Below are 144179 nucleotides of genomic sequence, written 5' to 3'. Positions count from 1 at the left end.
AGCAAATGCATATTGCATATGCTGTTCATGGAGCGCTCGGACACAGCTCCATTTTCAATCTGCTCGGTCGGTACTGAGCCTGGGGAAAGATTTATGATCGAAATGATGACAAATAATAGTGTTTCCATTTGCGCCTCCATCTCCTGACTTTTAAGACAGTAGCCCCTCCCACTTTTAGGGCTCTTAACTGTGTCTTTGTGTTGCTGCAGTACTGCATGCTTTTCATCAACAGTCAGTAACATTTTAGGGTTCCAGTCAACTTGTCGACAACACTATCTTGGCCAATATCGTAATGGAGACAATTGTGACTTGGGCCGGGCCAAGACGCCAAAAAATAGGTTAAAATAGTCTGTGCCACAGAGCTTTTCCCTCAGTTTAGTTCCCCTTGAGTCAACCACAAGGCTGCACATATCGGAAATTAGGATTTTTGTCGGCAGCTGCAGTATTGACGTGGACATTAGCTGGGAAAACTTTGAAGATTGAGAAAAGAATGAACAGCCATTCCGCTATAGGAAAAAGCGCCGCTCTATTTCTGTCTATACTGTCCTTGTTCTACATAAAAACAGGCATTGAGGGGTTAAATAATTTCGTACTGAACACTCAGATCAGCATCTTCAACTTCTTATTACTTTCAGGGAAGCATCAGCTAGTGATGGGCTGATGAGGCTTCATGAAACACTCATTCTCAGAGCCCACTAGATGGCGCTATTTGCTATAGAATATGTGGATTTTAACAATCATTTCAGTGAAACCTTACATCATTTTTAAACCGAGAGCGCCGCCTACTGAGCTCTTACAATGAGGACAATGCTTCATGAAGCCTCATAAGCACATCACAAGTGTCAGAGCTGGCCTCGGTTTTTGTATGATGGTCACAATTCACCAATTTTCAAGCAAACACATACCCAGGTACTTCATCCTTAATCTTGTTCCAGAGGTCATGAATAATGGGAGATGAAAATAGTAACGCCAACTCTAGTAAATAGAGTAAAAATTTTGTTTTACAATTTCAATTTCAGTTTCCCAATGACATTCCATTGCTTTTTTTTTCCACGACCTGGGGACAGGCAGAGGTTCGCCACCTGACTAGTGCTTTTAATGCAGCGTCAGAAACTAAGAAGATTAATCATGTCCTGGAAAGAGCAGGGCCGCCGTGCCGGTCTCTGGAGAAGGCAGAACTGCATGACTAAAGAGGGAAGCATTCGACAGAGGGCTCTGTGCTCTCGTGGAAGGAGATACTTCTCCATCCAGGCAGTGCAACATAAGAGCCCTGAGACCTGGCCGCCACTAGACAGGGCTTTTGAGGGAAACCAATATCATCATAGGCATGCTAAAGTATGTGTTGAAAAGGCCACTTGTCGAGTAGAACCTGATGAGTTTTCACAGAGGTCAAGAGAGGGCAGCGCTGTTCCACTGCAGGTAGACAGGCCCAAACAAAGAGACGACTCCATCTGTCGGCTCTTGTGATATGTTGTGAATCAAAGTTGTCACCTGAATAAATGCCACCGTGGAAATAACCTCACTCGGACAAGGTCCCTCGTTCAGCAGATACACTCAAAAGCGTTTGATGCTGTTGAAATGAGAAATCAATATGAGGATTTTGAACATATTTTACCTCAATCACCCTGTTATGCTCATTTGCTGCGGCTTTTAAATGGTTATTAGAGCCCAGTGGAGCACTAATAAAACAAGTTTGCATTTCTCTCAGCTCCTCTGATTGCACTTTTTGGAAGACCTTCTCCAATGCTCACTGCCCTCCGCAGTCTCCGGTTACAGAGATTGTGGAGATTAAAACAATAAAAAAATAAATACAAATAAATAAATATATATATATATATACCTCAGTTTTCGAATGTCCCGGAGTTCGAACAAGAATTTCAAGATTTCTTTGCTTCGGATTTTGAACGAAAATCCTGAACTCGAACGCCCACGAAACGTGCGCGGACCGATCAGCTGACCCACGAGGCGCTTTGTTATTGTGTATAACGCAGCCTCTGTATGCAGACATGTCCCGTTAGCTACATTTACTGACTGTTTTTTTCTTCATATTGAGGTGTAAAACCTTTCCTGTCTCCGCACTGGACCGTGGTAGAGCGTCACAGGGGAGGTGCTCGCTCTCCACACCTCTGAGGCTGGAGCGCTCACTCCAGGGTTTGATGTCCTGTTGTGGGCTGGAGCTGGGACAGGGATGAGGCGAGTCTGGGACAGAGCGTGACTTGGTTTATGACTTTGTCACAGCCAAACTGCACAGAAGCTCACATTCAGAGCTGGACACGCACCGGGCACCTCTTCACTTCTGGAGAGACGTCACTCACTCGGCAACCCCTCCCACATGCAGCGGCCACACACACAGAGGAACAGCGCACCTGCAGCAGACACTCTACATTCACTCCTACAAAAGACTGTTTTAAGGCTTGGAACGCATTATTTCTTTTCCCATTCATTGTAATGGGAAAAATCGATTCGGATTTCGAACAAATCGCTTCTCGAACGGCCTTCTGGAACAGACTGTGGTCGAGAACCGAGGTACCACTGTGTATATATATATATATATATATATATATATATATATATATATATATATATATATATATATATATATATATATATATATAATGTGAAATGGTTGTTCAAATCCACAGATTTTACAGCAAATTAGCGCCACCTAGTGGGCTCTGAGCATGAGTGAACCATTTCATGAAGCCTCATCAGCTGATCCCTCTCAAATACTGATGTTAAAATATAGAAACTCCCATGACCAATCAGGGACCAGATTTTACAGGGATGAAAACAAAGACCGAAGATGCTTCAACACAAGTAGTGAATAGGATAATGGCGGTTGATGTTGAGCTGAAGCGCTTATGAGGCTTCGTGAAACAGTGTTTTCATTTTGGCTGATGACTTTTTGTGTTGCCCTGCATTTGTCAACAGCAAGAGATTTTCTTGACTTGCAGTTTAGCCACACATTTCAAATCTATTTCAAAACATTGGGAATTCATTTGAGAATAATGAGGTCCAATCCTTCTGCCCATCTCACAGAACATCTGACTTGTCTTGACTTCCTGAACGCCGTCTCCCCTCTCTTCAGTGACACCCGAATATATGCCAATTACAATGCCACCAAATGTTTCATTAGACAATTCCAAAGAGCCCTGAGTAATGATATCTACCCCAGTGCATTCATTTCCACCACAGAATGAAGAAACCACAGGGAGCTGTGGAGGAAATGATAATAAGGGTCACTCAATTTGGTTACCATGGTACTATTGTCTGCAGTTTCCAGAAAAAGGAAGCTGTCTGGCTGATAAGTGACACACACCTGCAGGGAGCCGCGAATGGACCCGGGGAGTCGGAGGTTGCATTTGCATTGTTATATAGTATCGGAGAACTGCTATTTTAGGGACCGAAATTATAAAAAAAAAGACATGAATTACAGCATTCCTGACCAATTATTTTGTTTGTATCGAGAATATTTGATAGAAGAAAACGACTAGCTGTGATGCTAACAAGCGTGTCAACTGCCTTATGGTTGTTTTGTAAACTAAAATATCACCTTAAATGTACCTGAAAAAAGCACAATAGGTTTTCATGAATATATTCATGTACATTTCTAATGTAAAGCGCCTCTATTTATGTGTTTGCAATAGCTGAACTAGCGCCTGTAATGAAACCCCCCACCTTCCCCACCTCGCATCCTGTTCCACCATTTTTTTGTTTGTTTTTTTGTTGAGTTTTTCAGCTGCTGATCTGCAACTTTGCCGGCTGTAATGCTTCCTGACAGAGTAATTGATGGCGACAGCACCGGGAGACTTGAGACCAAACACATTCTGAACCCTGCCAAGTTGTTCTTGTCAAAACCGCTGTCTCGCGGTATGAATATTTGATTCCTGTTTACAAACAGGATAACGCCAAGGTACACAATGCTTGGTGCTCCATCAAAATTTAATTAACCCCCTCAGCAATTAGAATCCGCACTTGAGTAAAGACAGCAACTGTGTTTGACGAAGTCTTGGCATACGTTCTGACTAAATAAACTTGGGTGACTTTTAAGGCGTCGGCACTTTTGTTTGCTTCGTGACAAGGCATATTTAGGTATGTGGAATTGACTTGTCATTTCAATGTGTGTCCAGTTTTAGGACTTCAATATAACTTTGTTATTATAATAAGTTTTCACTTTGTTTAAGAGTTATTGTCAGTGTTAGTCAGTTGTTTTGGATGTTTAGGGTGAGAGGACCCTAAACACCCCACAAATACAGAGATACACGTGTGTGTGTGTCCGTGCTAGTGGTGTATTTTACACTAGAAACAAGGGAAGACTTTAACACACAATTGAATTGATTTAGTGGTATTTTCTAAATTAAAAAAATCCAATTGTAAAACACATTTTCGGTCGTTTTGCAGCATCATATAGTCATCACGTTTACCACATAGATGTCTTACAAATAATAAAAAAATACTATATAAAAAAAGCTATAGAAAGAGCTCCTGAATCCTGAACATACAAGAAGCTCCTCTGGATTAGAGGAGAGAGGCTGTTTCCTCTCGTGACCCACTATTTCTAACAGTCAATGCCTCTGACCAGCCGACCTGCTTATTACACTGGTCAAACATTCGCTTGCTCTTGGAGAACTTGAGGACAAGGGTGAGAGTTGCAGACAGTACACAGCATATATTTGAACCAGACTGCGAGTCATCATCTTCCTCAGTTTCTCCTGCGGCTGGTCTGCCTCTCTAACTGACAGGACTCATAAGTATGCATGTGGGAGCCACACATCAACCACAGAGGAAGAATTACCCACAGAGGACTTAGGTCTGATATGACAGGTCAGCCATCACATTTGTATTCATAAGAAGTTTAATGAATGGAATAATGAATAAATGCATTGCATGAATGTGCTAAACTGTTGCCTAAATGTCATAGGGAAATGCTTTGTGATTTTAATCCGTCAGAGGGCAAGGTGACTGAAGTGGACGTGGAATATCAAACAGCGAAACACTTCATTCTCAAAAGGTAAACTCCTCGACACTTATCGTCGGCCCAGAGGATCTGGGAGATTCTTTCCGGCCGACCCAGAGGCATCCTGGTGAGCACTTGCCACCCGAATGAATTACCACCCGGTCTTGGGCGACTCAGGCATTGTTGCTGGAGGCGATGAGTTCCTGGTAGTATCTTCCAATGCAAAGATTAGGGGTAGACAGAGACTGTTTTCAAAGGAGAACTCAAGGATTGTGTGGCCCTTCTTTGGGGGAGCAAGGGGTCATTATAGTCAGATGCCATGGGACTGGGTTTCAGTCCAGTGACGAAACTCCTGAAGTGATTCTTGGACCTCAGACTGTTGCCTGAGATGTTGGTAAGGCTGAGAAAAGCGAACTATATTCAGCCGATTATAAAGATGGTTTGGGATCTTGCCAGAAAGAAGCAGTTGTGGGGGTCTTCTGTTCGAAAGACTTTCAACTCACTGATGTTCCACTGTATTTCACGGGAAGTCAGAGGCACTGAGAATTTCAGGGCCCAAAGCCTAAGTCCCACCAAGCCCTATTGGCATTCGCGGCTCCTGAGACTAACATTTGCAGTCCACGATGGTTATGGCCGTGGCAGTAATGGTGCAGGAAGAGTTCAGAGAAAGACAGAAAACAACTAACAGATGGCCTCAAATGCATTCTGGGCCACCATTTGACTGTTCAGAAGTTTGAAGATGTGCCACATTGTTGAAAGGTGGAAGCGAAGTTTGGAGGACCTCTGTGGTCCACCCTCTTTTGACAGTGCTGATTCTGGAGTAAAGAAAATGTGTGGATGTGGATCTGCCCAGAGAAGCATAAATACCTGAGTTGTAGGACCTGTCTTGGTCTATTTGAGGTTGCTGGGGTTGTAGAAGCGGAGCCAGGAGGCAGCTGACTGGGGCGGTGGTTTCACTCTCCTCCTCCATAGAGTTGGTTCCATTCAGGAGAAGAGGACGGCTGTCCATTTGATGAACCCCTGATTCAACAAGGTGGTTTGAAGTCGGCTTGTGGACCAACTCTTCACCCTCTGGAGGACCGTCAATATTCATGGCAATGTACTGCAGTCAGGAAGGAGAGTGTTGAGTCTGCTCTGCCAAAACCGAGACGCAGACGGCCGTAAGCAAAACGGGGGCGCACTCAGAGCCTGTGCTGCTGGGCCTGCGCGGAGAGGGTTGTCAAATATGCCAACAGCAGCAGCAGAGTTTGAGCGTTATCACAGGCGATGCCGCAACCCTTTGATGTGCCGCGCTGCCCAGCACAACCTTCTTGCAACGCTCTCACTCCGAATCACGTCATGCAGCCGTGCGGGCCGTCGACTGCAGAATCCTTAAATTCTGCTTTCAGATAACACAGGGTCCCATTTGTGCGCCTGTCCAAATACTTTGAAAGCTGAATCTAAAAACTGCTGCGTGTGTGTGTGTCTGCACGTGTTATGCTACAGACTCAGTCCACTGCTGTAGAAAGTATAAAAAATATATATATATACAGTATATAAACAGTTTTATTTATTCATGTGTGAGCTGAGAATTAAAGACCAGTTTCATTTAAATGCAGTAATGTGCACAATAGCATCAGTGAGTTGATCCTATAATGTGTCTGTTTACATCGTGATTATTGCTATATTTACCTAAAACCATTTTCTCCTTTCAGATGTGAAGAAAAGGATATTCACTTAGCTGATCCAGACAATCGTCTTCTCAAAGCAACATATGACATAAGTTACAGCATTGCCGTGGATTTTTGCTGCACACAGGCTGAGGCTTTGTTTAAAGCCCTTATATTCCGGCTGGATATTCTAGGATATGTGTGTGTGTGTGTGTGAGTGTCCGGGGGTTTTTCCTAAGCAGGCCACAGCTCAGCCCTGGAGAGAATCACAGCCTGCTTTGCATCAGTCCCAGTCGCCCTCAGCTGTCTCCCTTTATTCTCCAGATCTATGGCATTCTGCTCACAAGCACTTTCCTCCGCTGGGAAAAACGTCCAAACAGACGGACGTGTATTTTTCTGACAGGAGTCTGGAAGCCTTGATGTGGTTCAAAAGGTACCCAATCGATAAATAGACACGTAAAAATGACCATGAATGAATGAATGAAGCGTAGAGCAGTTAGTGGATTACAGCCATGAGTGGTCCGAGGCATCTCCCGAAAGACCTGAGCTGCTGACAGCCATGATGTGAAAGCAAGCGCTCGCTCAGTGCGTGATGCAAAAATGTTGATGTACTGTGAGAGAAGCTTTGCAAAGCCTCCTGAAGGCATCGGCAAAACATCCATAAACCTTCAAACACGGCGTCCAAGTTGGCAGGTTCGTGATCCAGACTTACCTTTGAGGCTTCACTTCAGCATGATGCGTTCAGGAGAAAGCTATTCATCTGTTGCATCGCAGTTTATTCGTAATAAATTATTTTGAAGTGCATGAATACTTTAATTAAATTAGTCTGAAATGAAAAAAAAAATGCACAGGGACAAAAAATAAATACAATTAAAGCTGCAGTTGGTAGAATTTTTTTGTCATCATTGATCTATTATTCTTGTATAATCATAAATATATAGGTAATAGGTAATCATAATGGTTATCAGTTCATAAATAAAAACTCCTCTGAATTGAAAAAAGCGAAGAAAAATCGCGTCCTGGTCCAGGTGTTTTTAACCAATCAGATTCCTGCTCAATGAGGACGTGTGGTCTAGATCTGGGGTTCTTAACCTTTTTGATCTCGGCGTCCAACTTTCCCTTTTAATCTCAACAAAAACCTTGTGAAATGACATGAAACCATGTGATCATCGCAAAGATATTTATTTATCCAACCAGCAGCAGAACCAGCTGCAAGTCATATTCATCAAATGTACTCTAAATATCATGAAATAAAAATAATATATTTTATTTAAACTCCAAAGAAGACCACATACAAGTACAAGAAATTGCCACTTTTTTGGTTTCATGTTTTGTGAGCGAAAAATTGCACATCTTCACCAGCGAGTTTTCATGTGCGTGACATTTGAACTGTCTCACTTCATGTTGCTTGCTCTGCTCTTAGATAGCAGCTGGTGAATCTTCGAGTCAAACTGGGTTAAGATCATGCATGGCCGCGTCACGCGGAGCTCATACAGGTTTGCTCGACCTCCGACCCCGGAGTATTAAATCCGGAGCAAGGCTTGAGAAGTAGTGAAGAAGCAGACAAATCACGGCGCTCTGAAGTGAACAGTATTTATGTCTGATTTTCAGGGTCACAGAGGAGCCTATCAGGTGACACAATAACAAACTGACCTGCCCCCCGAGTGGCTCCAGCAAAGAGGTCAGCGTGCTCACATTGGCTGCTTCTTTTGTGTCACTTCAGGAAAAAAGGCTGTTTAGATGTTGACTTGTGGGCAACAGACTGTCCGTCCTGTCAGAAACCTGTTTCCTGGTTCTGCGCATTCCACCATCCTCAGAGAGCATCGCATGATTTACTCCTCTTCATGCCATGGTGTCCATTTATCTCAAGGAGAGGTGTCAACTGGGTGAGGGATGAGAACAGGATCTAATACTTCTTTGAGTTGCTTCTCTGCCGGACACTACGTTTACAAAGGTCCTTCCTGGCAGACGAATGCTGACAGTCAACAAAGTCGAACTTCACTTTCTGTATTTAGATTGTAGTTGAATGACTTATTTATGACGCATGTAAAGTGCCAGCATTGACAAATTATAAGAAAAAACAAGGAAAGATTGAGAAGCAGATTTTTTATAAAATTATTTAAAGTTATTTCAGTAAACAGCAGCCTGGTCTTGAACCAGGGACCTTTTGCGTGTTAGGCGAACGTGATAACCACTATACTACAGAAACTGGTGTGAAGCAAGGACCATGTGAAATGGATGATGATGTAACGCTAGCTGGTATTTTTATTTTTTATTTTTATGTGTTCCACACTCAACAATGAGTGTTCCAATAACGTTTTTCGGAATGAAAGTTGGACTTTACTTTACAAAGCCCCTTTGGCTGGTTCACAGCTCCCGGCTGCTTCGCTAACCTTGTTGGAGAATTGGCGAGTTTTCATTGTTGCAGTACCACATGGTGGTACACTACTACTGGATATGTTTCATTTCTGACTTGTGTCGAACAGAAGAAGAAGACACATTACAGCAGCAGAACTCATTTAGACAAGGAAGATGTGAACCACAACAAAAAGCCTGCAAAAAAACAAAGCAAATACATGGCTGCATATTTATAGAAAATGAACTATAAACTACTACCGTATTTTCCGGACTATAAACCGCTACTTTTTTCTCGCAGTCTGAACCCTGCAGCTTATAAAACGATGCGGCTAATATATGGATTTTTACAGGGATATTCCAATCAATCGGCCACCGATTATGAAAGGCTGAACTCGTGATCTGTGAATGCCGACCACTGCCTGTCATTGCCGGTCACAAAATCCGATCACATGTGACAGCAGGCGTTCTGATGAGGCACCGCCCGCGGTTTGTGATGCGTCCGCTCCTCCCTCCCGACTCGCCACTCGCTTGGCAACGGCGTAATGCGGAAGCTTTTTTCAGTCTCTCATGTCAAGTTTGCATCCTGCAGCACATGCACGTTAAAAGGCGTCAACGCCACGAATTCAATACGATATTTAAAACACCAGCACTTGACGGAGCACAGAGAGTTTTCTGGTGCTCATGAAAGTGAAACTGCAGGAACCAGCGGTCACTCGTGACACTCGCCGGTCTGAGCGTGACATTCAGAACGCGGAGCATATTGCCCGAGAAATAATCATTAATTTCACCGCGCCAGATGAGCAGCCTTTCTCAGGTGTCGTGTGTCAGATGCAGCGTTCGCGGTCCACCACCTGAATCTGAAACGTTTGCAACCATCCAGAGTGAGAACTTTCATGAAAGAGGTTGAAGACAGCTGCTTCAGCTGAGTGCTCTCCCTGTCTCTCGAAGCATCCCGAGTTTTTACAGTCTAATGAGCATGATCTTTGCCGGCAAAAATATTGAGCTTCGTCACATCAAACCGATGACATCACGGGCGTTTTATTTACCTTTAAAGCGCTCAAATTGCGTTGTTTTCGCCCACGTGTCCGCAACTCTGCTAACAGAGACGGTCTACTGGAGGGTGAAAACAGCGCTTTCTGAACACTTTAAATGTAAATAAGATTTGAGGAGTTCATGACTGGAGTTCAGAACGTTGGCAAGATTGTTTCATGAGTTAGTCTCAACACTGGACCCCGTTTTCAAAACTAGTACTGGAGGATCCTAGAAGTGATCCTCAGGCATTTTCTGTGGCGCAGAAAGCAACGGTGCACCCGCGGCTTATAGACTGGTGCGGCTTATGTATGAACAAAATCCATTTTCCTTCTTAGATTTGGTGGGTGCGGCTAATATTCCGGTGCGCTCTATAGTCTGGAAAATATGGTAAACGTTTATGAGGAGCCACAGTATTAAGTCAAGCCACTCTATTCATTGCACTTTTTTCTTGCAGCTATGCTACATGACCTGGAAAATTGAGCTCAACTACTTCTTGGTGCCATAAATCAAACTGCGTTCATTTCAATCTGAATTGTCTTGTGTATTGTATTACGGTTTTGTGAAATATTTTTGCCTTGAAATCTTGAAATATATGTCATGAAAGAAACAGATGTACTTGGGTATAAATGTCAGACATCCAAAGCAGCTCAAATGTTTTGTTCCTCTCTCTTTGTGTCTCTCATGGTCGATGCAAAAAACGACACTCCACGTTTCCTGCATTAAAAAACAAACACACTCACAAGCGCATCAATCTGCCAAGTACAATTTTGTTCAAACCCGAAAACTAATTTGCCAGAGGCTCATTTTCCACCTCTTAATTGTTTTTCATTAGAAGGGGATTGAGGATGAGATTGGAACTGGACAGTAACGTCCGAGTTTGAGGAGTGACACAACCCTGATGTGTTGGCCTCTATCAAGCCAGACGAGAAAGTAGTGTGGCTGCTAGACAACACCAATTATCCTGCTTCCTCTTTTCGGATCACCTCAGCTCTGGCTGATGCTGTGGTCCGTGCGACGTTGTCATAGCTGCCCTGCGAAGTTTCAGGGTCCGGATTGTTGGAGTTTTGCTCGCTGTCGAGCCTTTAACTAAAGCTATTTAGAGGACGCGCAGAGTGAAAATCCTGTAAAAACCTGCTGCTTTAATTCTCAGGTCAGTCCACAAAGAGATGGAATAAGTATGAACATAGTTTGACAATAGCCGAGATAACTGTCAAGGCTGAGACCAGTCCATGTGTTGGCCATTAGTGATGTGCTTTTGAGGCTTCATGAAACAGTGTCCTCATTTTCAGGGCACAATCGGAGGATCTCTTGGTTTAAAAATGATGTGAGGTTTCATTGAAATAGTTGATCAAATCCATTGATATCAGAACAAATAGCGCCATCTATAGGGCTCTGAAAACTGTTTCATGAAGCCTCATCAGTCCATCACTGTTGGTGTACAGAGAACAATGACAGCAGAAGGTAACAAGTTTGTAAGTTCACAACTCACAAAATAAAACCCGAATTGAAGGTGTTGCCAGTGGACACATACGAAGGAAAGGGGACAAAATCTTGGTAGAAAAGCACACACAAGGTCCAAGGCTATTTTCCACGGTCTTACGCGGCTGATCTTGGCAGATCTCGATGAAGGAAGTGTCATTGACCTCAGGAACAGGGACTACCAAATTAAATAACAGCGGGACATACATAACACAGAGAATACAGAGACCAAGACCTTGAGGGCCTGAGACAGAGTCCGGGACCAACAAATGGGTGAGACCATACTGCAATATAGAAGCATAAGTCTACTAGTCATATCAGAAACTAAATCAAAGCAAACTATTACTATGAACCAGACTATATGGTGCTACTTTTTTCTCATGGCCTGAACCATGCGGCCTATGCAAGGACGCGGCTAATATATGGATTTTTACAGGCTAAAGAGGTGCCAAAAAAAATCGTTTTACCTTAAAGCGCTCAGAATGCGCAGTTTTCGCTCGCGCATCCGCAGCTGTGCCGACAGTGCTGTTCTGCTGGAGGACCGGAGATGAGAAGCAGCAGCTGAGACCTGGTGTGGTGCCAGAACGTCAGACACGCTGGTGAAAACAGCGCATTTTGAGAGCTTTAATGTCAATAAAAGATGTGAGGGGTTCATGATCCAAGTTCATAACATTGCCGAGTTTGTTTCATGAGTCAGTCTGGATGCTGGACCCCTTTTTCAAAACTAGTTTAGAAGTGCATTTTTAAGTACCACTGACCTGTCTATGGTGCAGACAGCACCACTGCACCCACGGCTTATAGACTGGTGCGACTTATGCATGAACAAGATCTATTTTCCGTCTTACATTTAGTGGGTGTGACGTCAACGTCAACACTGCATGGCAGGAAACGTGTTTAAATAAACCTGACATTGATCAACCCTCCCAGTAGATCTAACAACGTCAAGGTTGCTTATGGTTATTGCTATCCAACTGAACCTGCTTGCTTGAATTTGGGATCCGGACAGGTAGAAGCCTAAAAACCCTGCGCAGCTCTAGAACAGCTGATCTGTATGCTGTACGGCCAGGCACAGTCTCTCACTCAATCTCCGCACTATTCCCCGATGTGCAGCTTTCTCTTGTACATTTTCAGGGCCCGCCTCAGTCCCGCAGCCACCTGTCAAGAGTGGGAGCTAAACATGTCCATCTCACTCCATTTGGTGAGAGAAACAACGCTGGAGAGGTGTGTTTCTCCATCTTCACCTTTCCCATCTCAGTCTTTCACTGTAAACACAGGGGCGAGTGGGTTGCATTTTCATTAATCATTCATCCAAGAGTGGATGTCTGGAGCTCGGAGTCAGAGTGCCCACTTTGGCTGGAGTTAGCATGGCATGGGATACCGCATTGTTTCACGTGAAAAGTCCTTTTATTTTGTCTTTCGGTTGACTGATCGACTCTATAAATATTTTTCAAGGTTTGATGTACGCTGGATGCTTTTACAGTTGGTTTTAAAAATAGACAGATTTCATGGAGTTGCTTCAGTCACTGAGCAAGTGAAGCAAGGTTGTGGCAATCGAGAGAGAAAGGAAATCCAAAGTTTGCTTGAGTCTAAAAGGTTTCCTGACTTGAGGAGGCATCTCCAATCACCTCAAAGATTTTAGAGACTGTATTGACATTATTCAGGAAAACAATTTCTCATTTCTCTCACAGGACTCATGGCCACATGGCACACTGAACTTGAACGATGAGTCCAAGGTTGCACAAATCACCTTCACCTTCACCTTCTTCTGCCACTTACCCGGGGTCGGGTTGCAGAGGCAGCATTCGGAGCAAGGAAGCCCAAACTTCCCGATCCGCACAAACCTCCTCCAGCCCTTCCCAGGGGATCCCGAGGCGTTCCCAGGCCAGACCGGAGACATCATCTCTCCAGCGAGTCCTGGGTCTTCCCCGGGGTCTCCTCCCGGTAGGACATGCCCGGAACACCTCCCCAGGGAGGCGTCCAGGGGGCATCCAGATCAGATGCCCGAGCCACCTCAGCTTGTTCCTCTGGATGTGGAGGAGCAGCGGCTCCACCCCGAGCTCCTCCCGGATGACCGAACTCCTCACCCTATCTCTAAGGGTGCGCCCAGCCACCCTGCGGAGGAAACTCAGCTCAGCTCAGAAATAATCCTGGATCCAGACAGTGACCTGGATCACTCCCAAAGTGGAATGATTTGATCCTTGTACCATTTCACGTGTCTCCTGAAAATTCCATCCAAATCGGTCCAATTTTTTTGTCTGTTACTTTGAAAGGCAGACAAAACAACACAGTACAAAACACAACCACCTTCGTGTGAGGTGCGTAGAAAATAAGGAGTTGAACCCGGGCTGCCTGGGTGAAAACCAAGAATCCTAAGCACTAGACCATATGGGACTGCGTGGGAGACATATTTATTAAGAAATTATTATTATATATTTGGTTATTATAATTTTGTTTACCGTTGGCACCTCCCTATAAACTCTTTCCTTTCCTGTTTGTTCATGTAATACACAGTCATATGAGTTGCTGCTGCTCAGTACAAGCTGCTGATCTGTTACACCAATGTACCACACAGAATCACGATGAACCTGAATGCACCATGGGGTGTATTTACAGGTTGTGATCGGCTTTCGAGGCTCCATGAACCAGTGCCTAATTTTTTAGCCCACTAGATGGCACCCTTTACTCTAGAATTTGAAGGTTTCAGTGAAATCTCGGCTCTTTTTTTTACCCATGACCGCCACCTACTGACCTCTAAAAACAAGGACACTGTTTCATGAAGCAAACACCTGACTGAATTATTGGCTATTCTGTTTGAAAAATAAAATCTTATAAAAAAAGTTCAGATCAGATTTAGTTCCAGGCATCAGCTGGGAGAGTGATAAGAGCAGGTGGGGAGAAGGGAGCATATTCAAGGTCTGGGTCTCCGATTATTCATAGGCTCACGTTTTCCCTTTTTGTCTCTGCTGACCCAGAATACCAGGCCTTTCTTTCAAAGGTGTCATCGTTCTTCCACTCTGGACCTTGAAACTCTTCCTCTCTCGTGGAAAGCAGTCGTTTCCATATGATAAAACAAGGTTGTCTGGCTTCACTGTTCCTGACAAGGTGACTCAGGAAGGGGTGGAGAGCAAGGCCTGCTTGCAAGAGTCTGGCAACCCGATCCCCTCCAGACATGATGAAGCCAGCTGTCTGTCTGCAGATAAAGCTGTCGTTTACTCACATAAAGACAAGCAAATGGCTGCACTGCTTATTGACAGAGTCTTTCTAAATCTGTCAGAGGAGGTGGAGCAGCAGTGCAGATAGAGAGATCAGGGCTGGAGTGGAAATCACTCATCAAGATTTGTAAAGAAGCTTCCTGTGATTTTTCGTCCTCCCACCCACCCGAGGTCTCTCATTATTTCCCGTGGAGTCCTGCGCGAGAGCAGAGCCGTTCACTGCGATGCCCCATTTGTCCATCCTGCTGTGACAGAGAGCCCGGCCGCCTCGCATTCCTGTCGGACGGCTCCATCACTCACGTCTGACCGCTGCTATCCTAACATCAAAACAATCCAGAGCCAGAGTGACTTCACCGTCCTTCACCTTGGGAGGAAACCTGTCATTACTCCACACTCACCAAGAGGAGCGTGTGATTTACCGCATGTTGCAGGAAGTGCAACATTGTGCTGTCCTTAGCAGCTGCAGGCACTTCAGCGTGTGAGATGCAGAGGGTTACTTTGGATCAGTTGAGACATGCCGAGGCACGAACACAAGATTCAAGATGATATTACAGCAACATGTAAAGGTTATTCTGATGAACCATAGAACTTGGAACTTGTCCTCAACTCCACCAAGCCACACATTTTTGTTGTTCTTTGATACTTGATCATATTATAACAGCCACATGTTATTATCATGTTATAACATCATATTAATGTGATATTACTACATTCTGGCACAAAACTTTGTGCATTATTTTGTGATACTAATTATGATACATATTATTATGACATTGTTTCTGGTTCAAGCCTCCAAAAATCTACATTACACTTGACATATACACTTGAAATCCATTTTAGAAAAAAAAAAAATTGTATAGTATAATACATGTTAATGTATTGTTATTTATTTATCAATTGTTATTTTTATATTTTTGTAATATTATTGCTGCACTATTTTTAATTTTATATATTTTTATATATATTATATATATAACAATATATATATATAATTATATATATATATATATATATATATATATATATATATATATATATATATATATATATATATATATATATATATATATATATATATATATATATATATATATATATAATTTTGGAAAATATTGCCTGTAGTTTGTTTTTGTCGTAAACAAACATGATCTTAAAGGATAAAAGTCTTATAAAATTTTAGATCCATAATCAGATCTGGATGCTCCATGAACCCATGACCTTTAACCCACATGATGTGTTTGTTTTCCCCTTAGTAGTAAAATACATTTTTATTACATCTGTATTTCTGGTGTGTTTGTAAATAAATCATCAAAATTATTTTATTCTTGTTTTCCAGTCATGTCACGAGCACTTGAAACACGTTGGAGCTTCATCCAGCCACTGACTTTTACATCTCGATTCTCCTCCGAGGACAATGGACATTAGCAAAGACAGCGTGTCTATAAATAAGAGAAATACACCACGGGTTGCATTGAGCAGGGAAGTGCCAGCCTGGGAGTCCATTAGTCTTATAAAAAATGAAATGGCCTAAAAAAGACAAACAACAATCGGGCACTGATGCACCGGACAATGCCAGCGGAGGCAGTCACGCGCGGAGGGGCAACTAAAGTTCTGCCTCACCAGTTGTTAATGGAACAAAAGCAAGCGATGTGGCGCTTGTGAAAACTAGAATAGCCAGGTCCTATTCTCAGCCTGCGGAGGGAGTGCTTCACTCTCCCGAGGGGCTCTTCTGTTCGAGGCATGTTTGGCATAAAACTACTCGCCAAGAGAGAAACTTTTCCTGCTGTAATTATAATCAAGCGCCTCCATAATGATGAAGCCTTTTCAACGTGATCAGAGCTTTTTGTTGTCAGGATGAAGTGACTGATGAGTGTTTAGGCTCATTCCAAAAATGCATTTCTGATTGCTGAATCACACTCAGATGTATAGACTTTGAATGAAGGAATTCATGTCCTTACATTCTGGACAATGATGGGAAAAAAAAGTAAATTTCAAACAATGTCCAGAATTGGATTGTATTTCTCAAAAATGACTCTCCACCACATACTTTGTGTTTATTTCTCGTGCTCACTGCATTTGTTTACCTGCAGCTCTGGTTGGAGAACTGACCCATGACAACGCGAGACGCCATGCCTCCAGAATAATGATCTCTTTTTAAAAGATAATGTTCCACATGACAAAACAAAGTGGAAACACCAAAACAAATAGAAAGTCGCGCATAAAGAGACGGACCAGGTGAAGGCGGCTACAGAATAGACTGAGATTCGCACCTCGCGGTTAGAAACTGATGTTTTTATTATCATCTTTTCAATAAATATCAAAATGCCCCTGCATTTTGTCCCGGTTATAACGTCTTCTTCTTCTTCTACACTGTATTTCCGGGGCGACCGGAAGGACGTAGTGTACTTTTCAGGTCGCATCCAAGCAGAACTGTGAACTGCTATTCATTCCGTATGAATCAGTATCAACAGTATGAATACTGCGATTGAAAGAGTCAATCGATCAAAAGCACTCCTTTGTCAATTCCGCCAATTTTCAGATGCTTTCATTGCTATATGTATGAAATGATTATTTTTATATATGTATTTTTTGCCTTTTCCTTGAAAGTAGTTCCTGTTTGTATTCTGAATAACACTGTCTTTTTCAAGTAATGTCTAAATCCACTTCAGCAGAAGTGACCCCTGAGTGCCATGGACTATCAATTAAACCGTTTTCTCAGCCGCAGTTTTCTTGTCAGGCGGCGTCACGGCGATCATGGAGAAAAGTAGCATTCCTCATACGCACCCCGCGGCACGATGATGCCTCCACGCCTGGGAGAATTTTCAAGCCCACACTAAAAATGATAACCAGTGTTTATGGGCCAATCGAAGGCCAGTTGGAATCGACTTGTGTAACTTGGCAGCGCACCAGACGCTCAGCTTTCTACTCCGACACAAACTGGGAGACAAAGGCCAGATACGCAAACTGTCAACATTTCTGCACAATGTCAACTTTTTTTCTCTCCTCGCCAGTAACTGGCAAAGCCGCGGACACAGATACGGGCGTGAGTGATGATTGTTTATCTGAAGAAGTATAGAGAGTGGGTTATTATGTTGTCAGTTTCCTCCTACAGAAAAGTGATGAATTGTGTCTGAGATGTGATGGAGTGCTGCGAAATAACACCCTTTTTAATTATACTCCAAGAGCAGTATTTCACCACTGGCCTGGCCACGGTCGAAGATCAATGGCTACAAGTGAAAAGTATCTTTCTATTTATTCGTCCTCACATTCGGAATTTTAAGTGTATTAAAAGGTGTGAAATTTATTCTAAACTAAAATATAAGGATTTCAGAGCAGATTTCTGAAAGACTAGCAAGAACATGTTGTAAGAACATAGTAAATAAATGTGTTCAAATGCCGTCTACAAATGCACGGGATTTTAAAGGCTTTATCTTATTTTCAAATCCCAGAAGATGGCGCTCTTTGCTGTCAAATTTAACACCCAACTGAAATGAAATGAATGAACCAACAGTGCCCCCTAGTGAGCTCTGAAAATAAGGACATTGTTTCATAGTGATGGGCTGATGAGGCATCATGAAACAGTTTCATAGCCCACGAGATGGCGCTATTTCCTCCAAAATCTTAGGATGCGCACATCCATTTCAATTTGTGATGTGTCTCCGAGGCTTCATGAAACATTGTGCTCATTTTCAGAGCTCAGTAGGTGGCGCTGTCGGTTCAAAAATGATGTGAGGTTCCATCGGAGTGGTTCTTCAAATGACTGATTTTCGAGAAGACAGCGCCATCTAGTGGGATCTGAAAATGAATAACCTGAGATTTTTAAACACTCCAGTTTGAGCTTGTAAGATATTTCAGCACAACAACCTCAGAAGTGACACTGAAATGATGAAAATTCAGGCGACCATCTAACTGAAACTCAAATATCACACGCGGCTTCTCTGCCAGAAAAAAATAAGCTTTGTTCTTCTCTGCCTTGTCAAATTTAAGGTGTTTTCAATTAGCAGTCTCAGCCAGCGGAAAGTAATATATTCAACACACATAATAACTTCTCTTAATGTTCACAGAGCAGAGAGACTTGTGGTTGGCATATTAAAAACACTGTCTAATTGCCTGAACAGGCACATGTGTTCTTGTTTGTTTGACAACGGAATGAGTGAAAATAACTTTACTTTTTTTCTCTTGCCTCTGACTCACACAATAAGCCTCATTCCACGGAGAAAATCTGAGGCCACTCAGATGAAAGCCTTTGGAGGGAAAGTGATCATCGCAACTTTACCAACAAGCAGTGATGTGCTTATGAGGCTTCATGAAACAGTGTCCTCATTTTCAGAGCTCAGTAGGTGGCGCTCTTGGCTTAAACAGGATTAGATGTGAGGTTTCACTGAAATGGTTGTTCAAATCCACAGATTTTTGAGCTAGCTAGCAAACTAGCACAGCGCGCCCTAGCGTTTTTTTTAGTTCATACCTGTGCTTCCATGTTTATAAATGCACTTAACTATCCTAAAATAACATTTTCTCTAAGTCGCAGTGCAAAAAGAAGCAGAACAAAAATCGAGATAAAGCGACAACCACCGGCACTAGACTCTCAGCGAGTCTTATTCCTCTCACCGCCATGATAAACTCCTGAAATCTGTTAATCTTGCCGAGTACTTTGTCAAGTCAGGCAAATAGTTCTTGAGCGATGCAGCGGTCCAATTCAACCAGGAGGAGAAATGGGAAGGTGTTTGTGTAAAAGACTTTATTATTCCTGAGTTAATTCAGGTGGAAGTGGCTTGATTTAGGTCATTGGGAGAGCAATGTGCTTCGCCGGCGCTGGTCTCTGGTGGCTGCTTAACAAAGCCCACACACTATTATTGTAGATGAGCAGAGAGACTGCTGTTGATGATAATGGCACCTTCGCCCAAGGTTACAATCTGCGCAGGCTCCAGCCATCGAAAGGTAAGACATGTTTTAGAAGTGCAGAAGGTTAATAGCGGTGGATTATTGAACTGTTGTCTTTGGGTTTCAGTTCAACTACTTTCACACTTAAAACAGACATTTAGTTAAACAAGTTCAAACCACACCACCTTATTCTGGCTCTTCCCAGCGTGAAAACACGGCCATTGTTTTAGGGCTGGGAAAGGCTTGACAATCGGGAACTCTGATGTTCCGACACCACTTGAAGGCAGCGTTCCCGGCATCCCTCAAGGACAGTCTCTCGGGAGACCAACAGCCTATCAGGAATGGGCTTCAAAAGTAGGACAGAAACGGTGAAAATCACATTATGGGTGGAAATAAGCAGCTTGGCAGAGGGCTGAGCTTTATATTTCTTGTTTTTATTATGATTGAAGTACGTCTCTGGGGAGTCACTCACAACAACAGCCTCTACATTATAGGAGTGAGAATGGAGTTTGGAGTACGTCACCACTCAAAGTGAAATCAGAATTCAATTTCCAGAATTAGCATTTCAAGTAGCTGCCAGATGAAGAGTTGTTCTGCACTGAATAAAGAAATGAGAGCATTTCATCCTGTAGACAGAGACTGAACAGCCTCTAATCTAACTGTAAACACCCCACTGGTGTTAAATGAAGTGAACGCACTACGGGACTCAAACCCTGAATGTGTCCTTTGTTTTAAGCATCAATGAGACCCATGAGTGAAATGGAAGATTCTGTTGCTTGAGTTTTGTGGGGAACTCTGGTTTCCTCCTACTGTCCAAAAACGCATCAACGTGAAGTGAAGACTCGAAGTAGCCTGCAGTGTGTGCTTGAATGTTTTTTTTTTTATGTCTATGTGCTATGAAGCTTCTTGAAACAGTGACCTCATTGTCAGCACTCACTAGATGGCACTTTCCGATCTTACATTTTAGGGTTTGAACAGCCTTCTAATGAAACCTCTCTGAGAATGAGGACTGTTTCATGAGGACCTCAGGACTAGTGAGGCCTCACCAAACAGTGTGGTCATTTTCATCATCTTTGTATATTGTATCATTGAAATTTAATACATGAGCGCCACCTACTGAGTTTAAAAAATGAGGACAATGTTTCATGAAGCCTCATAAGCACATCAGTAGCTGGGACTGACTGCTCTTTGCCACTGGCAGCATTTGTTTCATTGCGCCACTTGAAGATTCATATTACGCTTAGTAATACTCGAGCTCAATATGTGAAATAATTTCAGCTCTTTGATTTATGTGTGGAAACAGATCAGAGGGGATTCCACACTTCCACTAACCTACAGCAGCCTGAGGCGGGAGAAGGCAGCGCTAAACATATTGTTCCTTTCACCATCCGTCAAGCTCGCGCTAGCACGGGCATGTAGGGCAGCCGCGCCGCGCCTGTGTCGGCTGTCACCGCCGTAAACCGCCGATCATTTTACCATGTTGGGTTAAGTGCTCCAAACACCACTAATGGCCTTTTGTGATATGCAGTAGATTCTGAAAGAGTATCTGTTACCCCCACCACCACCCCCTGCGAAAAAAACACTGCCACAGCTCACATTATTCTGCTGCCACATAAATCACTGTGACTGATGCTGACAGAGGCCAGCGGGTGAGGTCAAGAAGGTCCGGCGTTTTTGTGCTTGCTGACAGTTGATCTGGAGCCGGATGACGTTTTACAGTCATAAATTTGGAGGAAAAAAATGAGAGCGAAAATAAGGTACAAGTCAGTATATGACGTGAAAAACTGAAATGTGGGGCAAGTTAATCCAGTCCACCGGAAACGTGAACTGTTCAATTGACCTGTGAATGGCAGGGACGGCAGTGGAGCGCAGACTCCACGCAGGCCTCAAGGCCTCATTAGACTGTGCGCCAGTGGTTGCTTCAGGACGCCTTGATAAAGGTGGCCCATCAGAAAGCCACTTAACCTCCACCAGCTCCAGCGGATGCAAACCACAGTCAGCAGCGGAGGAAGCTGATTGAATTTCTGCACTTACCCGCTGTGACTGCGTGTTAAAGTGTGAATGTGAAGCGGGACGATATTGCGGAAGGGCGGACGTGCTCGGATCATCTTTCGCTGCTCGGGGAAAAAAAGACGGTAAATTCCGACTTGAAATAATCCTGAAGAGACCCACGTTCTGCTTTCATGTCAACAAAACTGTGCCGCGGTCTGAAAGTGAATATAAATCATATCATTATCTGATATGCTCTGCCACGCTCTCATATCCAGCCCTTATCCATCAATTTCACCACGTAAAACATCACCACATGATCGAGTAGGCGTCAGCTCCGCAGCCTGTGGAATCCAGACTTTCCTCCTGAAGGATTACAGACCATCCTAGATCTCCAAAAACAGAGGTCAACTTTGAAATTGAAAATGAGAAATCCCTTTGTATCTCACAGGAGAGTACAGTTTATATACATTATAGTTTACTTTTTGTGTGTGTGTCTAACACGGACAAGCTTCTAAAACAGGAATGTTTGTTGTAACGGGCTGAGTTCGGGGACGCGTGGCGTGGGCATGAAAGAGCCTTGTTGTGTGAGATTCAGATGAGATGTTTCTTGAATGTGTCGGCGCTGGAGATGGATGTTTATAAAGAAAAGTTGCGTCTCCCCTCTCCATCAGTGTTCTGACATATCAAAGGCTCCAGATCCTTCCGACTGAACTGGAACGGCTCGAGGGCATCCTTTCAAGCTTCACACGGACGTGACAATGAGTTCTACTATGGCGCTGATGAGTAATCTCTGATCCCAGCGTCCTGACTTTGCAGGGTGGAAAACTGCAGGCTCAGCAGTTTCTGTCGCAGCTGCATGGAGAAATGTGATGTTGATTTCAACGTATTCGACGCCTTCTGGTGTTGAATTAAATAGCCATCCTGAAGCAAATATTTTTTTGAGAGGAGCAATGGCATTCTTTACATGGATAACAATAAATGTGTTTATTGATGGTCCGTGATCAAATGCCAAAACATGTTCTCAATGATGGAGCCATAAATGTAACTGTTTTGTAATAGGCAACTGAACAGATAAGACTGAAAGTTAGTGATACTGCAGTAACTCCGAATACTAGAACAGTTAAAACATTAAGGGTGTTGTTCTTTGGAGTGAATTAAAATTGCACTTTCTAAATGCTGTAACTGAAAATAATGTCTAAAAATTGGCTGAATGGGCTGAAGGTGGGCTAAAGGGTGGCGAAAGGTTGGCTAACGGTGGGCTGAAGGTGGGCGAAAGGTTGGCTAACGGTGGGCTGAAGGTGGGCGAAAGGTTGGCTAATGGTGGGCTAACGGTGGGCTGAAGGTGGGTGAAAGGTTGGCTAACGGTGGGCTGAAGGTGGGCTGAAGGTGGGCTGAAGGTGGGCGAAAGGTTGGCTAACGGTGGGCTGAAGGTGGGCGAAAGGTTGGCTAACGGTGGGCTGAAGGTGGGCGAAAGGTTGGCTAATGGTGGGCTAACGGTGGGCTGAAGGTGGGTGAAAGGTTGGCTAACGGTGGGCTGAAGGTGGGCGAAAGGTTGGCTAACGGTGGGCTGAAGGTGGGCGAAAGGTTGGCTAATGGTGGGCTGAAGGTGGGCTGAAGGTGGGTGAAAGGTTGGCTAACGGTGGGCTGAAGGTGGGCGAAAGGTTGGCTAACGGTGGGCTGAAGGTGGGCGAAAGGTTGGCTAACGGTGGGCTGAAGGTGGGCGAAAGGGTGGCTAACGGTGGGCTGAAGGTGGGCTAAAGGGTGGCTAACGGTGGGCTGAAGGAGGGCTGAAGGTGGGCTAAAGGGTGGCTAATGGTGAGCTGAAGGTGGGCGAAAGGGTGGCTAACGGTGGGCTGAAGGTGGGCGAAAGGTTGGCTAACGGTGGGCTGAAGTTGGGCGAAAGGTTGGCTAACGGTGGGCTGAAGGTGGGCGAAAGGTTGGCTAACGGTGGGCTGAAGGTGGGCGAAAGGTTGGCTAACGGTGGGCTAATGGTGGGCTGAAGGTGGGTGAAAGGTTGGCTAACGGTGGGCTGAAGGTGGCCGAAAGGTTGGCTAACGGTGGGCTGAAGGTGGGCTAAAGGCGGGCTGAAGGTGGGCTGAAGGTGGGCGAAAGGTTGGCTAACGGTGGGCTGAAGGTGGGCGAAAGGTTGGCTAACGGTGGGCTGAAGGTGGGCGAAAGGTTGGCTAACGGTGGGCTGAAGGTGGGCTAAAGGCGGGCTGAAGGTGGGCTGAAGGGTGGCTAACGGTGGGCTGAAGGTGGGAGAAAGGTTGGCTAACGGTGGGCTGAAGGTGGGCGAAAGGTTGGCTAACGGTGGGCTGAAGGTGGGCTAAAGGCGGGCTGAAGGTGGGCTAAAGGCGGGCTGAAGGTGGGCTAAAGGTGTGCTTAAGGTGGGCCACAAGTGAGCTAAAGGTGGGCCATAGGTGAGCTAAACATCAGCTAAAGGTGGGCTAAAAGTGGGCAAAAGGCTGGTTAAAGATCAGTTAAAGTGGGCTACTGGTTGGCTAAAGCTATAGCTTTACATAGAAGTTTAGAAATATATGTTTTATAAGCTGTGCATTGGCGTGGTTCCCATAGCAACACGATTATCAGAGAAATTAAAAAGCAACTGTAGCTTCATCTCACATCTATTTCTGAAGTGTCGAAGTCCTGCTTTAAATGTCTGGACAGATGGTACAATGTGCAATTCTTGATTGGACACCAACAACAGTTACCCTCTTATTCTGTCACAGTCTGTTCGACGCTAAAATGAATAAATAAAGGCTCCCACGAGCAGCTGATGTCTTGTTCTTATGACTGTTTTAAAACGTGAGAAACAGTTGGAGCGCTGTCCATGGTCCTGTTATGGGCTGACAACACTGTCGGTTTGTTTGTTTGTGTGCAAGCAACACAACTCAGGAAGTTATGGACGGATTTGGATGAAATTTTCAGGACATACCAAAAATGGGGTAATGAGTTTTTAAAGTCACTTGTTTTTGTCATGTTAGCCTAAGAAGTGACCCAGGTGCAGATGATTGGACGGTGACAGAAGGCACGGACACGAGATTAAATTAATAAATTTAATATAAAAATCACAATAAACACAGACGACGAAGACAGGAACTGAAGGCGCCGGAGACAAAACACGAACCAGGATATACACAGAGACACTAGGGAAAAATCTGCAACAAAAGAGAAGTGAATTAGATTCAACCTTCAAAACTAGGGAGAACACAAAAACAAAAACTTGGATACAAACTCACGAGGTCCGGATCAACTAAAAGCGCTACGTGGAGGAGAAACACTCAAACTCACACGCAGGAAAAATATACAGCGATAGTTAAATGAAATGGTGAGTATAATAAGACTCATACGCACTGACTATTCAATTTGGAAGAGAAGAACTAAAGTGGAGCAAATAGGAGAAAACAGAACTAAGAAAGCGGCTGAAGAGAAGTTCAAGCGCGCAGAAAAATCTAGGAAGCTAGATTTGAAGGGAGAAGGGAGATTTACTCAAAGACACGAAGTGACCATCTAGCAGCCTGCAGTCTGGAACCCACGAGAAGATATCCACAGAGGAGTTGACGACGGGATGAGCTCCAGCTGCGCTGCCATTAAGCTGGATGGGACAAAGGAAAAGGAAACTACAGGGGGTTAACAAAATAAAAGCACGCGGAACAGACAAAGAATAAGAGCACAGAGTGCAGAACGTGACAGTTTTTCTATTCATACCATCCCTGGAAGCCAAGATGGTGTCAATTTGTAAACATGAAAGAGCTGAGTTGAGGCCTAACAACTGTGCTTAAACCAAGAGGCCCAACATCCCTGTCAACTGTGCACTTCCTCAACTGCACCTAGAACGGAAAGACCGAATCTCGGTGATGAGGAGCTGCCAAAGAGTAGGTTAGGCTTATCTGAAAGACGGATCAATCCAACAGTCCCTCACTTTCCACAGAAGAACAATGGAACGAGAAGAGAAGCGGCTCTCCAACTCAAGCTGTGAGGCACTGATGTTCCTTCGTGGGATGATTAATGACGGCTTCTCCCCCACTAAACCTCAACTGCTCTTCCTCATCAGACAAGTGATACTGAGTAAGCTGCTCAAGTGCTCTGTGATCACCCGCTCACATCTCCGCCTGCTTCTTCTGTGAGGAGGTACGGCTTCCTGTGTGTGTGGAGGGATACGTGACGGGTTTTCAGTGATGGATGTTCCTGCTCCCACAGTTTACTAGAAGGTTGCGAAGAGAATGTCTTATTAATGTTGTTAGTCAGAGGTTCTAGCTTCACATACCAGCGACGACGTTGACAAGTCGCAGCCAGTCTCCTGCCCTTGGCTCACAGCTCTACGGCCGTAAATTTTAGCAGCTGCCACACGCCTCATCCTCCAGCAGCGTGAGAAGGTCTCATCTCACCTCACAACAACAAACCTGGCCGAAACAGCCATTCCAATTTAGACAAGGGGAAATAGCCATGCAGAAATTATAGAAAAAAACATGGGAATATTTTTGGATTACCTTCCATAATCTGATCCAATTTGGCCCTCACATCTTTAATAACTGTCTGAAGACCATTTATTTGAAGGTTGTGGAGTCGTGGATGAAAGGGAGTGAAACCTTAATGTCAAAAGTAGTGCTGCCGCTGCAGGACCAGAAGTCAAATGCAGAATTTGTGGTACATGTAATCCCTCCTAATTTGAATAGTAAGATTTCATTGTGGTGGGATTAGTGTCAGAACTGGTACGGAATCTTAATTGCTTGCTTCACTTTTCAATTTTGGGCAAAGTCACACCAGCGAAGCCAGATCAAAGCCATCACTGGAGTGGCTGAGGTGTGTGACGTTTCAGAGTCCTGCTTTGCTTTCTGAAGCTTCCAGGATCTTTCTGAGGAATCACATGGAGCTCTCTTATTGTCAGATCATAATAATCAACAAAGACAATATGGTTCGTGGAGTATGTCGTGTGAAGCAGGGCTGCATTCAAGTGCTTCCTGTGAGCCTCACATCACGTATATTAGTTCACCCTCTTCTGTTGTCCCACTGGGAAAGGATGATCAGCATCAAAACAATATTAGCAAGACAAATATTGTACCAAATCTTCCTGGCACGACCAGCTAGGCTCTCTGCCAAAGGAAACAAGTCCACGTTGATTGTTCTGCTGTTTAACTTCGCAGCCTCGCCGTCATCAGTTACTGAGTAAATCAAACTTGTTTGTTGGTAAACAGACACAATCTCCCGAGTGGTGCACATGTGGTGCTGTTTAAACTCTGCCCACTGATCTCGGCTCACGCTTGAGGTGCGGGTTGTTCAGGTTGGATGCCTAAAATATCTGCATCTGTAGCAGTTTTGATCAGCACTTATTTTTAAGGTTAAAAAAAGCCTAGAAACATGAGAGTGTGGGAGGAAATTGGAGTGACTGGAGTAAATCCACATGAGCATGGGGGGCAATTCCATCACTGTTTGTAAATTTGCGGGGTAAAATGCAGTTAAACACAGGTCAGGACAGCAAGAAAACCTGCTAGTTGGGGTAATTTCACGTGAAATGTTATAGCGTATTCTGGTCAAATAAATGACATCCACTGTCTCTCTCTCGCTCATAGCCAACATCAAAGTCAACAGACTCTGTAGGACACTGGTGCTTTGCTGTAAGATAGCCAAGGAATTTTGAGGCTTCATGAAACTGTTGACAGCACTTGCTGCTCTAAAATCCTTGGATTGCAGCGCTGACCTTACTACGGCGCAGACAGCACCACTGCACTTACAGACCGGTGCGGCTTATGCATTGACAAGATCTATTTACCTTGTTAAATTTAGTGGGTGTGGATAATATTCCTCCATTGTCAACCCTTGCTGTGCTGCTGAGTGCTTGCTGTATGGACATGGAAATCTGCTGGACCCAACAACGGTGGAGGACCAAGGAGCAGCAGGAGAACATGTCGCCTGCTAATGCTTCCCTGAATACGGCAGCACAGGAAGCCACATTGTAAGAAGTTTGTAGCCATTGATAAGAGTAGGTAAATTAACAAAGCTGACCTACCTCTGGTTTTCGTGAAGAAGCCATGACTACTTTGATGTCTTCAAAGGTCGGAAGGTAAAGATCCCTCGCCTTCTGTTTACGTTATGTTAGGATGAAAACCATGATGACAGCAGTTTTCATGAGGACATGTATTGTCTGCTGCGGGTTTGCGGTCGGCAGCAAGGGGGCTCTGTGCGACCACAACTGGCAGGGGAGCAGGTATTTTTACACAGAGCGGAATAGAGCATGATGGAATCAGAGGCAAACACGGTAGGAAAACTGTATCCAGCTGCGGTACCTGTGCTGTCCCATTGCCTCGCGTACCCTTATATATGTCTTAGATTCCTCTCATTTTCATCTGGAGTTTCTTCACACAAAGTACACTCAGCAACAAGTATAACAGATGTAGGTGTGCACAGACCCTCAGGAGTGTCAGCGGAAGCTTCCCAGCTCTGCTCAGCTGTCAGTCCCTCCATAGGCAGCGAGGAGAATGTGCAAATATCTAATAGGTCGGTGTGATTTCTCAGAGCTCCAGAGACTGTGAAGCTCATCTCATGAGACCTGAGTGATAATTTACACATTGTACCTTACCAGTCTGAGATGGTGGGGCACGTCCATCTTTGGGTCCACTGCACCTTAACAATTACAAAAGTAAGCCATGCATATCAGTCAAATGGTAAAACGAGAAGAGCTCAGACAGTTCTTCTCAGCAAGGAGCCGAGCTGACCTTGTTGCTCCTGAACTTTTCTTTTGTGTTGTTGCAGATCCTGAAGGGTAAACTTTGATCGCTGTTTTTAATCGTGAATGCATTCACTGCATTCATTTTATCTTCATTTGAAAGCCAAAACATGCAGCCCGACCGGGAATCGCCTGCTATTACTTTTCTCAGACCTAGGTTGCAGAATTCCCGAGATATTCCAGGTTTTGTGATCAATTTTTCCCATTGAAAATGAATGGGAAGAGCATTCACCACTTCAGAAATTTGCCTCTACTTCAACGGCTTGCAGCTCCCCCAAACTTTGGACAAGAAACTTAGCGAAAAGTTCAAAACGCAGCCACAATTGTCCTCTGTCGCCCTAAAAAAAGATCAGTGCCAAGTCATATCGTTTGTCCAGAAATCGGGCTCAAAGAACCAGGGATTTGGCAAAACTCGAAAAGTTAGAGTGACCAATTAAGCTGGTTAGAGTTGGTTTTGCGTTCCTAAACGATTGCGATTGTGGCCAAATGGTGGGTCGCAACAACACGAAAATCTGGAGTTTTGTAGTCAAACTTGTCCTCTCTCGTAAAATGTGCTCAGAATTACGGTAGCACTTTCAGATTTTGCGTGACAGTCGGAGAAGCGCGGAAATGGCGGATCAGGCGCCATTGAAAATGCAATGGCGAGGAGAGGCTGCTGCACGTAAATCGCGGCAAAGTTACTCATTTTCAACTCGCTATCCTGGCCAAACCGTAGACTGCAGACGTATGAAATTCGGCTTAGTTAGAGACGAAAGCCTCAGGATTCTCACGGTGTGCTTGGTTTTTTCCTATCTGCTGACTTTTCACTGTGTGTGAGACGGAGTGTTGCTGTGGTGACGGAGCTGCAGAGTAGGGGAAATGTCCCAGCCTGCAAAGAGTGCAGCCACAGACACCAGGGCCATAGCTCGGCCATCTCTTGAGCTAGAGACGTTTAAAGCTTAAAACATAGCTGGAGACCTCCACTGTCGCATGCAGAGTCGCGGTGATGCATGGTGCATTCACAAGATGTTTATTCATAAACCGCAGCGTCTAGTCTGTTTTATTGACGCTCTTATCAGGCCAAATATTAACATGATAAAGGGGGGAAAGCTATTGTATGACGTTGAATTTTAATTTTGAGGCGAAGTCAACCGCAGAGGTAGATATCATGAGAATCTCCAGAAAAAGTCCACCACTTTGTTTCCCCGTGCTACACTCATGGCTTCATGTTTCTCCGAGTAAGAATTAGGTGGCTTCATCTGACTTTTCAGGCTGGAATTTCCTGTCTTTTCTCAGAGGAAAACCCCCAAATAACTGTAGACATGCCCATTTCTCACCATATTTATCCAGTCTCTTCACTTCTCCAATTTATTTAGCAATTGTTATAGCACTTTTCCCCCATATTGCGTAGGAAGTATCTTCCAATGTGTGTCGGCTAAGCAGTGTACAGTGCCTGTAATGACTTTCATCCCCAAAGACACTTCCAATTCAATACCCCGGACTCAGCTGCGGCTTCAGAGCCATTAGGCCAATTGGATCTGAGAGTCAGTTTAACGGGAATCTTTCCTCCTATCACAAACTCAGGCAATTTAATCCATGTGTTGTAGCTTTTGTAATTCAGCTTTCCACTCAAACACCCTTGTAATTACTGACAATAATTGAATTTGTGTCGGTGTGAAACATGGCTGGGGCTGGACGGGACTGGGCGGAGAGTGCGTTCGCTGTTCTGGCTTGGCAGAGTGACAGCGATCCAAAGCCGTAAAGACAACAAGCATGTCATACATTTAAACGTTTGCGGGAGAGAGATTCAATGTGACAGTTGGGTGGAGAGCGGAGAAAGAGCTTGGGAGTGTGGGGTGGTTTGAATGAACTCACTGTGTGATGGGACGCACAATTGTTCATGACCTAGCACCTTGAGCAGATCCGCACTGCAAAAGTTTGCCTCGCAACTGTGTCAGCTTAGCTGCGAATTATTGTACAATCATCTGGGAAAAACAGGAGTTGGGTGATTATCCTCTCCTCCTGCATCCGAACAGGATGAGAAGTCACCAGCTGCACTGGAGACTGCAATGCAGAAAATCCTCCTGATGTAGTTGGGACTAAATGAAGCAAGAAAAGCAGTGAACATGGACGTGCATGACAGTTCTGATGATGGTAACTGGTGTTCTGGCCGACCAGCGGCGCCGAGCAGCTGTGCAAATGAACGCCAGCGGATGACCAACAACTGCCTGGCCAACTTACACAGCAGGTTAAAGCAATGGCTGCGGTCGGTGTATTTACTTCCACTACTGGTCACGGCCAGTTTCTCCTGACATGGGATGGCGGGAAAGAAATCGCCGGAGCCATCTGGGCGAACACAGCCAGATGGAAACCAACATTCCCAAACATGTGCTTCATTCTCTGGAACTCATTAGTCACCAGGAAAGGCCAGAAGACCATTCAGTCTTTTGTTCGTACGAACTTCTGCAGTATTTACACTGTAGTTTCAAGGGAATCATTTTAGTTTCTTAAACTGTTGTGCTTCAAAAATGGATCCAAATGACTTCCATCAAAGGTGGTAATAAAGGCAGAGCTTGGGGAAAACAGTGGTCTTGGGTGTTTTTTAAAAGGGAAAATCCAGATTTGAAAATTGTAACCAACCGCTGCTCGTGGATGTAAATGTCATGGCACCTGAAGATGATGTGCTTATGAGGCTTCACGAAACAGTGTCCTCATTTTCAGAGCTCAGTAGGCAACGCTCTTGGTTTAAAAATGATGTGAGGTTTCGTTGAAGTGGTTGTTCAAATCCAAAGATTTTAGGGCAAATAGCGCCATCTAGTGGGCTCTTAGAATGAGGGAACCTCTTAAGCGTTTCACTATGATTGTGAATATTGACTCACACCACAGTGTCCCCGACTGTTTCGGAATTGAAGCCAGTTGGAGCCACATTTATCTGCTATAATTCGGCACCAAATCCGAAGATAAAAAATGTGCAGGTTGTTTCACAGGTATGACAAGCCCTATAGCTGCACCTCGGATTCTGCCGCGCTGCGGATATCTTCTGCCCTGTCAGGCGCAGCCCGAGTCCCCAGGGTCTTGATATTTCTGCCAAGTGCTTCTTCAGTATTGTATTAATCCTCATTAGGCTGCGGTTGGAGACTCCGTCCACTGAGCCGAGATCTCTTGTGCTCAGAGCATCTGTGGAAGCAGATCTTCATTTTATTGAGAACTGACTCTGGTAGCGCTCCTAAATCAATAACAAGCTAGCGGTTGCTAAGGTGGAGTCAGAAACCTGCAACTCTTGAAAACCCAAAAATACATTTCAGGAGTTTAAGTATCCTGTTATACAAAGGATGTGCTCTCGACTTCAGTCATTCTCGGGAACCTTGTGTGCTAACCTGCTGCACCACGACTCAAGGTCTGCGTGTCTTTACTTTCTTCCCTCCAAAACCAACAGAGAGCAGGGTGGATGTATTGACACTGAGCACTAGGTTCTCTGTGTGTTCAGCTCTGCAAGATTGGATTGTTGATTTCCCGCTGATTTGAACTCTCGTCGTTGTTTAAAGACAAACTGGACCGACCGTCGCCGCCATCATCCGTCCACCTGTGAAATGAGCACATCAAACACAGAACCTTTGTTTGGAGCCGGCACTCACAGCTTGGGTCGGGACTGTTCACTAGTTACCAGGCGCACACTCCAGACAGCGGTGCGCGGCGAAACTGAATAAAGGATGAAGGGCGTAAAGGAAAAATTGGAGGAAAAATTATATTCAAATCTAACACAGAATTAGCATTAGCATTTAGCAACGATTTGGACACATTTAAAACCTTTTGTTTTTGTTTTGAATTTAAAAGTAGAAGGGAAAAAACGAGTGTTTCATCTGCCATTCATGATAGAAACAAAAATAATATATCTATAACACGTATCTTTTTTTAATAATGGAAGCACACCAACCTGGAAGTGATGCGCCAAACCAGTGTAATCCAGCGCCTCTCACAGGAAGCTAGGTAAGTGAGGAGTCAGGGATGTTACGAAGGGGTGAGTCAGTGTCCACTCACCCCCGCCTGTTTAAGAATCACATTACACTCTCACAGAGCTTCTCCACTGCTTTAAGTCCTTCAATATCCTGTAGAATAATTTGTATCAGCCTCCTCGAGATGAGATTTTAAATGAGAAAAACATTGTGCCATTAATAATCTCAGCTCTTATTAGGTGGAGAAAGCTTCATTAATGTCCAGCAGGAAGGTGTTTAAACGTGAATGAGGAGAGGGCGTAAATGTTCTAACAGCATTTGTTCTCCTCATCTCTTGCTGCTTTTCCTTTTTGCTGGTGCATTGTTCTCAAACCCATCTCTGTCCATTCCTCACTGTCTCAACTCCTTCCATGTCTGCTACTCTGGAGGACTGAACTGGTTTCCTCTTATTTACACGCATTAATTCTGTCTTTGAGACTCTGCCTTAACCTCACCTGTCAGTCTGTCCGTCTTCACTACACCAAACAAGAAAGAGCAGACCCCTGATGGACTTTGGTTTGGTCTCACCTCAGCACTGACCTTGTATATGTTCTGCACAACCCTCACACACTTCTCTGATGCTCCCGGCTTCTTTACACCATACAAAACATCTAGTCTGGGAAGCTTTTTGCCAGAACTGAAAAGAAAGGGTGACACCTTCTGTAGTAGTAGTCATTGTAGAAGACGTAGTAGTCTGTGGAAAGCCATTTAGTCATGAATCTACAAGTACAACATTATGAGTCCTCCGTTTTGGTTGACTAGTGCGCAAGTACACCTTACCAATAAAGTAAAAAATGTTCGCTTGTACTATCAGAGGACGCGTTTGTTAGCCCCACTAGTGAAGCTAAAATGGTTATTAGCACTACTAGACAAGCCAAACAATGTTCACTTGTAGCGCGACTAGACGTGTGTGCTACACGTTTTGCTTTATATACTTGCTCACTAGTCAAGCAAAACTGAGCACTAGAACTCAAAATGTAGCGCTTACAGAGCTAAAACAAGCTCGATGTTGGCTAATCTTAGCTGTCGCCATGGTCTACATAGTTACAGCCGTACTAGTAGACATTGCTTTCGAAGTTGTCATGGTAGTTGCAGTAATCCTCATAGTAAGTAGTAGTCGTCAAAGTCGTCATCATCGTCGTACTTGTCATTGCAGTCGTAATAGTCCTTGTCATCAGTCCAATATACTTTTTTACGCTGGGATTTCGACCACCGATGCTGAGATTTGTGGGGGCAGTTTACAAGGCTACAAGACTGTTAAAGATATATGATGTGTACTTTCCCAAAACACAAACAATCTTTTAATTATATCAGTTAGAAACTTGGTTTACATGTACTATATTTTTTGTTTTGAATCAATATAATATAGTATAAGGTAGTAATAATAGGGGCATTACCACAGGTATAGGGCCCACCATCCACCCAGAGTCACTGGGTAATGTGATGTTATTTCCACGCTGAAGCAAATAGAGATGTGATGACTTCACTCTTGCCAGCAGCAGTCCAAAAAGTCACAGTGAAATCTCCCACAGGGCTGGCTGCCGTCTTCAGGCAACATTGCAACTGACAGATAACGTGTTCGACAGTGACATATAGGACGACACCAGGACTGACTGGAATTTCAAACGTCTCTATTCAGTTCCTCCCTCAACTTGCATGAGAACAAAGGAAGTCACTTTCACTGATGTTGAGCATGTGTCTCTGAATTATTGAACCTTATTACCTTTAACAGATATCATTTACCTCAACCTCTTTCTGGATGACAGCTTTCGCTCTTCCACCCTCCATAACATCTCTCATCATTGACCGTTACACGATCATGGAAGGCTCTACATCAATTCCTTCCCATCGGTTCTAACTGCATCACTTTGTGGCTACAGGCAAGAAAGTGATGCAAATGAAGAGACAGTCGTGACTTCTGTTTATGCTCTCACCGCCACAGTGGAAGTATTTTCCACAGCCAGCAGATATTGCTGCAATGTAAGAGGACAAGATGATCGAAACTGGTGATAGGCCGGTGAGGCTTCATGAAACTTCATTTTCAGAGCCCACCAGGTAGCGGCCCCTGCCCTAAAATCATTGGATTTTACTACTTCAATGAAAGTAAAAGAGTGCCACCCACTGATCTCTGACAATCTGTTTCATGAAGCCTCATGAATCCATCACGCCCACTGACACTTTAGTCACCTGTTTATTTAGTAATAGGTATCAGGATACAGTGTCCTCATTTTCAGAGGATGCTAGATGCCACTCCAAACCCTTTCAATGAATCATTTTAAAACCAAGAGCGCCACCTATACAGTTCTGAAAATATGGACACTGTTTCATGAAGCCTCATCAGCACATCAGTACCTTTGTGTGTTTATAATATAGTGATGTGCTTCATGAATAGTTTACTCATTCTCAGAGCCCACTAGATGGCGCTATTTGTTCTGAAGTCTGTGGATTTGAACAACTGTGTCGATGAGACCTCACATCCTTTTTAAGCACATCACTTATGAGATACAAAGCCCTCACAGGAAAAGTGCTCAGGTTCCCTCCAGGTGTCGCCACATGCTGCCCTATTGCTTGCTAGCCTTTTCTTAAATAATAGCTCCATTGACTACTGTTTGAATAAAGAGTCAATATACTTCAGCCTTAGCAGTACTTAGCACTGGAAACAAAAATAAAATTTCTATTCAGATTCAGATTCATGCGCTCAGTGTACAAAAGAATGGAAACCATTAACAACGTGTGACCTTCCGTGTGGTTGAATATGTATTAGTGGTGTGTTTGTACGCTGACGATAACCTTTTCTGTTCTGTTGATTAAAAAAGTGCCTTCATTTAGTCGCTGCTTTGTTGTCTCTTCCCTAAATTTGAATATAGACGACACTGTAGCAAATTGCGGCAGGTAGCCGCAGAGATGTTTTTCACTTAAGAGACATGTTTGACTCGCACTGACGGACCAGTGGATGATAAACTCCGCCACCCTCCTGCTGGTTCCACCTCCCACTCGCCGCCGGAGCGTCCTTTCTTTATCCAGCTCATAAATATTATGATTATATGTTTCTGGTCCTCAACAATGTGAAATAGCAGGGATTGTTGGGGTTGAGCAAAGTCAGGGAACAATAACCCGGCAATCTTCTGAAGAGCTGCGCAGGACTAGTGTTTTCGGATGTTTTGACCAGAGATCCTGGACTGCAGGTGTCTGCGTGAAATAAAAGTCATTTCGGGATGAATGCGCGATGCCTTTCGACTCCGCCGGTAACGCCACAGGGTCAGCATGATGCGGCAGTGGTGCAAGATTCCGGGATAAAAAACATGGCAGAAAGTATTCACTTCGGAATTTATTGAATCCTCCCTCCATTGTGTGAATAATAATACACTTTTCTCATTAATCATTGTGTGCAGAAAAGCCTCTGGTTCCCCGTCACATCACTCTGACAACAGTGTCAATGTGTGGAACATGTAAGAAGCGAGCAGCCGTCCTGCATCGTGTTAGTTCAGCCCCGACAATAATCCACCTCAGATCCCCCTAATTCTGCTAAAACAACAGATCAGGGCAGCCAAGTCTGACAGGAAGATTTCAATAGCTTATCTCCTCGCGGCTGCTCCGCGTGTGTTACACAACCCCCGTGGCTCGTTGGTCTAGGGGTATGATTCTCGCTTTGGGTGCGAGAGGTCCCGGGTTCAAATCCTGGACGAGCCCATTGGTTCTTCTCACCTCACTTTTAAAGAATTGATATAGATGAAAGACAACTGTAGTGGCCACAGCCTGGAAGTGGAGTCTCGCCACCATGCGTCCAATCCACCTTTTACTGGGAATGTAATTCTGAGGCTCTCAGCACTGGGGCCGGAAAAACATCCACAAACACCATGTATACTTTAAAATGACAACCACACTTCCTGTCTTCTTCAATTGTGTTGAAAAAAAAAAACTGTCAAGATGAAGTGTATCATATGACTCGTTGGTTGCTGCGCTCTATTTTAAAAATGTGACCCACGTGAGACGAACGAGGTCCATGGACAAAATACAGAGAAGGAAATGGCAACGATGATGCAGCGCACTCATGGTAAGAGTGCAAGAAATCCTGAACAAGACTTTTTAAAGAATGGTCGTGATGAAATTCCCAGCTGAAGATGAAGATGAAATTCGACCACCCTGAAGACGCGAGAGGAAAATGAGTCAAATGGCTCGTTGGTCTAGGGGTATGGGTCTCGTTTTAGGTCCTGACAGGTCCTGGGTTCAAATCCCGGATGAGCCCTGTGATTCCTCGGCTGCTGAAAATACACCCACAAATAATACAGTTTTTAAATGACAACCATTGGAAATGTACCTTTGCTTGAAGTCTTTCCTCCACTGTGTGTGCATTCTCCATGAGATGAAACACATGTCAAGAAAACAAACATCACGTGGCTCGTTGGTCTAGGGGTATCATTCTCGCTTAGGGTGCGAGAGGTCCCAGGTTCAAATCCCGGAGGAGCCCATTGAGTCTTTTCAATAGATGTGATAATAACATTTTTATGCTGTTTTTCAAAGAGGCATATTTGATAAGTGCTTGTTCGAGTCAGGTCAGCAAGGAAGTCTGTCTGGCTCGTTGGTCTAGGGGTATGATTCTCGCTTAGGGTGCGAGAGGTCCCGGGTTCAAATCCCGGACGAGCCCACTGTCCATTCACCGGACGCATCACATCCACAGTGAGCAAGAACAACAGGGCGGAAGCACATGTAGTAAAGTTTGGAGACATGATCACTGTTGAAGGAAGAGGAGAAAATGAATATTGACACTACGGTTTCGTGAAGCTCAGAATGACAGCAACACTGGGGCTTGGTTGAACGCCCAGAATGACAAACTGTCAGACACGCTGTTTCTCTTGCAAGAGTGCCGCTGGAAATACATCCACAAACACCATACATATTTTAATGTCAAACTGCGGTAACTTACATGTAGGAGACTCTTATGTCACATTATGTTTCTCTGTTGCTTTAGTTCGCTGTGAATAGTATCAGACTATAATTCTGAGGAAGGGAATGTTGCTATTAACTACTTAAGGTCTTGGTTAACCAAGAGACGGGTGAAGGTACTGTGGTCAGACATTCAATAAGGTCTTTCGTCAGGGTCGCTGCTGAAAGAGAGCAACTAATGCACAGACTCACGCCAACAGAAACACCAGCCCAGAAGCTGGATTAAATCCCCCATGGGGCTGCAAAGACTTTAAACCCCAATAACTGTGCAACAAATTGATTTATGGTTTTATTTTAATAGCACATTAAAATGTAATTAGCATCTGTTCCAGAACAAACTGTGCGCATCCGATGAAGGACTTTCAGGAAAAAATGGGATCCCTTCCACTGCGACTCTGTGACACTCACTGCACGGTGTTTATACTCACTTTCAAGTGGTCGATTTTGAAAGGAGATTGGTCGCATTCATCCTGTGAACCTGTTGCTTTGGTTTTAGCTCACAAAAATCGATAACAGAATCAATGACTTTGAGTTGGAAACGTTTATAGTGAAGTAAAGATATGTGGCAATATAAACTCACTTGACAACATTTGAATCCAATGTCCATAGTGTACCACTTCAATTTGCATCCTCCTGTGTATTTTATTGTAAATCGCAAAGCCTCAACATGGTGTTTGCCAGGACCTTTGAAACAACTTTTCTTGTCCACTATAAAAAGCCATACGTTAAATACTTCATCTTCACCTTTGTCTTTTTGCATTTCCTTGGGGTTGCCAGACCAAGTCAGCCTCCTCCACCTTTACCTATTAGATCTTCCTTCCTAGTCAAAACTAAAGTCTTCATGTCCACCGTATTCAGATCCCTAAACCTTACTGGTTGTCTTCGTCTCAAGTCCTTCTTCAGTTTACAACATACTCTGTCCTTGTTTAGGTGTATCCTGAAATGTAAAGACAAGAAACATCTACCTGCAAGGCTTGTTGTTCTAGGGCAGGGGTGGGCAATCCAGTCCTCAAAGGACTGGGGTGGTGCAGGTTTGGTCACATGTTTGACCAATGAGGTGTCAATAAAATCAGATGTATATCAACCCAATAAAGGCGAAAACATGTGAGTTATCAACCACACACACATCGCGAGTCCAGGACCGCTGCGTTGCGCTCCCGTTCCCGAGCGCAATCTTCCTGCAGCTCCCAGCTGCTCACCTCAGTGTTCTGGAAGTTTGAGAAGTTGTTTTTGAACCATGTTGTGCGCCAAGACAGCGATCAGACGCTTTACTGCCCGGCATTTATCATGTTTGTGTGTAGGTCCCAGAGGTCAGGGGTTCAAATCCCGGACGAGCCCATTCTTTAAACATCGATGATGCAAACAAAGATGCTTCCTGGACATCGCATATTTGTTTAGTCCCTGATCTAGTCAAGACTCTTAGGAGCAACATGTGGCTCGTTGGTCTAGGGGTATGATTCTCGCTTAGGGTGCGAGAGGTCCCGGGTTCAAATCCCGGACGAGCCCATTCTTTAAACATCGATGATGCAAACAGAGACGCTTCCAGGACGTCGCATATTTGTTTAGTCCCTGATCTAGTCAAGACTCTTAGGAGCAACATGTGGCTCGTTGGTCTAGGGGTATGATTCTCGCTTAGGGTGCGAGAGGTCCCGGGTTCAAATCCCGGACGAGCCCATTCTTTAAACAGCAATGATGCAAACAAAGATGCTTCCTGGATGTCGCATATTTGTTTAGTCCCTGATCTAGTCAAGACGCTTAGAAACAACATGTGGCTTGTTGGTCTAGGGGTATGATTCTCGCTTTGCAAGAGGTCCCTGGTTCAAATCCCTGACAAGCCGTTCATATTTTATATATCTCAGTAACAAAAGTCCCTTGGAAAGAAGATGAGGAAGAGAACCGTTTTGGCCGATGAATATGACAAAGGTGGTAGAATTTGAGAGGAAATGTTATTGTTTTTCTTGGAATACATTCTGTATCTATGTGCTCGGACATTTGCATCCACATGTCTAAATCGCCTGACTCTGGCCTCCACACAAGCTAGTCACTCATTAAAAATCCAATTAAACTCAGAGGGACACTGAACAGACAATTGCGGAGGCTCAGCGGCAGCATCACCCCGGCAGAGCTTCCAAGGACAGACTGTTTGTCCATGAGCTGAGGTCCTCTGAGGTCCTTCAGTGGGCCCTCACGTCCAGCAGGAGTCAGGAGTGAGCCTCACCCTCAACGTACTGCTTCTCTGCCACCTCCCTTAGTCACCCTTTGTTGACTGGTGTATCCTTATTCACCTTCGGGCATACGGTCCCTGTTGCCATTCCATCTGAAAAGACACTGAAGGTGCCCTGCACTGCCCAAAGCAACCATCCTTCCAAAGAGAGGCTCAGATTCGCTGGGGCCAGTCAGAGATGCTGGACAAGGTCACGGTATCGTCACAGCTTAAGTCACTTACTATGGGCAAAACCCCCCTTTATCCTCAACTAAACCTGAATCGTCTTGGTGATTCATGTGAATGTAGCCGCACCGTTTGTCAGCAATCCATCCTCAATTTTCCTCAGGGAGAATTACTGAGTCAGGTTCTGCAGCTGGGTGAAACTAATGTAATTACTTATGCAAATGCAGGGTATGGAATTGCAGCAGTAATCTGAAGCTTCGGCACGTGCGCTAACCACGTTTGTGTACAGATGGAGTTTGATCATGTTTCCATTAAGAACGCTTGTCAAACGTGTTCGACATAAAATACAATTCATCGTAAAGTCAAACATGTCACTCACACATGTGAGTGACACACTGAACAACTTGGTGGCTAAAACAGAGGGACATGAGTCTGTGAAGCCTAGATGTTTATTCAGCTGTTGGTTTTTCGTTCGTTCGTTCTGTATTTAGAGGAAAGTTTATACCGAGACTGTTGAATGTGCTAGACCGTTTGACCCCGAAGTAAACCTGCAGATCTGTAAGGCAACACTTCCCTGCGACAAATGGATTGTCGCGAACGTCCCTCGGCGTTTCCAGCTCAATCTCCGTTGATATTGAAATTGTTCTTTTCCGATAAATGTGTCATAAGTCAAGGGGAAGGTAATATCAGCTTGAGACTTCGGTCCGACTCCTTCAAATCCGTCATACAAATTACCCCTCACCTTGCAATATTTATGATAATGATAGCAATGATCTGCTGTTAATTGCAGCCATTTTTCACCTCTTCTGATGTTGTGACACCGCTGCCCACGTTCCATCCATCACCGTCTCCTCTGTAACTGATGAACGCTGCGTTTATGCTGCTTTGTTTCCTTTGCTGCTCCACAATGTCAGCTCGCACGAGCTTCAGAGACTTTATCGTCACGACATTTTCTATCGCTTGCATTAGTATTTGTATTGTTAGTGTGTGTCTTGTTTTGGCTTGGTTCGTACTATTTGACGTCAGTTCCTGCACCACAAGCGTGTCCCTGGTTACAAACAGTCTTTTGTTTACGCCAGTAAAAATCCTGATATTAGGTTGCTCGACTTTGAAATGTGCCCAGGAGGAAACGCTCATTTAAAAAGATAAATTACGTTGAGATTTTCTTATGTCAGTTTTGTTAAGAAGTCATCCCACATGGTGACATTCTTCAATTATTGAGCGTTGGTGAAATGTCCCAGCATACATTGCAGGACAGAAAGGTGGACACCTTGGTGTTAGGTTGAAGAAAATCACACCGACTTCAGCTGCCATTGTCTCCAGGCCCTGGACAAAGTGGGAGTGGCTACTGGTTATTGAAAAGTAGCAAAGAAATTATAGGGAGCCCAAGTCTCCGCCCCTTCCGGTCGGTATATGGGACCTATGATCGGACAGAAAAAAAAGTGTGATGTATTATTTATTTGCTTGTGAAAATATGTCATACTTTGGACAACAAATCAGAAAACAACTTTTATCTCTCAATTGACTCCCATTCATATTTTTGGTATACTTACGTCCCATAAGGTGGAAGTAGATGGGCAGGACTTGGGCTCCTCATGAGTCAAAAACTGGCTACTTTCACCGATATTGCCATCTGTGAGGTCAGTTTAAGCGATACAGTTTCGTTTTACCAGAATACACACTTCAGCCGCTTGTGTCCAAGCTTTCCTTCTGTCCGTCATGACCCAAAGCGCATGACCATAGGTGAGGGCCAGGACGAAGAGTGACTTGGTGAACAGACGGCTTAGCCTCTTAGCTCAGCTCTTTTATACATACATCACTGAGGTTGAGCAACTGCAATACCACCCCTGAGTCGCTCCTTCCTGATGCTGTGGAGGGATTTTCCAAACAGACACTACAACCATTTCTCTGGTACTGCGGCAGTGCAGTCGTGCGACACAGCTGTCAGCTGCACCACTGCTGACAACTTGGTATTCAATTCTAGCAGAAATAAATCCTTTTCCTCATGTAAATGTATGAAACTGGCGATGTTTTGCAAAGTAGTTATTAACAAATAATTCAGATTATGTTTAATTATTATATTTAGGGAGCAATATTTCATGCCTGCCGTGCAAAGTTGACATTGCACACACTATTTTGATCCTTCCTTAAGTCAATATATATCAAGTTATATAAATGTATACTTCCTCCTTCCAATGAAAACGACAGTTGTCTCTCAGTCAGAAGAGTTTTAAATGTACTGTCTCGATGAACTCAATATTTATTGCTGTTAGTCCAAGTAGTGACCAGTTTTCTTTGAACATGCCGCAAAATCATGCAGGAACTGATCAGGTCCCTCCGTTCCCTGCCTCTTTAAAATTCTGTCCGAAACAGGACCACCATTTTCAGAGGACAGTAAGATGACGCGTCAGAAGAGGTTATTGTGAGCGTCTTTTGGAAGGTGGTGGGGTACATTCAAGGGCAGTCTGTTTTTCCTCAGCTGCTGTTTTATCAACAGTTTCGCTCCCCATCGCCCAAAGGAACAACTTCTGTGTAACTGAAGGGCACAGCAAAGTGAATACACCTCCTCTGATGTTTCCTCAGAAAAGTCCTTGTTTTGGGCTGTCTCCTCCATAACACCCACCGAGAGTGCACCAGAAGGAATCAATGACACCCCATTAAGGACCCCACATCGAGTCCTGCCTCTGCGTATTGACCTGACATGTTGGGCTGGTGCAGCAGACGAGGGTGATCCATCGGCAGCTTTATTACAGCTTCTACACAAAGAGCATTATATGAACAGTGCCATGAATAGAAAAACAAACATAGAAAGAGAAAGTCTGGAAAACAATCTTGGGATACACAGTTGGACTGGATGTTTAACCACACTTGATACTCACCTCTGCATAGCGCTGCTTCTGCAGCCTCACCCAAGGACCAAGTTTCCAGTGGGAAGTATCTGAATTAACTCCACCACCTCCACCACCACAATTTACTCCGTACTCCTAACAATAATGTGTGGATTTGAACAACCATTTCAATGAAACCACACACACATTTGAAACCAAGAGTGCCCCGTACTGTGCTTTGAAAATGAGGCCGGTGTTTCATGAAGCCTCATGAGCACATCACGAGACGTAGCGTCTTCCTGTGACACGTTTTATTCTTTCATTTCCAAGATGTTAGACCAACCTGCCATTTGACTCGTCGGTCTACGGGTGTGATTCTCACTAAGGATGCAAGAGGTCCCAGGTTCAAAACCTGTACGACAGTCTTTTCAATGGATGGCATAATAGCAAACAATTGCTCTTTTACAAGGAGGTGTATTTGTTCAGTGCTTGTTCGAGTCACATCAGCGGAGCTCTTTATCTGGCTCGTTGGTCTAGGGGTATGATTCTCGCTTAGGGTGCGAGAGGTCCCGGGTTCAAATCCCGGACGAGCCCTTTGGTTCTTGTCAATGGATGGAATGTTGCCAATCACAAACTCTCTTTCAAAGAGACATATTTGTTCCGTGCTTGTTCTACAGTAGTCAAGTCAGCAACCCGGTTCAAATCCCGGACGAGCCCTTAAGTTGTTACGGCCGTTCCTTTCAATTAAGACGTGGAATTAAACCACTGAGGTCCATGGATGTGATCACAAAAACTGGACCAGCAGAAGCAATAGGCTGACAGCTCATGCCCTAAAGATGAAAAGATGCGCACGGGTCGAATCTGAAAGGAAATTGTTTGTCATGTCTAATACATGTACTGGATATGGTGCTAAACAGTTTGCTCTTGGTGATACTTCCATGCAGCGGCCCTGCTTGTCTTGGCACGCAGACCAAGTTTTCATCCATTCACCAACATACACGGTGTCGATAATGTGTGGACAGCTGCTTCCACCTGGTTAAAACAAAACCAAAAAATCCGACACCCTAAAATGAGTAGAAAAGGCCTGAGAAAAGCGATATGTTCCCCAGGATAGCGACCAGCTGCCTGTGCTATTTATTATTCGCCGACTGCAGAGATGCAATGAATTGTGGCTGATTTCGGATGCGTTCAAATCTTATCTCCATTTGTGGCACTGAAAGAATGCGACAGCTGTTAACAATCACGGTCCACTTTATGAGATGCACCGCCTAATTGTTCGTAAAAAAAAAAGATGGCATATCACACGCATCCGACATGTCAGCGTGTAAATAATCTCCCGGCACAGAGCAGCACAAATACTCTTCTATTGTTTGTCAGTGCAGCGGGACCTTTGGGATCTCTTGGCTATTCATTCGCCATGAATAATGCGTCAGATGGAAAGATAATGGTGTCACAATTGGGGCCTCACTTCTCTGCCTCAGCACTGTCTACAATAGGTCACTTTGCGATTTCCCTGCTCTTCATGCCTGACATTGCTACCCAGTGAGGCCTCGCCTCACCAGAGAGGCACATCCACATGCCTGCGCCCACACAAGTAAACCCTGCTTTCCTAGCGTCATACGCATCACGCCAGCTTTCCAACGTGCTGCAACTGTCCTGCTGCACTGAGAGCTGTCACGCTGCTATGACAGTAGCTGTTAACAGAAATGTGGCTATGTAGTGCTTTGCATTTCAGTCAGTGAATTACATGTGTCTCAGCTGTGGAGTGTAAAGCTGTTAGCTGCTCAGTGTTGAGATGGTAACAACTGGGTTGATGAGGCTTCATGAAGCAGTGGCAACACAGACATATTTGTTCTGTGTTTGTTCTAGTCAAGTCAGCAACTCCCCATGTGTGGCTCGTTGGTCTGGGGGTATGATTCTCGCTTCGGGTGCGAGAGGTCCCGGGTTCAAATCCCGGACGAGCCCTTTGATTGTTGTCAATGGATGGAATGTTGCCAATCACAGACTCCCTTTCGAAGAGACATATTTGTTCTGTGCTTGTTCTAGTCAAGTCAGCAACTCTCCATATGTTGGTCTAGGGGTATGATTCTCGCTTCGGGTGCGAGAGTAGTGCTTTGCATTTCAGTCAGTGAATTACATGTGTCTCAGCTGTGGAGTGTTGAGATGGTAACAACCGGGTTGATGAGGCTTCATGAAGCAGTGGCAACAATTTCATTCATGGCATTTCATAACAGTCTCTTCTATGATGAAATAGAGCAAATAACTGAGACACTGTCGGTAAGACGTTTTTGGCCACCTGCATAATCTTGGATTTTAGAGATGACCTTTTGAGGCTTCATGAAACAGTGAGGTCACTAGATTTAACTCTCTGTTCTATAGGTTTTGGATTTGAGCAACCATTTCATTGGAACCGCTGAACATTTTTAACGCAAGAAGCGCCACCTACTGAGCTCTGAAAATGAGGACACTGTTTCATGAAGCTCATCAGTCCATCACTATAATATACTGCCCCCAAGTGGTCAGAAAAAATAAATCATACTTTTACAAAGAGGCATATTTGTTCAGTGCTCGTTTGAGTCAAGTCAGCAAACAGCTTTATGTGGCTCGTTGGTCTAGGGGTATGATTCTCGCTTAGGGTGCGAGAGGTCCCGGGTTCAAATCCCGGACGAGCCCTTTGATTCTTGTCAATGGATGGAATGTTGCCAATCACAGACTCCCTTTCGAAGAGACACATTTGTTCTGTGCTTGTTCTAGTCAAGTCAGCAACTCCCCATATGTTGGTCTAGGGGTATGATTCTCGCTTCGGGTGCGAGAGTAGTGCTTTGCATTTCAGTCAGTGAATTACATGTGTCTCAGCTGTGGAGTGTTGAGATGGTAACAACCGGGTTGATGAGGCTTCATGAAGCAGTGGCAACACAGTCATCGTCGAGGCAACAATTTCATTCATGGCATTTCATAACAGTCACTTTTACGATAAAATAAAGCAAATAATTGAGACAGTGTCGGTAAGACGTTTTTGGCCACCTGGATAATCTTGGATTTTAGAGATGACCTTTTGAGGCTTCATGAAACAGTGTTTCCATTTTCTGAGGTCACTAGATTTAACTCTCTGTTCTATAGGTTTTGGATTTGAGCAACCATTTCATTGGAACCGCTGAACATTTTTAACGCAAGAAGCGCCACCTACTGAGCTCTGAAAATGAGGACACTGTTTCATGAAGCCTCATCAGTCCATCACTATAATATACTGCCCCCAAGTGGTCAGAAAAAATAAATCATACTTTTACAAAGAGGCATATTTGTTCAGTGCTCGTTTGAGTCAAGCCAGCGAACAGCTTTATGTGGCTCGTTGGTCTAGGGGTATGATTCTCGCTTAGGGTGCGAGAGGTCCCGGGTTCAAATCCCGGACGAGCCCATTGTTCTTTTTCAATGGCTGGGATGTTACCATTGTAGAATGAGAGATTGTGAGTATAATTTTCCAAAACTGTGTTTTTTTGCGCGGTACCACCAGCAGCGGCTTCACTCCTCTTCCATAAGTGTCTGTGCGGGAGATCCAGTGGCTCAAATGGTCTTTGCTTGCTTTGGTTAAAATATTGCAATATACAGTATATTACACAATATGGATATTATTCGCAGTACTGTGGAAGTGACAAACAAGTGAGTGTGTAGACGTATATGGAGTCGCAAGTCAGTTGTAGGACTCCAGAGGGCAAAACACACAGTACTCAGAAGAACTACTGGGAGTTCGAATTAACACAACCTTTTAGGGCTTCACTGAAGCCTCTTAAAACAGCATTTTTTTCTCCTGTTATTTACTGGCAACTAGTGACATGCTTATGAGGCTTCATGAAACAGCTTACCCATTCTCAGAGTCCACAAGATGGCGCTATTTGTCCTAAAATCTCTGGATTTGAGCAACCATTACTTTGAAACCTCACATCATTTTTAAACCAAGAGCGCCCCCTACCGAGCCCTGAAAATGACGACACTGTTTCGTGAAGCCTCATCAGCACATCACTACTGGTAATACTGTATCCTGATGCCTTAAGGGGTTAAAATGTCAAGGAAATCATGGGACAAGTTTAGACATTTGTTTTAAACACCAATCAATCACCACATGACATGATTTTCTTCGTCCATTAAAACCTGTTGAAAAGTCTCTGAGACTGAATGGAGTCAATAGATGCTATGAAACTTCATTACGTGTGGTGAGGAAATGAACTGCATTTAAATGAAGAACTTCTGACCCAACGTTGCTGAGCTATAACCAAGGACTTGACTTGAAGGTCACAGGCAAGTTATACTTGAACTGAGTCACATAGGAATGAATGATGCATGGACCCATCCAGCACGGATGTGACCACCAGCTGCTCAAGTGTTCCAGACCACAGGGGAAAACACACCGTTCTCATTTTTGTCTCAAACAAGGCGGCAGTCAAACTTTTGATAAAGCATCAACTCTGTTTGGGAAATCGGCGACACTTTGCACAGGAATCACCTCCATTCGTCTTCGTGACGTGAGCGGCAGATTAGGCATGTAAAACCTACTTTGTTGTATTCTGTAAATACCACGTTATATTTCCCAGAAGGAAACACCTGATGTGAGCAAAACAAACGCATTGTCTTCTAAATGGGCCATGATCTGTTTCCTCTCCAGACTAAAACAGGTAAATCATTAGTCACGCCGGTGCATTGCTTGTAATCAATTTCTGCGCTCTCCAGCCATTCATCTCCATATTCCTGTGTGACTCCCAGATTAGATGTCAGATACTGCCATATTGGTGAAGCAGGGCTGCGTTTTATTGTCAAACACAGAGGATTTTTATCGCATTTGTCTCCATCAACCACCTTCTTGACAGGATGTGTTTATGATTGGAATCATTTCTTATGGATATTTAAAAATCTGGATGCAGATTAAATAGCGATAAACATAATAATCTGGGAAAAGCACTCAGAGAGAGCCCCGTACTGTGCTTTGAAAATGAGGCCGGTGTTTCATGAAGCCTCAGGTGGCAGTAGTGTGCCTGGGTTTGCTTGCATGACACACACATTGACCATTTGCTTTATGTTTTGCAATCTAGTTGAAGACCTACAAGAGGTTGGTGCTCTGTTTGGTCTCATGAAGCTATTTTAGGTTTCATGAAGCAGCTTGCTAGTCCACTAGATGGCACACTATAATCCAAGGATTTGAAAAAATAAAAAATTTTCGTGAAAGCTCATATAATGGGGACACTATTTCATGAAGCCTAGATGGCGCTATTTGCTCGACAATCTGTGGATTTGAACAATCATTTTAATTTCAAACCAAGAGCGCCCCCTATTGACGCTGTTTCATGATGCCTCATAAAACACGTCACTAATATTTACCATTAATCTGTAGACTTCGAGTATCAGTGTCATAGTGAAGTAGTGACATACCGCGAATAACACAGCGGAACAATGAAGTAAAGACAAAAGCCAGTTGTTCTGTAGAGATTGCATTATATTTCCAAAAATATATGTACAGTCTATTACAAAGGTTACAAAGCAAAAGAAAGAAAAAAACAGAACTAAGGTACCAGAAATGATCTAATTTAAGGATCATACAGTTTTGCTGCTGGAGAAAATACTCTTTTCGCTGAGTATTCACACTGTCTTCACAGAAAAAAAATAAATAATAAATCAACATTTCGAATCACTGTACAACTAACTAAAGTCAAAGTAGTAAAGATGCAAATCCTATCTGTTGTCTTTGGTCCTAAATGAACAACTTATATACAACTGAAACGGTGTGTGTCTGTGTGTGTGAGCGTGTGTGAGAATGGGTGCAGGATAGAAAAATATAGTGCATTTTTAATGTAGTCAGAGCTCTCTACTGTGTAATACGTGTAAAAAAAGAATATAAATAAGTGTACAAGTTTTACAATTAGAACATATACAAAGATTCCCTACGATCCTGACGCTTCCTGACACAATCAACAGTGCTGCACTCGGCAATGATTCAACGCGGCGTTGAACCTCAAACCGGAAAAAATAACTCTACATAATCCATCATTCCGACTGTCAGTCCCGCCATCTTGCTGAAACCAAACAGCAAACTTTTTTTTTTGTTCCAGAGTTAGCAACCTGAAGTTTAAAGTGAAACAAGCAGAAGAAGACGTTAGAGACGTGTCCAGTTTTTTTTTTTTTTTTTTTTTTTTTCCGGGGCTTCTCAATCGATTGTATCCAGGCCTTAATCTCAATTTGGCTCCGAACTGCGGTGTCCCGGCAGAGGAACTACGAAACGGGACAGAGCTTTTCCGCCCTTGAGGTCTGTGGGGGGCCTCCAGGGGCCCATATCAGAGGAGTGATGTGAGCGAAGCGAATGGCGGAGTGGGGGACTCGGGGGGTGGTGCATGCCGCCTGTGAACAGGGGAGTTTTGTGCTGACTGAACGACTTTATGTCTGTATTCCATTCAAAGGTTTGGATACGGCCCAATTGCTGAGCTTTGCCGTATGGATAAAGGCGATGTGTGTGTGTGAGTGTGTGAGCGAGGGGGGGGGGGCTCAGAGCGGGTGTCTCTTCACAAAGCATGGTCCAACAGTGAAAATGGATCCAACACATCCATCCACACTGAGTCATCTAATCTTTAAAGACACAGTGTGTGTATAAATAGCTGCGCTCCATCCCCATCTGAGGTCAACGCCCAAAGAGAAGTTCCTCTTAAAACTAAGCATCCAAATTGGATGAGCTGCTCCACCGGCCTCTTTATCCAAACCCCGGATAAAGTGTAGCATTGATGTAGGGCTTCAATTACCAGAATAAGTCTGGTATTACAGTAGTATACGATATATATTGAACTCCAGTTTTGCTAAAGTTGGACTGCTAGACTTTACTTTTCCCAGTCGCAGACTTTCAGGGGTGGCTAATCCACACATCCTTTCTGAGCAGTGAGTTAAGAAATGTCACGTGAAGCGCCACCTGCTGGAGTTTGAATGAGCAGAAATAAACCTTTGGAATGTAGAGTGTTCTACATTTTTCGATTTTGGTTTTCACGCCTAGCCGCTCCGAGAGGTCCGCTGGGATAGTCGGCGACTATTCTACACTTCCGAGGATAGTCTGCGATTTCATTGCCTCAAAAAGCGGTGCCAACAGAAGGCTTGGTCGTGCCCAGCATTCATAGGCGCCCTAAACATAACCCTTAACCCGAGCCACCCTCAAGTTCCAGCGTGCTAAGAGGGTCATGGGTGTTGTTCCGCTGAGGTTGGTGGCGTTGATCTGGCAAACATGGTCGCAACACACGGATGAGTAGGTAGACGTTCATTTAAGGCAGCGATCGACTGTTTGACATAAGGGAAAACAAAGACTGGTGCATCCAGCGCTGGCCATTTATTGTCCGGAGCAATACATCCTGTTTGTTGATGAACTTTGTGTGCATTTGACACTGCTTTTGTGGCGTATATGTCTAGTTATACTGTGGCGGCTTCCTATTGACAGGTAGGTTTCACGCTGCAACAGCACCTCTCATGAGTCAGAGTCGGAGGTGCACGACTTGGACGACAAGTGACCTGTAAACGTTTTGTTATGAGACGACCACGGGGGAATAAATGGGAATAAAACCACCCTGTTCGACGCTTCATGTTTGCAACCTCAACAGACAGACGGCACGACACAGACTGGCTGCGAGCGCATCTCCCCGCTAGAGCCTCTTTGTCTCTGTTCGCCACACCACAGCAGTCGTGCAAGCCCTCTCCAGCCCAGCGTTGGAACAGGAAAACACGGATTTCACCAGCGGATTTCACCACCCTGCAGATGTAAACACCGCAAACTTCTATTCCGTCATAGATATCTGCATCATGAGCATGTGGTTGGGATGACATGGATCGCTCCTGTGAGCACAGCACACTTCTAGCACCTTTTTAATCTCAAGTCAGGACCTTTTTCAGCTGGTTATTATTGCTTTGTTTTCCGTTCACTGCACTGTGCTACTGACAGCAATGATCTGCGTTCTTTACACTACGATCGAGTCACCTTAAGATAAAAAGACATCATTCTATTATGAAAAGTAAACGTGCCCACCCACTGAATGAACCACCTACAAAGCGTTCTAAAATGGCAGCAACACTTTGTTTAACACATTTAAGGCAATATCTACCGGAACCACCTTTCTTGTAATGACCCGTCAAGAATCTATTTGCAGCTAGAGACAAAACATTTTAGGCAAATTGATGGCAAAATAAGTGACAATGGCATTGTAAATACAATCGTTTATCAGTGCGGAAACACACAGCTAAATCATTCCCTCTAGTGAGCACTAAAGCAAAGTATATTGCTACTTGAAAGTGTCAAATAACCCACTCGGTAAGCATCGAGTCGCCACAAAGTCCAGCATGTCTCAGTGCAAATCTCCTCGGCGTTTGGGTTGAAGTGAGTTTACCCTGTTGTCAAATCCAAACGGAGGGAAGTAAAGAACTACACCTCGCATGCCACTGTGGCCGACACCATAAATGATCAGGAAAAAATAAAATAAAACACAACAGTGACTTGAAATCACTCTCATAGTGTGCAATTCATTCAGTCCAACAGCACGAAAACTCTTTTGTAACGCGCCATTTGATATGTGTAAGCGCTTCTGGAAGTTTGAGGGAAAACCGAAGCAAGGAAAGGCTCCACTTTCAGGTAGTTTCTTGTTGTTTTTGTTGTTTTTTTTTTTTTTGCCCTTTTCCTCTTGATTAGCAGCCGGTCCAGGAGGTGGCGCTTAATCCTTCACTGAGGATCAGAAGAGTAATCTTGCCAAGACACGACAGACATCCTCATCAGACGCTGTGGCAGGAAAGTTTTGATCATGCTCTTCGTCTAGTCGGCCCCTGGGCAGTCCATCAGGAGTCCGTCAGACCTGAACGCCCGTACCGTGAAGCTGCAGCATCTGGGCTCTCATAGTTTGTACGCTGCTCATGATCTTTTTCTGATGGCCCACCAGTGTAATTCCCAGTCTCATCACATCCCTGGAAAACACATTAAAACAGGGATTAGTCAGCAGGCAGGAAAGAGATTTGAAGAGTTAAAAAAAAATTCATTGTTGGCTGTGATGTCGCCATAGTCACCTGATTTAAGAAAATAAACATCCTCTTCAGTTATGGAATGTGAACACATGGAACAGACATCTGGGACCAGATAGAAACTCAAGTCTCACGGGTGAGTTTTTTTTTTTTTTTGTGTATTTCTCATCGCATTTTTATGCTAAAAATAAATCAGCTTCCCCTTCTTTTTAAGGATTTGAAGGGTGTCAAGCCACCATTCTTAACACAGCCCAGGCCTTGGGCCGATAAAATCGTCCAATCCAAAGGTGTCTATGGAAATTCTGCCTGAGCTAACCTAGTTTTTGGAAGCTGTATTTGAACAATGCAACTAAGACTAAAGATCTACATGAGCTGCTGTAACTACATTCATCGGAAGTGATCTAGTTCTTAGCACAGTTAATAAGTTTACATACTTATGTAGCAACTACATGTATTTAGAACTATTATAGGCTACGTACAGTACAACAACATCATGGCCAAACCAAACATGGCCTCCAGTTTTACAAGATATTCATTTCAAAGGTTACAAAACTATAATTTTGCCTCTGGATTATGGAAAGTGTGCCAGGTACACGGGCCTCGCATCAAAGGTGAAATGCCTTACTTTTAGATTTCTTGCGGGAGGTGCATCAAACTGGGACAGTTAGCTGTCTGCAATGACATTTTGAGGTATGTTCAAACCAAAGCTACCTCAGTCTGGTGTAAATGTACATAAGTCTTGAAGTACATTCACATCAAACCAATAAATTTTTGACCTCAACTTTTGATTTTTATTTTAAAAAGTGGACATCCCACTGAAGTCAGTCTTCCGCATCAAATGGTGACGCAAGTGGCATTCCGTCTATTGCGACTTGCGCCCAAATGGCCGGCTTACTTTCCAGCGACTTTTCCCCAAAAGTTGGGGGGGTGCTACCATAAATTTGCAGTACGAAGCAGATTTGAGTTGTAGCCCTTTAACTACCGTGGACGTATCTTGAAAGCAAAAAACGATTTGGACTTCACATGTAAATTTGAGGCTTTTGGTGCACAGCGGACTTTACTGACTTTATCTGAAGTATCAAAACATGTCGCAAATACAATAGCTATGCTAATAACATTGATCAAACCACATGGTGGAGAAGTAGACCTGAAGGCACGTGTCGATGACTAGCTGTGCGTCGCTATAACAGCCTTGTGGGCGCGCGACAGAACGCAACAGATTGTGGATGAGTAGAGGCATGTGGTCGCAGTGATAACATCACAGGTGCCACTGTTCCCTGCTGATGCTGCTCTCCTTCGGGGGATTGTGCTCACTCACTCGATTGACATCCTGGCCACAGAGTCCAGGGAACTGTAGCCAGCTGCTATGAAGTTGTCCCGGTACCGCTCCATCTTGATGGCCTCCAGCCACTCGCCCACCGAGTGGAAGGCATTGAAGTCGGGTGTGCTCTGGTCTAACAGTGGACTAAGTGGTCTGCGGGAGGAACGCAGAGAGATGTTTGAGGAGGCAACAGACAAATCACCTGTCAGGCCGGCACATGAACTTATCTTTTTAGATAAAGACATAAGAGTGGAATTGCTATGGGAGTTATACAAAGACATGCAAAACAACTGAGGGAGAAAAAGCAGAGCTCCTCACCTTGTACACGTTCCGACTGGTGTCTTCAGAGTGTTTGGATTGCGGATCATCTTGTCGAGGATGCCGACTATCTGATCGAATTTGGGACGCTCGGCTCGGTCTTTTTGCCAGCAGTCAAGCATCAGCTGATGCAGACCAGGAGGACAGTCCATGGGGGCCGGGAGACGGTAGCCTTCCTCTATCGCCTTGATGACCTGAGGAGTAAGAAAAAAATTAGGGTGGGATTCGATAGAACGCTGGTGGCCATATTCAACTTTTTATATCACCTTATTTAAACTAAAGCTCTTTTAATGTCTTGAAAATATTTGTATAAGGATTTCAAGTCCATTCAGAGTAGTGGAAACCCTGGTCATTGTGTAGTGAAAAACCTCCCTGAACCAAAGCAAACAGATGCTTTTGTTTGCTTTGGTTCAGGGATTCCTCCATGTTTGTTGTTGTTGTTCTCATCCTAGCTGCCACGTGTCTTGTGCATCAGTGTGATCAGAGGACCAGGAACTCCTGCACTTACAAAGGTCCCCTGTTGTCTGGAGAGCAAACTGTTCAATTAAATGAAATATTTAATTTTTTAACTTGTTAAAGTCCCACCATTAAGAAAAATAAAAACAAGAGATGGACATGAGCAGTGGCCGTGTGATGGACAGTTGAGGCTTCTTGACACGGCACTTTCAGGTGGCACTCTCTGCTCTAAAATCTTTTTTGGTGAAAAACAATGAGCCCTCACTTCATTTTCAAAAGAAGAGCGCCACCTACAAAGCTCTGAAAATGAAGCCACTGTTACATAAAGCCCATCACTACCTGTATGGCAACCTTAACTGCGAGATCATGGGAACAAATCAGAGGGGGGTAGTAAGGATTTGGTTATGTAGAGTAGTTCATCTTTTCTCGGGCCACACAGAATAAACTTGTGGGCAGGATCTGGCCCATGTGCCGCCGCTTTGATACCTGAACTAAGGAATTTATTTAACAGTAGTGAAAGGCATTTGCTCAAGTTTGTGTAGAGCATGTCAGCATAACTTTATTTAAGCAGCAGTTTTTTCCCCCGCTGCCTTCAGGACTGACATTACTCAGCAACGGATTTGTTACAAAGATTTAGAAAATAGCAATCATTTATGCACAAGTGGATCTGGCTGCTGGTTGCTTTCCTGCACGCACCAGTGGAGCTGTGGGCACTTTCCCAGCCTTGTTCACGTGTCTTGTTCACATGTCTCAACAAAATGACTACTTCAACATGGGACTTTTCCCGCTCGCTGCACACTTCATTAAATCCCAATGCTTGTGAGAACAGTTCCGAGAATTGGGTGTTTGGATTTGTGCGGCAGTGTCGTCATGTGACTCCGGGTGAGCGCGTGCGTCTCTTCTCACTCATCAGCTCGCAGCGCCAGGACACTCAGACAAGAATGAGTCACAGAGGGAGAAGGTGTCAAAACACTGAGAATGTTGGGGAAATGCAAATAATGTTCCTCCTGCATTCCTGCGGGGAGTTGTCTGACATCTTGACAAAGCCAAAGAAGACTCTGACATTGATTTGTGTCAAGGCGAAGCGCATCAGAACGGCACAAACGCCGCCTGAATGCCCGGCTATCTTGCTTAGCATTTCTGAGATCCTCCTTTTCAATCAGCAGGGCTTTGCTCTGGAATCTTAATCACGCTCGCGCACCTTGCATGTCGGAGTTCCGCTGTTAGTCTAAAGCGCTTGGCACAGTTGATCTTGGCAGGGAGACAGCTCTTAGAACTACAGGTGAGGTTTTCATCACGCTTCTTTATAAACAGTGGTGTGTGGGATAGAGGCTGGTCAGTGAGTTGAGAATACAGTGAAAGACTCAAAGTTTGGAAACACCAGACGAGACAATGTTGACTTGAACTACACAGGTTTAGACGAATTGAAAATGTATTTTTTTTAAAAACTGCGTCACGGATTGCCTTGTTTGTAAGTACCATTTTGTGGGCTACCTTCAAAAGAACACAAATTTTACCACGGCCGAAAAAAGGCCTCTAGACATGTACAACCACACAAAGTGTTCTACTTCACTTGACTGAAACGTTCACTGTTCTGTGCTTCATGGTTGGCGTACCAGTTCTAGCAACCGACCACGGAACAAACGGTCATATTTCGGGATGAAAACTTGTTTCACTTGTTTCAAATGAACGTTACCTCCCACAACCCTTTCAGCTAGAGCTACAAGTCATGGGAGTCCTGAATGGAAAAGTGACAGATGAACCACGGGTAAATGTGCCATCAAAGAAGCAACAAAATTGTAAGTATACAGCGTCCGAGTTTTCTAACCATCTCAATGTGTACCTAGGGGGAGGGACTGTTGGAGGCCACACCCACTATAAAACTTGAGAAGCCTGAAGACATGAGGCATATTGGAGGCTTGGACATGTGGAGAAGAGAGACAGAGTAGAACCAAGAAAGTGGTCCTACTCTGTCCATGGATAGGGTAAATAAGGAGCACGACTGGGGCGTCTGCTAAGTTGCTAGCAACAGTAACTCACATCTTGATTGGACATGTCCCAATATGGCCGCTCCCCGTACGACATGACCTCCCACATGACGATGCCGTAGCTCCACACGTCGCTGGCTGAGGTGAATTTACGGTATTGGATGGCTTCCGGTGCGGTCCATCGCACCGGTATCTTCCCACCCTGTTCAGTAAAACGCAGGTCAGTGACTGGAGTAAAGACCATAAGATCCAGCATCTTCCCCTAAAACACCAATTGAAGAAAGTGTCACCATTAAATATCGGAATAAAACACACAAAATGATTCGTGTCACTTTCTTAAGAGGCAGACTTGCTGGACAGATTTGGGAGAGAATGAGCTTGGACTTTTAGCAAAGACTAGTGTTTGAAAACAAGGTAAAACCCAGTGTATCAGCAGAAATTCACAGACACAAATCAGACATCCTCCTGATCTCCTGACTGTTTAAGCGTATTTGGCTTGAGGTGGAGGAGCTGCCACGTACAGTCTTGTCTTGTCTTTTGCTGAGCCGTTTCCATCATATAACAGTTTGAGAATGGAAACTATCTTCATCATTCAAAACAACTGCTGGAGTCATGAAAAGCAGTTGTTACTACTGAGCGATAGCATTTCACGACAAAAAATAAATATTTCTACATCACACAAAAGACAAAAATTGTCCACAAGGGGGTGGTAATCCACAAAATCGTTTGAAATTGTGGTACAATGACAGTAAAGGCGATTCTGATTCTGATTCTGAGATAGAAAAAAGGAAATGTTTTCTTCAAATCACAGGTCAAATATAGAATTGCCCCAATTCAGATGAATCCAGTGGTGATGCTGTAGCTTAATAGTTGCTTGTGAAATAAGCCACGCCCACAAAAAGTTTCCATCTCTACTTATTGAGCCACCTTCATATCTTGACAATCAATCTTGATTTAAAACGGCACGATTGACGCTGAATAAAAACATGAAGTCAAGTGTGCCTGATGAGAAAGTGACACAAAACTCGAATTTTGCCCAAAATCCAGGTGAAGTCATGAACTCACGCTGGTGGTGTAGACTGCCGCCGGGTCGTCATCGATCACCCGTGACAGACCGAAGTCGGACACTTTACATACGAGGTTGCTGTTCACCAGAATGTTCCTCGCTGCCAGATCTCGATGAACGTAACCCATATCCGACAGATATCTCATCCCGGCGGCGATGCCCCGCAGCATCCCGACCAGCTGGATGACTGTGAACTGGCCGTCGTGTTTCTACAAAGAGACAAAACGCTGGTCAGCAATCTTCCGCTGACCATGAGGGAAATGTAGGTCAAAGAACTGCAGCGGCTCCGCCAGTTAAGATTTATGGTAGCGCTCTCACGGAGGCTCTTGGGGATGTGCTCTAAAAAATGCAAAGTTATACCAAAAAAACTAAATATGCAGTTTTTCCTTTACCTCCGAAAGGTGGTACTCACCCTAAGGAAGGAATCCAGGGAACCGTTCTCCATGTACTCGATAACAATCATCACTGGCTTTCCTTCAGGATACAAGCAAGAGAGTTCCATTGCTTAGAAATAAGAGTTTCTTTGACGAAAGATTGACTTAGCCGAGGGCTAACTCGAAGTTAGGGCGAAGGCTAAGTGCTACTGAAGCAGCTAGATTTGAGATGGGTTACCTCTGGTCACAACGCCCTCCAAATGCACCACATTGGGGTGATCGAACTGCCCCATGATGCTAGCCTCGCACAGGAAGTCCCGCCTCTGCTTCTCCGTATAGCCCACTTTCAACGTCTTGATAGCCACGGACACCTCCCTCTTCCCGGGCAGCTTGAGGCGACCGCTGCACACCTCCCCGAACTCTCCTGCGTGACGTGGAAAAACAGCGCTCATGAGTGAAGTTAAGGGGACGAAAAACAAGCACTTTAAAGTGACAAATTTATTACACTATTTTGAGACAAAGCAGCTGTGCAGAGGCGGAATATAAATTTGAGTGCGACATCTTGTTATTCCCACGGGAGGGAAAGCAGGACCTATAATAAGACGCGCTGCAGATGCATGGATATTGTCATTGACCGCCTCTGGAAAACCCATGTGGCAGCAATTTCTCAGCGGCAGAATCTCCGCGTCTGCCACGTCCGCACGCAGGCCAGACATTAATTGCAATGAACTTCTACCCCGTCGTCGCAATTGCACCATCAATATACAGCACGAAAAAGCTGTGTCCCTTTCCAAGGTGTAAATATGTGGCTGTCAGGGTGATGTATGAGGACACACGGCGGCGAAACAAGACGAGAGGAGGGAGACACAAACTCACCGGCTCCGATAACACGCTCGATTTTAATGCAGGAGGCATCCAGCTCTTTGGCAAACTGATGGACGGCTCTGTTGGGGTCCTCGTAGGTTTCAGGATCGATGTAGGTTTTGGTGCCAGGAAATTTAACTGTTGATGAGAGGATTTGCTTTTATCATTGAATGTGGAAGAGAAAATAAGAAGCAGTGTAGACCATATACATCCGGGGGGCCACATTACTATCCTAATATATTTCACTCAACATTATATTTAAATATTCTCAAAGTAAATCCGAAATATTGGAATATTTTTGTGACTTGAAATTTGTAAATATAATATTAACACACTTTTCCCGCTTAATATTGCTATATTTGGCGGACAAAATACTGTTTGATTGAAAAATCAAAATTCAATGAGTGAAAATTAATTCACGATAAAAAGTCGCTGACCTCATGAGGGCCACACTTCCTCCACTTGATCTGACAACTCAGATCAAGGTGTGTGCCACTAGCGTTTTTTTCATCACTCGCATCTTTTGAGTTTTACACACGGAAAATATCTGTAATTTAAATTTGGGAATAATCTTCATTTTAAACAACTACAGAGAAAATACGGTTTTGAAAGGGCAAGACATATTAAATATTGATAAACTAATACCTGCTTATTAACTGTGCATAAGCACTAACTATGGTGTTGTTTAGAGTGAACTTTCAGGGCTGAACAAGATGCAAATTGGTACTTTACTTATATTTATCAATACATTTACGGAACTATACGTTTGCTAATCTTATGTATAACCAAAAAAGTGTTGGTCCTCTATGCACCCAATTTACAATGCGATGTCATAAATAAAACATCCTCCGTGATGAAGAGAGTAGCTAGAAAACTTCCAAGATAGAAGCACAAAAACTTGTTTTACTGAGTAACATATGCAGCAAAGAGCTCACTCATCACTACAGCATGACAACCGTGATGTTTCGACTTGCAGCTTCGGCTACTGTTACAATAAATATTTTTGATTCTAGTCGCAGTCTAATCCTAACGTCTCAGTTAAAACAGACTATTTTATTCTTCTCCTGTAGACTCCTGTGTATTTCCCTATTTTTGCACAGTCAGCCAAAAGTTGGTTTTAAGACCAGGGTGAATAAAAATGTCTCAATAAAGCTGCACCACAGACTCTGTTGGCTTCTCAACAGGATGAGCTGGACGTCTTCATTTCAGTTCCCTAAACCGTGAGAGGTGGTTGGTCAGGGCAGCCCTGCGCGAGTGTCTGGAACACCAGCACAACAACAGCATTGTGCTCCGGCGCGTCACCACTCGCGCCGATAATTGCTTCGTCCGTCCCAGACATCGGCGCAGCCGATAGGAGACAGCCTTATCAGCGGGACACAAACAAATTGACCGTGTAGAACCGGACAAAGCCTCTTGTCATCTGAGATGGTTAAATGCTTCATCATCTTATAGAGATGTTCTGAGGATCACTTTGTGTTACAGTTTCACTTCTCCTCCAGTCATGTTCAATAGTTTGTGGCTTCAGATAAGATGAGGCTCAACACTGTCAGGAGGAAAATGTCTGTGCGTGCACTCACACTGGAAGTAGAGCTCCTCGTCTCCCTCCTGATCTGCTTTGCTGTACCCGCAGTGTCTGCACAGTGGGGGGTGGGGGGGAAGAAAGCGGAGTAATCAAGCCATTGTGTGAAAGGAAACACACACGTGAAGCTCAGGAATTAAAATGCAGTGCATGACAAATCTTTGCGGAAACCCAGCTGAGTAGAACACACTTCAGTCTGGGAACAGCTCTGAAGTGTTGAAATAAAAACATGCAGCGGGGATACGGGAACGTAAGGCTCCCTGGATAAACCTCATTTTTTTCAAGTCAAAACAAAAAAATTATATTTTTGCACTGCGATCCAGGTCCAATTTGACAAAAAAAAAATGTTGAAAGAAAATCTAAAAACAGAAGGAAATGAAACTCAAATATTTTGTAATACATTTGGATGATTACTGGATAAAAAGAACAAAAACAAAACAACTGAAGAGTCTAAACAGAGCTTAATCTTATGAGGTGCCTGTGTGGTTAGTAGTGACGGGCTGTTGAGGCTTCATCAAACAGTTCACTCATTCTGAGAGCCCACTAGATGGCGCTATCTGCTTGAAATTCTTTGGATTTGAACAACCATTTCAATGCAATCTCACACAATTTTAAACTAAAAGCTCTGAAAACGAGGACACTGTTTCATGAAGCCTCATAAGCCCATCACTAGTGGTTAGTGTCTTCTTCACCACCAACTCCAAACCAACACCTGAGACACAGCAGTTTTTTTCCAATAACATACTTCAGAATTCAATATTGATTCACGAAAGTTAAAGCTAGTGATGAGGCTTCATGAAACGGTGCCCTCATTTTCAGCAGGTGGCGCTCTTGGTCACGAGGTTTCATTGAAATTCCACTACTTGCTCAAAGCGAAAGATAAGGAGCAGAGAGCGCCACCTTTTGGCAGGTAAAAATGAGGTCACTGTTTCATGAAGCCTCACTTGAGATGGGCTTATGAAACGTCATGTTGAACTTCATGTTGAAAAAATCCAAAGGGTTCAGATCAGACAGCGCCACCTTGTGGGCTTTGAAATTTAGGAAACTGTCACATCGTTCATGAGGTCACATTGTCAATGCTAGTGGTAAAGAATCTCAGCTAAATGGATGCTTTTTCTTTTATTTAAATAAAGTGGAAGCATGTGCTAATGCAACCCGGCCTGTTTGTCTGCTCGGGACATCACAATGTCTTGTAATATGAAAGATGATATAGTCAAATATTTCGTGTTAATTCAAATATTTTATATTGCGGAATCTAATCTTGAAGTGAGACAAAAACATCAAACATTCAAATCCCTTTCACAAGACCAGCCAAATTGAACATTTGAAGGCTGAGTCAAACCAGCAGGGACGAGTGCAGTGTGAGGGCAGCAGGCTGTGAACTCGAGCTGTTTCATGCTGATGGGGTGATGCAGCTGTATTTACATGTTCAGCTATGACTAAGAATGGTTTGCTATACTTCATATAAATGTGTTACAAACAGAGCACAACCTCTGCTCTTGCAGTGCTTTTGAGCACATTGTTTAACTAAAACTAGAATTTCCTCACTAATGCTGTGCATGTAAACACGGCCACAGAAAGCATGAGTTGAAGTAATGGGTGGGGAGACAAGCCCAGATATCACACATGTGTCTCACACACTCAACAGCCAGACAAACGCACCACTTCAGCCTGCTCAACTCATTTCACAAAAATGTTGGAGAAGCCAAGAGGATAACACCACCACTCATTAGCAGCATGCCATGAAGTGATGGGTGCACGTGTGCGCGAGTGTGACAGCTCCACAGACGTGGAGGTCTGTGAGTGACAGAAAAGCTAATTGACAGGCAGAGACTCACAGGAGCGGCGAGTCAATGGGGCCCGAGAGAGCGTACCTTCTCCCGATGATGAAGCCAAACACCATGAAGACCAGTATGATGGTCCCGGCGACGGCCACCACCGCGATGATGATGACGGGATTCTGCTCGCTGGACACGATCGCAGCTGGCGGCGACAGAACAGAAGGAGAGAAGCTTGTCGTAACTACGTCCACTGATCGGCTCTTCACGCTCCAGTTCAAAACGGAAGCTTCTATTTTGGAGCCAAGAAAGCTCTTCATCTCAAAGTCAAGACACATTCAAGTTGCTCCCATCTCAACCAACGTTCTGATGTTTGTTGGTATCAAGAGGTGTCCAACTGAAGAGGAACTTTCTGCTACCTGTGGCCTCCTCCTTGGTGATGATCTCCACCCTCGGGCCGAAGGTGCCATACCCAGCCTCAGTGAAGGCTCGGATCTGAAAGACGTAGGCTGTGCTGGGTTTCAGATTGTTGACGGTCGCTGAGGTGGATTTAGACCTCACGGTGGAGTAGGTCCGGTCCTTCTGACCCTGAACAAGAGAAATCATTATCAATGGCGGAGCCGCCACTGATGGGCTCATGAGGCTTCATGAAACAGTGTCTTCTATTTTCAGGGCGATAGGACGCTGTTTCATGAAACCTCAAATGTCCATAACAGTATTGCTTGTAATTGCCATTTTTTCATCCTATTTCTGTCATGAATGAGAAAGCGATAGTTCAACTTCTTTTTTTCTATTTGATGCAGTATTCTCCAGCTGCTGCAGCAAAACAATTCCACATCCATGAGAAACTTTTTATTATCAGCACCTGGAACAGCAGTGAGCAAAATGACATGTGAGACGGCTGATTCAATTCCAACCGAAACTCCATTTTTATCAAAAGAAAAGTGCATCGCCAGTATCTCTCTTGATCATTGACATTCTGGGCCATTTATGTGGTATTTGTGCAGTTCTTATCTGATGCTGGTGGTACTATTTAGATCTTTTCTTTCTGATCATTTCAGAAACACAGTGGAGTGCTTATTGTCTGTGTTTCTGCAGGACATTTGGAAGCCGTACATTGACTGCATTTCAGAACAACTAACTTGGACTCGTGAGACTAGGCTCTCGCAGATGTGGGACTCACCTTTTCATAGTATTTGATTTCATATTCAGTGATGACTCCATTTGGCTGGTGGGGCTCCTGCCAGGAGAGCTGGACACTGCGCTGCTGGACCTTCTCCTTGATGACCTCGCTGACCTGGGATGGCGCTGTGGGGACAGAAGCATTCACGTTTTTTTACACTCCACTTAAAATGTCACCCCACAGTGATACCAAATAACGGGCTCATGAGGCTTCATGAAACAGTGCCCTAATTTTCAGAGCTCAGCCGTTTAAAAATGATGTGAGGTTTCAATGAAATGGTTGTTCAAATTCAAAATGACTGAGCAACGTGCGCCATCTAGCTGTTTCATGAAGCCTCATCGGCACATAAGTGACATCAATGTTACATTCCATCAGCTAACTGCAATTTCTCTGTCTCATATGCTACACATTCCAAGGACTTCCAAGTATTTTTAAATTGAGAGCAACAGCTTTGGAGCACAAGGACAGTGTTTCATGAAACCTCATAAAAAAATACCCATATTGTAAACTGCTAAGAGGGAACTGTCAGTACCAACTGAAAACAGAGAACTAAACCAGAACGGCCATTTCCTGGTCAGTGAAATGGTTTCTATGGTGCCACTGCATCGCAACCCACCAGTGTTCCAGTTCACTGAGGTTGATCCAGGACCAGTACCAGGCAGATTGCCACACTTATTGACCACTGCTGGCCATCAGAGAAAACAAAACCTCTAAGACGAGCTAGTGCTTTCTTGTCAGCTCAGTTCTCCACATGGCCTCATCCCATGCTGGCCAGCCCTCTAAAGATGCGGCCAAGAATGAAAAATCGATGCTACGCTTTGGCACATGAAATCGCTGGCCACATCTCGCCAAGATGAAAAATGCAAACATCTGCATGGACGGCAAAGTGTCAGTGAAGTTTCATGCAATTTGATGACATCCAGAACATTGAGTTTCTTAAGTGAGAGCGGACAGTAATAACACATATTTATCATCCTTGAATCGCACTTTCAGAACTCATACATCAGAGGGTTTTTTTGTGCTCAAGGAAAGGGCGTTTGGACGACTACAAATAAGAACCAATAAAGTCTTAACACTCTTTTTTGGCTGCAGAGACACAGTCTATAAAAGGAACGTTAAAACTGAGTGCAGTTGGCTTTTCACACAAAGATAAATGACAGTTCCAGAGCATTAATGGCAAAATTTGCACAGAAAGGAAAATGCATTAACTCTCCCTGATGATAAGAGGTACTCAGTAAGCTTTTTAGATGGAGGAAAGTGTTTCCGCAGATACTTGTCGCAATTACCTCCAGCTCCGATTCATTTTAAGTGTCCGGACACCTGGATTAACTTAATGCGCCGACGTGTACATTCACTTAATGAGTTAAGCTGCTCCGACATGCCTTTGAAAATCCTCATAAACAGTTTTATTCTGAACACCTATTGAAGTTGACAGTCACGGCCATAATGGTCTCAAAGGACTTCTTCTTCTCTGGTATCAATGACCTAACTTCAACTCTCAGAGACGAGTGCAGTACAGTGCACCTACAGTACAAAAGGCAGGACCTTGGCCTCCAACTTTAAAGACATAAAGGTCACAAAGTGGCGCTGTGCCGCCATGCACGTGTGTTGAAGATGGTTTCTGATAGAGACTAGCTAACCAGGGACTGAGAGTTAGCTAGTCGGGGACTAGTCGGGTTGAGACAGGAGCATAGAGAGACCAAGTACAGGACACTTTGAGGACCAATGAACAATGCTTCTGTATTCAGTTTGGGCTCGGCCCCCTCATTGTCTTGGTCTCTGCATGCTCAGGTCTCGGCCTCAGGTTAGGTGGTCTTGACAACAACACCAGTTTCTGAGCCGGAGCATGAACTTCCACTGTTCCAGGTGGATTTCCAAAATCCTGAACCACAAAGCCACGATTAGTAACAGGCTGCTGGGGCTTCATGCAACAGTGTTTTCATTTTCAGAGCCCACTAGATGGCACTCTTTGCTTCATAATCTTTGGACTTCAACAACCATTTTCATGAAACCTTAAACTGAGAGCTACACCCACTGAGCTCTGAATATGAGGATACTGTTTCATGAAGCTTCATCGACCCATCAATAGCCACAACCTACTATTCTCAGAGTGGTTCTCTTCACTGGTTGAATATTTGAAGAGTCTAAGTGTAAACGGTGCTATTTTTTGAGGGGGCAGCACATTATGTCTGGGAGAGTACGACGTCATAAAGGTGAGACTTTCAACGGCAGCTGGGCTCTGGGTGGAAACAGTTGCATGGTGAATCATAACATAACAAAGTGGATTTCTTTTTTTTAAATAATGAAAATACCAGAAACCGTTGAGTCTAGCAGAGCGCTGACGTGTCTGCCCTATGCTCGCTGACCCATTAGGAGTGGACCTCAGGAGCCACAATGCAGCTTGACCCCAGATTGTTTATAGATGACCCGCTCCTAATGACTGTGGCTGGATTAAATCCTCATTAGTCATTCCTGACAGTGAGGGGCCAGACATATGACACACTGGAGCCTGGATACTTTCTGTTGTGACATTTCTGCTGATAGTCCAACCCAAACACGGGACAACATGCGTTCTCTGTGGAGCAACAAACACTTAGTGGAGCTTAACTGCCGTCCATCATCTGAAGTCGGGTCACGGGGACAGCAACCAGAGCAAAAAGGCCCAGAGTCTCCTCTCACCAGAAACCACATCCAGCTTTTCTAGGGGGATACCAAAACACTCTATGGCAAACTGAGTTACTTCCAACATACTCTGACCCAGGACTTCTACCCAGTGGTAACCCACAAAGGACAAGGGTGTCCACTTCTCAGATGGAGTGGAAATCACATGGCTCTACACCATCGTTTTGTTTTTCACATTAAAATCAATGGCTGATTTAAAGACATTGCGGCTCACTGTCTTCCAAGTATGGATCTGGTTCACTCCTCCAAAATTCATCTCTCACACTGCTCTGGGTCTCGTGAGGGTTTTTAGGAGGAGAGGCCCAAATGAATTGGTTAGATAAAGCTGCGTCATTGTTCAATCTGTCCGAAGTGATAAGTAAATGGAATATATTTACATTAGTGTTTTTGTTAGATAGATAGATTTACCCCCTTGAACACCCACTCCCTCAATCAAGGTCATGCCAAAATCCACTTCTATCTAGGGGCCAAATTACTCCAATGATGAAGGGCATCTCAGAGATTCAGAACCAACATACAAGCAGAATAAATGTTGTTTCTGTGCCTCATTACGTCCTCTTCATTCATTAAAACTGGATAATAGCTTCATACGAGACACTGTGATCTCCGGAAAGCCAAGAGCAATCACTCATCAGAACAAGCGAGAACAAGTGCGGTGTGGGAAAAACTGAGCGACGAAAGGGACCGTCTGTGGGCAGATCAGTTGCCAGAGAAGTAGTGTGGGAAAGTATCTTTTGATTATACGCTGTAGTCGTAAGATCATTTGTACAATTTAGTTTCTTTTCTGTGGTCAAAGAGTACCGTCTTCATAGTTGGAGCACTGGGAGCAGAGAATAAGATGTGCGACGGTGGTTACAGCCTAAAGGGAGCTTTGGATATTAACATGAACCAGGGAATATTTCAGTGGCAACGGGCCCCTAAGATAAGAACGCAGGGGGTTGTTGTCTGCTACACTGGCAGTTCCTAAGTTTTGGATATTTCTATGCAGCTTTTGTTTGAACCATAAGACGCCATCGCACAAATCTGAGATAATAGTGAGCCCACTAAAGGCAAGAGGTTGCCCAGAAGGAATCCCAGGTGAGATACCGGGTAGAAACCATCGTCGCAAGGTCTAGTGGTTGAGTGTATCAGCAAGAGACTTGCCTATCCTTTACCTTAGGATTCAACAAGAGCAGCGACTCCTGCAGGCACAGTTTAGTTGCCAGTGCACTCTTCTTCAGAGTGAGGTACTAAGGGTATGAAGTTGGAACAAAAGGTAATGGAGCGGTGGACTAGGGGCAGGGAGGATCATGGCCAACCCATCACACTCTCTATGCTAGAGGATGGGAGACTAAGACTTCAGCCAGAGATTTCTCATCCCTCGGATCGGCACTGAAAATGAAGGTACCAAGGCTTGAGGGCACCTCTCGGGAGGGGCTAAGAGAGACAAGAGAATAGGGCTGTATATATTTTGGAGTCGCCTGATTCCCACCACATATTAACAAACGGCACTGAATCATTCAGCATGACTGACCACTGACCCCGCATAAAAGGAACAGAAGCTGTTTTTAAAAACAAGCCGACAACCTCCTGTTTAACTCCAGATATGAGTGTGCAAACATAATGATGCGACTCCTCCACACACAGCAAACTTTTCCCACACTTCTTGTCTGACCTCCTTTAGCTGAAGACCATCAAAAAAAAGGCTGCGTGAGAGCTGGTGTCACAGTCAATCTACACCAATTTTCACAGCAGTTATTGCTCCAAAATCACGTCATTATCATGGCAGGCTTTAAGCGACATTCGTTTAGCAATGTAAGAAAAGGTGGAAATGACCCTGAACACGTCTCCTGTAAGACCAACTGATCCAGGAGCTGCTGTCGCCCGTGCTCTGCATCTGAATATCTTATGAATATATTAGGAAGCTTCTTTTAATATCCTGTCCGTTCACTCAGCTGGCTGATTTCCACTTTGAGCAGAAGTAGTTCATTTCATCAGCGTCTTTATCTGCCTCCGTGCTCGCCTCGTGGTCCAAGACTATGAACTGCTGTATTAATTACTGCCGTCATAGGCGTCACATCTGGAGTCTCATCCGTGCAGGGTGGATAGGACAGCCCAGCGTTCATCAGGTTTTTGTTTTTCCGAAGGGCCCGAGCCAACGTCGAGCTATGGAAGCATGGGTTGGAAAGAAAAAGATCTGCTCGACTTCTCATATTAAACTTCTCACAAGCCAAAATATTTTGTTATAGACACCATCCTTCTCAAATAAACAGGTAATAAAGCCACTGGTGACCAGGCTTTAGCTAGGATTTTGAAACAGGGCGTACAAAACCCCGCCTCCAACCCATAACCCCGCCCCTAATTCCACCCCCTCCTGACACACCATGTCAACCACTAACAACTTGGTTTGTAAAAAAAAACAAAGCTGTAAACATCTATTTGTACCTAAATAACTTGATAAACCACAAATAAACAAGCATCTGAGTCAAATAACAAATATCCATCCCATCAATAGCAGAGCGCTACCATGCCGCGAGTGTCGCGACTCACGAGATAATTGCGAGATTATGGCGGTAAACAAATATGGCGCCAAAATATGGTTGTGAAAGCTTAGAGAATCGGCGAATTTGGATCAATTTCTTAGGAATTAAACATAATTTAATATAAACCACTGAGATGACACTACAAGTTGCGCATTATACAGGTGCTAATAATACATTTCTGCTGAGGAAACAGGGCGAGTGATGGAGTTTAGACGCCCTCTAGCTAAAAGCCTGCTGGCGACATCACCAAATTATTTATTTATTTTCTTAAGAGCACCATTCTGCATCGGTTTGATGAAGGTCAAAGTGAAATTTTTTTTAATATAATATATAATATAGTAATAAACAGAGCACTGGAGGAGGCCACCAAGTGATTAGCAGGGGGTCAACGGCAGCTCCATTTGAAAGCAATGAGCTCAGTCGGATGTGAAGGAGACTAAAGATGGAGCTGGCAGCTACCGAGGTGAGGTCTTGGTTATAGAGTCACATATAAATTGAAAGTGTATGTGTGATGGATCAGATCTCCACAGCAGGGTCTTCATATGAAAGTCAATATTAGAACCAAATGCATCATCATCATGAGGAAGCAGGAGCAGATGTCAAGCACTCTTCACTTAGCAGGCTCCTTCCGTGACTCGAGTATTTGTCACGAACCGGCTGAAGTATAGGTCAGTGTGCTGCTGCCGACTGCGAGGTCAGCAGGGGAAATTGCATCCATGCGACACTGATATTCACATACAATGCGCACTTGTGCATGATTGCACCCAAATGGCTGCTGACAACCAATTCATTTCGGCTGCCGCTGTTGCGGTGCACCGGTGGAATGTCAAAAAGCCATTCAATAAATAATGCAGACACCACTGCGGGGTTTTGTTACGTGATTATTTAGTCAGCAGGAAATAACATTTACCGTCCACAAATAATGGCTAGAAGCGGCCGATCATCAAGCATGGGCAAGCGTACTGCACGAACGGCGGATGGTGGAGTGGAGACAATCATTTTCATTGTTTGGAGCCCCGGTTACGCCCCCCGCATTTACATAATCATAGAGCAGCCATGTTCAAATGATGCCCACGCAAGAGATATCATTGCAAGGCCTTAAACACTGAGTGAATTGAAGGAGCATAGAAAAACAGAACTAGATAAAAAGGTGTGCAGCAGAAAGCCAGCCAAACCCCGGTGTCTAAAAATGATCCCCTTGTTTAGAAACCCTCAACCGCTAGCGCTACAAACACAGCCCAAACAGGAACATTTGTTGACGTCCCGTGCCAAAACGAATGATGTGGACGAAGCGCAGTGAGACACGGACGCGATGTCACGTCAGGTGGCACAGCGGAAAACCGCCAACCTGCTCCAAGTGGCTCGCTGGGAATAAACTCCAGTCCATAGTGGATAAACTGACGTCTAGTTTCAACTGGAATCGTTTGATCCAGTTTCAGATAGCAAGTGCAGGATGTGGGCTCACGCTTTCATCCTCGCTGATCCCCGCTGACACAAGACCAGGCCTTCACTGTTAAAGGGAAAGACCCCATGAAAGAATGACACGCTTGTAAAAGCTCACAATAGAGAGTGCAGACAGGCGGAATGTGGAAGGAGAGAAACTATCCCTCAGGTGGATTATGATCGCTATAAAGAGAACCAGGGTCTGAAAGGTCCTGCTCTTAGATGAACGAACCCATCAGTTCCTCTCGAGTCACTTACAAACTCAGCAAGCAATAACATGGCTGCAATCTTCACTGATAAATCCAGTGGGTCAGAGGTGAATCCACGTTGCGCAAAATGCCTCTTTGTTCTACTGAGGACTCCAAAACTCCAACTATCCCTGACAGTAGTGGTGGGCCTATGAGGCTTCATGAAACAGTGTCCTCAGTTTCAGGGCTCAGAAGTGGGCACTCTTGGTTTAAAAATGATGTGAGGTTACATTGAAATGTCCACAGATTTGAGAGCAAATTGTGCCATATAGTGTAGAGTAAACTGTTTCATGAAGCCTCATCACTAGTGTGACCTGCACCAATGACTCGCCCTCAGCTTTCTAAAAACGTTTTTCATTCTGTATAACCTAAATATTGTCAATTGCTAAAACATCTTCTATGTCAGAACATTTTTTAAAGGCCAAAAACTGCAGTAATATCGCTACTTTTATACGTCTGTATGAAACCTTACAATTTCAGTCACAAACCTTAGACCATATCTTCACTTTTATCCGCTCCAGTGCGATCATAATATACAGACAGACTTGTCGAAAAACGGTTGAGGCCCCTATCTTACCTCACCTTATTTTATGAGGGGTTCCTCAAGGCTACGTTTTATGCAATGTCAATATGCTTCAATATGGAGAGTTATGAAGAGGGCTGCAAATAACCACAACTTTGATAGTCAACTAGCCACCAAGTATGAAGTCGACTAGTCAGCACAACACGTCAGACTGTAGTGTTGTAATTTATGAAAAAAAAAAAGCAAAACTGTGCACACTTATTTACATGTTGTTATGAAATGTTGTATTTCAACTGCTCAAAATGTGTATGATGTTGTATCTCACTCTAGTCTTTGTCCATGTTCAGAGTCACGGTGTCCCGGAGCCTAAGCCACTTCTCCTCTTACTTCTAACTCACACAATAATTATATATATATATAGTCGATTATACTCGAGTATCTGTTGCTGCACTTCTCTGTTCTTTTCCAGCATAGCTTTATATGTACTTTTTTATCCTCAATTTATAATGTTCAATATGCAAATTATTACACAGCACTATTGGTTTTTTTAACCTCCAAATTATCACATAAAAACAACCTTATTTTACAGCACAGGGTTTACCATCAAAGTCTGTAGATCTGAACCATGACAGAGACCGCCTTTCATTTCTACGTCTCCACTGGTTCAGGAAGGTTTCGTTCCCTCGGTAATAGCTGGCAGAGGTGGCTTAAAAAGGAAGATCCCAGCAGTGTCAGTGGATAATATCCACCACGGCTTTAGCTCAGACACAAATGAGCAGGAGCGGGTCAAATGCAGCGTGACGCCCACTTCATGAACTTGCTACAATTCCAGGTTATATTCAGGGGAAGCATTAATGCCTCCACACACTAGAGAAATGGAAACGTCAGTGTTTGCTCTAATGCACACCTCGGTCGCGGCTGACCTTTTCCAGAGCGTACCGTCGCGCGGCACGTTTCGAATATACAACCCCACCAAGCACAGACGCGAACACACAGTGGCTTATCATTTATCTTACTAAAACAAAGAGAGCGGAATGAAAAGTCACCGGGCTGATTTGCGAGCGCGCCGCACTGACTGCGGATATTTACAGGAGGTGCTAAGCAGCCTTCCACCTTCTCGCTCTCGAAATGTCAAAGCGTGGCCCAAGGCTAGCACAATCTCAACGCCTGACTGGAAGCCTGAGCTCTACAGGGCTTGATAAGTGAGATAACGTGCAGATGCTAAGCACACAGAGGGCCACTTTTTAGGAGGTGTTGCTATTATGTGGAGGCGCGGAGCTCAAGAAAGTGAGCAAACATCTGGGCTCCCCACTGACGTGGACGTTCCCCTTGGCTGGTGTCATAATCCTCCATTAAATTAGCAGATAACTCTATTAACCAGCTCTCATGTGTTCTTCAATCGCGGCATGAGTGGAGGCCAACGCCGTGAAATCAGGTCCAGCCCTTCTCCAGACTACACATGAGCACAGGGGAGTCTGGTCCAATTGATCAAGGCGTAGTCAGCCAGTTTCCTCCCCGACAGACTGGGAAACAAACCTCTCAACATGTCCATGGACTAAGATGCTGTTGCAGAAGGACAGGAAGGCTGAAGGCCTCAGGGTATCTAAACTAATAAAAAGCTTTAAACTTGTGAATTTTTCTTTCCAGAATATAGAGATGTTTCGCATCTAGTAGAATGTGCTTATAAGGCTTCATGAAGCCTCATTTTCACAGAGCTAACTTGTAAGAGGAGATTGATTTGTTCTTCATGATGTCACACACGTCACATCTGCGCGACTAGACTTTTTTTTTTTTTTTTACAGTGATGTAGTGAAGTGTCCTCAGTGTCTCTCCTCCTAATAATAACCAGAACTGAACGAGGAAGCTACACTGAACACATCGCTTTAGATTATCATTCAAATAAGACCTTTTGATGTGGATGTTGAGCAGATATTTTATAGTGTATTGTGTATAGTGATGATAAAATGAAGACCTGAGTTTTGGAACTGGAGCTCTCTGTCAGCGGTTTTATGCTTCACAGGGTTAATACATGTCCCAGGATTGTGTGTTACTATTTTAATATACTTGTTGAATAATGCATGGTGTCGCGATTAAGGTAATGGAAAAAATAAGGGACAGATTAGTCAACAACGAAAGTAATGGTTAGTTGCAGCCCCACAGAAATGCTATGTAATGACTGCGTCGTGACTCAGGTTCCGGGCAGCTTCCATCAAAGTTTCAACCCAAGCTAAACGAAGAAAAAGCATGAGCTGTAGCTGAGTCCCCCGAGAGATGCTCAGTCTCGCTATCAGTCACTGAAATGAATCCACGCTGGACGCAACCACAGCCAACTGACCCGTGCCTGGATACTGATCAGAGCCTAATACAGAAGCACATTTGACTGCCTCGGCAGGGAAGGAGCGTGGCCGCGCTGAAAGCACCTGGAGATAAGAGAGAAGACAGGAACGCCCCGCCAGCTCAGCTGCAGCGGCAGACCTGTAATCAGAGGACGACCTGCTGCTGGCAGTCCCGCTCATCACGGCTCACCACCCCGGGCCAGACACTCCAGTCAGACAGCTCATGGCGAGAGAAAAAAAGGCTCCAAAGCCTACTTAGCGACTGACTGTGGTTTGGGGGATTGGCTTGTTTTGCTTCTGTCATCGGCGGTGAGCACTTCCATCAGTCACCCGTCTGCCATCAACTCACTTGACGTATTCTTTCTGCTCAGACAAAACGCCGATGACAGACTCAGAAATGAGAACATCACGAGGCACGTCACCTCCTGCCCCGCCGCACATTTCTGAGCTGGAGAGCTAAATCTGTTCTTTGTTAACACAGAAGCAACAGCGGGGGATTACGGCAGATCACCCCTCTCAAAGGACGAGTCACGATTGAAGAGATGGAACAATCTCACAATGAAGGGCGATTTACTGTAAATACAAGACACATCTGAATCCCTGTCTTTACAAACTAGTCTTCTTAGCTCCAAAAAAACATTAGCTCATGATGGTTCATTGTGCAACTGCTGCGAGTTACGGCAGATTCCTGCACCCATCCCAAGCTCCTGAGGGATCAGCACACCTTGTTCCGACAAAGATCACGCTCAGGTTTCTCTGCTTGGTCAATGTAGCTGAAAAGAGGATGAGGCAACACAAAAGTTATTTAGAGGTGTAGAACTTGACAGCGGCAACGCAGCTGTCTTCTCGCCTCAATGACACGCATGCTAAGTATGATACATCAACAGATGGAACTGAATAACAATTGTATTCAACGTGTTTTCCTCAATCAAAAAAATGTTCATTTAGTAGTCATTTTTATTTCAACACATATGTTTCATGTAGCTCGAACAATTTCGCTCATAAATAGCACGAATGGATGAGCAACTAGCGTGTCATAGTTATGTTCCAGTAAAATCTGATCTTGTTTTTTTCCTTCGTTGACTGGATCTCACATTTAATCAGATTAAGTTATCAATGTAGTTAAAAGTTAAAAGTGAAAAATAGGACTGAAAAAGTAAAAAACAAAAATGAGTGCAACCATGGTGCGCGTACTCGTGGATGCTATGCTATTCACTTTTGCGTAGGGACCCTTTTAATGACACTTTAGGTAAATGTGTTAAAGAAATTTTTACCACATAAACTTATGAAAGTAAGTGAATGACGTGGATAACTCAAGGGCACCATGAGAGTAGTCCGCCGGCTGAAAATGAAAATGAAAAACACATTTGTACTAACCGTCTTCTAGTGTTTGTGCTTTCTTCATTGGGAATTACTGCTGAAACTCATTTGTTTCTTAACCTAATATCACCGCTCATCTTAAACATTATTGAAGAACAACTCTGAAAGTTACATTTCTAAATATCACACAGGTAGTAAAACGATTATTTCATATCAGCTCACACAAATCCTCTTCGCTTTTGCAGTGCTCATGCTTCTCAGGTATGAGTTGCCTTGTAGTTTTGCAGCCACCCAGGGAGAGTCCTGTCTGTCTGTATAGAACCTGCAACCACTTCAGTCTGCATTGTGACTTTCTACCGAGTCAACTTTTTCCTCTCTCTGCTGTCTCTGTCCTTCACCGGTGTATTAATGCCACGGCTGACAGCGGCAAGTTCACACACCTGTCAGAAGCCCACCGTGCCGTCTCACAGATGCCACTGAGGGAATAATAAAAACACTAGGGTTGGCTATTGTTTAGAACCTCATGATTCACTATCCATTCACTTTGATTCTAGTTTGGATACTTGGGATCAATAAACCCATCCATGAGTTTGTTGTCAAAATAATGCTAATAATCTATAACTTCACAGTCAGGCATCAATTCTGGGTGGAAACTTTACAATTCCGCAACAATTTTAGCAGTTGCTAAAACACCCAGTTTTTCTTTTCTTTTATCGGATCCAGATCCTAATAATTGTCCGCCTAGTGGCGAAGGAAATGATTGACATGTCAGCCTTTCATAGTGTGTCACGGGAAATTACTAAGGACGTGATGTGTCTGAGAAATGACACGTCACTCACATCACTCATCATTGACGTCACAACACACCTGCTCACTCACCAGTGAGACGCACCGCGAGTCTCAACAGTTTCTCCAGATGACTGAGGGAAAGCAGAGGCAGCCACCATGAGTAAGCCACTGACTCTACATGACAGGTCACAGTTGTTGAGTTGCCACATTTATTCCGTAACGCTCGCCGTCTCAGTGCGTCTCGCTGCTAAAATCCTCCTTTGCTTTTCCGCCTCCACGGATGAGATCCAACTCTTCCGAGCTAATTACGCTGCAAAATGTTCTGAGTGAAACCATTTCATCTCCTTCAACAAAGTGTCTCTGTTCCTGGTTCGCTTTTGTGAAATAGCGGCTCGACATCACCGCCTGTGATCACTTTGTGCTAACACACATCAGCGACGCTCTAATAAGAACATCAGGGAGACCATAACGTCACGCGAAATGACTTCCGCCGCATTTCATGTGGCACTAAAATGCTCTTTTACATTGTAGATTGTGCCTAAGTTGCTTAAACAGACTGAAGCAAAAATGCACCATAAAGAGAGACATGAAGCTCCATTCTTCATTATTCTTTCAGTGTAACTGCATTTGACATGGAACACTATTTCTCATTGAAATGTAAAGCTCATTCCACAACAATACAGCTGTACCAGCTTATTACACTGTGCTTCTCAATCATTTTATGTTGTTATAACATTGTTTTTGTGTGTAACAGTACACTTGCACACTTAATTCTAGTATGGCAAAAAAATATGCTCTGGTGATCGGCGATGGGTGCCACAAGTCCCCAGCTAACCTGCTAATGTTTCGGCATGATCCTCCTCCTTCCGAGTGAGGTGAGGAACAGAAGTAACTACCGCTCAAGTCAGTTATGCTCAACCTTACATACGGATCTAGATACGGGGCGGAGCCTTCTGTCCGTTCACGTTTCCTCGAAGCTTACTACCTGATACATAGCTCTATTGGGACACGAAGAAGACATGACAATGGCGGAAATTCTCTGCCCCCCATTGCGATAAATATATATACTCCGACACACGTGGTACATTATTAATACTTTCTCCACAGTTTCCATGTTTGTTGAGTTTGCTGTCATAGACTTTTGACTGTGGGCTGCTCCCCCTGGTGGATATATTAGTGAACAGCAATATCAAGAACGTTGGAAAAAGACAGGCAAGTTTTACATCTAAATATGCCTCCATATGAATTTTCGTTGGAGCATAAAATCTGGGCTCTGATTTGTGAACACATCGTGACTTGTCGCCTCAGTTCACCTTTGATGCGACAGATGCCTGGAACATGTTGCTGAAAACATCCCAACCCACTCATGCCAAACGTGTTGCATCCCCCCCTCCCACATTGCAGCACGTTTGTCACACACAATCGTGCCTCTTCTTTTGACGCATAGATGGTGACAGGTACACTTAAGTACAATTACAAATCCCTTCAGTTGACAGAGCAAACACAACAGAAGCATCCAAATAAGACCACAGAAGTAGACATTTCTGACACGTAGAACAGCGTAATGCAGCTGCGAGTCATTATAACTGACCTGGAATCAGTTGTGCTTTTCCATCACAATGTGGTGAACCTAAGTGAGCACCACTTCAAACAACATGAGCAGCCAAATTAAAGCAATTTGCCGTCTCAACATATGACTCACTGTCCCCTGTGGGGGAGAGAAAACGCAAAGTGGTGTCTGTTCTTTAAGTAGGTGGACAAGAACAACTACACCCAGAGTGCTCTATTTTAGTGCCGCTGATTTCACTTGTGAGTGCGTCCGACTTTTAACTGAAAACCCTGTTGCTAGATACAGCACACAGAAACTAACAAAACTGATGCAAAATACTGACTTGTCAGAGGTCATGAAGGTTGAACAGCTCTCAACAGGCATGTCGTAGTAAACCCACAACAGAAGGGAGTTTTCGGGTTATTACCCCACTCAACAGGTGTTGGACGGAAAACTGGCACCGGTGACACTCAGTCTGTTTGCTGCCGTAATCGTTCATACACGGGGGAGTCATCACGTCTTCCTACCAGCCCACCATGATGTAGAGCACAAGAGAAAAAGCTATCACTACAGACCAAGAGTTATTTCTGCATCTCTTCCTGTTCCAAAAAAAAAAAAAGAAAATTCCAAACCACATTGTTTAGTCTCCAGAGAGCACGCGGCCTAATGCGACTGCCATTAGTCACACAAGGAGAGTGAGAGAGGAGGGTCCAGTCTGTGTCTTTGTGAATCTGCCTTAATCCTTCGCTATTAAACTCCCAAACAGTCGCTCGGACCAGTCGCTGTGAAAAGCTCAGCTCCGGGCCTCCGAATGTAGCAGCAGGGGTTCAGGAGGACATTTGTGATGCAGATTCTCTCCGAGAAGAAGACCACCAGCGGTTCATGGTAAACACACTCACGTCAGTATCTCAGCAGACACCCAGTAGCAGGAGGTTCGGGATTTGATGTGGGCATCCGCTGAGAAGCCGCAGCTTTTTGACTGACATGCTGTTGAGTTAATTCATTAACGCCGGCGTCGAACTTCACTCATCTGCTCTCCTGCTGAAATTCAAAGTCGGCATGCTTCCCGAACATAACGATGCCATCACGGACAACAGGAGGAGCGTCAGAGAAGTGTCGCGCCGGATAAAGCTCCCGGCAAACACGGATCTGTATCCGCAGCAAGTAGTAAAAGATAAAGCCGCCACCTCAGCAACGGTAACTGTCGTCAAAGCAGAGGCCAGCTGGAACGACACGTGGACTTGTCTACAAGCAGATTACACTCGTGTCTCGGCGCTAGTAGCTGTGAGCTCGCAAATTGAGAGATGAAGCCAGACATCCCGATGAAGGCCCCAGGTGACACATCATTGTTAAATCTTTGTGTATTGGCTGCAGGATTTGTCATCACTGTAACTGGTGATTTGTGTCAGAGAGAGAGACGAGGCTTAAGAGTTGCTGGGAGCACAAAGACGGGAGTTTGCTTCTCAGGGCGTGCAGATCCTCCCAATTATCCGGGGAACAATGACAGGCAGCGGCTTTTGCTGCTTTGTGTCAAGACGTCCGGTGTGTTTACTTAACGTGTCTGCCCTTCACTCCGTCACCACTTAATTGGGAGAGTGGCGACTTAATCTGCTGCACCAAGTGTTCACTTTCTTTTAAGGAAATTGGGGTCAACAAATGGAGAGAACAATAGAGTTTTTAACCATTTGTTATGATGAACTGTAAAACACACACAATAAAGACCCTCATTGTACCAGGGATGTCCACATGATAATTCTTCACTTCAACAAAGTGCTCACCTCCTTATACACTTTATTTTGACTCACCATAAATAAAGATGGCGTCCATTTTGTTCAAGTTTAAAGCAAACCCGTGTGCAGGTCCAACAAATTTTAAGTGGCTCACTCTGAGCCAAACACAAAGGGCCACAATTTCAACCGTAGAAGAAAAATAAAACTCCCTTATACAGTTTAAAATTGTCTTCTTTGTCTGGAAAAAAGTTGTGTACACAACCCAATATCAGCAATGGCTGGGCTGCTTCTCTGCGGTTAGCTTCAAAATGTATAAATTATCCCTCACCACTGACTCAAAACACAGGAGAGTTCAACCCCATTCCCATCTTTCGTCAAATTCTACATCACTTTTTAGCAATTTTACAGATTCAGTCTCCAGATTTATGACGTCCACTTGCAGGCCTGTCGAGGGGCGAAACTTCAGCACTGACTTTGTAGCTCGACGCTTTTAGTTTTCATTTTTATTTCAGGTTTCTACAGCTCCTACTGGCTGCATGAAATGACTTGTCGCGCTGTTAACGGCCCTCAAGCCCTAGTTTGACAACCATCAGACAAACATATCATAATCACTGGAAAATAGCTTATTTTATTAGTTTTAAAATTAGACTTTTTATGACAAAGTATTGCCCTTTCCTTTATTATTTACTACTTCCCTTTTCTTATTTTTTTTTTTACATATAAATAAATAAATTATATAGGTAATACAATCATTTTTTACGCCAATGTTAAAACAACAGTCAACTGTAGCTGATAGCTGTGGGGTTAGCAGTGTATGAAAGCTGTTACCCTTCAAACATGGCAGCAGAAGGGCCAGCTACAAGTAACAGTCGAGCTGAACCTTCGGTGAACCCTATTGTTATTTTAGTCCTCCCTTAATGCCCCCCTTCACCTCATGCAATATCTGTTCTTCGTTGCCTATTGTAAATTAAGGTTTTTATTGGATGGGGAAGATGAGACTTAGGTGTCAGCGTTTTCTTCGTGTTGTTGTTATCCCTGCATGCGAGATCTCGAGAGACACACACAAAAAAAAAAAAAAAAAAAAAAAACGTGCAACACTTTGTGTCTTCTATTAATGCGTTCCATCAGCGTCGAACATTGTGACCGAGGAAAAGTGTTTCCTTTCATCCGGTGAGATTTCTCTGAAGACAAGATTACATCTAAATGAACGTTGGAGGAGATTACATCCTCTGAGACTCGGCTAATTAAATTTCTAAATTCCTCCCCCAAATCATCTCCAACGGCGACTCTCCGACCGCCGCTGGCCGTAACTATGTCACGGCGGTGGTTTGGAGAGTGTACTTTGGCAGGTCACACTCGGTGAGAGGTGAAATTTAAGGCCCTCGACGTCCCGGGCGGCCTGAGCGAGTTCATGGCTACGGAGAGACATCTCATCCGCATCAGGACCTGGCCGAACACATCTGCATGCATCATGAAAATGACTCCATAGTGAATGCCGATTGAGTTATTACAGCCGTTGCTAGCGCAAAAAAAGCCAGGACAGCTTCGGAGAGGCGAGACGGTGGACACGTCAGAGAGGCTTTTAGCTAGGAGGGCATCTGGGCGTTGGCAAAACATAAAAACATGGCCACCAGCCTGGCATAATCTGGAGGCCAAGCTACAGTCGAGAATTGGGCATCCATTTTTTCATGTTTTGCAGACGCCCTCCTAGCTAAAAACTGACGTCAGATAAGCTCTATGACTAGGGAGGGTCACCAAGGCAGGTTCGCTAGACTCATGGAGGAAATGCCCTTAGACAAAGAGGAAATCAAACATTCTCACCACAGTAGAATCTCTCTATCCTTAACTTAATAAAACTAAAATTCTGAAAACATTCATAACACCCCTCCCGAGCCAACGGTGACACACGAGTACAGGCTCTTTTTGGGGCACTGCATGGACCCATCAAGTTGTAAAACCATTACAGATTAATGAGTTGCTTTTAATTTCTCTCTCACAAATAAAAATTCATTCACCTACTTCAATATCAACAACTTCATGCCAGTCTTATCAAATGGTGCCGGGCCATTTCATGCACTAGTTTTCCTTCCCATGATCTCGACAGCATGCGCAGCTGTAAAAAGTTCGAGAAATGGCCTATTTTATTATCATATTACTGGTTTTATTAATTCATTTTAGTTTTTAATTTTTCATGCATTTCATAACCAACATTTTAGAAACACAAAACGGGGCAAGAAGTTGACGTTTGTGTGGACTGTTTTGAGTCAAGAATAAATGTTCCAGTTTATAATGTGGCGTTTCCGTGCGTCGCACTTGGGTTTTTAGGTTGTGTTTTCATCCCGATGTATGGGTGAAGGAGAGCGGCACGCACACCAGGGGGAAGCGTTTGGCCCAAGCTTCCTTGTCGCCGCAGCGTTTATGCATGCGCTAACTTCCAGGAGTCCAGATGTGAGCCCATCTGCGCCGAAGGTCCACTGGCCTTTCCGGCTGGCATAATCTTTTACTGTTATTTTATTTCCAATAATTAAAGCAGCTCCAGATGGCCTTCAAATACACGCCGGCACAACAAAAACGATTTGCTCCCGCGCAGCTGAAGGCAGCGGCAGGTGAAAGAATTTCAGAAAACAGCTTTTCTTGGGTTAAAAAAGGTTGACGGTAATTGCCAGCGGTCTGTTCATGGACATTCAGCATTTTCAGCCCTTTCTCTCAGCGGAGCAGAAGTAGTGAGCCACTAACTCATTATGATTTCCAAGTGTGATGATCTGAATAAAAGGGGAGGGGGTGAAGCAGGGGGTTGAAGACATAATTAGTTTTCCACACTGCAGGAGACAGTATGCTGATGAGACAATGAAAGACGAGAAAAAGCCAAGCTGTCAATCTCGCTCCATTCTTTCATCTCACAAAGCAGCAGTGAATAATGCACACACTTTCTCTCTCACACACACACACACACACACTTGCAACGGCCGGTCCTCTGTGGAGCCAATTCTCCGACCGTTCAAAAGACTCGGGAAACAAACAGGTTCCAGGTCAGGACAGTCTTAGAAAAGGGTCCTCATATCAGATAGATCTGAACCGTCTCTTAACAAGGTCCAGGAGGACCACATCAGTGGGAGTAAATTGTTATTCAGTTGATATTTCGATCCAAGGTGACTTGAATGAAATCCACACGTACAGCGGTCACTCGGTTATCTAGAGATTGAGCCTTGTTTTTCATTCGACACGGTTGTTTCAGACGTCAAATATGGCTGTGTTTAAGTTCGCATGATGATATGCTAGCAACTCAAAGGCGTGGGTTTGATTTAACTTTGCCACTCCATAGCTCCACCTACTGCCAGCTCCGTAAGATTCCCTCCACCGTCTTATCAAGTCCCACATACGTAGGTCTGCCTTCATATCTTTGAGGTGGCCTTCACTGCCCTACAGCCTTTGAGAATGACGAATACGGCCGCACATTCATGGAAGGAACAACATTTTTTTTTTTTTTGAAGTGGTGGGGGGTCAAGGGATGTAGATGGAAATTCAGATATTTTTATTTTATTTCATTAATAAATACTTTACGTTCACTTTACGTTGAGTAGAGGCAACTAAACTCTCACATCTCAACTAGAAAAACAAATGTACTGTGCTATTTTAAGATGTTCTATTAAGATGCCGTGACTGTAAGTAAAAGTAAAATAATGTTCCAGGGCATTATTTTTAAGGTATTTTGAGAGCTGACTTTAGTCAAAGAAAGCAGCTCGGAAGATTATTAAATGAGTTTTTTTTTTGTTTGAGGTGGTGGGGGTCAGGGATGTAGATAGAAATTCACATTTGTATTTAATTTTATTAATAAAGACATCATTTTTTTCTTTTTTTTTCCGTACAACCGTACGCTCACAATTCAACGGTTCAACAATAAGATCTTACAGATAAAGTCTTCAGGGACTCATTTCACTCGACACACTTTTAGAGAAGGAAAGTTTGCTCCAAACTAAATGAGTCCTCGATTCATCACATTGAATTCGATTAAAACAGCCTTATAATTCGACAAACTCTTTTGCCATGTGCACAGTAATGAATGCGTTCCTTGTTGGTCAGTACCAGTGTATATAAAGACGGTTTATTTGAGAGCAGAGAACGGCCGCACTGACAAACAAAACACTAATTAAAGTGGAGCGAATGACTGAGTCTTGTATACATCGGCGCGCGTGTGAAGGGGGCACTGACTCCCATGAGGCGCTGATGGCAGTCGGTCACGATCTGCTTTTATTGCCCTTGGAAGTCTTTTTAACTCCTTGCGCAGGAAATGAAACACTCGACCGGCTCTCAGGCGGAGCAGCCGGGCCATTATCAGCTCGGCCTGTGGCTTTCCCCGCCATGTGTTCCCGATAAAGGGAAGCTCTGGGAGTCACAGGTGCAGGATGGCAGGGGAAAGGATCACGGTGGTTCGGGTGGGAAATTAATGGCGGCATTTTGGTGTTTACGGACCAGTTAACAGACCTAGCTTGGTTTAAACGTTCTACTTGATCCACCATCTTCACTTGACCCACTAAAAAAAGCATGTGTCCACCTACATACATATCCATCCTGTCGAACCATCCAACTGACCTAGATTCCGTTCATCAGGGAAATATTCACAGCGCTTCACTTTTTTTTTTTTTTTCACCATTTGTCATCCTTCTTCCAAACCGGAACGATTTTTCCCATCACATTCCGCACGCAACACTCTCCACCGACAACAGGATTTTTGTGAATGTTTTAAAAATAAAATCAGTATTCACCGCTTCTTCTCAACACGGAGTCTCATCACTCTGGCGGCAAAAACAGCCTCGTGCCTTTTTGAAGTCGGAGCCAAAAGCTTGGCAGACCTATCTTTGGACACTCCTATTAGCAGCACTTCTCATCATGTTGGATGAGGAGCATCGGTTCACCACCATTTACAGGTCTTTCCAAAGGCATTCAATCAGATTCGAGTCCGGGCCCTGGCTGGGCCACTCAAGGACAGTCAGAGGGAAGCCACTCCTTTAATATCCTGCTGAAAGATTTACCATCACCCCGGATCGCCAGCACCCGAGAGCAGGAATGATGTCGATCAGGCTCCAGGCCGGACTCTGGAAAAGATCAACCCAAACAGGATCTGACTTGCTCATTATTAAAGGGCGTTTTGGGAAGACCCTCTCATGCCCCAGCTGATAGGCAGAACCCCCAAAAGACGACCCGCTTTTTCCTCACGTTTTCCATGGTACATTTAGTCGGGGTTTCCAACAAGAGATCACTAAAAGCCTGACCTCCATGTAACTTGTGGACATACCATCCACTAAACTGGTGGTTGTTCACCATCCAAACGCTCGATGTTGATCTCCTTTCTCCTAAAGTTCCTTAAGCATTGGAAACGTCACATTAATGTGTATACTACGCATATTTATTGTAAGTAAGTAAACACCTCTAATCCTGACACTTCTCTCACTCTGAACTCTTGAATGCGGGTCCTCACATTAAATACCGGTGAAGTGACGGACTGTAAGAAGCAGATGGAAGATGCTATCTTACAGTACCTGCGGCTGTATTTAGTGTTTTGTCTGTGAGAAATTCTCTCAATTTTCCCTCACACACATGGCAAAAGAGTTTGTCTGTTTACAGTTTTTAAGCCTCATTCTCTCAGATTTAAGTCTCTGAGCAGCAACCATTATGCACACGTCGACCTGGTTGAATATATGGGAGGCCCATTGCGAATTTAGGTTGAACAACAACATACATTTTCCACACTGTACCTCACTTTTTTTTCTCAGATTTAACTATTTAAGAAGCATTATGCAAGGCACAAAACCTTTGCTTCTCCCACCTCAGTTTTTCCTGTCATAATGAGGATCCTGTCTCTCAGCGTGAGGAGCGACGCACAATCCTTGAACTTCACAGGGCTGATAAAAATGTGACTCTCATCCTTTGTTCTCAGGTCGCACCATGCGATTTGTCCCACGCTTCCTCTGCCGAACCAGACGAATACTTTCATTAGCGGCGCACGCTGAGAGGCATTAATACGTGTCGGACAAACTTGGGACAGAATACATTAGGGTCTGGTTTTTGTTGACAGTGACACATCTCATCAGCTGCTCCTCAGGTTAGCCGTTCCGCTGCGGCCGTGTCCCGCTGTCATGTGGACGAGGATAGCTTCAGACGGAAACTCGCCTGAATAAACTACCATGTTGATCCTTGAAGACTGTTCTTTATTTATGGAGCTTCATCGGCTGGAATTATTCTGAGCTTTCATAGGAGACTCAAAGGTGTTGCAGCTGGGATTAGCAAGGTTCCTGTGCACTCGAATGCTGCTCCATGTTCTAGAGGTTATTTGGGCACAGCTTGCTTATGATGCAGCTTTGAACTGCAGCCTGCTCCTGAAGCTGATGTACTGCAGCACACACTGTTGCAAAGCTTGCATCAATGGATGCTGAGGTGCAGCGCTGGCAGGAGAATAACTCACTTTACAGTGAGTACAGGCAGCTAAACCCTCACACTCTCAGACTAGAAAAACAACTGTATCGTGCCATTTTGCAGGATCTATTAAAATGACGTGACTCTTAGCTCATGTTTGGTCATGGAACTAAAAGTCAAATAATGTTCAAGGGCAGTAAATATAGTTTTATTTTAGAGATGGCTTTGGTTAGATTATGAATGGTAGATTATTCAATGACAGCACCAAGTGGAGGAGTCTTTAAAACAGTTGTCATCTGTCAGATTTCAGCAAGGTGAGAGTCTGACTGCTGTGGGGAAGGAACCAGAGGAGACGAAACAAATATGTTGCCTCAATCTTTTTTTCTGCTGCCTGGCAATTGTCTGAATAATTAAAGCAGGGTGTGTGTGTGTGTGTGTGTGTGAGTGTGTGACTGGGTGTATTCTTGAGAAACGCGAGTGAGGATCGTGAATCAATTCTTTTTCTTCAGCTCTTCCCGTTGCCAAAACATCAGACTATAGCAGCTTTTCTTTAGGAGAACAATCTCCATGAGAACACAAAAATGAAAAACAGCGCTGACATCTGCAATCGTCCGAAATTATTAAGACTTTCCCCAAACTCAATGTCGACAGACAATAAACAGCACTTTCAGATATCCACTTCAGGCATCATCGATTCTGGTACACGTTGATATTGAGTCTTTTTTGGAAATGTACAGGTGAGAAGTTCGGTAGACACAGTTTTTGTTGATAGAATCCAACTGAGAAAGCTTCTGAAGTATATAGGAATGTTTTGTTCTTTTCTTTCCCCAGACATCTCAAGTTTAAAAATGAACTAAAAAAAAAAAGTATTTTGACTCAAGCATTATAAACTTTCCCACTTTAGTTTCATGGGTCAAACAGAAACTGTGCAAAGGGTAGAAAGTAAGTAAAATTTTAAGCTGTTTTTTCTCCGTTTTCTTTTTTTTTTTTTAAATCCAACCATGAAATATTAAAGGTAATGGTAAAAACATTTGAGTCTTCACCACTGGCGGCATCAAAGGCACCAGTCAGAATGGCCACAAAAGGAGAGCGGACCTGCTTAGTTTTACATTATATGAACTCCTGGGAAGACTATCTGAGAAACACAATTCATGACTCAACCCCACAAAGGAGGTACATGTTAATGCAAGTAGGAAAACATGTTAATGCGAGTTGGAAAAAAGGGAGCTAAAAACAACAAACAAATTCGTACAAATGACCTAAAGAAATTGACAATATAAAGGAAGAAATGAAAAATAAATGAGAAAGTATGTGATAGAAAATTGTGAGAATTTCTCGACAGACAAAAACACTAAATACAGCTGCAGGTACTGCATCTTCCATCTGCTTCTATTCAATTGAGACAGTTGTTGACATCAAGTACCCCATTTTTCAAACCTAAAATAAAGCACAAAATGAATGTTTTTGTGGACTACAGAAGTTAAAATCATGAAACTGCCGTGCTACCTGTGTGCGAATGTCGCACCTCCCCGCTGAGTGTGAAACAGATCAGCCTTATCTTTAAAAGATCCGCAACAATATTCCGGCGCTGTTTACTGGTGCTGTAAAATGATAATGGCGGGGAGAGGCAGGGGAACAGTCGGCTGCTCCGACAGGGCTGCCTGCACACGCAGAAAAGACTTCACAACCGCCGCGACGGCAAGCCAGTGAGGGGGGAAAGCTTCTGAAGGATGGCTCGCTCAAGCATGGAACATTGTGGGGGATTTAGGGAGCTCGTCTGCCAGCAATGAAAGCCTGAAACAGGATACTTGGCGAGATTAATTACCTAGATAGCCCAACGATAATTCCATTTAAATGGGAAAGTAATTAAAGTGCACCTTCCATGAAAATTATTCATTGCTGACGGATTGGGTGACAGACAAATCAGGAGGCGCTTACAGGAAAAGCTACAGGTTAAGTGCAGGGAACTCTGAGACCACCGCCGTTTTATTGCTGCTGAATGCTGCAGGGAGGCGGGGGACCAACAGGTAACATTAAACCGGGGACAAACGGTACAAAGGAGAATCCATTTCAGTAGAAAATGACACCGGTCAGAGGGGAATGCTTACGTTCAATCGAGCCCCCTGTTGCTGGCTACCGTGGACGACGGTCACACTCGGGCATCCGTCAATGACAGGGCTGTTCTCTGGGTGTGACTTCCACAAATGTCCATTGAACTAGGGCAAAGTATCAGTCACATGCAGAATCAATTCCCTCCCTTGCCACCCTTGTCTTTTACAGGTCAGGCGCAGCTCTGAACGTGTTAACTTGACAGCGCTCACACTGGGTGACAGGCGAATGAGACTAAGAATCTTTCACAAGGCAACATAAACGCAAGGATATGGATACGTTACTGTCACGACAAGATTCTCAGCCTTGCGCCCCAAAACAAACATCTCTTCCTCTGAACCCTGAAATCATCATATCAGTAAAATGGAAGAGAAAAAAGCTTAATGAGGCGCTAAACAATTAGAACACGTCAGAAACGGCGGGGGGAAACGATGTCGGACACATTTACGACGGTCATTAAATTAAGGCTTTGACAGCAAACATCCATTAGTGATGAAGTCGTTTGGAGGACAAGGGAAGGCTTGACACAGTCTTGTCTGCTCGCCGTTCTCAGACTTTCAAACTTTCTCGGATCGAATTTAACTGCCTGGTATGAGAGCGTATACTCAAGTATCGGTCAAAATCGAGCCACGAGAAATAGGACAACAATTAAATTATAAATAAATCCTCACATTCAAAAGATTTTTTTATCAAAATAAACAGTATTATTGCATTCAAAAGCACCATTCCAGGGCAGATTATAGTTAGGCTGAACAAATAGGAATTACAGGCTAATGTGTGTTGTCAAATACATATATGAAAAAGCCTGATGAAGATGAGAGAATTGTGGGTCCATCTCTTGTTCTCGAGTGAGGGAAAAGGGGAGCGTGAGATTGATAGACGGGTTGGTGCAGCGGCAGCAGTGATGCGGTCGCTGTATCGGACCGTCGTGGTGAAGAGGGAGCTGAGTCACAAGACGAAGCTCTGGATTTACCGATCGATCTACGTTCCCACCCTCACCTATGGTCACCAGCTTTGGGTCAGGACCGAAAGGATGAGATCGCGTATACAAGCGGCTGAGATGAGTTTCCTCCGCAGGGTGGCTGGGCGCACCCTTAGAGATAGGGTGAGGAGTTCGGTCATCCGGGAGGAGCTCGGGGTGGAGCCGCTGCTCCTCCACATCCAGAGGAACCAGCTGAGGTGGCTCGGGCATCTGATCCGGATGTCCCCTGGACGCCTCCCTGGGGAGGTGTTCCGGGCATGTCCTACCGGGAGGAGACCCCGGGGAAGACCCAGGACTCGCTGGAGAGAGATGTCTGGCCTGGGAACGCCTCGGGATCCCCCGGGAAGAGCTGGAGGAGGTTTGTGCAGATCGGGAAGTTTGGGCTTCCATGCTCCAAATGCTGCCTCCGCGACCCGACTCCGGATAAGCGGCAGATGAAGGTGAAGGTGTTTTTAATTTGTGGCAAAGCAAATGGATGGACTTTTTATTTTCATCAGTGTGGATCGACCTATCGGTAGTTGACGTAGTCAAACATGCAAAAGGGGAAATAAAATTGACGTTTTTTCAAGCTGGCCAGACAGTAAGTGGCGGTGTACTATATTTCCCAAGGAGCTAATTATGGTGTGATTAAAAACATGTCCACGGACCTCTAAATATTAAACCCATTATTGGGGGAAAGCTGGTGGAATAAAAGAGCTTCCGAGGAGACTATGGTCCACACAAACACACAATAAACACAATCATTTTAAGAATTTCCAGTGAAAATACATATGAAACAGCTAAGATGATTCTTCATTTTCAACTTAGCGCTGAAGCTAAGTTAGTAAATTCCTAAGTTACTACGGCATAGTTTAAAAAAAAAGGGTTCTTGTCAGTGCGTGGGTTCCCCGACACAGAGATTTCCATCCCTGTCCTGATAACAGCTAACTCATCGTCGTTTGCTATGCTAATATAGCTAATGCTAAAGACATTGTCGTCATCAGTTGCTAGTTTTTCCCGTAGACCTGGTATATATACAACAATGAGGCGAAGAAATCCCGAGGAGGACCCAGTGAAATGTCCTATTAGGAAAACTATTTACATTTTTTTGAGTTACCCTTATTCCAACAACTAAGTGTATGAACTCAGGGTGCAACAAGCGCTTTCAAAATATTACTTTCGATCACAATAAGCAACTGCTTTTAAGCGTTTAGGCATTAAACACAGCGACTAAAATGAAACTTCATTTGAATAAACAGCCACACCCGTGCTTCACACCGATTGTGGACACTTGCTAGCTAACAGGAAGTTCAAATCAATTTCCACAGACACTAGTCCGCTCATTCTAAGGATCTGTTTACTGATCAGATCCGGGAGCTATTTAAATGGTGTCAAGCTCACAGCGACCACACACATTTTCCTGCAGCTCATCGGCTATTCTCCTCCACTCCCTCCTCCACTGTGATTTTTCTGGCTCAGAATCTGCTTGAATAAATATTAATGGTTACTCTACAAGCGGTGGCCACTCGGCAGCGGCAGAACAAAAGGCCTTGTTTACAAGTGCAATCGAGCAGAGTGAAGGTGCGTAGCGCTCTGGGCTCACAATGCTTCGCTGATTGAAACACACCCGTAAACTCCCGACGAAGTGCAAAACCCCAGCGTGATGAATTTCTATTCAAGCACGGCGAGGACAGAGGAGAGGAAATCAAGCTCATGAACCCGCACATAAAAACTCATTTAAGACGGTGCTGAGAAGTAATTACGTTTCTGGGAACAATAAGCGCTCGACACCTTGTGAAGCTTCGAGACTTGCACCGTGTATTTCCTTTGGAGTAATTGGGTGAAGGGTGAATTCCACATCAGATGGATCACCATCTGCATGTGCACGCTGCAGTCCTCCCACTGCTACCGGAGTGAAAAAAAACCCCATCTGCCTCAAGACTCACTCGGTAAGCAAAGGTTAACCAATTCTCTATGATGCAATAGTCCTTCCGGAGGAATCGGAGGGGGAGCTCCCGGTCCAGTTCTACAGCTTGAACCTATAAGTGAATCACTCATAGGTATGAATGCGCAAATGAGGCTTCATGAAACAGTGTCTTCATTTTCAGAGCTCTGTAAGGTGGCGCTCTTGGTTTTAAAATGATGTGACATGGAAATGGTTGTTCAACTCCTGAGTTTTTACAGCAAATAGTGCCGTCTAGTACGTAAAGTGTTTCATGAAGCAAATGAGGCTTCATGAAACTCACTTTCAGAGCCGACTCTGATCTAAAATCCTTGGATTTGAAGAACCATTTCAATAAACGTCCTATAATTTCCCCCAACTGAACTCTAAAAATCAGGACACTGTTTCATGAAGCATCATTATACGCCTACACTGCATGCATCACGCCTACACTGGGACAGAACACAAGTTACAAGAACACCGGCATCAAACACGTTGATTCAGAGTCAAAAACCCTGCGCTCAATCTCGACAATCAAATCAAAAGTTTGGGTTGTTTCCAACGTGCTCTTGAGCTCACAGGTTCTCCAGTGGCAACTTTTGAATCCCAAAAACACCTTGACAGCTCCTTACCTGCTTGTCCTGTGGCGATGCTGACAGCAGCAAACAGCCTTTGCGTTCTGCTCAGGTCCGACACGCCATTAATCGCCTCCACCTCGATGGTGTAGTTGGCGTGCGCCAAAAGGTCCAGGATGCTGACATATGTGTCGACTAATCCAGACTCCGCGGGAGAGTATCCCACATTGGGCCCGCAAGGAACACATTCCTCAGGCTCCCAGCTGCAGCGTCGGCATATAACCCTGTAGGTGACGTCGTTGCGTCCACCGGTGTCAGCCGGCGGGCTCCACTCCAGGCTGACGGTGGTCTGGTTGATGTTGTAGACCAGGTTCTGTGGTGCTGAGGGAGGTCCTGTCAAAGGTGGACAAGGAGAAAGCCACAATTAAATCACTGTTGGCAGGGTGAAGGACAGCCGGGGCTGTGCAACGACTGGATCTGTGCTTTCACTCTTCCGTGAGAGGAAAAGAGAGCAGAGGTGGCCACTCAGCCCTCCAGCCAAACACACACTCGCTTACAATGAATCCAAGTCGGTCAAATAAAGGACCTGGCGTGGAAAACATGACAGAAACTCTGTGACAATAGCTCATAACATTCCATTCCTGTGGCAAAAGTAAATGATTTCAATCCATTATTCAAAGGACCCTGATGCAAATTGGAGTTTGAAATTCATGCTTGTTTGACAACTGTCCTTGCGAGCTGAAGTGAAATTCTGAATGTTGCAATGTAGCTGAACTAGTTGACACATTCACGAGCATTGATCTATAATATTGACTTTTCGACAGTCCAACCCTGTCCACGAGGCTCAGCCCAGACCTCTATGTGTCATTATTATGAGCCTATTGAGAAACAATACAACATTTGGGCCGTAACTGTTTACACTAATTACACAAAGATTTACTGATCTCCCCAGTGAATAAACCTATAATTGCTCCTTTACAGGAAACATTCACAGATGCAGACATGAAATACTGAAGTGGTAAAGACGTCTTATTCCTCTGTGATCTCCTAGTCACTCGGAGGATTTTAGGATTTTGCAAGTTATGTCAAAACACCACTTTACAAAGGCTGAATTTGAAAGTAGCTGTTGTTTAATGGTGTCGAGTGTTTGCTTCCTCTGGTGCTACTTTACTGTGCTGCCATGTTCAGCATCTTGTTTGAAAAGTGCTGATGGAAATAAAATGACCAGTCAGAGAAATACTTCCAAAACAATCTGTATTTTAACTGAACAAAATTACAGGAAAAAAACTGCACATTGAGCAGTAAAGTGGGTCCTGTTTTGTGGAAAAGACAAAGCAAGATTATTTGTAAAACATGGCTCGTTGGTCTAGGGGTATGATTCTCGCTTTGGGTGCGAGAGGTCCCGGGTTCAAATCCCGGACGAGCCCTCTAAATATTTTACAAGGCCATCTACTGAATAAACACCAAACAGGAGCAACAATGAGAGAAATAAACGTCACTTTGAAAGAACGAAAACAGGGGTCACTTGAACATCACTTCACTCGACCTCTTCCTTTGTCTTCAGGCTTTGTCATCCAAATTCAAGACCACACTGGCCATAGCTTTAGAGAACACTACATTGTCTCTGATCACCTCATTGCTCCACTCCGCCTACTCTTTCAGTGAACCATCTTTACACTGCAGTCTGCTTTGGCATTTGCTCCAAGGACTTTTCCCCATGTCTCTACAAGTCACAATTCTCAGGTTCCACAACAAGATACAAAACAAATCTTCAGAACAAGTAGGAAATGGGCTGCAAATATGATATGCCTTGTGCTCCAAATCGTGTCCTTGTGTGAATGTTTTGTGGCCCTACATGCTGCACTGGTTTTGAGACAGCATGCCCGAAGCAAACCCTAGAAGCAGAGCTACGAGACCAAGAGCTGAAGATGCTCAGACCAGTTGGCCCACTGTGTGTGGATGGGAAGAGTGTTGGGAAGTGACAGTGTTTGCAGACTGTAGCTAAGTGGAAGGATGTTTGCTCTGCGTTTCAGGAAGCGTTTTAAACTCCGTTTCAAAGCAAAACAAATAGCTAAAGCAAGCGGCTCGTTGGTCTAGGGGTATGATTCTCGCTTTGGGTGCGAGAGGTCCCGGGTTCAAATCCCGGACGAGCCCTCCAAATATTTTAGAAGGCCATCTTTTGGCACCAAACAGGAGCAACAATGAGGAAAATAAATGTCACTTTGAACGAAAACAGGGGTCACTTGACGTATCCTTCTGTAAACTTTTTTGTGGCAGAGGTACAAGAACAAGAGTTGAAGACACTCCATTAGGAACGACAACTTTTGAAGCGAAAGCATCGGTGGAAAGAGTGTTGGGAAGCGACTGTGTTTTCCGACCATAGTAAAGTCGAAGGATGTTTGCTCAGTGCCACGCCTTTTCAAGAAGGCATTTAAACTCCAAGAAAAAATTCTTGAATGAAGTGGCTCGTTGGTCTAGGGGTATGATTCTCGCTTTGGGTGCGAGAGGTCCCGGGTTCAAATCCCGGACGAGCCCGAAATTTGGTATTTTACTCTTCTACAAGATCCTCTTTGGCCACAGATTGGCGAACAATAACTGTGACAGGACCGTTTTTGGGACACTGTGTGTTGGTTCTCCACTGGGAAGAAATATTTTCTGTTGATACCAGATCCCAGCTGTAGTCTTTACCAAAGTCATTATTTTGTTCTTCCACAAAGTCATCTTTTCCCAGAAACTTCGAATCAAAGAAAGAAACCAGGGCAACTGGCAACTCACCACAAGTGTGAATGTGGTACGAATGAATAATGTCTTCAGTGAAGCAGTGCAAATGCATTATTCTGTAATACAGGGAAATCTACCCAGCCAAATGGCTTCAAGTTTCAACTGAAAACACCCTTTTTTCCACTCTATTTTATTATTAAAAAATATGAGCTAGTGATGGCCAAACACAGAATACATAAACCTTTAAACCATTCTTTTATCTCGCAGCATTTGCACCTCGCACATGGCAGCACTGCAAAAGCACATTCATTCTTAAAGCTTGCACTCATGCATAAAACATACAATCAGCCCAGTCTTTTAATGTATAAAAGAAGATTGCATAAAGACCTTGTGACATATTAAACACAGGGACATTATCATAGATGCTCTTAAGTGTTATGAAGAGCATAGGAATAATAAGGACAGGGCTATTGGCCATTTTATCTTTTCAGTCGTTGTTGGCAGGTATAACCACGTTTTTTTTTTTCCTGACCTTGAACTCACTCATTTTGGCAAGCTGGTTTCAGAAGGGCATCCACGTACCAAACGCAGCGCTTCTGACATTCCAACTTTGATTCACAGATCATCGGACATAGACTGCGGCAGCACTTAACCACGGCTCTGCGCACAATCAAAAGTTTCCACCCTTAAAATAAAAAGAGCAAGAAGCGTAATAGAAGGTGGGGCACCAGCCAGACGAGCCGCTCCCGAGTCCTGGCATAGGAATAAAGGAGAGAGGACACTGGAGCAGTTCCGGAAAATAAAAGTTTTGTCAGCAAGGGAGGCGCACAGAGCATGAGACAGGGTGGGTGACCTTCCAAAGCTATCTATTATTTTCTTCCGCTCAATTCCAGGGTATTGTGGGGGCTTGGGTGACAGAACCTGATACTGGCTTCATCAAGCGAGCGGCAGGAGGCAGACGGGACAGTTTCACTTGTAAAGCACATTTTGAAAAACATTCTTTACCGGACCGAGCCTCTCTCTTAAACAGTGACTGGAAAGCATCAAACCAGAAGCATCCCATCTGGATTTCGGAGCTACAGCTCTGCAAAAATGCCTCACTTTAACACAAAAACTTAATTCAAAACAACCAATAAAACCCAAGACGTTTTTAACAGGATCTTCCTAACCCGTCACATATGATGTCATAGACATACTCATTTAAAAAAAACAGATATGATTGCAGGGTGTGAGTCACAGCCGTTCTCTCCTGGCATCATCTCATCTCTCTTTAGCCCACTGTGAGCGAACAGTGAAGTGAAGCTCCGGTGGCCTTTCCTTCACCTGCAGCACAGATTTGCAGTGAACCGTCTGTCCTCCGTGTCTACTTATTCAAGTTGCTCAAGGGCTGTACTGGTCCCACTTTCCTTCACTTCTCTTCCTCTCCCCTGACTCTGTCTTATCTTCTCAGGTCCTCTCTTCTCAACCCACCTCCCAGTCAAGTTTCATTTCACGGATTAGTCTGCCAAAGCCCCCGCAGCCCTAAACGTTTCAATCATTCGCCTGTTTTTTTGCACCGCCACTGCACCTCTGAGCTAACGTGTAAGGTAGCTGTTGTCTCCACAAGCAGACCAGGAGCTACGTGTGAGAAGAAATCTGAGCCAAGCTTTTGGAAGAATGAAGGGTGTAAAGCCAGGCAGGAGAAAGACCCCTCGGCTGCTCTGGAACAGCCACAATGATGGCGCATGTAGCCACTTTAAATAGCAGCTGATGCTTCTGGGTCAAGTTTCAAAGGCAGTTTTGTGTGCAGGATAGTACACACGTGTTAAATCTGAGCTCACAAGGGGCAGAAATCCACTGCTTATCAGCCTTAGAGGGGCGCTGGGGGACGCCTTAACCCCACACAGCCTATTAGCTGGTGCTGCACTAATTGGAGACCTGAGTGCCAGCAGGGGCAGCAGGGGTGAGAGATATTCAAATTGCCCATGAGGTAATCCTCACACTACAAATGTGTGCTGTGACCTGGCGACCTGGCCTCTGCTGACGGAGCCCACAAAAAAATAAAATAATAACAATAATAATACCAACTCACTGTTGCCATAACAAGGCTCCAGGTTTAGCCCTCAGGAGGTCGCATACCTCAGCTCATTCCAGCGGCTGGATCTTGCGATATTGAAGCAAATACCTTCTACATCAATGACTTTTCGATTCCGTCTTGATAAATTCCAGTAAACAACCTGCAGCACAATTGCTTAGTGACTAACTGGTGCGGCGTGCACCAATAATGGGCGCATATTCTGGATATATCTTGGAAGCTACTGGTGCTCTTTACTTAAATTACATATTTCGATCTTTGTGTGACCACTTCTGACCAATGAAAACAACACATTCACACTTCCAAGGTGTCAAACAGAAACTACTTTCAGGAAGACCTTTGTGTCTAACGTTGCCACAGAAGTTGGCCGCATGTTGACACATAGGCCATATGGGGGCTAGCAATTGTGAGGTCTCATGACGACTTTACTTAGATGTTACTTGCTACTTCTAGCTATATAATTCTCAGTCCTCCAGTCGAGATATATTTAATGGCCTCACAAACCACCGCCTACAACAACGCTGCCTCCGTTTCGTCTTTTGTGCAAGAGGTACATTATCATTACTGCGTCCACCGTCGCCATGTTTGTTTTGGAGTTTGTCGTCGCCATGAACTTCTGACTCGTAAAGAGCGTAAAGAAAACATGGAAGCATGAAGGGAGCATCAATGAGACCTACCAACCAGCATCATTTCCCGCTTGTCATGGATCGACAGCTAAAGGATGGAGTGCCACCCCGTAGCTTAACCAAAACTCCAAGCAATATCTGGGGATAGGAATTGAATGTGCCAAACATGATTCTATTGCGACGCAGATGCCAACTTCTGCCTCAATCTTGGTCAACTCAGGAGTAAGAATGTTGCTCCTAACGGTAACTGTACTCAGGATTGACACTTCCACCCCTCCCTGCATATGGAAGCAGAAAGGTGAAGAACACTGTTCTCTCCCGTGACCTTCTTGTTGCGCCTAATGATGTGACTAAGAGTGGATTGGTTGTCATGGTATTCGCCTGAATTCAGTACGATGCCAAACCACCCATCTGCCCATCTGTTTCCCGACATTCTAAAACACTCCTTTTCTTTCATATTTAATAAAAGAGGTAATTTTGAGGAGGTCTAAAAATAGTTTCTCATCGGTCTGTTTACCGGTTCGTGCCTGGGAGAAAACCAAAACGGAACGGTCTGCTTTCCCTGCAAGCTGTTCATGACAGAGAAACTTAAAAATCTGCTGGTAACAGATCACTTACAGGGCAACTCTCCGCAGGACTGACCATCTGATCGACATCAACTTGTTGAGGTGGCACATTCTTAAAGGGGAGGGGCATCAGGGGGGCTGAGATTACTGGACTGCTTGCACCAGCACCACCTGTTGCATGATTGATGACTCACCAACCTGTCAGCTCATTGCATTCCATGAGCTACATTTTTCAGTTGCAGACTGTGAAATAAATTTGAATTTTGACTGCTGAACTTTGATATTAAACCCCATCCCTCACTGATGCAACTGACTGGCTGATATCAATAGCTCAATATAGCCTATACAAAGTGTGCTACTTGGGTCAAGTTGCCCTTCTCATCCACACACACAACTTCACACTACAACAGTGAGTCAAAGTCAAAGTCAATGAATTATTAGGACTTATTTTGGTACACGATATTAAAGCAACACTGACCTTGACTTCACATAGTTTTATACCATTGTAGGCTACAGCTTGTATCGTATCGTATCGCACTTCTTACGAAGCAAATTTTAGTTTTCGCACAGTCTACATGGTTTGTTTTCGCAAAGTTAACTTCCTGGATTCTACGACTTGTAATCATGTAATCTGTGCTCACAAGGTGTGTTGGACATCATTCCGGCACCGACTTAGAAGAGAAGTCAAACCATGATCATGAAACAGTGCGCTCCAAAACAACACTCGGCTTCCATCGAAAGCTTCCTGAGTACTTTAATAAGACTTTCACACCACATTCCAGACTTTTTATGGTCAGAAAAACTGCGGATTAAAATCCCTGACTATAAGACTTTCAATGCACCCCATAAAATGTACCACAAAATACCAATTTTATTTCTCTTTCAGCTCATGATTCACACGCATGGTCAGACAAAACAAAGGGCACGTCATAGACGGAGGTCAACAACTGTAAAGGGAAGTATAAATCAACACTTACAACACTAGTGGTTGAATTCGTAGTTCACACTTAACGTCAACTGGAAATCAAAACAAATGCACAGTCCAGGAGGAAAACTCATTCGTGAGACATTTTAAGACACATCTACATGTAACAAAGAGGTGATGGAGCCGTGGCCTCAGGGTTAATGGAAATTAATAAGAATTGTGTGGGTGGCATTTTTGCTAGGTAATTACTAAATTATTACTGGGTGAAGGTGACCGGATGGACAAGAGCAGCCAGAGGACGCTGCAACTTTCTTCTTACCAGTCATTTTCAGAAGTCCAGAGTGATGGTGGGTGGGGTGCAGAAGCCACAAGACTGGAGCTTCCAGCCGGCGCTCACATCTGCCATTTTTAGATGAAGCCATTCAGAGACAAAGTCCTAATTTTCCACAACAAAAAGTGGATGCAAAATGTAGCATCTGGGCTAAATTTTAGCTTAAAATCTTTTTCGCAACATAGGCCGCTCTGTGGCAAAACAACTTTAGAAAACATTTAACGTTGTTTTTTTGGCCTGGCCATAGCTAGAGGGTCAAAATTGGACTTAGACTTAAGTAAAAAAAAAAAAAAAACATCAGACTGTTCAACAAATCTGAGGACTCCAAGTCATAACAGAATGGAATCCAAGACCCAAAAGATTGCCACCACTAACCTTTACAGGCAGCACAGTTCAGCACCCGCTGCTTCCCACGTGCACCCAGTCTTCACAACATCCCTCTACAGTTCATCGCTTCCCTTCCCTTTTCTGTAGCTATGCTCAGACTTCCTCACCACAAGTTCATCTCAGAAGAGTGGGACCAGCCGGAGGTCATTCACTTTCAACAGTGTGGCTTTCTTCATAAGTGTGTCATTCATATTTCCTCGCCACATTTTAGATCAGTCTTCACAGTTATCAAAGAACACTTGTTGCTGCCGGTTGTAACACGTCGAGGCAATGGGAAAAATTGCTTCGCACAGATAGCTGTGATGATGAAACTCATGCATTACAAAAACACATATTCTATGTTTGATATCACATTTGCATGTTTTAATACAAACAGCATCTAATCCATCTAACCTTCGCTTTGATTCTTGGGATTAATGCATAGGGAAGCAAACGTGCTGTGAAAATCTGCCATTTGCATAAATATGTAAGTGGCAATCCCTCTTTGTCGCTCTTGCGTGCACACACACAACATTAAACGCACAAAGACAGACAGAACTGATTCATCTTTGGCCTAGTTTGGGTTTTCTGAGAGAACATTCGCAGGATTCAGGAAGGAGTATGCTGATTTCCCACCCAAGCGTGTGTGCCTTTCTTTTGTTTTTAATCTGAGGGAGGGAGACGCATGCAGCGCTATGTTCCGAAATGGTCGCACATTATCAGCAGGATAAGTGGAGATAAGGTGCAGAGATTAAGTTTTCTGCTGCTGTTTACATCCGTAGATAAAAACCCAGCACAAATGCCAGCACTGCAGGGTGTGCTATTCCCTGGTGGGGGGTTTGGGGGGGGGGGGGGGGGGTGTGAGCCAGTCCAAGACGGTGAAAATAAAACAAGAAAGACTCGCACACATGTGCTGCTTGTTGTTCCTTCAGAGGGGAAATTGCTACTCACATCATTAGCAATCATCTCCGACAGAAAACAGGCGCGCATGAGCGCAAACATCACGACGCTTTGGGAAGTAAAGAAACGGCGATTGGAGTTAACGTCAGGAAGCGAGCAGGGATCCTGTTTAAATTCACTGGGCTGTCGTGTTTACTTAGCAACGCCAGGGCAGACTTACTGGTGCAGGCCACAGAGGGGGAATCGGAGGCTGCCCGGTAGTAGCCGTCCTCGCAGTCACAGCGCCAAGAACCCTCGCGGTCGTTGAAGCTGTGGGTCGGGCAGCGAGAACACTGGAGGTCCTGGGAGGAGGACTTGTAGAAGCCACGGCTGCACGCTGCGGAGGAAGAGCAGAGCGAGAAGAAACTGAATGGAAGTTTTCCTTCACAGAATTTTAACTTTTAACACAAAAGAATTGACAATAACAACAACTGTGGATTGTTAAGGATAAGAAACAGCTGTGACACCCAAACTAAGCTGGATCAAAAATATCAAATAAAAACAAGATTTAGGTTTGTTTATCATTTGAAAAAAAGGCAATAAAACGTTCAGGGCTGGTAGGAAGTGGCCTAGCTGACAAGTGTTTTGATTTTGGTAGGGTCCATTTGGATTTCCAAACGTCCAATAGATTTCCATTGATTCCTAATGTGCTGTCTGACAGTCTACATTATTATTATTAACAATAGTCAAAAGAAGACACACGCAACATCGCCAACACTAGTTTTGTACTGCACTGCTAACATATGAGCTCAGACCTGTTTTAGGAGTTTTAGGGAAACCACTGGCATCTGCTGTCCAGACTAGGATTATTGTATCAATACACATGGGGCAATAATATAGGGGAAAATCAGCAGCTATGCACTGTTTTGCCTGCCTTTCTATTATTATTATTAATGGGTTCTCCCAGAGAGGACTCGAGTGGATGATGTGCAGTTCCACAACATTACAGTCAGGACTTCTGAACAGCCCTCTTCTTCAGTGAGTGAGTCAGTGTAAACATCCAACAGTTCAATGTAAAATTTATAGTTTCTTCAAGACCGGCTCATGGCCGGAAAGCTATGGTCGGATTTTCCCCCGATATTGTTTTTGTCTTAGTTCTTTTTCCCTTCGTCTTCCACTTCTCTCTCGGGTCCTTCATGAGGTTGCTCGCGACCTGGGTAATTTGAAAGAGCCTGTTTAAGCATGCGAACCATGAACTGATGATCTCATTAAGCAGCAGATGAAGTCTCGGGGTAATATCAGCCTACAGCAAACATCATCTCTGGGACTGGAACACGTGAGTGTTCATCAGACGAGCGGCATGACAGAACAAATCACTTTGCTCGCACCTCGCCCGGGCCACGATTCGATACAGCGAGCGCCTCGAGTGTCATGGAGTGCAGGCTCAGCCATGACAATCTCATCTTGTACACAATCGGCTTGCTACTTGACACTTGTTTAATCCTCCAGTAAGTAAGGGGAGTGTCTTCCTGCCGAGGAGACGCACTGCTCACCACAACATGGTTCGGGGGACTACATATTGGCACAGTGATGCAAACACCCTTTAATGGTGACAGTGCATCTGCAACACGATAGAATTCAGACAAAACCTTTCTTGTTCCACATCTATATATCAATAAACCAATTTAAGGATGATGCAGAGGTAAAACCAGGGGGTACCCCTTTGCGCGCTCCCCTGCATTACTTTACAAATGTTAGCATAAGTGCTCACACCCAAGCCAAAAGGATCCGAGACACATCTATCATGGCCTAAAGAGTCCGCAGGTGTTAATGGTTATCCGCTCAAACAATTACAAGTGTGTACAGTAGTTTCAAAGGCTAACACCTGTCTGGGCCGCAGCCTCCAAACTGCTGTGAAGACCCGGCGGGAAAAAGATTGGTGCTCAAGCCTCCCTCCCTCCTTGCCCTGCTGCTCCAACATTCAGACAAACCAGCGTGTCTGTTTGACTTGGGGTTTGTGAAAGCCCATCTAGTGGTAGGCTCATGTGAAGAGGAGGAATATCTGTCCCACAGTGACCAGCTCTCTAGCAGGGTCTCTTTAGAATTGAATGACATTTTCATCGGTTATTTCTGTCTGGTTATATAACTGGTAATTTCAAAGATTATAGTCATAACTCCACCAACAAAAGAATGGCTCCCTTGAACTCAAGTGTTCTTGTAAACATTTACAGCGGTGTAAATCTGCTGGGGGGGCGGGTCTAAAGATGGGGAATTAGAGAGGTAGAACTGTGGCCCCTTTGGTGCCTTAAAAACCAAAGACAGAGTAGATTGTTGCCATCTCAGGGTCCAGGTTTAAGTCTACAGACCAGCACAAACGCTAATGGAATGGCCACTTTGTTTTCCTTGGTGAACATACCAGAAGGGGAAATGGCAAGTATGCCTTGCAAAACTACTTGCAAATAGTTATTGCTACAGAAATCCACCAGTGGCCGTGTTTGTCTCCTGACAGAAATGCTACCTGTAGCTGGACCCTTGTTGTTTGATGAATGAAACGCTCTGCTAGAAACACAGCTGCGACCCAATCATGTCGCTCCTATACTGACAGTCTGTCAGAATGGTACCTTTTTCACCGACTTGATAAGTCGCTTTTGTCGGGCTGAAACGACTAGTCGAGTACAGTCAATTATTAAATATATATAAATATCGATCGACATCACAGTTGTCACCACCTGAGCCGTAGTTTAATTTCCAATGGACATACGAAGCCCAGTGACTAGAACGGGACCATTTCACAAAGGACATATTCCTTCCAGACCACAGTTTGAACAATAATGTTTGATATGCAAAGTTTCAAATCAAAATTTAACACCACACATATGCTAATTGTCAAAGTAGCCGGTAGTGATGGTCTTCATGAAACAAAGTTCTCAAAGCCCACTAGATGGCGCTATTCACTCTAAAAATCCGTGTCTTTAAAGACACATGTTTACGAAACTTCACATCCTTTTTAAACTAAGAGCGCCCCCTACTGATCTCTGTAAATGAGGACACTGTTTCATGAAGCCTCATAACCACATCACGAGTAGTTGAGACTATCAAAATATTGGTTAGTTGGAGCCCTATTTTGGTGAATGTACTGTCGTGAATAGCGTCGAGTTGCAATGAATCCTGTTCCTGGCCTGATGTGTCGTGTTATGTTGACTTACGGATCGAATAACACACTGGAATTCCCACACATGCCCGGCCCTAGTGAACCATATGACACAACATACGCAGGTCTCCATGATGGCCTTAAATATAGCAGCTCTGAGGTCATACATCCCTTCCCACATATCATAACTGCCATTTCCCAAAACAGCCTGGGCTCCTCATCCAGTCCAGACTGTGTGCGAATCCCAATGTTTTCCTTAATTTAACCAGCGACAGACGATATGTTTATCAGCATGTTCGACCGACTTTGGCATCCAGAAGTGTTTGCAGAAGCAACAAGGCGGCAAATGAGGCCTCAAAAAACAGCAAGACGTGCAAACAAGTGTGTGTGCAGCTCTCTCCGCCACCGCCAGAGCGCTGAGTGACAAGTACAAACACAACAGCATTCTTTTCCCGGCGGCTCGCTCGCTCGCACTGGTCCCGGTGCCAGATGCTGAATGACACTCTTAAAGCAAGATGGGCGGACCGTGAGCGTGCGGTTCTTTGGGATCTTCCCCTGCAGCAACACTTTCCCCTTAAATGGAGACATCTATGAAGCAATTAGCCAGAAACGACGCCCACTTGTGTCGACCTCTGTGACAAATTGAGTGACGCCAGTGTCAGGTTTAAAGGGGGGGGGGATTTGCATTAGGTACACACAGGCAGGACAAAGAGGAAGGATTGCCGTGTTCGATTCTGCGTTCTTGAAGCCCAGATAAGCGCTGGATAATGGCCCAAGTTTGTTGACACGGACTAAACAGAGAAGCTCGGCCGCAAACACAAAAGCCGACTGATTCTCCACGCGAGGAATCCTTGTTTGACAGGCGGGTCGGCCCGGAGAGAAAATGCAACTGTAGCGGGACCAGCATCAGTAATTTCTCTTCCAGCACTCCTTCGCTGATGCGCCAATGGAAAAGCTGCGCTCAGCACCTTTCAGCTCACAAAAGAAGAAGGAGAGATCCTGCTTGGATTGAGACACTCGGCTAGTGTCAAGGCCCCAAGTCAGCTTCTGGTATAATGCACACAGCACAAGCCGCTGCTGTGGTTGCGTTTCTTTTCCCTCAGAGTTGAGCTTCTTAACATTCCTTGACATATTCAGTTACTCTGGCGCACAGTGGTGACGCCACGGCTAAGGGAGGCCGTGTACACTCCGCTGAATACTAAGACGTTTTCACATCTGTCTGATGCAGTGACACTTGCTCTTGGCATTGCTATCCTAGCCATCATCACTTAATGTTAACGTGAAATCCTCAGATCTCTGCTCAGCTGCTGTTGACGGATCGTGTCAGCTTCCGGCCCCCTCTTTTCTCCATCCCGTCCACCTTGATTATGTGATGGATCTGCCGGAGTGTCGCGATGGATATGGCAAGAATGCTCCTGGAAGGCAGCCTGGCGGTGGCGCCGGGACACAGAGCGAGCATGTCAAGAGATAGCAGCACATTAGAGTGATAAAAGAGACAGAGGGAGGAGAGGGGGCGGCGGCACCGGCATGTAGGCCCGACTGATGATGAATGCCAGGTGGAGTGGGTCAACGCACGATAAGGAAAACAGTTTATTTTCTTATTTCAGAGAGGATGAAAAATATTAATCAATGTGGAGCGTCTTTCTGCTTCTTCCAGACAGTCGCTGAGGGACAGACCACAGTATGACGGAAATGGATTCCACAGTGGAACTGCAGTGTTTGATCAAGGACAAGAGGCCGAGTATTGTCGGCCACTGCCATTGTTTCAATATGCTCTGCAGCATGCGTCAAACTCACGGCCCGATGAATTTGGTACCCCATCTTGACAGGATATTTAGCGAGAGGCGCATCTGGGAGACATGGGGACGCAATAAACTGAAAAACCGGAGACATTGGAAAATAAAATAATACATGAAACATAAAATTCCACATACGCAAAACAGACTTAACAGACTCACACTATGTCCACGTCTACAGAAATGGAATGAGTTACCAGGTTAATGGGGACATGCTTCCGAGATGTCGGGGAAAAGGCAACAATAAGTGAAGGTCCGACCTCCTTATTCATGCATTCATCCCTTTAATTCACTTCATTTTTTTGGACTACAGAATCCCAGAAAATAGCACAAGACTCAAAGGAGAACATGGCACTACACATGCAGACTCAGAGTATTTTTTAGTATTTTAGTAACAAGTCCAATAAAAGGAACCAGAGCTGAGAGACAGGAACACAAACAGCCTTCTTCATGCACCTTGGAAGTGAGTCGACTATTGAGACTGTGTCCTATAATTGTCTATCAGCAACTTCAAGGTGAGCTCAAAGTCGGCGACTATCAGCTTCCGCACCCCGCCACTCTCTCAGGTTCGGGATAAGCAGTAGACGATGAATGAATAAAATTAGCTGCTGTTTGCACACAGGAGAGAAACAAGGACAGCGTCTCGTCGCATATCACATTAAAATGCTAAAAGAGCCATAAACACCCTCCATCAGCCACCTCAGACGAGTCCGTGTCTAGCAGTGTGTTCAGACAAGCATGAAATGCTATTTAAAAATCCAACTCCAGCTTTATTTCTCTCAGGAACCATGACCACACGCTGGAACTATGCAGTCAATAGCAGCTTATTGCTAATGCTGAGGGCCTTTGAGTGTCTCTTATTGAATTTGAATTGTGCGCTGCCCCTTACGAGCTTGGCGACTTTTGCTTCATGGATCTTTATGGAGGAGGTAACACAGCAGTTCCTCCTTGTGTTACTTGAGTTTCTTGAGGAGAACAAGTCCGGAGAAGATCGGTTTGGACAGCTCACTTGAGGCAGCGGCCAGTTCACCCATGTGCTAGAACAAATTAGCACACGCGTGGCTGAGCTAATCACCATCTGATCTTCTCTTCTGTCCTCCACACGTCTCTCACGCCGTCGATAAACCGTGAAGTAGATCCGCAACTGACGGCTGAAAGAGTTAATGATTGGGAGGGTGCAGGGGGGGGTGAGGGGGGTGCCGACTGTGGGATCAGCGCGGTGCGGCGGCTGCTACTCACATCCAGACAAGCAGCCCATTCATGCAAGCTACCTGTTTCTCAGCCCGAGATAAGTAGCTTTCGGCGATAAACAAAGAGCAGATAAGCATTCCCGAACTCAGTGTTGGAGGGCACGCGGCTTTGCCCTCGGTGCGCAGAGGGCCTGCAGGAAGTGGCTGATCGCTTCTACGCTCCAGATCAAAGCCAGTCACTAATTAACTTTTAGTGGGAAAAGCAGTATAAACGCCTGCGAACTTATTTATACCTAAGTGACGCAGAGTTTAAAGGTAGCTATTGAGCAAGCAGGTACGCAGAGCAAAACCTGTTGACACCATTTGAAACAGCAGCCAAGACAACAACACAGCAGAGCAGCTTTTCAAAGCGTCCCCAAAACACATGGCGCCAGGTGGAGAACGTTCAGATGAACGTCCACAAAAACAGAACCCTGGTTTGGTCAGTTTGACCCCAACACTTCAATTATGGATAAAGTATCGACTCACACAAGCAATAATGCTAATCATGTAAAGTGTGCCCACTGGCTCCAGACTCAACTGACCTTGACACCAAATCCAGAATGAAATATTCATAAACACTTTCTGCTCTTCAGAGAACGGATAGGGAAAAAAAAGGTCTGCTGACCAAAGTTAGCTAAATGGTGGAGAAAGGAAGGTCTGCTTATGTCAACCGACACTAATGTGCACCGCGCTTTAGCTGACTCACAGCTTAACCACATGGTCCAGGTCAGGGGAAACTACCCTGCTCCTCCTTGGCGCAGCCCTTGGCAAGCAGTCAGTCAAAAAAAAAGGACATTTTTTAAGATACTTCCCTATTAAGGAGTGAAGCTGTGCATTTTAAACACATGAAAAAGGCCATCAGACATTTAAAAATGGCTGTCCCTGACCGTGTCCATTGTCCGACGCTTCGGTCTGAGAGCTGCTGGAGACGTCTGCCTGCTCTAAGTGAGTGTGGCTTTTTCTCAAATGGATTTCAGTGACTGAGAGAATTTCTCTCCCAGGCAGACGGCTGGCCAGGGCTACAAGTCTTAATTAGATTTGTTGGAAAGTGGACCAAAAGTAACTTCACACTAGAAGACACGTACAAAATACACTTGTGCTTTTACACGGTGTTACCGGGAGGAAAGCAACCCCTTCACAAACAGAGAAAAACTAATAAAATATTGTGAGGGGAAAGTGGGAGGAAAGTGACTCTTTCGATAAAATAAAAATGTACATTTAAATTATAAATTTCAAGTTCTGCGCAGAAGACAACCTCTCAAATGCATCAGTATAGTCGGATGAAACAGCGGTCAAAAAAGTATGAATCTGAGACAAACGTATGTGACTAGAATACATCAAAAACGCCAGCTATACAGTGCAATAAAAATGACTTCTGTTCGCCTCTGGAGAGGGCTGATTCACTCTGCAGCAGCTTTCTGCTCGAGTAGCTTCATTTTACCCGATTTAACTTCTGCCTGCTCTGCTCTGGATCTTGATGTGAAAAGTGAAAAGTTACATAACAAAGTATTGATTTCCCTTTCAGAGCTGCTGACTCCACAGGTAGGGAGAGACCCCCCAGCCTGCTCACATATCACGCTCCACCCGCTGCCCTCTGAACACCAGTCACATTGTCTTCTGACTCGCTGTCAGCCTGTTTGACTTTGACTCGTCAGCAGCTATCAAAAAGACATCTGTCCCACTTTCTGTGGGGAGAAAGTGCCCAGTCTTGAAGGCAGAGAACTGAGGAGACGTCTCCACCTGTTAGTGCAAGTGGATATGAGGGCTGGGAGCTTTGTCATACAAAGGGAGGGGGAGGAGAGGTGACTCTGCTAGGGATCAGAGGTCAACTGCTACAGTCATCCATCTTCTTCTTGACAGTGTCCTGTCAGCCCCACGTTGCTAAACACCAGTATCAGGCCTTCATCTTGCATTGACGCTGGTCTGCAGCCACACGTGAATGAAGTTAATATTCCCTGACCTGCAGCCTGAACTCACCCTGAATCACTCTGGAAATAACATTATCTGACACAAAGTCACAAAGGTCGCCAGCCTTCTTGGTGAAGTCCAGCTTCAGGGAAGCTTAGTTTGCATCACAAAAACGAGGAAAAAAGTTTTCACATAACTGAGAACAACAGGTCAAGTTCCAGAACCAGGACGGGTTCAGTCTTTCTCAAAGCTTAAACATCTGTCCTTCAGCATTGTTCCACTGGCTTGATACATTCAGAGAGGGATGTCTTAAAAAGTGACAGAAAATAGTGGTCAAACATGAACCAATGAGCGGAATAAATATCCACACAAAAAGAGTACAACTAAGACAAAACATAAACACGGTGGGAATGGAACTCAAACAAGAAAACAAGAAAATATAGATAGCGGGATTTGAACCGACAGCTGTACTTGTGTTTGTCTATGCTGCCACCAGAGAACAAAAAGAGCAAAACAAACAGAGCAAATGTCCAGACCAGACCTGGAGCATCACCAGAGCCACGCTCTCCTCTGCTTCTGTCATCAAACATGTGAACTCACAGACACGCCCACCGAGGCCTCTGAATATAAGACGCTGCGTCTTAGATTCGTACGTGTCTAATTTGATGTGTTGACAGCACAGTCTGGCACAAACAGCCTCCTGGCACTGACTCAAGCACACCGTCCTTGCAGAAACACTTTCTCCGTCGCTCCGGAGGCAAAGTCTGAGTGGTCTGCATTAAATAAACAACTTTAATATCCCGGTTTCTTTGTGTCGCTCCATGTAAGTGCACCTAAGAAAACCTCCTTATGATCAGGCAAAATAAAGCAGTGAAAAAAAAAGCCTGTGAAAGACGAAGTTGGATCAGAGTAAAAAAACTAACCAGCAAACTCAAACACTGACTCCATTTTCAGCTGTTTCTTAAAAACGTCCATGCGTACTGAATGGAAGCTCTCTGCTGCCCTTCATAAGAAAACCACCATAATGGAGGAGCCTTGAATGGAAGCAGTAATCCTCAGACACTGAAGGGAATCAAAAGGGTGAATATTCCAAGGGTGCGAAGAGGAAATGGTAGTCTAGTATGTCCTAATGTGACCTCATCAAAATGTGCAGACTGTGTTCTGTCAGCTTTATTTTGGGTTTAAATTGTGTGAGTTATTTGGAGCTGAGGCACCAAGCCACACAGTGTGTACTTTGTAAAGGAGATTTGTTTCCCTCTGAAATACTATTTCCTGCATTCTTGGGTGCCTAAGAAACAATATTACCATGGTGTTACATATGCGCTATGACAGTGACATCAGACATGTTTATGAATGTAAAGATTAAAAAGAGGTGACAGAAATGTCAGAATATACCCCCCAAAAGAGGGATCCCCGCTATGTGGAGCTGCCAAAAATAACTGTGTAACTAACTAACTAACAATGTAATTACAGTGTAATTACATTGAATAATACTTTATAACACAGATAAGAATTTTCCTCAGGTTTTCCTTGACTCCTATCACTGTGTAATAAGACACATAAATTGCTTTAAACAAGCATCACATATATTCTTGAATGAGGTATAATAACACAAGACCGCAGTTAAACTCCCTTTTGTTAATCCAAACAACACTATTGTGAAAATGTAAACATGTTTTTCAGCCACAAAAAGAAAGGGAAATGCAATACAACAAGGCTCTTTTGTATTGACGTTGGGGAAAAGCAAACCCCTGTCTGCCAGTGAAAACTTAACACTGCACTTGCTCTTCCATTGCTCCTGACACAAACAGCGTCCCCAGGTCAGAACTGCCCCGCTGTCCTACACATGATCAATAACCAAGACGGATGAGGAACAAGTGTGACAGCCACTGACTCTCTGTTCCAGACATGACGAAGGGAAAGCCTGAGGCTGTGGAGGAACCATTCACAGGAAGTGGCCATCCATCAGGGCTTTGTTTCAAACCTCAATGATTCAGGTCTGTTCGGCTCTCCTGCGGCTTCCAGAAGACGCCGCTCATTTGCATAATTCAGTAGTGGATCAAACTGTAGCTGATCAATCAACACATTTCAACAACTCCTGTTGCGACTTGGCTTCATTTGAAATGCTAAGTGGTGTGGGCAGCCGGGTGGGCTGTATACATGTGTGCTGCTGTGGTCAGACCGCGACTGGAGTCCCCCTCTTCATCTCCCTTCTCTTGGGGCTCAGTCATCAATCATTCTCAAACTAACTTCTGTCCAACTCCCTGACAGCTGAGATGGATGACACCACGTCTACAGGATGCTGCGGTGCTCCGGACGCTGGGGCCGCTGCTAAACATGAATTATAATTGGTCATTGGTCATCGATTATCAATAGATGAGATAGATCAATAACAGTTATAGTGACAGATTTAAAGGTTGTTTCTTCTGACAAAAAAACACAGTTTAAATGTCTTGGGGTTTTTTTTATTGATATTTGTCCTGGGCTGTTCTTAAGTTGCCCTCATGAGTGAAACACTTCAATCTGCCCCAGTTAAAAATGTAACCAAGTGTGGTCATCTCCGAGGCAAAGGTCGCTCTGACACGACAATCCGATCATTCGGCACATACGAGCGACGGCGCTAAACAAAGGTGCTAATGTGCAGCCCACAGAGACAGTCAGTTGTGACAGCGCAACTTCGACCAGTCGCCTGAGATGAACAGTAAATGAACGGACGGCGTTCCCACATCAGCATGGGCTAAGTGAAGCCGCGGAGGAGCCAGAGAGGGAAGCAGAAAAGACGAGTGACATTTACTGGCACAGATCACCACACAAAGAGCTCAAAAAGTGACGGCCGGGGAAGGGGAGGGGCTGTAATGCACCAAAAAAAAAGAAAGAAAAAAGAGACAAGGGGTCCCTCTTGACTGACGGTGATGAATGAGTGGATCGCGACACATCTCGCAGCAGGCATTTCCATCAACACAGGGGTCATCTCACGACCTGACAGGGCGCCGCTCCCTCCACCTGCAGCCACACACCCCCCGAGTCCTGAAGCCCTGTCTTACACTTCCAATGTGTCAGATGAACCGGAGTCAGGCAATGGCAAAGATTAAAAAAAGTTTGACACATGACAGTCGAACAAGAAATTACTTAACTAAAAAAAAACAGCATTCTAGAGTGGAAAAAGTAGTTTAAGCAGTGCCTGTTGTAGCTTTTGAAGTTGAATGTTAAAGTTTAGTTAGTTACCGATTCATTATTTACGTTCACCAACACAATACTTGACAACACTTGAACTTAGTATTGGTAGTATCACCTCATTTGGAGTTTGATTTTCACTTGGTGGGCCGGATTTGGCCCCCAGGCCTTGAGTTTGACACCCCAGTATTCTTCCCTACTAACTTTATTTTTACGATTTTAGATTGCAGTAATAATGGATTTTTAAGTGAGAATGCTTATAATAATACATGCATCATCATGACTTGCGATATCTGCTAGTTCATTTCTTTTTTTATGACTCGTGGAGGAGCAGTGTTTCACTCGATAGCGTTTTTTAATGTTCACTTTTTCCAAACAACAGACGGCAGCACTGCATTGCACTTCAGAGGGCGGGGATGTTTCCCTGATGCGTTTTTGAATGGAAAATGTCATTTATGTGCTCATCTCACAGCCAAGGCTCTTAAATTTTATATCTATTTGTTTTCCCGAGTATCATGTTGGTATCCACGCCAAGTCTCTGTAAACATGCGCTGTATACACTGCAGTGTGATTAAAGAAAAAGAACAAGCATTTTGAGACTGTATTGTACACAGTGAAGTACTCCATAGACTCAACAGATACAAAGTAAAATACCCAAATGAATGGTGCTCGTTTTGTTAGTAGCCATTAGCTGCTGCTAGCAGCCTTTAGCTCGCTTACGTGGCTCAACCAAATACATACACAGATGAATGTTGGTTGTTTTGTCATTAGCTGTTAGCCGTGGCTAGCAGCCTTTAGCTCGCGTACATCGCAAACCTGTTCTCTTCTATTAAGGATGAAGACTGACGCTAACTAGCTCCAGCCACGAAAATATGATGACAAGTCCCCTTAAGATTGGAAAATAAACAGAGCATCTTTGTCAAGAGCCTTCCCAATCCGATCCATAAAACCAAAGATAATACAACAATGTCTTTTTTATTTCAGACGGCTGCGTCAAACATGCGTGTTCAGCCTAGCGGTTTGTTACATTATTTTAATTTATGACGTTTAAAGCTTGTCTTTATACAATAAACCCAAAGTAGTTGTGTGTTTTAGGTGTCAGTATTACGCAGTTCACATCCATAAACATTTTTGATTGACAAGTAGAAGGTATCGGACCAATCCTTGAGGCTGCAGTATCGGTATGAGACGTGAAAAAGTGGTATCGAGCCATCACTAGTGACGACCCGGTCTTTTCTTCATGAGTAATATGCAATTATCATATAAGCAGCTGCTTCTTTCCACACCAGTCTGGTCTCTTATCCTCAAACTGGAGCCCTTTGTAACCAAAGATATTGGTTTATCTTCACTGCAGAGCCGGGCCAACTCACTAGAAAGTACCTTGACAGGTTTTGGTCTAGTTCAGAGATGCTCTGAATAGCAGTTGTAGCACTTTAAAAAGCAGAAACACAAACAGAGCTAATGTGAGTCCGAAGGAGTTGTTCGAGACCCCTTAAGGGGCTTTAAACAAGTACAGTGTGCATGTCTAAAACACGTTTTGCAGCTTTGAACTGGATCACGAAGCGAGTCACCATGAGAAAATCCCTTCAGCTCAAAGATTCTGCTGGAATTAAGACGTGCCTGGCCAGAATCTATGAGCAGAGACTGAACATTTGTAACGGTCACAGCTGCTCGGACTCTGCCGTTCAGCTGAAAGAAATACTTTGAATAGCTTTCCGATTGTTCACCAGGAAACCACTGAACGGACAATTTAACGTCAATGGCAGGAGTGCTGATCGTGCACTGCGATCCTGACGTTATTCAGATGAACTACTGCTTAATACAAAGCATTCCACGCCTCAGTGGAGAGGAAGCTCATAAAGTTGTCCAGGCTTTGATCCCAGTCACACTAGGGATCCCTCTTCATCGACGTCGCATCTACAGGTATTTGTTTTCATGATACATCAGACGACCCATGCTTTTTGTTGTTCTCCTGCTTGCTAAAATTACTCCAACAAGCCAGTGAGACTGTGTCCCTGCAGAAATAAATCACAAGCTTCTTCTCCACCTCAGGGAACGAGTGGGCCTCTGCATATTAAAACAACAAGAACAATAAAGAAGGCGGCCCACATTAGCGACAACCTGAGGCGGGACATGTTCTAAATTGCGCGGCTTCATTTAGTTCATTACCACGCGGCCCTCAGCGGGGCGCCTTCTGGATGACAGTGCTACAGAAAAGTGTTTGTCAGGGACAATGGTTTGTTCTCAGACACATTCCACTCAATTATTACGGAGGCCGCTCCACATAAGCTGCTTAAATTGACTGTGCCCACTTTGCCAAAAAAAAAAAAAAACAGAGGCCACTTAAGTTCCATGACCTAAGTCACCCCAGTTAATCCACTGTGATTTTTATCTTTCTAGGCAATAATCCCAGCCATTTAGAGAAGCAGAGGCAGAATTGTTGCGCACAGCGGTGGTTGTGAAATAGTTTCCTCTTTGGGTTCCATGTGAATCCTGAGGAGCTGGAGAACATCAGCTATTTGTTTTCCTTCTGCGTCGCAGACAGTTGGTCAGGGCAGAGGAACGGAGCCTCTGCCGTTCCAAACCTGTGTGTTCAGCGAGCGACTGTCTTGGACGACTGCCCGCAACCCAGAGAGCGGTGTTTGGGCTCCAGTTAGTATTTCATCCCAGTGTCAACAGCACCACGACGATAAATTAAGAGCAGGGAGTAATTCATTAAGACACAAAGAACCAGAGGAAGCCTTGCATTAACTATAGAGTGTCAACAATGTTTCCTAACCTTTGAAAACTGGATTAAAAAGGCAATTGCTATGCGACATTAAACACATTTGTTGTATTGGTTGAGAAATGTCACGAAACGATACGCATCATGATACTTGAGTCATGATGTGATAATATCACAATACATCACATCATAATATGGAGAAATATTGCTATACTCTACACTCAAATAAACACAATATTATAAAAAAAATAACTAAAGTCATAACTATTTCTTTGAAAAGTGTTTTGCATTTTATCTCTATTTTCTATTCAAATAATGAAGTACTACTACACACATGCACTTCATTCAAAAACATAAAGCGTATGAACTTAAAGGCTAAGGTTAAATAATAATAATAATGCATTAAAAAATGTAAATAAATAAAATTAATAAATAAATAAAAATAAATTCTTACGTACTGAAAATTGAATGCAGCTCTCACTGAAAAAAAATATATTCTGGGTCCTTATGTAGGCTACTTATAACATTGCAGTTTATTTTGGAAAAAAAGGTGAGTCATTCAATCCCACTAATAAGACAAGACCTTATTGACAAATACATATTTTACTTAGGACTCCACAAAAATATGAATTCTTATTTCTGCTAAAAGTGATCGGAAGTCAAAGTATCGCGACGTATTGCCGAATGCTTTTTGTACCTAAGCTTTCACATCTGCAACCATAAAGAAAATTCAGGTAATTACAATGTAATAAAGTAGTTATTACTTCGACAAATTAAATTGCCTTGTAATTTAGTTTTATGATGAATGTGTTAATACTACAGACACTTTATGGACACCCTGTATTTCCTAAAGAAGAAACAGCTCAGAGATAAATCCCAAAAAATGAAAAGTACTCACGTTCGCATGTGTCTCCTTTCTGATGGAATCCTGCTTTGCATATACATTTCCCAATAGGCACCAGCCATTCCCCTTCAGCGCTGCAGTGCATCTTGGGCGAGTTGTCCATCTCTTCCTCGGCGTCACTCACACATATGCCCTCCACCTCCACCAGCGAGGAGAACTCCGATCCGGTCACCGTGTCCGGAAAGGTGGCCAGGTTCTCGATGATAGACCAGCATTTCTTGTAGTAGACTTTGACCGAGACCAGAGCGATGCAGGCCCCTACGTCCTGAAAGGCCAGGTAGAAGCCCCGCCTGGACAGTGGACCGATGATCCGCACCTCTGTGTTCAGCTTCATCTTCCTCTCGCCCAGGTCGCCCTGGGTGAAGCTTTCGTCCGCTGCGATCGTGTCGATTTTCACATACTGGTTCTCCCGCAGGCTCCTGCCCATTTCTGAATCTGTTTCCTGGTAGTACAAGTTGAACGTCTCCTTGCACGTTCCCACCACGCCGGGGAGACTGTTACAATCCCTCAAAGTGAACTTCAATTCCACAAAAATCCGCTGAGCATCGCCCTTCTCTATCCAGTTAGTCCGTAGCCAGTTGTTTTGATTGGGCTCCATGACTTGGCAAACCTGGTACGTGCGGATGGGGATGTAGTTCTCATCCAGGCCACTGATCTCTTCCCACTGAAAGACAAGTATTGGAGTTAGAACCGCAGCTATTTCAGCAAGTATTCCGGCTATTCTGAAAATGTAAGGCTTTGATCTGGAGAATCGAACCCAAGCTAATAAAAGATCCCATGGAAGCCTCTTGTTGAAAACATTTTACTCAGTCGGAATCGACCTCCCGTGTCTTTAAGATTCCAAGCAAACAATGGCATCTTTAATATTCCAGGCACAGATGTAGGGCATGCGGAGAGAGCTGTGAAAATATGTAAAGGGAATGTGACGGGCAGGGAGGGAGCAGACTTACCCCATTGGGAGGATAGGAGATCCACTCCAGCTCTGTCTGCTGTGCCTTGGAGTCCAAGAGAATAACTAGTGACAGGAAACCAGAGGCAGGTGGTTAAATCTCACAGGAGCATCTGCTGTTTTAAACAGACAGGCCTCACGTCTATATCCCGACGTTGACCTCATTTCTATCTGCAGGGAAGACTCTTGGATCGGCTCGGTTCGTTTAAAACTTCTTATTTGCACTTCAAATCAGGAGAACCGGGCAGCTCCAAAATGGACCTCGTCAGCCGCGTGTTCCGCTCAGAAGAAGTGGCGGCTTTTACGAGAATGAAGAAGTAGTAATTGGATTTAATGCGCTCAGACGGCGAACAGGACCGGTGCCAGGACGCACTGCCGTGAAACTGCTCCGCTCCTGATCGACGTGCTCAGTTTTATCAGCCGTCTGTTTACATTTTACGCATTGGAACCAGCGTCATTAGCACCCGGTGATGTCCGCGTTTTACAGCTTGAATTTCGTATCTTGGTTTGAAAAAGATGGAGGGACAAGAATTATCACTCATGATTCACACAAACGGAGCCCCGACACCCGATCCGGGACTGCGAGTCTGCCGGTGACACCGCAGTTCGGAGCCCGGTCACGTCGACTGGAGTAGTTTGGAACTCGGTGTCAGCTGGTCCCCAGTGGACTCGGAACACAAACAAACACTGGCCTCATCCGAGCCGACAGGTACCAGTCATTCTGAACTGGACTCGTAACGATAAGAGCTGTATGGATTTACATAAGAGCAGCTGAATTCATAAACTTAAGACCCGTTTTTCCCTCCCGCACTGCTGGCGGATGATACAAGGCTCCCAAAACTTCTCAAAGAACTTACCTTCCTTCGCGTTTTGTGCGTCTCCGCTTTGTAATAAGAAAGGGAAATAGAGGCAAAATGTAATCCAGATGTTGGGGAAGGACCTGGAGAGCATGGTGCAGCCACAGACAAGGATCTAGGGCGAATCTCGCAGTGCCAGCGACTCGCTCGCTTCCCATTGACGGCAGTTACGCGGCTCTATGTTCAACCATCCGCTGGCTGCTCTCAAATACAGCCTGCTATCGGGGGGCGGGAGCTCGGCGAAGGGGACGTCAGTCAGGCAGACGGGCAGAGCGACGGGCCAATCAATGGGCGCCAAAATACACGTCACGGAAGGGGGGGGTGAGGGATTGTTGTGACAGCAATACATTAATATATGAATGATACTTCAGCAAAAATTGTTACTTTATAGCGTCTGATGATTTAATTTTAATGCCGTGGCAAAACCCAGCATAATAAATTTAAAATAAAACTGGCTTTACAGAAATCTGATGAGGAAATATAGTCTTGAAACGCTCAGAATTGCAATAAAAAACATATATATTTTGGAATCTGGAGGTTTTTGGACCTTATGCTCATTTTCATTTGGAGATATTATTTGGCTTTGACTTCCCTTGGTATTTTAACGGCATAATTATTATGCTCACTGAAGAGGATATAAATAACAGTCATTTTGAGAAAATGTAATAAATAATAGCATGAAGTCTCAAAGTGTTTGGAATAATTTAAAGGGTTTACATCTGACTTTAGATATATTCACTTGATACGCTGCTTTAATTTCTGCTGAGGGAATATATTCAGTATTTAAGTATCGGCAAAAAAAAATCGTCATGTTGAGAAGAAAGCTGTGACCTTATTGACTTCTCTAAACCACTGTGATCCAAGATGTCCACCTTTTCAGTTATGAGTTGGGCAATATGTTTCTCTGCCTGGCAAATATTTTACATGCTCCTGCATGTCTTAAATATATATATATATATATATATATATATATATATATATATATATATATATATATATATATATATATCACACAACAAGGGCTGACACTCATTCGGTTTGGGAGGAGGTGTCATGTATTCTTTAAATTCAAAGTCAGGGGTGGGTGGTGCCCCCTGTGGGCACCAGGGAAAACAGCAGCAAGCAGCAACTTGACCCCTCAAACTGGCCACCATAAAAACCTTCACAGCAACCATGTTTACAAAAAAAGAGCCCATTATTTCTGTTGCCTTGAATTTATCAGTTTTTGTTTTCACTCACCCGAGTAGCTCCAGCATTCAGAGTCCAAAATTTCTCACATACCCTCAGTGAACTAGAGGGTAGAAGAGGAATTAAAGTTTCTTCAAAGTGTATCAACCTCATCAATTTTACAGGGGATACAGGAGATGGTAAGAGTTCGGTGGGGTTCTGCTGTTCTTCACTCAGGAGGATTTGACAGAGTCATTGTGAGAGGACAGGAAAAGGCCAGTAGTCTTCATTTTTAGCGTTACAAACTCTTTTCAAGGACAATCCAAGCTGACCTAAAAGAAAGTTTTGGTAATTCAGATCTGTCTCCCTTCAAGTCATCCTACCTCTGTCACCAGTTGAGAAAAGGAAAAGACGATTAAAAGCAGACATTTCGATCTACATTAAACACATGACGGAGCTTCTGACCTAGAGAATTGTTTATAGTACCATTACCGTTTACAAAGCCGAATGTAAAACATCGCCTCTGGATAAGACAGATTTACTGGCGCTCAAGAAGAAGCATTAAATGATCAAGTTGTTGCTGTTCATTAGCAGTTTCCCTCACTAATTGAGAACGTGAGTGCGCACCCCACTGACTGAGGTGGGGTGTTTGTTTGTCCGCAGGCAAGAATCAAGCGCGCCGGCGTTATTGTTCACTTTAGATTGACTCCATTGTGAGGATGCAGGCCGAGTGGCAGCCGCTGCCCTTCAGTTCCAGGCTCCTAATGACTACGTTATATACAGACAATGTGAACATCCTCACCGTTGTCACCTCATAATTCTGCCAAGCTAATGGGAGGAATGGCTCGAAATGAGACGCCGCCCGCGTCGCCTCGGTGTTCCTCACCTTACATGTTCACTGTTGCCATAGCATCGGCTAATTAAAGCATCCCTGTAACGCTCATATGGAAGTGACACGGAGCATTAGCTGGGTGATGGTCGGCACTGACAGTAATGAAGTTGCCGTCTTCTCTCCGTGTTGCCCAACTGATTCGCTAACAAAGAGAGATCTACAGGGCTTGGACAAAATAGTGGAAACACCTTCAAGCTAAAAAAGTGTTCTATCTATCTGTCTGTCTGTCTGTCTGTCTGTCTGTCTGTCTGTCTGTTTGTCCGTCCATCCGTCCGTCTATCGATATATCTATGTATCTATGTATCTATGTATCTATGTATCTATCTATCTATGTCTGTCCGTCGGTCCATCCATCCATCCATCCATCCATCCATCCATCTATCTATCCATCCGTCCGTCCGTCCTTCCGTCCGTCCGTCCGTCCATTCATCATCCATCTATCTATCTATTTATCTATCTATCTATCTATCAATCTATCTGTCCGTCCGTCCGTCCATCCGTCCGTCCGTCTGTCCTTCCATCATCCATCTATCTATCTATTTATCTATCTACCTATCTACCTATCAATCTATCTGTCCGTCCATCCATCCGTCCGTCTATCTATATATCTATGTATCTATGCATCTATCTATCTATGTCTGTCCGTCCGTCCGTCCGTCCGTCCGTCATCCATCTATCTATATATCTGTCTGTCTGTCTGTCTGTCTGTCTGTCTGTCTGTCTGTCTGTCTGTCTGTCCGTCCGTCCGTCCTTCCATCATCCATCTATCTATCTATTTATCTATCTACCTATCAATTTATCTGTCCGTCCATCCGTCCGTCCGTCCGTCTATCTATATATCTATGTATCTATGTATCTATCTATCTTTGTCTGTCCGTCTGTCCATCCGTCATCCATCCATCTATCTATCTATCTATCTATCTATCTATCTATCTATCTATCCATGCAGTCAGCCATGTGAATCCCACTCCAATGTAAAGCACTTGTAGATCTCTCCAGAGAAATGTGTTCAACATACAGAGGATGGCCTCATCAGCAGCCAGCGTTCCACTCCGCCCACGCCTTCCACCCTGCAACCTCCAACTGCATTCTTGAGAGATTTGGGAGGGTCCAGAAGTTGGAGATGTAAATGCGGAAAGTTGTGTCTTGTTCCCATGCATGCACCTCTCCGGCTGTGTCAGGAAGCGTTCCAGCCCACAGCTGGCAGGGTTCCGATCCTGGAAGCGAGCAGGCAGGGCGGCGCGTTCAGGCCCGCGGAGAAACACACCACCCAGCGCTTTAATAGGGACCACAAGAGGAAGCCCAGAGGCACTGTCAAATGGTGGTTTTCGTTCTGCACGCAGGCAATTTCAGTCTTTTTATAGATGGCTAATACGTAACGCTGCTCCCAAAGGAAATCTCTAGTGATGGAAAGTTTGTGTTGTGGACCTTGCAGATGACACAGTTCTTGTCTTGATTCAGACAGGTATATGTGTCTCTCCTACTCCTCCTCAACATCCTGATCATCTCATCACCATCTGCCATCAGCACAAGAATGTTCTGGGATGTAGTGTCGAGGACGAGAGAAAGAAGGAGGCCAGACATGAACTGGGCATTAAACAGAACCAAGGGAACAAAAACAGATGAGACTCAAAAGTGGACTCAAAAAGCAAGAAGTGTGTTTTCGGCTGTGTCAGTTTTGGTCTTATAACAAATGTTTAAGCTGCTCTAAATGCTTCAGTGATTCATATTTTTGATCCGTTGAAATGGACGCATTTTCGCAGTCCTTGTTGCTCTTTCAAAGTACGCTGTGTTTCTAGTGAGGCAGCCATTTTGCAAACTGTCACTTGTTATATTTGAAATTAAAAACATTTTGAGTTGTATTTTGATAAGTAGCTGCTCTCTTAGTACTGTAGTAAACAAATTACACAATAGGAGGATATCTGCGACAATATATGTGAGCTCAGCTTAATATTCCGTCACAATAGCTGAGGGAATTTAGGCTAATGAAGAGATCGAGACGTCTTGCTCTCATGGGATACGCGAGTCAGCTTTCACTCCGTGGTTTCTGATTCAGTGACTCATCAGGGGATGCTTGGATTGGGAGTCGTTCCCAATACTACGTGCTCATATTGCTACAGACAAACATGTCGGAAATCTCAGGAAGGAAGTCAAAAGTTCACATTAAAAGATGACTATTTAAACATGTTGACCAGTCAGAGAAGCCAGAATACAGATTGGTACCCTTTTAACTTCTTCACTATTGCCTTGAATACCGGTCTCTGAAGACCACTATTTCCACACCACTTATTAAGACCCTCAGTCATGAAAAAGGATGATGACAGGTAGCTATAATATTATGGTATAGATTATAGCAGTGGAAAAAACAAAGACAATAATCCCACTATCCAAGTCTCAGGATTAGAGGGTCCACATGGGTTTCCCATGAAATAGAGGGGCCCTCTGAAGCTGAAGGTCAGCGCAGTGTTTCTGTTTCATCAGCTGTCCCCCCCCTCCTTTGACCACGTTCCCCTCCGACTTCAGCATCGGCTTGTCTGGCGCGCAGGGCCCTGGAGAACTGCCTGTCCTCTTTTCAACAATTGCTTTTTAATCAGCTTCCGACACAATAGGTGTGGAGGATTAAAATGGAGCTTAGGTTGCGCAAGGTACTGCTGTGTCTTCGGGCCGAGTACACAGTTTACCCCTGGGCGAAAGACAAAAAGCCTCCTTAACTTTCACCAAAGTGAAGCACGCAGAAGAAGTCAGCAGCAAGTCTGTGATGAAACGCCAGCCAAAAGGTGAGTTGGTTCATGTGGGAATGAGTGTGGACCACCTGCCCGGGGTGGATAGCCTGACTACCAATGTGACAGCGCCTCCTACTGAAGGTCTCTCTGAGGAATATGCCATAGCAGGGAGTTTCGATGATAGAGATGCCATGCAGTGCCACCCTGTGTGGCTCTGACGGCAGATAATATCGGCAGATATTATCGGCAGTGGCACAAGTACACACCGAGACGTTGGGCTCTTGGAAGAGGGACAGAAGCTTGAACAACTGGGTGAGGCAAGAAAGAAAGTTAGAAATCTATTTGTAAAAGATTTAGAGCTTGACGAAATATAACAGTGATGAAAAACATTTTTACTCGTATAAGGAAGAGTCTGGATCAGAGTTCCAAAAAGTTTACTGACCTCATAAAGATTTCAGTTCTTTTACGGCCAACATAAAATAAAATGGCTCAGTACAGTCGGGCAGGAACACCCGTCTCGTTCACGTAGAAATATGAGCTGACAAGTTTTATCACTCCTCCAGTCACAAATCTGAACGGATTCAGCCGCCGTCGCCAAACATAACAATAGAGAAATGAATAAGTTCATTGGTTCCAGAGATTCTCGTCCACATATTGTTCACATATCTGGAGCTACATGTCTGTTCCTCTTTCATTTATTGTGTTGAGTGCATTCGCTTTGAGTAACAGTCGGGATCGTACAATAAACACCAACCACTTTTATTCTGAAATATTAAAGTTTCCTGTAATGACTGACGGACACTAAAAAACATGTGAGTGATGTGCAGGACTGGAACACACATCCTGGTAGTCTGCGTCTGTCTCACACGGGCGATCTGGTCTCCCTCAGTGCCAGTGACACAAGCGACAGTGCGAGGATAAATCACAACAGACATCTGCTCGGTTGAGAAAGAGAAATCTCGAGGACAGATCGGATCAACAAGGACGCCGCGTGCGATTTGGCGATAGATGTAGAGAGAAATTTTTCATGAATTCTTATCAGATAATTGAATCTGGGAAACAATTGCGCGACACGTGTGACTGTCATGAAGCTGGTCCTCGGGAGCACAAAGACCGTGGCGACTGATGTCAGTGGACAAAGAGCCAGAGAGGCTTTCCTGCTGAAAGATCTGCTTAAGAGGCTGTGACTTGGGACACTTCTATCTCCTATCAAATGCAAGCATGATGGATGGGCCAGTGCACAGGTGTCACACTGAAGCTCCTGTTTCATGTTGATACCATCCTTACCTCAAATCCCGGTTTTTCTTTCCTTATAACTCTGTCTTTTAACACCATTAATGCCCTTACCAACAATGATCCTGAGAGCTGCGTTGCCAGGAGCCCCTGGTTCAGTCTCCCATGGCAACCAGGTCCACATTAAGGGACCAGACAAAGAGCCATTCCAAAACTCCAGTCTCAGGCGCCACAATCTAGTGGCTCAGTCGACGCCCAGGTAAAAGGGGTCTGCCTCTAGCTGATAGGACATAAATGCAAAATGGCTGAAGACATCTGAATGGAAGAGGAAACTTGCGAGTTAGGAGAGAGTGGGAGAAGAGTTGAGGATGTGAGAGGAGGGACTTGGATTGAAGGTGCCAATTGTTTTTAATCTCTGAACCTAATTCAAGAAAATGTCCCTCACACTGCAGCCCATGCCCATCCAGAGTTTTACTTCTTAAATGTTCAAATATTTGATGGGGAAAAAAGATTGCGGAAGAGAAAAATAAATAAATAAAGTCCCAAAATAAACGCTACAACCTGACTACATCTTAAAAAATGTTGGTGATTCATCTCTGGAGACTAAGTGTCTTGTTCTGCTGTAGTGGGACGACAACAGGAATTCACTCCCCCCCCTCCCCATGGGCTTCCTCCGTTTGTTTGCCTCACTTCAAATTCACTCCAGTGGACCCAGGAGAATTGGCAACTGTATACAGAGAGAAACAGCAAGTGGAAGAGGAGACACCAGCAGCAGCAAATAAGGGACTGTGGACTGCCTTATTGTGGCACCAATTTGGACGATAGTGAAAGAACAGCACTGCCCGACCGTGATGCCCCGAGTGTGTGTTAGATAACAAGAAATGGCTGACACCTCACTGTGTCAGTTCCCACCAAAAAAAGGACTGTTTCGCTGGTCAGGGTGAAGAAAAGGACATGACTAAATCATGGTAGAAAATGCAGTCTGACTTTTGTGTCACTGCTAGACGGAGCCTGAATTCTGACCATACATTGAAACAAAACTGAAAAAGTTCCCACCAGACATTTTCATGCTAATGCTATTGAGACTTTTATTGAGACTCACTCAAAGTTCAATCACCAGAATTGACCAACTATTTGTAATTACAAGCACATGTTTCTGTCCATTATTTAGAACTGTGATGCATTTAATTGCAAATTTAACACTCTTTGAAGATTTAATTTAAGGTGTTTCAAAAGTTTACCAGATGGTATTTGCAAAAATCAGATTATTTTTTACGTAATAAAGTACAGATGTATGTCATTGTTTCAATATATTTCTTAAATAACATACACAGTCATTGAAAAGGCAAACAAGGGAGCACAGTGCTCAATATTGCAGCAGAAGGTTGTGGGTTCAAAGTGCTCGCTCAGTGTCTTCAATCACATACTGGAGCACTACACTCGAGCCGAAACTCAACCGATGTTCCCACAACTGGATGTGTTCACTCACAAGTGAGCAATCCCACGCTGAAGGAAATCTGGAACAGATGCAGGGAAGCAGGAAAATCCCCCAGGTAAAGCCATAACAGTGTGAAAACCTCACTCTGGTTCCAAGCTGAAAACGCGCCAACTTCATTAAACATGAATATTATCTGTGACGGATCACAAGAGGTATTTTGGGAGATGATCTGAAGCTTGACGCAGCTGCAGATGAAGGAAATAAAAACCGCCTGAGTTAAACATCCAGATCAATGCTCGACGTGATGTAACAAGGACATCTTTCTCATTGGAGAAATCTTCTTCTGTGTTCAGTGAGTGTGGAGGAATTTGGTCACCGGAACACAAGAGGCGGTTTCCCTGTGCCTCGGCCTGTGCAACAAAACCATATTGTTGATGTTGGAAAAAAAAAAAAAAAAACACGACTATGAACTGCCACTCCAGCCTGTTCTTGTGTCGTATAACTGTGTTATAATAATCGCAAACAGGTGTTGGGAAGTCAGAGACAGGGAACAGAATCCACAAGGGACTTTTCAAAACAAGGAACATAACGCCACTGAATAATTCTCCATAATTACTCACTAATAATACAGCCACCACAAACAACATTGACTTCGTGACTGAAATTCAACGACTAAATGTATTTTAAATTTATAATACTAGCAATGATGTGAGGACTCATACAATGAGGGGAACCCAAGTGCAGGAAGTGTAGAGAGGCTGATGTCCAAATGTCCAAAAAAAACAGCGTTTAATAACAAAAACTGCAGAGCCAACACAAATGGGACGCAGCCCAAGTCCAAACAGATAACTAAAAGAGACTCCAACGGAGCAAGGTCAAACAAAGTCCAGGGAGTATCGAAAAAGTCCAGAAAAACGCAATGAAAACAGGTCGGGCACGAGTGGCGAGGAACTAAGAAACAGGAAAACAAAAGTTAGAACAAACTTACGAAAACTCTCAGGCACGAAGGCAAAAAACAAGGCAAACCAGGGAGTAAAAATACAAGGAGTGAAAATCCAAAATGTTCAGAATAGAAGTCCACAGCATACCACAGCGTAGAAGCATTCACGATCTCACGCTGCATCACCCTCCAGCTTCTCCTTAAGAAGTGGAGGATCATCAGGGAAAATAGATTGCAGCTGCTGATTGTGCCCGACACTGTCAAGAGAGAAAAAGAAACACAGGAGCAGGAAGTAACTGACAAAATAAAAGCATGGCAGGAGGGGCCATGACAAATGATTCATTTTAATGGTGCAAAACAGCAACACAGGGGTGAAGCAGAGAATCATTTGGGAATAAGATAAGTGTCTTGTCCCAAACCCAAGTCATCTGTGTGAGACTTTGCCATGTTATGTGCGCATTAGACCAGTGAACAGGCTTAAGGGGTACAGGACGTGAAGTGTGCATGAGAAGTAGAGTCATTGTCGAGCCCATAAGATGAGGTCGGTTGCAGGGATCAAAGGAACGGTTGAGTTCAGTCTGTGGGGGCGGTAACCAGTCAGAATTGGGTGGTCCGTTTAAGAATGACTTGGGTTCAGGTGAAGATCTCCATGAGTGTGTGAGAGGTGTGTTCAAGGGTCGAAAGGTGGGATTTGATAAGGCTGAGAAGGTGAGGTGTCATAAGAGCTGGACTTCCCGACCCAATTTTATAAGTGTATTCATTGTACGTTGGAAGACAAAGTAGTAGTTAAGTTTATCATTAAAATTCAGTGTCCTAACTCATCTGGAGGATACTAGGAGCTTGAGAGTTGATGCCCTTCCATGTTTTATGACAGTGAGGAAGTGAGAATGAATCATTTCTGACCGAAACAGTGAACTTCTTTCATCGGCACCATTGCATTTTGAGTGCCTTCTTCCTCCAGCAGTGGATAAATATGGCTCTATTTGGCCTGGAGATGATGCTTAAACTGTGGTCAAGCTCCAGTCAGTTCTTGTCAGGTCCACTGGGCCCAGTGCGGCCGGCTGAGGTGTTTTTCACTTCGCCTTTGTCAGTTTCTGATTCCTGTCTGGGAGCTATTTTTCTCCTGCGCTGGCTTCTTCAGCAGGTGAAGGTAAACAACATCCTGAAGGGCAGCAAGGTCAATGCAGCGTCTGGACTATAGCGTTCCCCACAGACCCTGGCTGTCAGGGTGGATCTGATCTGTCTAGGGCCATTGGAGGAAGGGCAAGCTGGATTTGATGTTCTGACAACACATCAAACCAGGCAAGGGTCCCCCACTGGAGTCTCATTTTACCCATGATGCAAATGAGGGTCAAAAACATCCTGTCTATTGGTGTTAATATTTTTGGGGGGGGCTGGTGTACCAAACTTCAAAGACTCAAAAATCGGAATATTTTGAGTGGAAAAAAAGTCACAAAGTCTGAGAAAGAGGATCCGAATTCAGACGGCAGGCAAGACATGGTGGAGTTGGGGTGATTCAGGCAGGGTGGACAGCCCAGTCAGGCTCATGGTTCTGATCAGTGGGCTGGCTGATCTGGATTAAGAATTTCATATTAGGGCTTAGCACCGGAGCATAACAGTCGACTGGGTTCCTCTGCGAAAGCGTGAGCAGATTGGCGGAGAGTGGTGGGTCGGACAATCTCTTAGTGCGCTTTCACACTACGGGTTCTGTGTCGAGACACAGCTCTTTCATCTCAGAAGTCCGAGATGCGAACACAAGAAAGTCAGGTTTTGGCCGTGGACTTGATCCCGGTTGGAGACCTGCACTCTGTCTCGGGAAACGCTCAGTGGGTGGTGAGCTTCTCGCCTCAGTCGACTCGCCGCTGGATGCCGGAAACTATGTGTACAGCATGACTCCACACAAACATGATAAATGCCGGGCAGTAAAGTGTCTGATCGCTGTCGAGCCAGACAACATGGTCCAAATACAACTTCTCAAACTCCCAGAACACAGAGCTGCAGGAAAATTGCGGTCCGGAGCGCAGCGCAGGGAAGCAATGTGTGTGTGTTTGATAACTCACGTGTTTTCGCCTTTAATAGGCTGATAAACACCTGATTTTATTGACAGACAGACCGCTTAAATGACTAATGCCGCGCTCTACAGTTACTGTTTTCACTTAAAACCTTGTCGATCGTCAGTAATCTCTCTCATTGTGTTCAACGTGTTGCGAGAGCAGCAGTATTACGCAGCTTGTTTCTGCTATTTCCTTGTAAAATAAACATGACAACACTCTTTCATGTTTAGTTTTGGCTGTGAAACGTCACATTCTGTTAGAGCCGTGGCGGAGCTCCGTCATCAGTTCATATCTAAGGTGAGGACGACTCGTGGAAGAAGTGACAGAGAAATAAGGAGGTCAAACCGAACAAATAGACCCACCCGAGACAGAACCCATAGAGTGAAAAGGTCACCCATTGGTGGGTATGGAAGCTGCAGACTTAGCATTAGGATGTGAGGGTGGCAACATAAGGACATGAAACGGAAGTAAAAAAAAAAAAACAGTTGTCAGATTATGAAAAAGCGGACCAAGAGGCTGGACTCCCATGATGGCCTTGTGGTCATCGATGGTTGTCCGAGCGTGTGGAGGGCGGTCAGTGACTTAACTTTCATTTTATTGCTTAACATTTTCAACCACCATCATTTATATACGAGAACTTTTGTTTAATCTCTTCCCACGGGAGAGGTCCATCTAGTTCGGATAAGATCCTCAGACCACCTGGGTCTGGAGGCTACGGAGAAGCAGAAAACGCGTTTTAATTATTATCAGTCTGAATCTAAAGCTCAAGGACTTAAACTGGCTGCCACAGACGCTTCTCCTCTAATACAAGTTATAGGCAAAGCCAGCTGCCAACATGGCGGTTGGAGAGGGATTAGGTCTGCTTGTTTAGAGGCTTTATCAGGTGGCACCGGACAAGCACCTCAGCCTGTCCCTTTCACAGGCCTAGTGGGCCGATTGTGCTGCAAATCACAAACACGGCAAGGATCATGTTTGAGCAAGAGCTTATGAGCTCAGGGTGCTACTTGATGACTTATTAGAAACAGAACATGGCCCAGAGAAAAGAATGGCTCTTGTCTGTTCCTCCCTCCATATGGCTGCAGATGCCTCCTGAGCCGCAGCGTTTCCATGGTGCATTATTAGGTTGTCAAGTGAGAAACTGACAGCTGAACGGTAGTGCAAAAAAAAAAAACGCCTTTGAATTGAATTCCTTTAAATGTTCTTTATGGGTGACAAACTGGAGTCGCGTAAAGGTGGTAGAGCCGCATGCCGCGTAACCACAAATTACAACACCTGGTAACTGACTGTCTCAATGCTCGCAGAGCGTAGCAGCCGGCCAGTGGCCTCCACTTGCTGAGGAGTGGGGTACACACTTAAGGATAATCCCCCTCCCAACCAAGGATTATCATGTGAGATAATGATGTGGCCTGAGGTGTGTTGTTGGTGCAATGTTTCTGGCTACAAGGACAAGCTTCAGGATCAGTGGTGGGCAGTATCTCGGTGTGCTGTGTTGAGCTTATTGTTTATTGAATGTTATTTACTTATAGCCTTATACCACAATGTGGCTACAGAGTGTAGCTAAAGGCTACTGCCACATTTGTCACATCAAACTGCTGAAATTACAGGTGTTTTATTTACCTTAGAGCGGTGTTCCGGAGGTGAGAAGCAGCAGCTGAGATCGGCTGTGGTGTAGGAACTTCAGACACATGGGTAAAAACAGAGCATTTTGAGCCCTTTAAAGAAAATATGCGAGGAATTTAAGTTTATGTTCAAACCATTGCCAAGATTGTTTCATGAGTCTGGACCCCGTTTTCAAAACTAGCTTAGAAGTGACCATCATGCATTTGTAAGCACCACTGACCTTTCTACGGCACAGACAGCACCACTGCACCTGCAGCTTTTAAACTGATGCGGCTTATGCATGAAGAAGGTCTATTTTCTTTCTTTAAAAAAAATGAGTGGATGGGGCTATTATTCTGGTGCACTCTAAAGTCCGGAAAATATGGTTCAACTGGTTTATGGTTAAGTTTAAATAGTAGTCAGTTTAAGACAAGCCCAGATAATGTTGGTTTTGCCTCTGCATAATATTGTATCCTTGTAAACATTAAAGAAAAGAAAAAAAGAAAGTAATATAGATCAACTTACAATAAAGAATAACTTTGTTTTTGTCTGTAACAAAAAAGAAGTGCATATATTTGCTTGAAAAAAAAAAAAATCATGAGTGGATGTGCAATTACACTTTACTCCAGTACAGCAAAAACGTATGTTCCGAGGTCACTGGCATCGCTCCGCCCCACAATTTGAGAAGGACTGGTTTAAGAGTATATAAAAAAATGACTTCTTCTCCCATAAATCATTCATCTAAAACAAAGTTTTTTTGCATCGTCTATCAAATGCGATCATGCAAGTGCTGGAAAATGCTTGTTTATCCAACATTCTTTAGCAGGAAGCCTGTGAACAGAATAGGACATCAGTTCCCCTTTTAAATATTAAAGCATCATTTCAGCATGAGGCTGCTCTGGTTTTCGGTTTCGTCCCAGGTGAGGTTTGTGCTATCCCATAATCCAGCGATTTTGTTACAAGAAATGACTCTATAGCAAGCAGGAAAAAGCTCGAAGGTTCTCTCACACTCCCCTCGATAAAACAAGTTCAGCGTCCACACTGTTCAGTGTCAGCTTTCTCCTCTGTCATGTTGAAGTGGAATGGATGTCAGCAAGGGTAAATGAGCAGAAAGAAGACTATTTGTATTGGTGAAGCTTTCCCAGACTGTGATACGATTTGTTTTGACTCGGGCACTAATGTGCACGCTCTCTGCCTCCTCTCATCCATCACTTCCAGGGTGCATTCCTGTGCAGGGAAGCTGTCAGAACATCTCCGCCGAGACACGCCGCCACTCAGATGTCGCCCCAAATTCCAAAAGACACTTTGAATTGTTGAGGCACAAGTCTTCCCTTTTTCTTGATCTTCACTTGTTAGGTGAAAGTTACACAGTATTGTGCTCGCGATCAATAAAAAGCGAAATAAAACTCTGCAGCCAACATGACTGCCTCAAGCCAATGTTCCCTGCCTCTCCTCTCAGTTGGCCCAAACCATCTGAAGCTAGCTTTGACTCCAAACCTTTCTAAATGAATAATCGTGGAGGTCCAAATCATTCCGCTTCTTTATTTGCGGCAGAGCTACTGTCTCAGGCAACAAAACTAATGCATAAGGGTATGCCATGGCTCCAGTCAGGGATTGAAGAACCTACTTTGAATCTAATTTTTGTCTCTGAAAATGGTGATTTCTTTGAGCAATGTAACCATCTGGTTTAAGTTTCTTTAAAAAAGGAACTTTCTTTTGGGCTCGTCCGGGATTTGAACCCGGGACCTCTCGCACCCAAAGCGAGAATCATACCCCTAGACCAACGAGCCACAGCTTTCTGCATCATGTCTTTGCATATTGCTTTGTCACACTGAGCAAATACGCCTTGGCTTGACACTCGTGACAGACCGGCTCCTCTCCCATCCGAGCGCAACACCAGCCAGTAAACCTCTCCAGCTCCTTCAGTCAGCTGAACTCACAACCTAGTAACGCCCAAGAAAATTATGTCCTGAACTGCTCTTCTAACTCTGTTACTAATCTCTAAACCAAGTCAAGATTTGTGGCACAATGCAGTCACAATGCTCCTGTCAGGGGATTGTTGTTTGAGACGTTTTGGATTTATGGCCCTTTAAGGCTTATTTCTGCTCCCTTTGCAGACGAAATTGTACACATTCATTTCAAACAATGTTGTATCCACCAGGGGGAGCAGCCCACAGTGAAAAGTTTATGACAACTGAACAACAAACATGGCGACTGTGTCGATGAAGTAGGATGACGTACCTCTTGCACTAAAGACAAAAAGGAGGAACCGTTGTAGGAGGCGGTGGTCGGTGAGGCTCTTAAATATCTCTCAAGTGGAGGATGGAGACTTTCCGCCATTGTTATGTGTCCTTCGAGCTACGTATCGGGCAGTAATAGCAAGACTGCCCTTCACCATTTCTGGAGGCACTGCTGTGTTTGGGTCTGATCTCGGTCTGTACATAGCATTGAGCATAAATTGGCCTTTAAAGGCAAAATACGGGTGCAGGTCGGTGTTGCATTAAGAGCAAGAGGAAGTAGGAGTCAGGGAAACACTTGGCCAGTATGGGGCTCGAACCCATGGCCTTGGCGTTATTAGCACCACGCTCTGACCATCTGAGAGAGTGATTTCCTGCTGCCATGCACTCACTTCCTCCCACAGTAGAGGTACACAAAACACACAAGGACAGAGGAAGTCACCAAACCTGGCGGACAACATGGTCATCGCCAGCTGAGTGGGGATGAGATGAACTTGTGTCTCCGTGGTAACAGTAGACGGCCAGGATGTGTGGGCGAACTTTTCTCGACCCACTTTCATCGCCTTGAAGTTGCAGCCAAGTGGCATACTGTGGCAATCTCTATAAGTAGTGCAACTTCAAAACATCCATCTTGGGTGTCATCATCTGTGTACGTCTTCTTCCAGCGCCCGCGGCGAACTGATGCTCCTTGGCTGAACCTCAGCTTCGTAACGACACTTCAATTAAGCGTCTGCGCTGGCATCCACTGGCGGCGCGTGTGGGTGGAGACATAAACATGATGAATTTGTGAGTGCAGGTTTTTGTATTTATGGGAGGATTAATCTGAATACATGACAAATAAAGAACTAGTTTCCACATGAGAGAAAAGGAGCGTGAGTCACATGAGGACCGCAACGCAGGAGACTTTCACACATGCCTGTTGAGATTGCGGCGTAAAAGGCTTAGCTTTGATCTCCGCGTAAGCCTTTGACTATAGTTCCAGTGTGTGGTGGTAGGAAAGCTGCGCAGCCACAATAGCCTTCTCACCAGCAACAATATAATCAGAGAAAAGTCGCAAAATGCTGGACGACGGGACAAAATGAAACCACAGACAGGCGGGAGTTGTGTAGCGCGCAGAGAAGAAAGTGCTGCTGGTGGGGGGGGGGGGCAGCCGGTTGCACAGCGTGCGCCGCTCAGAATGTCAGAGACAAAAAAACTCAACTGTCCGATAAATTATTCAGCTACGCAAAGTGAGGACAACTTAAAGAGATTCAATGTTGTAGTTTAGTGGACCACTAAGATAGACGTATGTCTTTATCCTTCATGTGAGGAAGAATTCTGAGTATCTGTGGAGCACGTGGATGCCCAAACCAGAGCCACTCGCCAGAGGATTGAGAGAAACCGGAGTGTCGTTCACAGTCTGCCGACTCGCTGTCTGCTTCCTGAAGACCCTGGCTGTGATTGAGAGTGGCTGCAGGGGCAGGAGCGCACATGCCTGAGCTGCAGGAAACACGCAAAACATTGAGTCACGGCCATGTTTCTCACCTGATACTCTTGATCTGGTCACCTCAGACACTCGCAGGAAAGGCTCTCGACACACACATGAAGGCATAAACAAGCGTAGATTCCATCTTGGTGCCTGTCGCTCCAGCTCGTTTTCAAGAGGACAGCTATTTTTGGGCAGGAAAAAAAGCGGCACTTCACACCCACTGGCTGTCAGTTTTATGCGTAGGGAGACACTGGCCTCCCTTGATGGTCATCCAGTTGACCGAGTCACCAGAAACAAGTGGAGGCAAGTGCATTCCAAAGCAATTTATCAGGCCTGACACAATGTATTTTATTCTGTTGGGTGTTGTTTAGCGCATGGATTTATATACACATACTAAATTGTCACTATTTTATTTTCGTCAATTTGGATTTTGAAGGAAAACCTACTGAAATGCTGTTTCTGCCAGTCAACAGGTTCAGGTCACTCCAAAATGTGAGAGGGTGGAATGCATTGCTCCCCCTCCCTCAAAGTATGACATCACTATCACGCTCCAGTGAGAGCTGTCCTCAATTGAGTCCCATTCCATGTGATGGAAAGCAGGCTGAGTGGCCACAGTCAGACAAACTGTTTACAAGCTTCTTATCCGATCACAAAAAACTCATTTTGGGAGATGTTGCATTTTCAAGAAGACCGAGACGGCACTGATATGTCCAAAGGGGGTGCTGTTGCGACTTGTGGTTTAGATGTTACAAGTCGAGCGGGACGATTCAGAAAATGTATTTTCCACACAGAGGTGGCCAGTGAAGCAAATATGCGGGATTTTCCAGATACGTTCCGGAGCAAAATTTGCGTCGGTCACCACAGCAGTACACTGGAAAAAACTTGAATCATCCTGTACCCCAAAACCATGGAAGACATCAAACTTGCCTGCTAAAATCGAATCAAAACCCAATTCTGAGGCACATTTCATATTGAAGGTTTAATAAGATTGTTTACCAAAAAAGGCCAGACCACGTTTGAATTCACCAAAAGCACACGGTGTTTTATTTCAGGCTGATAAGCGATCCTCTTCATGTATCCAATTAATATTTCATGTGAAAGGCCGGAGCATGAAACTTTGTTCGCAGACACAAAACGACACAATGGAAGCAATTTAAAGCTGCTGGAGAAACGACTGAAAAAGGTAGATCACTATCTTCTGCAGATGATTATGGAAGGCTGAAATGTTTATTAAAGGGGCCTGAATCCTGGCAGGTTTCTTTACATGAATTTAAAAATATATACAAGAGTAGTAAAACTTATCCACACTCACTAAGGCTATGAACTACGACCTGGAAAAGGTGTTGGTCAGTGTGGGCTGAGGGCAACACATTCGCTCTTAACACGTCAACAAGTCTCTTGGACTTCACCTGACACACGTTTTACTTTCCTAACATGTCACCAAGACCATTACCAAGGAACATACAAGTTGCAGTAGTGATGGGGGGGTCACTATCGCCAACGTAACAGCCCCTCACCTATCCCCTCTCCTGCCCCCAATGGAACGTCACACGTCCATTGAAACACCTGGGGAATACAGCGTCAACTTTGGACATTACGGACGCAAAAATAGAAGTTAAATAGTTTGTTCAAAATCTGAAGATTTATGAGCACGGAGCGCCACCTAGCAAGCCTCATAAGTCTGTCACTGAATTGTGTTGGGACTGAACAAAAGAATATTGGAGGAGAATGTTTATTTATTTTTTATGTTTCACTGCCACAATGTCAAGACAACGGGCCAGTGAAATGGACCGATCCTCAAGATCTGGATCTCTTCGATTAGCATTAGCGATGGGCTTATGAGGCTTCATGAAACAGTGTCCTCATTTTTAGAGCCCATTAGATGCCTTATCTCCTCGAAAATATTTGGATTCGTACGATTTCAAATGAAACTCATAGCATCTTATACCAAGAGCGCCCTCTACAGAGCTCTGAAAATTAGGACCCTGTTTCATGAAGCCTCATAAGCACTAAATATCATCCAAGAAGCAGAGTGATGTGTTGCAACAGCCATGAAGATGCCTTTTTCGGATGAGTTTGCTTTGAAAAACCGTCGTAAGAATTGAATGGTGTAAAAGGATTAGTACTTCTGGAGTACTGGACAACTTTTTATGATTATTTCTATGTATGGTTTGCTATATAGATGTGTCTCTGCACTAGCGTTGTGGCCTTTGCTCCGAGAAGTTAACCAGAATTAACCCTTGAAAGAGGGCTCTGAAACTTTTGTGAACCAGATTTGCAAATGAGACGCAGAGTCAATATTGGCAGTAACTGGTGAGCGCTTTTCTCCTTGCCGTTGTCCTTTGTGAGCCTGTCACAAGTTGACATCTTTGTTTCAATCCTTTCCTAAGCCACTGGACTCCCCGGCTGCACTGTGGCGTCTTTGCTGAACAGTGCAAACGTTTTAGTTTTTCAGACAGAATGTATTTATGCTACATCGAAAACCATTCTCTTTCCGTTCTATTAGTGATAGGAATCTGAACAAGAGCTATATATACTGAAACTATTGTTAAAAATGCAAAGGCTTTTAGAGAAATGTGTGACACCTGATGGGTTTTCTCTTTCTCCCGAGTGACACCACGCATTTATGAGATCAGACGAAGAGGTGAAATTGTACCTGCCGACTACAAACATTTTTCCAGGCAGCGTGTATATTTGAAATGACACTTTTCGACCACCCTCCTTCCACAACATCTATTCCTGTGGCTCTAAAAATAACCAGAGACCATCAAAATCACGGCACCCTCAAAGTCTTAATGGCGCTGCCCAGAGAGGGGCCACGAAACACGCCATTAGATGGATGTTAAGAAGACAGATGAGCAGCGATGAGAGCGTGGGGTTTGTCCGGAGAGTTTCCAGTATGAACGAGCCGTCACGAAGAAGCTGTGTAATTCCCCCAGCAGGGAGATCGAGGCGGTTGCTGGAGTGAGGGGGGGTGGCCAGCAGCTTAAGGGTTTTTGCAGGAGAGTGATGCGCCTCTCAAATAGAACACTGGGGACCATTGGGTATGACCAGCGGCGGGGAAGAAGGGGGCGTCTGGGTCAAGAAGGAGGTTAATGCTGCTTATCGGGATCACAGGAAAGATTTGGGAGACTGTTGTGAGACACATTTAACGCTCCAACATTGCGATAAGCTGAAGATGAAGCTGATGAATGAAACAAAATGGCAAACCACATGCAGCGTCTGAGACTGTTTGTCGAGCGGTCGTATATTATTTTTGTCATGTTGATGGTGAACTACACAAGTGAACATTTTAGGTTTGATGTTGAATTACCATCTTCTGGTGATGTGCTTATGGGGCTTCATGAAACAGTGTCCTCATTTTCAGAGCTCAGAAGGGGGCGCTGTTGTTTTAACAATAATGCGCGGTTTCATTGAAATGGTTGTTCAAATCCACAGATGTTAGAGCAAACCTACGTCAGCAGCAGTAAACTGTTTCATGAAACCTCAACAGCCCTTCACCACTCATCATTTTTGACAGTGTAGTTTCGAGACCCCACCTCCTTCCATGGACTCCACACTGCTTTGCTTTGCTTTTTCTGATCTAACTGTAGTCAAAGTTTTGAAGTATGCATGTCCACGCCAACATATATGTCCTCCCTATTGATGTTGTGTGGTGTCGGTTTTGGTCATGTATTGACTTCTCACCTTCACGTCACTTAGTTATGCAAGACTTTCCGCCTTCATTTTTCTATCCGTCCATTTCTCATTTAAAAAATATATATGAAAAGATTCTCCTGTTCATTTTCAGTGAGACAAAATATGCATTGGGTCATGTGACTAGCTTTGGTGAAAACAGGAATATGAGATAGAATAAATAAGCCTACCATATCCTTTAAAGTGCTGAGACAATGAGTTCTCTCCTTCAGAACCTGCGTTGGCTTCTCAAGACGATGAGTCAGCAGTTTCACCAGCCATCTCTAATTCCCTCATACGCATCCAGTTTCTGTGTCCGCTAACTTGGGTTCAAACACGATGTAATGTTTACAATAAATATAAATCTTTAAAGCTTATTTTTTTTCAGAGAAGCCGATCCACAGCATTAATAAATGGCCCAAACACTCAGGTAATTTTCTTTACTTCGCTGCCCATCCTTGTTCATCGCGCTTAATGGGCAGGTTAGCTCCGGTTCTGGATGGACCCATCTTGAGGAATTGGAGCAGCCATGCAAACACAACCTGAAAATCAGAGATAAGTGCTGTCTGCTTTTTAGCGCGCCGCCAACAAACAAAACCAAGAGAAAAGGCATTCAAGCAATGTCCGAACCAGTGGGAAATTTTTATCTCCGCCACTCCAGGATGTCACTGTTTGGGTTTTCATTGCCGTTGCCAAATACTTGTGAGCTGGTGCGTGGCCGCTAAAGATGAGGAGTATGTGATACAAACATGCTAAGTGTTTCAACGTGCGAAAATCTAAGCTAGTGCTAGCCCTCATGACCCGAGCTGGAGAGGCAGACTCATCAGCAGATGCTAAACTAAATGCCGGATCTGCTATCCATCACTGGGACTCAAGCAGCTTCCTCTCCGCATATGTAGATGAGGAGTTCTGTAAATAAACAGAGTGAGTCAACCCTCCCGGTTTCATTGACTGGAGCAGGAAAGCCACCTCCACCGCCTAATGAGCTGCCTCGCATTAGCTTTTACAAGAGGCCGCCACGTTTGTGTTGATCTGATGGAACTTGTTAGCATAGAGGAGGGCTGGCAGTGTTGATCATCTCTGTGTGCTCCAGCTGGAGACGCTCCTCCGCTCTCCCCGACGTGAGCCGGGCATCTGCCAGCCCTCCGACGGTCATTACCAGAACAAGCGATTTCTCTTTCCGCGGGGTTCATGGGTCAATTGCTGCCTTCCTTTCTATTTCATGGCAGAGTTGCTGGGATTGAAGCGCTCCTCCTCGCCGCAGCGCTACATTCCCACGCATTCTTTGCCGCTGTTGAATCGTTGGGAGCCTCACAGTTTGCACTTGTGCTTTCGCAGTTTTGTGTGTCACTTGATTCGAACAAGGGGGGGATTTGTGTCATCGCAGCACCCCGAGACACCCCCTTTTGTCTGACGTATGAGTCCAGCCTTCAATGCAACTCTGCCCCAAGCAAAATCTTGAACACCATCTTATTGAAGAACTGTCTGGCATTGTTGATGCGATAACTTTTTCCTTCTCTCTTGTGGATGCGACGCTCTCTTTGCACCAGAACTCAAACCCCCAGAATACACTACAATTTCAGCTCAGATATCATGAGCTACTAATCCAACAGTCAATAACCTGAATGTAAATCCTCAAACTTCTTCCTCAAAATCCTCAAGCAGACTTTCATCTTAATAAAAATGTCTTCTCACTCTGGAGAGGTTGGTGTCCAGATGACCTCATCTTGCTGTTCCCCATTCCATGCTTCTGTGTAAACACAGCTGCCCCCTCAGCTTTAGAGCTCCATTGAACACCTCCCCACACCCGAGCCCCCGACCACCCTGCTCGGCGAAATATAGGCTGAAAAAAATGTAATGAAATAAATGTTTCTGTGCTTTGTTAAAGGTGCAGTATCTGGAAAAGCTTTGAAAAAAAGGTCCAGTTCCCCCACCCCCATCTTCAGACTATGTCTCAATGTCTCAATTCATAAACTTTCTAGCAGAGAGGGGAGGGACAAATGGCAGCTAAGTTTGATTGACATATCTACACCCAACCATTTATTATTTTGTTAGATGTTAAACAGGTGACAAAAGTGTTTTGGTTTAGCGCAAAAGAGCGTTGACTTAACTGGTTACAAACCGCCAATAAATTCAGAGGAAGCAGATTTGAGGCAGCACGAAAACATCCTCAACTGTATTCCGCATTGCTGGCAATATATTTTATTAGAAAGTGAGACTTTCATCAAAGTCACCCATCACCTCTACTTTGTAAAGTATATTGATAATTTTCTATTTTTTTCTGTGTTCCACATCCTTTCTGTATTATCATATTTCAGACGTCAGGGTGAAAACAAACTGGTGATATATATTTTAGACATGAACCTAAGACCCATTTGCTTTTATGATCTTTTTTTATGTGCTTTTATAACTTTTTTTAAGCCAAAACACTACTTCCATTTCCCCACTAGGGGCCGCCCAACCTGGCACACAATAGTGCCCTTGCTTTCATTTTTCACACTGTCTTTCTCCCGATTTGGTTCCATGCATGGGCAGCGTTGATGGAGTCGTGAGGCTTCGCGAAACAGTGTGCTCATTTTTTTTAGGCCAATAGATGGCGCTCTCTTTATAGCAATGAAACCTCAAAACCTTTGTAAACCATGAGCGCCACCTAATGAACGTGAGGGCATATTTTCGTCAGCACTAGTGGGTGGTCCCACTGAACTTTACATTCTAGGAGAGGTTGTTCTAGGAAGGCAGGCTTGATAGAGCCATGGGCTGACTGTAAACAGACCTCCAAAATGAACAGCAGCAATAGCAAGTGGGAATAACCTCCATCAGCTCATCCGAGGTACAGGCTCACTCCGTCACACGTGTGTCCTTGGTAACACCAGTCTCTTATCTTGTCTGCCCGCTCCAGCGACAAGCCAAGCCGTTGAGTGTATTTGTGCCTCAGTGAACTGAAGCACACTAGCGTTGCGTATTTACGGTCACCCCCATCCGAGATGAGGCCGACAACGGCAACGGCATGCAGCCTCATCGCATGCACGCGTCAGCAGGAACCGATTAGCCGGCATGAAAGTAGCATCACAGCCTGAAGTGCTTGAAACTGAGGTGCGACACGCCACGCTATGATTTGGCACACAACAAGCCTGCAGGAGAGAACGACAATTTGCATAGCAGGGAGCTTCAGACAAATATGGAAAACCGAGCCTGTCAAGGAGAGAAGATGTGTTTTCTGTTGATGGTGTCGGACGGTAAACCCATATTGATGTAACTCTAGTTCTATGAGGACTAGCAAAGCCGTCTAACAGGTTTCAGTTTTGGTTAGGAACTGTCCACATCAGGACAGGAAATGGCCTCTCCTCTTGGTGGGGGGGAGGAATTCAGTGCCACCGCTCAGTAGGGGTGACATCAGAACAATGGCCTTACAACACACAATGATGCGGACTATGTTCAACACAGCTATAATGCTCCTTTCTAGCATCCTCAGGAAGCTGCTGATATATAGCAGATAACTGCGGCGCTCCAGAAACCCAATCCCTTCCAACACACCAGAACCCAGACGGACCAGCTGCAGAAACAGATAGATTAAGTCAGGTGATTGATGTGGCTGTGGATCTAAGTGAGAGCGGCAGTATGTCAGGTTGATGGTCCACTTCACCCCAAAATCACATTTGTGAACGCTTCCTAGTACATGTGCGTCGCTATTTTTTTTTCCCCAACAACCTCAGTATGAATCACCATCCCGTCCTTTTTCATTAGCTTCTCCATTGAAGTCACTTCCAGGAGGTAAAAAAAATGGCGTGGAGGTTATATTTGGAAGCGATTCCAAAGATCCATGTGTGCGCCACTGACAGGACGTTCGCGATGTGCTGATATTTTATTCACACCTCACGGAGACGGTTGGAAAGAATGATGCACGTCTTTCTCTCTGCGGTAGGTAAGAATGGTGCTGCAGGCCCGTAAATCACTTTGCTCCCTCGAGTCAAAGATGCTTTCCTGCTGCCATCAAGAGGTACGTATAGATGTTATTCTGATATCTCCTCCTGCTCAGGTTGACTGTTGCACGAGGAGAGAAAATATGTTTACATTGCTGCCACTGTACTTGCGGTATTTTTTTCCCTCAAACAAGATCTGAAAGATAAGGGTAAAAATCTTTGAAGATTTTAGAGTCTTTGTAAGTGTCACACAAGAAGTTGAAGGGAAGAGAACAAGAAGAAAAATCTGGTGTTGACTGCTATGTCTGTGGTGCGGCACCAGCACACCACAAAGATTCTGTCCCAGCATCGAGAAGCTCGTCCTCCAAGTCAGGAGTCTCGGCAGTTCTTATTTATTGGTCGAGTTTCCTTTGTTCTTCTGATAGTTTGAACGTTTGGTTGTTTATTTCCTGTTTTATATTGGTGAGGTTAGTCTTGTCTTGCTAGTTGGGTCATTGCCTCGACTTGTCAAGTTAAGTGACAAGTCCACATCAAATAACAGTCTGGTCTGGTCGAGTTTTGTCAAGTCAAGTTGTTGTCTCATTACGTCAAGTCTTGTCTCCTGTAGTCATCGTCAAGTCAAGTCATCGTCGTGTCAAATGAAGTCTTGTCTCATCAAGTCATTGTCATGCCATTATTTATATAACAACTAGTCGAGTCATGGTGTAGTCTTGTCAGGTCAAGTCTGACAAATCGAGTCAAGTCAAGTCAAGTCATTGTCTCCTTGTCAAGTTAATTCAAGCCTCCACCATAAGTCAAGAAACAATCTGTTCAAGTCTCATTGAGTCAAGTTGCCGTCTCATGTCGTCAAGTCCTCACAACAAGCAACAGGCTCGTCGAGTCCCAGATCATCTAGTCCAGCTCTCGTCTTTCCCAATTAAGTCAAGTCGCCACGTCAAGTCAAGTCACAGTCTAGTCAAGTCCCGTCTCGTGTCATCACTGTGAAGTCGTCTTGTCTTGCTGAGTCAAGTCTTGTCTCGTGTAGTCAAGTCAAGTCAAGTGTCTAGTCGAGTCCTATCGTGCCTAATCACTGTCTAGTCATCGTCTTGTCAAGTGAAGCCAAGTCTGGCAGAAAACACAGCATGCAACATGGAAGCTAACAGGATGATGGAGGTTTCGATGTTTTTTAAGTCTTCTATCCAAAAAAACTTTTCGCAGATTCCGGACAAAGATGGCCAGAAATGGATGTGATTCAGAAAGGTTTATGTTGAAGGAGGGCAGTGACTTGCTAGCCCACCTCATCCTCCAAACTCTCCTTCTCATGTCGTCCGTGACCCTCACGCAAGTCTCTTATTTTTCCTTACAGTAGTTTGTGTGCTGTTTTATGCAGTATTCCCCGGAGTCGCAGCTGAAATGAGCACCTGTGATGAAAGCCAGGTCACGCATTTCCAGCCATTTGGCTGAACGTGGGGAAAGTTCAGGGTCCATTAAGAATCCACAGGTATTACTTTCCTCAGCGGAGTGTGCTGCGTATCGAGTGTGATATCCGCGTCTGCAGCGTTTCCACTCGTACGGAATATTTAACAACTTTGATGTGAGGCGGGCACTCGTGTCTCAGTCTGTTTCCTCCAGCATAAATAAATACCAAATTGCTTCTGTGATGTGAGGGGGATCGCATGCGTGCTCCTGATACCATCGCAGAGGACTCGGGGGTCCAGCTGTCACATCCAGCAGGAAGGAGACCTGGGCAGGAGGGCGAGAGCCGCAAACACTGCTGATTGGACATCTTGCTTGCATTAAGGTGGCTCAGATGATGCAGCGTGTCCCTCGGTGCGGTAGCTCCAATAACAAAGGCGAGCTGTATACAGAGTAAGGTGATCCAAACGTGTGGCCCGCCTCGCCTCTCAGAGAAACCCATTTCTGTTCAGCCCCACTGAAGAGCCTGACTCCTACTTGAGGAGGTGGACGCTGACATTCTCAGCTCACTTGCTATAGACTAAGAGAAATTTCAATGTCGAGTCACCATGGAGTCAAACGGGACCAGTCGATTGGGATCAGTAAAACATCATGTTCTGAATGTGTTATTCTTCTTAGGGAACCAAAGACCTGCACGTTGTAATAAATCAACATGTATTACCATATTCCTCGATGTGTTGCAACTGAGGTCAAGAAATTTGGATCATATTTTTCTCTATCGACGGTACTCCCACTCAAGTCATAGTGTCAGAGACTCGAAAGTGCTGAGAATCGCAAGCTACGGCAACTGTTATTTATAAGGGAACAGAGAGGATATAATGTAAACAACCACTACTGACAGTACTGTAGTAACATTCAACAGGAAACTACTTTGATCTGATTCTCCTTCTGAGCATCCACAGTATATTCAGGCTTGTTTTGGTGCGATCTCTGTGTTATATTTAAAGCTCCTGTGGGCCACATACAGTTCCTTGCACGGCCAAGTTTGGCCCCTAGGCCTTGAGTTAGATACCGCCAACCGGTCAGCGGAGGTTAACATGAGGTGAAATTTGTTTCCAACAACATGTAACAAAGATTGCAAATCACATCTGCATGAAACCAGTGGGATTTCAGGCAAATACCAAACATTATAACCATAAACACAAGTACAGATAATAACAAAAGTGATAATCCGGCTTTGTGTCCAGTGTTTTTGTTACTTTAAAACTTATTTTTTAAACTTTAAAAATCAATTCTAATGTTTGCAACTAGGTCATATTTCAGGGAGTGAAATATAACCACATCTTCACTATCGTCAAGCAAATGGGCTTTTGCCACCAGTGACGACTCATTTATATAAGAAAGTCCAAGTCCAAGTCAAGGACTTGTGGCTGCAGTTTCTTCAACGCTCGTGAGAAAGAGAAATGGCGCCCTCATATTAATTATCGATGATGGAGTGGCGGTTTTGGTTTGAGGTGAGACAAAGGAGTGGTGAGATCTGTTGGTTCAGAGGTGACTCCTCGGGAGAGATCCTTTGTTCTCCTGCAAAGATAAAAGGCTTGGCCAAGACCCCCCCTTCTGACTACACCACCACTTCTCCATGTGAATGGTGAATAGCAAGTGGTCTGCAGCGGGACGACCAGTTAATCCCAAACAAAGCGTCGCTTGTCAGATTTATCCCTCTTGTCTTCATGTCCGGCGGGATGTGTGATGGTTAAGCGTTTCTTTATCGTCGCCATCTTTCCTTTGATCTAAACAGAGCTGTTGGTTTTTGGTGGATGACTGGTGGACATTAGATTCGCCTCATTCCATCACTCAGAGAACATCAATATATCAACACCAGAAACAGTGTAGTTGAGGGTTTCACGTTAGTTACAGGAAGACAAACAGAGCTTCATTTAACTGGAGTAACATTTTAGTAACTGAGCTCTTGCATGGTGGGACATTACTTCAGATTCTGGATCTGAAAAGGAAGCTCACAAGCGACTGAATTAACAAACAGCCTTTTTTCTGAGGAGATAACGCAGCATTTACTCACTGGCAGTTCGTGGATGCCACTTGCCATTGACACAAAGTAGTGCCCCCCCCCCTCCGTCCTCCCCAGTCCAGACCCTCGCCCCTGTCTTTGTAGGCCTCCCATCATTCCCAGCCTCATCCCCGCTGAATGAAGGAGAAAAATAAAGAGATGTCAGCGGGGATCTGAGTGCATTCCTCTGGCGGTGTCCAGAGCCTGGTCACCAGGAACAACTTGTGATCCTGGGACAAAGCTGGCACCAGCAGGTGGCCATATAAAGACATTTCCCTCCCAGAGTAAGATCTTATCTCCGAGAAGAACCATTGAGACATTGATAATGCGCGGCACCCCCTACCTGTTGAGTGCAGCAGGATTTTCATTCCATTTTCTTTACACAACGATGGTTTTCATCTGGGCCCGGCTGAAATGACAGTGCTGTAGCCAGGAAATAAATGGGAATGGATTGAAAAGGTAGAATGATTCCACAAGCCAGGAACACTGCCCGGAATCAGCCAGTGTTTTCGCTCACACTCTTATGTGACAATCTCTGATAAACCCCTCTAAATTTTCCCTGGAAGAACACACTCACATGCACACACACACACATCAAAAGAAGGTGTAGTATAATTCTATCTTGCCTGCTTCTGCTCGCCATCGCCCCCCGGATTCCTAAAAAGCCCTATAAATGATGCATGAGGATGGAAATGTCACCCAGAAATAAAGGGAAGCAATTTTGTAACATAGAAAATTGTCATTTTCTGCTCCGGGATGCTTGGCTCTTGAAGATCTGTGGGGAAATGCCAGGGCTAAAGGGAAAAAAAAGAAAGATTCTGGAGCTTCAAAGGTGCTGCCAGATGATCCAGGGTCATGTGATCATGCCAGAGAAAGAATCCCACGTCGCCAGTTACAGCGGGGGGTCATTCACGGAAGTCTCTCAACAGGTATTACCAGTTTAAGCTGAAGAAGAAATCCAAGTCCAAGTCAATACAGCGATCTGTTGCTTTTGAAGATGAGTGACGTTGATGCCATAGAGCGGACGGTTTCTTTGAGGCAGCTAAAATTACAAATCCAGAAATATATGGAAATTCATAGTAACCCAAGTCATTGCTCACTGCTAATGTGGTCGGTCCGACCCAAGCAAGTTGCTAAAGCAATAAAAGTACTTTTTTAATATGACAAATAGTCTATATGCTTCTGTGTTCTCATTGGTCTTGGTCTTGTGAGTTGTGTGACTAGTGATGTGCTTATGAGGTATCATGAAACTGTGTACTCATTTTCAGAGCTCAGTAGGAGGCGCGTTTGGTTTTAAAATGACGCGAGGTTTCCTTAAAATTGTTGTTCAAATCCACAGCTAGCGCCATCTAGTGGGATCTGAGACTGAGTTTCACAAAGCCTCATCGGCCGTCACTACCTGTGACACTAGTTAGAACCCATCTCCACATATGTCTGTGTCCCTGAGCAAGCTGTTCATGGACAACTCTGTTTACTTCAGTGGTGAGGAGGCAAAAAAGTGCCAAATAACTGAGAGCCATTTCATGACTCAGCCAACTCTGGTGCCTTCAGGGCAGCTGGGCTCCCCCTGTACAACAGTACATGACACATTGCATTGCACCCTGTCAATACCAATACGCCTCTCAGGCTTTTGAAACATTATGTTAAGATCAACAGGACTTCCTGCACTCCACAACAAAACTGAAGAGATTAAATGTAACAAAGTCCCTCAACAGTCGATGCATGAATAGGAGACAAAAACTGCTTCACGGAGTGCGACTGAATCCCACCTGTCCAAGTCCACTGTGGTGAACAACAGCCACTGAATGCATCACTGGAGCCAGGAAACTCTGCACTGGCAAGATAAATCAGTCCATTCGACTAGTGTCATCACTAATAAAAAGTTATTGTGTGAGTGTTATTAAAAGAGGATTGGATGGCTGGACACAAGCATGTGAAGAGTGACGGATGTGAGCTTATAATTAAAGAATGCATGATGGAGAATAGTAAAGAAAAACTTGAGAAAATCAAGGTTCGATGGATGGATGGGACAATGATTTCTTGGGTGGATGGATGTAAGGGATAGACGAATGGATGGTTAAAAGTTGGAGAGATGACGGGTGGATGGATGGAGGGATAGACAAATGGATGGTTAAAAGTTGGAGAGACGATGGGTGGATGGATGGAGGGATAGACGAAAGGATGGTTAAAAGTTGGAGAGATGATGGGTGGATGGATGGAGGGATAGACGGATGGATGGTTAAAAGTTGGAGAGATGATGGGTGGATGGATGGAGGGATAGACAAATGGATGGTTAAAAGTTGGAGAGATGATGGGTGGATGGATGGAGGGATAGAAAATGGATGGTTAAAAGTTGGAGAGATGACGGGTGGATGGATGGAGGGATAGAAAATGGATGGTTAAAAGTTGGAGAGATGATGGGTGGATGGATGGAGGGATAGAAAATGGATGGTTAAAAGTTGGAGAGATGACGGGTGGATGGATGGAGGGATAGACGAATGGATGGTTAAAAGTTGGAGAGATGATGGGTGGATGGATGGAGGGATAGATGAACGGATGGATAAAGTTGGAGAGATGATGGGTGGATGGATGGAGGGATAGACAAATGGATGGTTAAAAGTTGGAGAGATGACGGGTGGATGGATGGAGGGATAGACGAAAGGATGGTTAAAAGTTGGAGAGATGATG

The 144179-nt window shown here is 44.4% G+C and overlaps 1 protein-coding gene and 12 non-coding genes across 16 annotated transcripts; 11 read left to right on the top strand and 2 right to left on the bottom strand.

The window, feature by feature from the left end:
• The first annotated feature begins 35873 nt into the window (after positions 1 to 35873).
• Positions 35874 to 35945, top strand: trnap-ugg (transfer RNA proline (anticodon UGG)). The gene has a single exon. It is a non-coding gene; the product is annotated as a tRNA-Pro (tRNA).
• An 883-nt stretch (positions 35946 to 36828) lies between these two features.
• trnap-agg (transfer RNA proline (anticodon AGG)) lies at positions 36829 to 36900 on the top strand. The gene has a single exon. It is a non-coding gene; the product is annotated as a tRNA-Pro (tRNA).
• A 1733-nt stretch (positions 36901 to 38633) lies between these two features.
• On the top strand, positions 38634 to 38705 carry trnap-agg (transfer RNA proline (anticodon AGG)). Its single transcript has one exon. It is a non-coding gene; the product is annotated as a tRNA-Pro (tRNA).
• A 96-nt stretch (positions 38706 to 38801) lies between these two features.
• On the top strand, positions 38802 to 38873 carry trnap-agg (transfer RNA proline (anticodon AGG)). Its single transcript has one exon. It is a non-coding gene; the product is annotated as a tRNA-Pro (tRNA).
• Positions 38874 to 42938: 4065 nt separating this feature from the next.
• trnap-agg (transfer RNA proline (anticodon AGG)) lies at positions 42939 to 43010 on the top strand. Its single transcript has one exon. It is a non-coding gene; the product is annotated as a tRNA-Pro (tRNA).
• A 1299-nt stretch (positions 43011 to 44309) lies between these two features.
• Positions 44310 to 44381, top strand: trnap-cgg (transfer RNA proline (anticodon CGG)). The gene has a single exon. It is a non-coding gene; the product is annotated as a tRNA-Pro (tRNA).
• Positions 44382 to 45017: 636 nt separating this feature from the next.
• Positions 45018 to 45089, top strand: trnap-agg (transfer RNA proline (anticodon AGG)). The gene has a single exon. It is a non-coding gene; the product is annotated as a tRNA-Pro (tRNA).
• A 670-nt stretch (positions 45090 to 45759) lies between these two features.
• On the top strand, positions 45760 to 45831 carry trnap-agg (transfer RNA proline (anticodon AGG)). Its single transcript has one exon. It is a non-coding gene; the product is annotated as a tRNA-Pro (tRNA).
• A 5237-nt stretch (positions 45832 to 51068) lies between these two features.
• epha7 (eph receptor A7) lies at positions 51069 to 114877 on the bottom strand. 4 transcript variants are annotated; one of them, XM_053844217.1, is made up of 17 exons: positions 114686 to 114877; positions 113830 to 113894; positions 112874 to 113543; positions 98231 to 98386; positions 89559 to 89894; positions 62362 to 62486; positions 61598 to 61766; positions 61239 to 61383; positions 59399 to 59454; positions 57834 to 57959; positions 57196 to 57381; positions 56996 to 57057; positions 56583 to 56792; positions 55570 to 55779; positions 53074 to 53267; positions 52753 to 52908; positions 51069 to 51380 (listed from the first exon to the last, which is right to left on the bottom strand). In XM_053844217.1, exons 1-17 carry the CDS (start codon positions 114777 to 114779, stop codon positions 51266 to 51268), a joined length of 3075 nt encoding a protein of 1024 aa, XP_053700192.1. In that variant the 5' UTR covers positions 114780 to 114877; the 3' UTR covers positions 51069 to 51265. The 4 variants fall into 4 exon arrangements, with proteins under 4 accessions (XP_053700192.1, XP_053700194.1, XP_053700193.1 ...); XM_053844219.1 differs by having other exon boundaries at positions 55570 to 55719; XM_053844218.1 differs by having other exon boundaries at positions 61275 to 61383.
• trnap-ugg (transfer RNA proline (anticodon UGG)) lies at positions 90857 to 90928 on the top strand. Its single transcript has one exon. It is a non-coding gene; the product is annotated as a tRNA-Pro (tRNA).
• On the top strand, positions 91584 to 91655 carry trnap-ugg (transfer RNA proline (anticodon UGG)). Its single transcript has one exon. It is a non-coding gene; the product is annotated as a tRNA-Pro (tRNA).
• Positions 91965 to 92036, top strand: trnap-ugg (transfer RNA proline (anticodon UGG)). Its single transcript has one exon. It is a non-coding gene; the product is annotated as a tRNA-Pro (tRNA).
• Positions 114878 to 128449: 13572 nt separating the features above from the next.
• Positions 128450 to 128521, bottom strand: trnap-ugg (transfer RNA proline (anticodon UGG)). The gene has a single exon. It is a non-coding gene; the product is annotated as a tRNA-Pro (tRNA).
• Between the last annotated feature and the right edge of the window lie 15658 nt (positions 128522 to 144179).

Source organism: Synchiropus splendidus, chromosome 15, assembly GCF_027744825.2.
Source record: "Synchiropus splendidus isolate RoL2022-P1 chromosome 15, RoL_Sspl_1.0, whole genome shotgun sequence".
Classification (NCBI taxonomy): Eukaryota; Metazoa; Chordata; class Actinopteri; order Syngnathiformes; family Callionymidae; genus Synchiropus; species Synchiropus splendidus.
Note: the sequence above shows the minus strand (reverse complement) of the source record. Positions and strands in the feature narration are given on the sequence as shown.

Excerpts from the sequence above, each read along its gene's own strand:
- epha7 (XM_053844217.1), bottom strand. The coding sequence starts at position 114,779 with ATGCTCTCCAGGTCCTTCCCCAACATCTGGATTACATTTTGCCTCTAT. Across the intron at positions 62,487-89,558 it reads CATCGCCACAGGACAAGCAG|CGCCATCCCAGGTCAGCGAG; the intron begins GTAAGGAGCTGT and ends CTGTCCCCACAG. Across the intron at positions 61,767-62,361 it reads AAATCAAATACTATGAAAAG|GGTCAGAAGGACCGGACCTA; the intron begins GTGAGTCCCACA and ends TCTCTTGTTCAG.